Below are 116769 nucleotides of genomic sequence, written 5' to 3'. Positions count from 1 at the left end.
GCGCCATTGCACTCCAGCCTGGGCAACAAGAGCGAAACTCCATCTCAAAAAAAAAAAAAAAGAAAGAAAGAAAGAAAGCAGGCAAACAAACAAAAAAAATCTGCTGTCAGTCCTGGGAATTAAGATTAAGAAGGGGGCCGGGCACAGTGGCTCACGCCTATAAATCCCAGCATTTTGGGAGCTGAGGTGGGTGGATCACAAGGTCAGGAGTTTGAGACCAGCTTGACCAACATGTTGAAACCCCATCTCTACTGAAAACACAAAAATTAGCCGGGCATGGTGGTGTGTGCCTGTAATCCCAGCTACTCATGAGGCTGAGGCAGGAGAATCGCTTGAACCCGGGAGATAGAGGTTACAGTGAGCTGAGATCTTGCCACTGCACTCCAGTCTGGGCGACAGAGTGAGACTCCATCTTAAAAAAAAAAAAAAAAAAAAAGAAGACTGGGCGCAGTGACTCACACCTGTAACCCCAGCAATTTGGGAGGCCGAAGTGGTGGATCACCTGAAGTTGGGAGTTCAAGACCAGCCTGACCAACGTGAAGAAACCCCGTCTCTACTAAAAATACAAAATTGCCGGGAGTGGTGGTGCATGCCTGTAATCCAATCTACTCAGGAGGCTGAGGCAGGAGAATTGCTTGAACCCTGGAGGCAGAGGTTATGGTGAGCCGAGATCGTGCCACTGCACTCCAGCCTGGGCAACAAGAGTCAAACTCTGTCTCAAAAAAAAAAAAGTAAGAAGGGCCACAGCAGTTCTTACTTCAATCTGGCCGTTTGAAGAATATCACACAAAGAAAGAAGCACGCCAGTGAAGACAGTGCGATGCTGTGTGCTGCCGGGAGCACGCCTGGTGTTATGTAAGTCATAGCTTTGGGTTGAACAGTTCTCTGATGTGTGAGCCATCCAGCAGACAATGTAGTGCTACAGCTTAGGCCATGTTTGGGGAGCAGCACAGCAGGCTTATGGATGTAATGTGAGGAAGCAGGAAGGAAGCCTCAGGTAATGGGTTCGCCCTGATTGGACAGCAGTTTGGCCACAAGGTTGGGAGTTTGGTGACATGGTAGAAAGGAGTGCTCCTAGAAAAACAGGCTAAAATGAAGCTTGAGGCAGGACAGCAATGTTATCAAGGGGCCTTGAAAATAAGGCCATACTGGGTACAGTGGCTCACACCTGTAATCCCAGCACTTTGAGAGGCCAAGGTGGCAGATCACTTGAGGTCAGAAGTTTGAGACCAGCCTGGCCAATGTGGCGAAACCCCGTCTCTACTAAAAATACAAAAAATTATCCAGCATGGTGGTGGGTGCCTGTAATTCCAGCTACTCAGAAGCCTGAGGCAGGAGAATCGCTTGAACCCAGGAAGTGGTGGTTGCAGTGAACTGAGATCTTGCCACTGCATTCCAGCCTGGGGACAGAGTGAGACTCCATCTCAATAAAAAGAAAAGAAAAGAAAAGAACAGCCAGACATTTGCATTTGGCAAGATCAACTTGGAAGCTTGAGTGCTTGGAGGTGGGGAGAAGGGGACAAGAATATTTAACTCACCCTGCAGATCTGAGGTAACTGGAAAATAAAATGACTACTGCCTGCTTTTGTGTGCCTGCTTTCTGCCAGGCACCTACCTGGCCACTTTACATACTTTGGCTCATTTCTTTTTCATAACAACTTACAAAAGAGATACTTTATGATTCGCATTTTACAGAAACAGAAACCAGGCTGAGAGAAGTTAGGTAGCTTGCCCAAGCCTCATGGCCGGTGAATGGCAGAATTTGGTAAACACCAGATCTATCTCTAAAGCTTGTGTTCTCTTGCCCCCAACGTTTTATTTCAAAACATTTCAAACCTACAAAGTGTTGAAACATAGTACACCTGTTCATTTACTCTTCATCTGGAGTCTCCTGAGCTTTATTAAAGCCACATCAACTCACCTCCTCTAAGGTACTGGTTGGGGTGTGACTGAAGATGGCACAAAATCTGGGATCTGATAGAAGGAAGACATGGGGCCGCGTGCAGGGGCTCACGCCTGTAATCTCAGCACTTTGGGAGGCAGAGGCGGGAGGATCACCTGAGGTCAGGAGTTCAAGACCAGACTGGCCAAATGGTGAAACCGCATCTCTACCAAAAATACAAAACTTAGCCGGGTGTGCTGGTGCATGCCTCTAAGCCCAGCTACTCGGGAGGCTGAAGCAGGATAATCACTTGAACCCAGGAGGCAGAGGTTACGGTGAGCTGAATTGTGCCAATGCATTCCAGCCTGGGCAACTAGAGCAAAACTCCAGCTCAAAAAAATAAATAATAAATTAAATCCTGATTCTAGTACTTGATATATCTCCTCTGTAAAATGGACATAACCCTAGCAATCTCAAAAGGTTGTAAGAAGTGCGTGGAATCACTTTAAAGCAGTACTGATATAAAGTAGGGAAAGACGAGAAGACAGGAAGAGCATGAAGACCTTGTCTTGTTCTGCTTTTAGCTCCAGAATTTGGCGAGGAGCACAGGACTTTATTGAGCAACTTCTACTGCATTTGGCTCCCCAAAGGATTTAAAACGGTAGCCACGGGAAGAGCAGAGTACTCTCCTTCAGAAACTGGCGAGGAATATCAAATGACGTTAACAGGCCGGTCGCGATGGCTCACGCCTGTAATTCCAGCACTTTGGGAGGCCAAAGCAGGCGGATCACTTGAAGTCAGGAGTTCGAGACCAGCCTAGCCAACATAGTGAAACCCCGTTTCTACTAAAAATACAAAGATTAGGGGGGCGTGGTGGCGGGCACCTGTAATCCCAGCTACTCGGAAGGCTGAGGCTGCAGTGAGCTGAGATCGCGCCACTGCACTCCAGCCTGGGTGACAGGGCGAGACTCCGTCTCAAAACCGCCACCACCAAATGAAGTTAATATTCCACAGCGGTGTGGGCTAGACAGTTAACGCGGAGTTTAAACAGGCGGCCATCAAGCGTCCCGGATTTCAAGACCTCTCGTTTGTCTGTCGCGCCACGCAGCCAACTGGAGTGTCACCGTGGGTTCTATTTACACCGTTATGAAAAAAACCTACGGCCGAGAAAAACTCGGTGTCCGGGATCGCAGACCGCCCACCCACAGCAGCCAGCGTACCCAAACGCCACACGGCGAAGTCCCGCGGCTTTCAGGAAACTCCGGGGAGGAGGGGGCCGGGTGGCGCCTACGGCGCGGGGGACGCTGGGAGTGTTAGTCTTCGCCGGCCTCCGGGGGCGGGGTCCGAGGGCGGGGCTCTCAGGCCGCGAATGTGGGTCGGGCGCCGCGCGCCGGGGCTTGCCCCGGCGTTTCCGGTCGCAGGCGGGCTCTGGAGGAGGCGGGGCGCCGTGGCGGACGCGCGCGAGGCCGTCTGGGAAAAAGGGAGGTGTGAACGGGTGCGCGCGCAGCCAGCGGGCAGTAGCGGCGGAGATGGAGGAAGGAGGTCGGGACAAGGCGCCGGTGCAGCCCCAGCAGTCCCCGGCGGCGGCCCCCGGCGGCGCGGACGAGAAGCCGAGCGGCAAGGAGCGGCGGGATGCCGGGGACAAGGACAAAGAGCAGGAGCTGGTGAGGCGCGGCCCGGAGAGCCGGCGGAGGAGGCCGCGGGGCTGAGTCACGGCGGCTCCGCAGGCCTTGGCCCCGACTCCCAACGGCCCCACCGCGCCAGGGAGAGGGCTGTTGGGGCGACCCCCGGGACTCCCGGCACCCTGCCTCTCTGCTCCTCATTCTCCGTTCCGCGCTGTCACCTCTGCCGTCCCCACCAACCCTCACCACCGCCGCGTGAGGTGGGCTCGGGCGGGTCATTGTCACCTCCGTTTCCTAGAGTGGCATTCAGGTAGAGCCTGGGTCAGAACCCAGGCTGATTTCCCACTACGGCTTCCCATTCCTACTCTGTTTCCTCGTCCACCTGCCCCGGGTAAGTGGGAGGAGGACGTCTTTGGGATTCCTTCTCTTCATGAGCTTGTTTCTCCCAATCCTCCAGTCCGAGGAGGATAAACAGCTTCAAGATGAACTGGAGATGCTCGTGGAACGACTGGGGGTGAGTCACGATGTTAACATGATTCGGTGCACGTTTGGATCTTTCCCACCTGTTTTATTCCGTTTTGAGGCAACTCCTGTGCGCGGTGGGCTGTATTTTAGTGTCAGTGTTAACGATGATGTTGGGAGGCAGGAGAATTACAAAAGGGTATTTGTACAGTTTTGCAGCTTTCTTTGTGGGAGAAGCAGAGTTCCTAGCCCTTAACTTGGGTCATTTGTTTCTGTGCCAGGCAGGGTGAAGGGAGTTAAGGAATCACAGATGAATAAGACACAGCTATTTCCTTGGGGGAGTTGTTAAGTTAAATATCTCCGTATTATGACTTGGAGGGGTGTGACACCTTTTTGTCTGAGCCCTATCATCTTTTGATCAGGAGAAGGACACATCCCTGTATCGACCAGCGCTGGAGGAATTGCGAAGGCAGATTCGTTCTTCTACGACTTCCATGACTTCAGTGCCCAAGCCTCTCAAATTTCTGCGTCCACACTATGGCAAACTAAAGGAAATCTATGAGAACATGGCCCCTGGGGAGAATAAGGTAAAACTGTTTCAAACCTGGCGAGGCCTCGTTTAGGAATTCTTTTTACCCACACCATGGGGCTCATTGTGAGTCACAGGAAGCCTGATAGACCTAAGGCCTGATCTATTTGAGCAGAGTTCATCATAGTCAAAATGTCCACAAAGGAGCTGAGAGGAGGATCATCAACTTCTCAGAAGACACTGTTTCTGTCATTTGTGTTGGACTTTAGGGTTTCATTAGCATGGGTTATTTTTAACTTATGTTTAACCTTGATTTTTCTCTTTCCTTCTCTCCCATGTATATTCTTGTCTAAAATATGCTCCACATTCAGTCACTTCTCTGCCTGCTGGTACAACCCTAATCCTGGAGATGTTCAGTTTCCGCATGGGCTGTTGCAGCGCCTCTTAACTGGCGTTTTTGCCTTTGTCCTTTTCTCCTACACAGTCTGTCTTTCACGTAGCACCTATCCTGATCTTTCTTGGTTGTGGGTCCTTTCTGCTTGAAACCTTTTAATAGTTTATAATTGTAATTAAACTAAAATTAAGAGCCTTCATTTTTCTCCACATTATCCCTTGTCTATCACCCTTCAGCTGTGTTAATTTAAAAGGGAGGTAGTGGCCAGGCACGATGGCTCACACCTGTAACCCCAACACTTTGGGAGGCTGAGGTGGGCGGATCACCTGAGGTCAGGAGTTAAAGACCAGCCTGGCCAACATGGTGAAATCCCATCTCTACTAAAAATACAAAAAAAAAAAACCAGACTTGGTGGCGGGCACCTGTAATCCCAGCTACGCAGGAGGCTGAGGCAGGATAATCACTTGAACTGGCAGGCAGCGGTTCCATTGAGCCAAGAGCATACCATTGCACTCCAGCCTGGGTGACAAGAGCAAAACTCTTGTCTCAAAAAAAAAAAAAATGGAGGGGCCGGGCGCGGTGGCTCAAGCCTGTAATCCCAGCACTTTGGGAGGCCGAGGCGGGTGGATCACGAGGTCAAGAGATCGAGACCATCCTGGTCAACATGGTGAAACCCCGTCTCTACTAAAACTACAAAAAATTAGCTGGGCATGGTGGCACGTGCCTGTAATCCCAGCTACTCAGGAGGCTGAGGCAGGAGAATTGCCTGAACCCAGGAGGCGGAGGTTGCGGTGAGCCGAGATCGCGCCATTGCACTCCAGCCTGGGTAACAAGAGCGAAACTCCACCCCAAAAAAAAAAAAAAAAAAAAAATGGAGATAGCAACACCAACCTTGGTTTTTATGAGGTTTGACTTAGATAACATGTTAAATTTTTAGTACTATATACATAGTTAATTTGGGAGACAATGATCTTGATTCCATAATGCATGCTCCCCTAATGCTGGACTGCTGGGTTTGACTTCAAAGGAATGTTTTCTTTATAGCGTTTTGCTGCTGACATCATCTCTGTTTTGGCCATGACCATGAGTGGGGAACGCGAGTGCCTCAAGTATCGGCTAGTGGGCTCCCAGGAGGAATTGGCATCATGGGGTCATGAGTATGTCAGGTAAGATCTTTTCTTCTTGGGAATCTGAAGGGGGCTCTGAGTCTCTTAAGATAATTTAGAATTCAGATTACTATCTATCTTGGAGTATCTGTATATTGAATTTCCCAGACACTGTATTTTTTGACCCACAGAGAATTGCATCCCCTGAAGCTGTACTTAATGGTCTGGGTGTATCTGTAGGCATCTGGCAGGAGAAGTGGCTAAGGAGTGGCAGGAGCTGGATGACGCGGAGAAGGTACAGCGGGAGCCACTGCTCACTCTGGTGAAGGAAATCGTCCCCTATAACATGGCCCACAATGCAGAGCATGAGGCCTGCGACCTGCTTATGGAAATTGAGCAGGTAGACATGCTGGAGAAGGACATTGATGAGAATGCATATGCAAAGGTCTGCCTTTATCTCACCAGGTGAGTGAACACGGTAGGGATGGGTGGCAGGTGTGCCCTCCTCAGCACCTCTCTCTCAACTCTGCCTCCTCTATTTTGCCAGAGCATTTCCTCAAGCATAGCATCGTGCTGTAGTTAATCTGTTGATGTCTGTGAGTTTCTTGAGGACAGAGACTTTGTGTCTTCTTAGTAGTTCTAACATCTAGCGCAGTGCCTGGTGTATAGTAGGTATTCACTGTTTATTTTGGGTAAGTGAATCCGATGGGGAAAATGAGTGTGTGGGACTTCCTGAATTCTTTATTACTTTTGCTTTTGTAGTTGTGTGAATTACGTGCCTGAGCCTGAGAACTCAGCACTACTGCGTTGTGCCCTGGGTGTGTTCCGAAAGTTTAGCCGCTTCCCTGAAGCTCTGAGATTGGCACTGATGCTCAATGACATGGAGTTGGTAGAAGACATCTTCACCTCCTGCAAGGACGTGTATGTAGGGAAGAAGCTGGCAAAGGAAGAGATAAGCCCACAGTTAGGGAATTTGCATGAAGAGCTGGGAGCTATAGTTTCCGGTGAGGGCTTGAGGGTGTTTTCCTGTGCCCGTAGTGGGCTGTAGTGAGCAGATGTGCGGGCTCTCTCCACAGGGTAGTACAGAAACAGATGGCATTCATGCTAGGCCGGCATGGGGTGTTCCTGGAGCTGAGTGAAGATGTAGAGGAATATGAGGACCTGACAGAGATCATGTCCAATGTACAGCTTAACAGCAACTTCTTGGCCTTAGCTCGGGAGGTGAGACTGCTCATTTTTCATCGAGGCCTTTTGGTTGTAATTCTGCCTTCCATTTTACGTCCCTCTGACAAGACTCTCCTTGATTAGAATTACCATTCAGTGGGATAGCAGAAGGGACAGCTGGGGGAGTTCTAGGGGAGCAGTTGTGACCCTGTGACTTCTCTTCAGCTGGACATCATGGAGCCCAAGGTGCCCGATGACATCTACAAAACTCACCTAGAGAACAGCAGTGAGTAGCGCTCTCTATGTATGAGAATTGGGGGATTGTAGTTGGGCCCCTTGTGTTGGGAGTGATGGCTTGGCCAACATGCTTCTCCTGTTGAGCTCAAAATTCCCATGAACCTTTTTTTGGGTCACTGCTTGGGGATATAGTTACAGGATACTGAGGGACTAGCTCAGAACCAGAGACCAGCTGCCATGCTATGTTTCTTTCTTGTCCTACCTGAAACCTTTCCTTACTTTTCCTTTCTCTCCTTTGCAGGGTTTGGGGGCAGTGGCTCTCAGGTGGACTCTGCCCGCATGAACCTGGCCTCCTCTTTTGTGAATGGCTTTGTGAATGCAGCTTTTGGCCAAGACAAGCTGCTAACAGATGATGGCAACAAATGGCTTTACAAGAACAAGGACCACGGTATAATTCTGTTCCCGTTTTGTCTTTTGTTGTGCTTTGATCACTCCTTTTGTCCTCTTGGAGCCATAATCCGACTAGATCCACCATGCATTTCATGGGAGAGCTCTTACAATAACAGGATCCTCAGGATGGGGCCATTTTCAGACTAATAGATTCTTCCTTGGTATAGGAATGTTGAGTGCAGCTGCATCCCTTGGCATGATTCTGCTGTGGGATGTGGATGGTGGCCTCACCCAGATTGACAAGTACCTGTACTCCTCTGAGGACTATATCAAGGTTGGTCTGGATACAGCCTGCTCATGGGGACTCCCCCTTCTGTATTCTGGTGCCTAGCAGTGCCTCTCTCTCACTGATGAGGTCTGCCCAGTTTTTAATCTCCAGTTAAGGCGGGTGCTGCAGTGAGGCCCATGTTGCATCCTTTGTGGTGAGGAAGGTAGAGTATCTGAGTGAAGAATCTGTTTGCTCTTTGTAGTCAGGAGCTCTTCTTGCCTGTGGCATAGTGAACTCTGGGGTCCGGAATGAGTGTGACCCTGCTCTGGCACTGCTCTCAGACTATGTTCTCCACAACAGCAACACCATGAGACTTGGTTCCATCTTTGGGTAAGGTTCCTCGCTTGTCTTTCTGGTAGTGCTCAGCCTGTGCACTCTGGAGAACAGGAACTGGGCCCTTTTCACGTGTATTGCCAGGGGCTATCACTGTGCGTATTGGGTATTTGGCTCTTGGCGAATGTTTGTTGAGATGGTGAATGAATGACCGGTCCTCTTTTTGTTCTCTTCTTGGTGTATCCTTGGATATCCTTGCTGTATCCATGGGACCGCCTCTCCATGGCTTTTGCAGGCTAGGCTTGGCCTATGCTGGTTCAAATCGTGAAGATGTCCTAACACTGCTGCTGCCTGTGATGGGAGATTCAAAGTCTAGCATGGAGGTGAGTAAAGGTTGCAGAGCATTTGCAGTAAGTAGAGAAGGCGCTTTGAGCCCTCCTCTGTGATAAATAATGACAAAGAAGTATGTGTGCATGTGTGCATACGTGTACATGCCTGTTTGTGTGTGTGTCAGGGGCTGTCACCTCAGTGAAACCCCTTGATCTGAGATTCTAAGCCTCAGGTGGTTTTAAGGCTAAAGAGTTAACATTTTAGGCCAGGTGTGGTGGCTCATGCCTGTAATCCCAGCACTTTGGGAGGCTGAAGCGGGCAGATCACTTGAGCTGAGGAGTTTGAGACGAACCTGGGCAACATAGTGAAACCCCATCTCTACCAAAAAATACAGAAAAAATTAGCCGGGTATGTTGATGCTCGCCTGTAGTCCCAGCTACTAGGGAGGCTGAGGTGGGAGAATTGCTTGAACCTGGAGGTGGAGGTTATGGTGAGCTGAGAACACATCACTGCACTCCAGCCTGGGTGACAGAGTGAGACTCTGTCTTTAAAAAAAAAAAAAAAAAAAGAGTTAACATTTTAGTATTGAGTTCTATCCCTTGGGGTCTCTGAGAGACTACTTGGACTAGAGTGAAGTGTAACTTAATGCAGCCTGGGGTCGATGATTCTCCTCAGTATTTTAGTCATTGTCTAGCCTTAAATATAGTATGGTGGCTAGTGGCATAGGTTTTAGAGTCAGAAAGACTAGGTTCAAATCTTGCCTTCTCTGTTTATAATAGTATGATTGTGAACAAGTAATTCAAACTCTTTAGGCCACATTTTTCTCATTAATTAAAGGGGATAAGGCTGGGTGCAGTGGCTCATGCCTGTAATCCCAGCACTTTGGGAGGCTGAGGTGGGTGGATCACAAGGTCAGGAGTTCCAGACCAGCCTGACCAACATGGTGAAACCCCGTCTCTACTAAAAATACAAAACATTAGCCAGGTGTGGTGGCATGCACCTGTAATACCCTACTGGGGAGGCTGAGGCGTGAGAATCTCTTGAACCCGGAAGGCAGAGGTTGCAGTGAGTTAAGATTGCACCATTGCACTCTAGCCTGGGCGACAGAGGGAGATTCTGTCTCACAATAAATAAATAAATAATAAATAAATAATAAAAGGGGATAACGGCCAGGCGCGCTGGCTCATGCCTGTAATCCCAACACTTTGGGAGGCCGAGGTGGGCAGATCATGAGGTCAAGAGATCAAGACCATCCTGGCCAACATGGTGAAACTCCGTCTCTACTAAAAATACAAAAATTAGCTGTGCATGGTGGTGCTCGCCTGTAGTCCCAGCTATTCTGGAGACTGAGGCAGGAGAATCGCTTGAACCTAGGAGGTGGAAGTTGCAATGAGCCGAGATTGTGCCATTGCACTCCAGCCTGGTGACAGAGCGAGACTGTCTAAAAAAAAAAAAAAAAAAAAAAAACAAAAAAACGGGGGGATAGCCTCAGGACCTGTGACCCTGAGGTGATGGGGATTAAATGTCAATAATAAGTGAAACAGTTGGTGTAGTGGCTGGCATATATTATATACTCAATGAATAGTGGCTACTATCGTTTTTTGATCTGCCATCAGAAAGGGATTGTAACCTAATGTTATTAGGAGAACATCTTGCAGTGGACTGTAGGAATAGGGTATCTTGAATCAAGACATTAAGTGTTTTAATAACTTCCTGTGTGTAATTCGGCTTCCTACCTCTAGGTGGCAGGTGTGACAGCTCTAGCCTGTGGAATGATAGCAGTGGGGTCCTGCAATGGAGATGTAACTTCTACCATCCTTCAGACCATCATGGAGAAGTCAGAGACTGAGCTCAAGGACACTTATGCTCGTTGGCTTCCTCTTGGACTGGGTCTCAACCACCTGGGTGAGGAGATGTTTCACTTTGGGCGAAGGGCTGATGGTAACTGGATACAACAGGGAGGGTTTATGTGTCCGGCTGTGCTGGATGGAGGCAAGTATCCTTTGACCCCTTGAATCTGTCCTGTAGGGAAGGGTGAGGCCATCGAGGCAATCCTAGCTGCACTGGAGGTTGTGTCAGAGCCGTTCCGCAGTTTTGCCAACACACTGGTGGATGTGTGTGCATATGCAGGTCCGTGTCTTTATGAGGCTGTCTTGTGCGCCCCAGTGACTCCTCACTTCTTTCTTGGTCCTTACTTTTAGGTTGTTTCTCCTTTCTCATTCATTCTGATCTGCTGCAGATTCTTTAGTCTTCTACTGTTTTCCAAAGCTTTTCCTTGGTAACTTCTCATTTCTATCCATGCTTCCTCACCACCCTGCCGCAGGCTCTGGGAATGTGCTGAAGGTGCAGCAGCTGCTCCACATTTGTAGCGAACACTTTGACTCCAAAGAGAAGGAGGAGGACAAAGACAAGAAGGAAAAGAAGGACAAGGACAAAAAGGAAGCCCCTGCCGACATGGGAGCACATCAGGTCTTAAGGGCAGCTGGGCATGTTCCCAGTCTGGCTGTGAGGAGAGAGAAGCATGCAGGGGAGCTGGGTTTGGTTTTTGCTCTAGAGCCCCTCTGGGTATCGCTGTGTATTGAAATAGCATTAGACTGTACGTAAGACGTGAGGGTGTTCCCCACAGGGTGGCTTTTTATTTTCAGATGGGACTTGAGTCAAGGTGACTGCTTTTTATTCCCTTGAGCTTAGTGGGTTCTGCTGCCTCTTCAATTGCAGGGAGTGGCTGTTCTGGGGATTGCCCTTATTGCTATGGGGGAGGAGATTGGTGCAGAGATGGCACTACGAACCTTTGGCCATTTGGTGAGTACAGCATGAAGAAAATTGGAATATACTGGGTCTGGTGGCCTGGCGTTCCCCAGCGAAGACTTCTGATGGGTTTTCTTGGTGGAGAGGTGGTCTTTTTGCTGTGTCTTTTTTTTTTTTTTCCTTTCTTTTTGAGACGAGTCTTGCTCTGTTGCCCACACTGGAGTGTAGTGGCATGATCCGGGCTCACCACAACCTCCACCTCCTGAGTTCAAGCAATTCTCTGCCTCAGCCTCCCGAGTAGTTGAGATTACAGGCACCCACCACTATACCCGCTAATTTTTGTATTTTTAGTAGAGACTTGGTTTCACTATCTTGGCCAGGCTGGTCTTGAACTCCTGACCTCGTGATCCACCTGCCTCAGCCTCCCAAAGTGCTAGGATTACAGTGTGAGCCACCGTGCCTGGCAATTTTTGTATTTTTAGTAGAGATAGGGTTTTCACCATGTTGGCCAGGATGATCTCGATCTCTTGACCTCATGATCTGCCCACCTCAGCTTCCCAGAGTGCTGGGATTACAGGTGTGAGCCACTGTGCCTGGCCTGTGGTACCTTTTCTACAGACGCTAAGGCCCCCTTTTACCCACCAGTCCACTCTGTAATGGCACCTGTTTACTGCCATCCCCCTTACTGTTGTCCTTTCTTGGATCATCAGCTGAGATATGGGGAGCCTACACTCCGGAGGGCTGTACCTCTAGCACTGGCCCTCATCTCCGTTTCAAACCCACGACTCAACATCCTGGATACCCTAAGCAAATTCTCTCATGATGCTGATCCAGAAGTTTCTTATAACTCCATTTTTGCCATGGGCATGGTGGGCAGTGGTAAGTATCAGGCAGAAGAAGATCGTAAGCAGTGGGGAAGATTTGAAGCCCCTTTTTTCACTTCTGTAATGCTTAACATTTTCAGGTACCAACAATGCCCGTCTGGCTGCGATGCTGCGCCAGTTAGCTCAATATCATGCCAAGGACCCCAACAACCTCTTCATGGTGCGCTTAGCACAGGTAAAGAGTAGAACTCTTCTCAGAGTGTGCCGGGGAAGCATCCGGTGATGGAAGGAAGGACATGGAATGTTGGCCTAGGAGGAAAAATGTGACCAAGTGCCAGATTTCTGTTTGGCTGGGTTAGGTGATACCTCGTCAGTGATGACTCCTCACCTCTACTTCCCTCTGTTTTTTTCAGGGCCTGACACATTTAGGGAAGGGCACACTTACCCTCTGCCCCTACCACAGTGACCGGCAGCTTATGAGTCAAGTGGCTGTGGCTGGGCTGCTCACTGTGCTCGTCTCTTTCCTGGATGTTCGAAACAGTGAGTTCCTGTCAGAAGTTTTATATCACAGCATGTAGTGCTGACTCCACCCTTTCCAGGCCCACTTTGGCAGTTTAGGTTCAAGACCCAAGTTAGCTCTGTACCACTCCTAGGTTCCTGAGGTTCTTTGGGCTGGTGACATAAGACTTTCATCTCACACACTTTTGATCTGGCCCAAAGAGATTGGAGAATGATGTTGCCCAGCCTCTGCTCCTAAGTAACTGGGGAAACACAATTTTCAAGTCTAGGGGCTGTAAGCAAAGTGAGGTGGGGGCATCTCTGGTTAGTAGGAGGGCACATGATGGGAGGAGTATGGACTCCGTCATATGACCGAGCGGTTAAAGGGCCAAGGCTGGGGTGGGCTCTCAGTGTTCTGGCCGGGCTTGCCATTTCGTCTGTTAACTTTTTGTCCTGTCTGCTTCCCTCAGTTATTCTAGGCAAATCACACTATGTATTGTATGGGCTGGTGGCTGCCATGCAGCCCCGAATGCTGGTTACATTCGATGAGGAGCTGCGGCCATTGCCTGTGTCTGTCCGTGTGGGCCAGGTAAGAGGTTGAGTAGACAGGAGAATGTACATACACTTGCTTTGCTGAAACTGGCGTGGGCAGTGGGCGGTTGCTACTCTTCCATCCTTTTCAATTTTCTCACCCTACAGGCAGTGGATGTGGTGGGGCAGGCTGGGAAGCCCAAGACCATCACAGGGTTCCAGACACATACAACCCCAGTGTTGCTGGCCCACGGGGAACGGGCAGAATTGGCCACCGAGGAGTTTCTTCCTGTTACCCCCATTCTGGAAGGTTTTGTTATCCTTCGGAAGAACCCCAATTATGATCTCTAAGTGACCACCAGGGGCTCTGAACTGCAGCTGATGTATCAGCGGGCCATGCATCGTGTTGTCGAGGGTAGACACAGCTGCAGACTTCTGGGGGAATTGTTGCCTCCTGCTCTTTTGTTACTGAGTGAGATAATGTTGTTCAATAAAGACCTTTATCCCCTAGGTCTCTCCATGTCTGTTTTCTGGGGTGTCATAGCTGGAGTCTAAACTAGAGAGGGCATTGTTTGGAGCAACTCTGAGTCTAGGTTAGCAGGGAGGATGCCCTGGATACAAAGAACTGACCCCTTCCCCTCTCCTGAATGGAAAGAACTGAGCCCCTCCTTTCTAATCATCCTCTGTTTCATTTTCTTAGAACTCTTGAGAAACCTGTAAATGTAATGGATCTTTTTTTCTTTTAAGACAGCGTCTTGCTCTTGTCACCAAGGCTGGAGTGCAGCAGCACAATTTTGGCTTACTGCAACCTTTGCCTCGGGTTCAAGCCATTCTCCCACCTCAGCCTTCCAAGTAGCTGGTATTACAGGTTGTGCCATCACGCCCAGCTAATTTTTGTATTTAGTAGAGGTGGGGTTTCACCATGTTAGCCATGCTGGTCTTGAACTCCTGACCTCAGGTGATCCACCTGCTTCGGCCTCCCAAAGTGCTGGGATTACAGGCGTGAGCCACCACACCCAGCCAATGGATCTTCTTTGTCTTTCTTTTTTTTTTTTTTTTTTTTTTTTTTGAGGTGGAATTTCACTCTTGTTGCCCAGGCTGGAGTGCAATGGCTCAATCTCAGCTAACCGCAACCTCCGCCTCCCAGGTTCAAGCGATTCTCCTGCCTCAGCCTCCCAAGTAGCCAGGATTACAGGTGACTACCACCACGCCCAGCTAATTTTGTATTTTTAGTAGAGATAGGGTTTCCCAGTGTTGGTCAGGCTGGTCTCAAACTCCCAACCTCAGGTGATCCACCTGCCTTGGCCTCCCAAAGTGCTTGGATTACAGGCATGATCCGCTGCACCCGGCCGGATCTTTTTACAAAAACTCTTCCAAACAACTTTTCAGGGGGCTTGTGGATCATGTAAATGACCCCCACCCTTACCCTCCACCACCAATACACCCTCTTTAAGCCTATTATCTCCTGACCTTGGGCTAATTTAGGCCAAGAGTGGGCAGCCTCACACTTTTTTTTTTTTAAAGACGGTTTCGGGCCGGGCGTGGTGGCTCAAGCCTGTAATCCCAGCACTTTGGGAGGCCGAGGCGGGTGGATCACGAGGTCAAGAGATCGAGACCATCCTGGTCAACATGGTGAACCCTGTCTCTACTAAAAATACAAAAAATCAGCTGGGCATGGTGGCACGTGCCTGTAATCCCAGCTACTCGGGAGGCTGAGGCAGGAGAATTGCCTGAACCCAGGAGGCGGAGGTTGCGGTGAGCCGAGATCACGCCATTGCACTCCAGCCTGGGTAACGAGCGAAACTCCGTCTCAAAAAAAAAAAAAAAAAAAAGACGGTTTCACCATGTTGGCCAGGCTGGTCTTGAACTCCTGACCTCAGGTGATCCGCCTGCCTCGGCCTCCCAAATTGCTGAGATTACAGGCGTGAGCCACCACGCCTGGCCAGCCTCACACTTTTGTAATTTGACTTATGTGCTACCGAATGAAGGACAAATTTACCTCCTGCAACCCCTCTCCCTCTTGGGAGGCTGCTATTTGAGGGATTTGATCATCTTAACATCTACTTCTGGGATGTCCTTGTAGAAACTGGATTCAAGAAGGCTTGACCCTCAGGCTCCCGAGTAGGTAGGGCTACAGGCGTGTACCACCACAAATGACTTTTTTTTTTTTTTTTTAATTAGAAATGGTCTTTATCACTCAGTCGGAAGTGCAGTGGCACAGTCATAGCTCACTGAAGCCTCAAACTCCTATACTCAAGTGATCCTCCTGACTCAGCCTCCCAAGTAGTAACTAGGACTATAGGCATGAGCCACCACGCCTGGCCTATTTTTATTTCTGTAGAGGTGGGGGGTCTTGCTGTGTTGCCCAGGCTGGTCTTGATCTGACCTCAAGGAATCCTTCTGCCTGAGCCTCCCAAAATGTTGGGATCACAGGCATGAGCCAGTGTGCCTGGCCAGTGTTTTTCTTTATTTTTTTGAGAGTCTCACTTTGTCACCCAGGCTGGAGTGCAGTGGCATGATCTCGGTTCACTGCAGCTTCTGCCTCCTGGGTTCTAGTAATTCTCCTGCCTCAGTCTCCAGAGTAGCTGGGATTATAGGCGCACACCACCATGCCTTGCTAATTTTTGTATTTTTAGTAGAGACAGGGTTTCACCATGTTGGCCAGGGTGGTCTTGATCTCCTGACCTCATGATCTGCCTGCCTCGGCCTCCTGAAGTGCTGGGATGACAGGCGTGAGCCACCACTCCTGGCCCAGTTGTTTTATTACTAAACTTTTTTTGGAGATAAAGCTTCACTTTGTGGCCCATGCTGGAGTGCAGTGGCATGACCATAGCTCACTGTAGCCTTGAACTTCTATAGGCTGAAGTGATCCTCCCACCTCAGCCTCTCAGGTAGCTGGGATTACAGGCACGAGACATCAGCAATTTTGGATTGAGTCATCTTGGCAGTTTGTATAAGGCTGAAACAGGACTAAGGAGTTGGTGGACCTGTTGAACCCCTTTATTGTGACTGCCATAATCTTCAAGTTAGCATGTGTGATGAGCCTCTGTTATTATATAATATGGATATAGTAGTTGCCTTACCTGATTTCCAGTGGTAGTAATGTTAAATTAAAAAGTGATTTGTACACTAAAAAGGATAATTCTCTCCCAAATTGTGATTTTGGTGATTGTGCTTTAGAATAAGACAGTTTCGGCTGGGCGCGGTGGCTCACGCCTGTAATCCCAGCACTTTGGGAGGCTGAGGTGGGTGGATCACAAGGTCAAGAGATCAAGACCAAGCCGGGCGCGGTGGCTCAAGCCTGTAATCCCAGCACTTTGGGAGGCCGAGGCGGGTGGATCACGAGGTCAAGAGATCGAGACCATCCTGGTCAACGTGGTGAAAACCTGTCTCTACTAAAAATACAAAAAATTAGCTGGGCATGGTGGTGCGTGCCTGTAATCCCAACTACTCAGGAGGCTGAGGCAGGAGAATTGCCTGAACCCAGGAGGCGGAGGTTGCGGTGAGCCGAGATCGCGCCATTGCACTCCAGCCTGGGTAACAAGAGCGAAAACTCCGTCTCAAAAAAAAAAAAAAAAAAAAAAGAGATCAAGACCATCCTGGCCAACATGGTAAAACTCCTTCTCTACTAAAAAATACAAGTTAGCTAGGGGTGGTGGCACATGCCTGTAGTCCCAGCTACTCGGGAGGCTGAGGCAGGAGAATCGCTTGAACCTGGGAGGCGGAGGTTGCAGTGAGCTGGGATCATGCTACTGCACTCCAGTGTGGCAACAGAGCGAGACTGTCTCAAAAAGTTTCATAGTGGCGTTTAACTTTTCACATGTACTTACTTACTTTAGTACTTCATTTAGCAGTGGACAACCGTGGAGCCTTACTCTACATCAGACATTAGTCTAATTTATGGGGATGCAAATACAGAAAAAAAAAATCCTATGGTCAAAAAGTTGAATGCAGTGATGAAAACAATTGTGATCGATACTGTACCAGAGTGTGAACAATGTACCCTGGGATCAGTGAGACAGAGCCTGAGTGCGTGGGACAGTCAGGGGAGACTTCCTTGAGGAAGCTTATACTTAGAGGAAGGTAAGTTTGTACAAAGGAAAAAGAGGGCAGAATATAGCTAAGGGAGTAGCAATGGCAAGGAGGAGGAAAAGCTCTTTTCAGAAACTTAACCAATAATTTGGTTTGGCTAAGTGTATAGGGGCCAGGGAAGTGTGGTAGGAGATACAGCTAGAAATTCAGGCTTAGACCAGGTTTACAAGAGCTTTGTTATACTAAGAATTTGACAGTATCTCTCAATGGGGCCCATTGAGAGCAGAAAAGTGACATGATCAGCTACCTGGGTGAGAAAGCTCACCCCAAAGGACTGACGGGAGAGCAGGCAAGGGAAATGAATGCTTGGACTAGGGCAGTTGAAGTGGGGACATGGGGAAGGGTAGAAGAGTGATTTTTTAAAAGATAATAGGACTTGATTTTGATCCAAATACCAATAGGACCTGGTGTCTTATTAGACATAGTGTGGATGAAGAAGGAATGTAGGATGAATCCTAGATTTTCAGATTGGGCTCTATCCATTATGTAAGCAACAATACGTTTGGGGGACTCCACTGAGTAGGGAAAGATGACAAATTCTGGCCAGGTAATAAGTATCAGAGTTTGGATGAAAACCCAAGCTATCTGACCTGTGAGTTTGGCTCTAGGATGATGGTCCCTCTGGCCTCCAAGATCTTTTGGCTGTCAGTTTTAGGATTACTTCTCTTCTGTCCTTATTCTTCCCATCCTTATGCTTTTGCCCCTCTGTGGAAGTGTCTGATCTTTTTTATTATTTATTTGAAACAGTCTCACTCTGTCACCCAAGTTGGAGTGCAGTCACGATCTCGGCTCACAGCAGCCTCCACACCCCAGGTTCAAGCGATTCTCCTGCCTCAGTCTCTCCACTAACTGAGATTACACGTGCGTGCCACCATACCTGGCTGATTTTTGTATTTATAGTAGAGATGGGGTTTCACTGTGTTGGCCAGGATGGTCTTGAATTCCTGAGCTCAGGTGATCTACCTGCTTCGGCCTCCCAAAGCTGGAATTATAGGTGTGAGTCACCGTGCCTAGCGTTATTTTTTACTTTTATTATTTTTATTATTTTATTTTTTGTTTGAGACAGAGTCTCGCTCTGTCACCAGGCTGGAGTGCAGTGGCGCAATCTCAGCTCACTGCAACCTCCGCCACCCAGGTTCAAGTGACTCTGCCTCAGCCTCCTGAGTAGCTGGGCCACAGACATGAGCCACCATACCTGGCTAATTTTTTGTATATTTAGTAAAGACAGGGTTTCACCCTGTTGGTCAGACTGGTCTCAAACTCCCGACCTCAGGTGATCCGCCTGCCTTGGCCTCCCAAAGCGCTTGGATTACAGGTGTTAGCCACTGCATAAAAATTTTCATATTTTTAGTAGAGATGTGGTTTCACCATCTTGGCCAGGATGGTCTTGAACTCCTGAACTCATGAATCACTGCCTGGGCTGCCCAAAGTGTTAGGATTACAGGCATAAACCACCATACCTGGTCATTTTTTATTTTTATTTATTTATTTATTTATTTATTTTTTTTATTTTATTATTTTTTTTTTTTGAGACGGAGTTTTCGCTCTTGTTACCCAGGCTGGAGTGCAATGGCGCGATCTCAGCTCACCGCAACCTCCGTCTCCTGGGTTCAGGCAATTCTCCTGCCTCAGCCTCCTGGGTAGCTGGGATTACAGGCACGCGCCACCATGCCCAGCCAATTTTTTTTGTATTTTTAGTAGAGACGGGGTTTCACCATATTGACCAGGATGGTCTCGATCTCTTGACCTCGTGATCCACCCGCCTCGGCCTCCCAAAGTGCTGGGATTACAGGCTTGAGCCACCGCGCCCGGCCTATTTATTTATTTTTATTTTAAAGACGGAGTCTCGCTTTGTCACCAGGCTGGAGTGCAGTGGCGCAATCTCAGCTCACTGCAACCTCTGCCTCCCGGATTCAAGCAATTCTCCTGCCTCAGCCCCCACAGTAGCTGGGACTGCAGGGGCCCACCGCCTGGGTAATTTTTGGTATTTTAGTAGAGATGAGGTTTCACCATGGTGCCCAGGCTGGTCTTGAACTTCTGAGCTCTGGCAATCTACCCCCGTCTGCCTCCCAAAGTGTAGGATTGTAGGCACGAGCCACCACGCCTGGCCTTGTTTATGTTTTTCGAGATGGGGTCTTGCTCTGCCTCCCAGGCTGAAGAGCAGTGGCGTCATCGCAGCTCACTGCAACCTCCGCCTCTCAGATTCAAGCGATTCTCTCCTGCTTCAGCTTCCCAAGTAGCTGGGACTGCAGGCTGAGCCACCACACCCAGCTAATTTTTGTGTTTTTAGTAAAAATGGGGTTTCCTTTGCCATGTTGGCCAAGCTAGTCTCAAACACCTGGCCTCAGGTGATCCCCCGGCCTCGTCCTTACAAAGTGTTGGAATTACAGGCGTGAGTCACCGCACCCGGCCATTTTTTATTTTTATTTTTGAGACAGAGTTTCACTCTTGTTGCCCAGGCTGGAGTGCAATGGCACGGTCTTGGCTCCCTGCAACCTCCGCCTCCGGGATTCAACTGATTCTCCTGCCTCGGCCTCCCGAGTAGCTGCGATTACAGGCGCCCACCACCATACCCGGCTAATTTTTGTATTTTCAGTAGAGACGGGGATTCACCATGTTGGCCAGGTTGGTCTTGAACTCCTTACCTCAGGTGATTCGCCGGCTTCGGCCTCCCAAAGTGCTGGGATTACAGGCGTGAGTGCCACGCCCACCTATGATCTTTTTAAACTACAAATCTCATCCTATTTGCCTACTTATAATGTTTCTATCCTTTTAATTTCTTTTGTTATAGGCTTTTCAATGACCTACATTCTTTTCAAAGCCTGCATAATCCGTATTCTATCACCATTTACTTAGCCAGGACCGAGTCTTTAATTTCAGTATTCTCAGACCCCAACCAGCACTTCGCCTCTTACTTAGTATGCACTCAATAAATGATTCCTTAAAGTATGAATGAACTAAAGAACCGCGGAACAGAGGGAGGCGCAGAGGGGAGTCGGTCTGGGAGTTTCAAAGTTCGGGAGGGGACACGGGGGCGGGCAGTGGCTGTCATGTGACGGGGCGGGGCAAATCCCATGTGCTCCGCGGCGCAGGGCGCCGGGCGCGACTCCGCCCTCTGCGCCGGTCACGTGGGGGCGCCGGCTGCGCCTGCGGAGAAGCGGTGGCCGCCGAGCGGGATCTGTGCGGGGAGCCGGAAATGGTTGTGGACTACGTCTGTGCGGCTGCGTGGGGCTCGGCCGCGCGGACTGAAGGAGACTGAAGGTAAAGCCGCCATGTCCGGGCCCGACCCGGCCCCCCCACCCCCTCCCCCCCCGCATCCGCCGCCATCCGGGCCGGGACCGGCCACCGTGCGCCGCCGCCCCGGCGCCCTCGCCCCGCGGCCCGAGCCCGGGCCCCGGCCCGCCAGGGCCCCGATCCCCGGCCCACGTGTGCCTAGCCTGGCCCGGCTTGGCTGCTGGGTGGGGGTGGGGAGCGCAGGGCCCGACTGTGCGGGCCCCGCGGACTGGGAGGGCGCCGGGTTCGTCGCCGCGAAATGCCACCTCGGCCTGACCCGAGGAGGCCCGGCGGCCTACGGGCGCAGGCACCGCGGCTCCCGGCCCGCCGCCCCCTCCCCCCTTCGCGGCCGGGCCGCCGGGAAGTGACACGTTGTTCTTTGGCACTGGCCCGCGCTGCGCAGGGACGGCGCAGGGGAGGGAGGCGGTGGCGGCGGGCAGGGAGGAGCCCCCGGCCCCGCCCGCCCTCCAGGCCGACCCTCACTTGCCTGAAGCCGGCTCCTCCACCGCCGCCGCCCGGCTGGCCTTTTAGGGCCTGACTCCCGCCCTTCCTGGCCTACACTCCTGGGCGGCGGCAGGCCTCGCTTCTGGCCCAGTGCGGGTTACCCGGCCGCAGGCGTACCTTGTGTGCCCCTGGGCCAGGCCTGAACCCGGTGTCCCCGGGTGGGGGGTGGGGACACCACGGCCGAAGCAGCTAGCTCCATTCGTGATCTGGGAGCCTGCTGCCAGCGAGACCTGGAATTTCCGGTCTGGTTGGTCTTGGGCCCCGCGGAGCCAGGTTGATACCCCTCACCTCCCAACCCCAGGCTCTCGGATGCCCAGAACCTGTAGGCCGCACCGTGGACTTATTCTTAACCGAGGGGGTGAGTGAGGGGACTGTTTGTTTCAGTAGGCCAGTGGTGGTCGGAAGTGATGCGGGTGTGACAGCATGTTGGTGGGGACAGGCTATATCCTTTCTGCTTCTTCACCCTCTTGGCATCTCTGGGGCTCCGTATGGGACCCAGCCCTTGCATCAGCCCTTCCACTGCCCCATTTGCCTTAAGCTGGGGTCCCTTCCTCTTCCTGAGCACCACTCTTTCCCAACAGGTGCTGGGGGGACCCTGATGTGGCACCAAATGAAATGAACAAAGCTCCACAGTCCACAGGCCCCCCACCCGCCCCGTCCCCCGGACTCCCACAGGTAATTAGGGAGGCATTAGCAGGGGTGGGGGTGGGGTGGGGAGGCCAGGCAGTCGGGCAGGAACAGGTTCCAGCCTCTGGATTTTCCTACCCCCATCTGTGTCAGGGCAAAGTGCAGCCGCCTGCTGCCAAACTGAGACAGGGCCTCTGGGCTGCCCCCGGGGGCTGTCACGGGGAGGGGGTGTGTGGATTGTTGAGGCTCTAGCCGCAGATCTCCCATTATTTCACCAGCTTGGGTTTCTGCCCCACCTGGGCTGCCCTTCTTGCTGAACTCTGGTCTCCCCCCTTCAGCCAGCGTTTCCCCCGGGGCAGACAGCGCCGGTGGTGTTCAGTACGCCACAAGCGACACAAATGAACACGCCTTCTCAGCCCCGCCAGGTGAGGGGCTGTGGGGAGGGGAGTAGGGGGCCTGGGTGGGAGCACTGGAAGGCTTTGGCCAGTTTAGGCCTAGGATGGACCCTGGAGGCGCGTACCTGGCCCTCGTTCTCTGTGTTCTTTCATGCGGCTCTGTGCCTTGCCCTGTTGATTACTTACGGTGGCTGGCCCCTTGGATAGTATGTGGTCAATGAGGGTGGCATTACTGGGATCCTGGTGCCTCTGAGAATTGGGGGCAGTGCTTTGGGCCCTGCTGCCAGCCCTCGCTCTCCTGTTTTCACCCCTTTTGCGGGAGGTTGCCATTGCTCTATTCCTCTCTCTGCTTTCTCTTTGGACCGTGGTGAGGTAAACACTCCAGCTGGTCCTTGCCTTTCTCTGTTCCCCAACTTCTTCCTTACTAAGTGGGAAGATTCTTGTCCTGTCCCGTTGCCTTTATTCCCTCCCTCACTGCCATCACCTGGGGGATAATTCTCTTCTTTCCTGTCCCCATGTGCTCTCAGGGAGGATTCAGGTCTCTGCAGGTAATACCCCTTGCCTAACCCTGGACCGTCTCCTGGTCTCATCCTTACCCTCCACCCTAGTCAGGGGCTAGACCAGGGAATGGGGGTCTTTCAGGGTGGTGACTTGTTTGGTGTCCAGGTTCTCTCGGTTGGAGGCTGAGTGATGCATGTTAGGGGCTACATCTTGAAGATGGGGAGGCTGTTGCATGTAATGGGTAGCTCCTCGTTGCCTTACGGGGAGCAGTGCATGCTGGGGGTATGTTGCCCGAAACATGCCTTACTCAGGCGTGATGCATCTGGGTGCTAGGAAGCCTCTGCGGAGGGCTAGTTTGGTAGAGGCGACACGAGTACGTGTGGCAGTGAGAGTCAGTCTATGCAGAATGCAAAGTGTACATCTGAATTTGGAGGGCGTGTGTGCGTTCAAGAAGCCGCTTAGCCATTTAGTCAAATGGTCTTGGAAGGATTTGTCTCCACGTTCTGAAGCCCACAGTACTTCTCTCCAGGCCACAGAGACACTGTGGAGTGGCTATTTTCTGTCCGTTTCCTTCTCTTTACAATGCCAACTGCTTTCCTCCCTCCTGACAGCACTTCTACCCTAGCCGGGCCCAGCCCCCGAGCAGTGCAGCCTCCCGAGTGCAGAGTGCAGCCCCTGCCCGCCCTGGCCCAGCTGCCCATGTCTACCCTGCTGGATCCCAAGTAATGATGATCCCTTCCCAGATCTCCTACCCAGCCTCCCAGGGGGCCTACTACATCCCTGGACAGGTGAGGCTGGAGGCTTGGAGGCTGGAAGCCACAGACCCTCACACCCTCACTTCCCTCACCCTGACCGTCCAGTTCCATCCCTTTTCCAGATGTGGGACTTCCTTCTGCCCAAAGTTGTCTTGGCTTGTCTTGACCTGTGTTCTTTTTTGGAGTCTGATGTGGTACTCATAGCTCCCTCCATTCCTTCTCTCCCCTCCCTGACCAGGGGCGTTCCACGTATGTTGTCCCGACACAGCAGTACCCTGTGCAGCCGGGAGCCCCAGGCTTCTATCCAGGTGCAAGCCCGACAGAATTTGGGACCTACGGTAAGCAGGGGAGGGAGTAAGAGGTGAGAACCAGTCCAAGGGAGCATCTAACCTCATCTACTGGGTTCTAAAGCAGAAGCCCTTCCTAGGCTTGGCTTTTGGTCTAAAAATGATAAGGTTAATAGGTGGTAGGGATTGGTGCTTAATATTTAACTGGTGTTGATTGTGGGGAGAAAATTTGATTCTGTTGCCGAGAGAGAGTGTTCCCCACAGGGAATGCAGGACCAGGCGCCAGCCTCTGGGCTGTTAGTGGGCTCTTCCTGTGACACTGCTTCTGTGGGTGACAGCCCATGTAACGCAGATTTGGGGAGTTTTTGTAGCTATCTTGTATTTACATTCTAGGAAAGGATTAGTCTCTTCTTTATGGCAGTGGCTTCCAAGTTTTTTGATCATCTATCAGGAAAAATTTTGAGTGAATCTCTCATAGTTGTATGTTTTTGTTTATATGTATGCAAAATGTAAACAAATAAAGCACTCTGCTGCTTGTCAAAGTGGAACTGAGGGATGAAATTGAAGAATGCAGTCTGGCTGGGCGAGGGGTCTTGTCTGTAATCCTAGCACTTTGGGCGGCCGGAGGGTTGCTTGAGGCCAGGAGTTCGAGATCAGTCTGGGAAACAGTGACACCCTGTCTCTATTTTAAAATTTAAGGCGGGGGCTGGGTGTGGTGGCTCAAGCCTGTAATCCCAGCACTTTGGGAGGCGGGCGGATCATCTGAGGTCAGGAGTTTGAGACCAGCCTGGCCAACATTGTGAAACCCCGTCTCTACTAAATTTTAAGATTTTTTTTTTTTTTTTTTTTTTTTTTTGAGACAGCCTTGCTCTGTCACTCAGGCTGGAGTGTAGTGACACAGGTGTGCACCACCCCACCCAGCTAATTTTTGTTTTTAGTAGAGCTGGGGTTTCACCATGTTGTCCAGGCTGGTCTTGAACTCCTGGCTTCAAGTGATCTGCCTGCCTCAGCCTCCTAAAGTGCTAGGATTACAGGTGTGAGCCACCATGCCCAGCCCCTGTCTCTACTAAATAGAAAAATTAGCTGGGCGTGGTGGTGCACTCCTTTAATCCCAGTTATTCAGGAGGCTGAGACGAGAATCGCTTGAACCCAGGAGGTGGAGGTTGCAGTGAGCCAAGACTGTGCCACTGTATTCCAGCCTTAAAAATTTTTTTGGGCCGGGCGCAGTGGCTCACGCCTATAATCCCAGCACTTTGGGAGGCCAAGGCGGGTGGATCACGAGGTCAAGAGATTGAGACCATCCTGGTCAACATGGTGAAACCCTGTCTCTACTAAAACTATAAAAAATTAGCTGGGTATGGTGGTGCGTGCCTGTAATCCCAGCTACTCAGGAGGCTGAAGCAGGACAATTGCCTGAACCCAGGAGGCAGAGGTTGCGGTGAGCCGAGATCGCGCCATTGCACTCCAGCCTGGGTAACGAGCGAAACTGTCTCAAAAAAAAAAATTTTTTTTTGGCTGGGCGAGGTGGCTCTCGCCTATAATCCCAGCACTTTGGGAGGCCGAGGGGGTGGATTGCCTGAGCTCAGGATTTCGAGGCCAGCTTGGGCAACATGGTGAAACCCCATCGCTACTAAAATGCAAAAAATTAGCCGGATGTGGTGGTGTGCACCTGTAGTCCCTGCTACTCGGGAGGCTGAGGCAGGAGAATTGCAAGAATATGGGAAGTGGAGGTTGCAGTGAGCTGAGATCATGCCTCTGGTCTCCAACCTGGGCGACAGAGTGAGACTCTGTCTCAAAAAAAAAATTTTTTTTAGGGGAAAAAAAGATACACCCCACTTTAGAGATAATTTAAGGAATTAATTTTTCTTCATCCTGACCCTAGTTCATAATGTTACCTTGTTTCTTTGCCCCTTTGTAAAGGGCTGGAGACTGGAACTAGACTGAAGCTGAATGGAACAGGGTTGGCACACCTCTTTGATTCCCAGCCACAGACCTGGCTCTGTTTCAGGTTCAGAGTGTGTGTACAACACACCAGAGTACCTCGTATGGTAGAAGGACAGACATAAATCCTCCTGGTCGCTGGCGTGTGGTGGGAAAGAGTGCCTGCCTGCAAGGGGGGTGTGTGTGTATGTATGTGTGTCAGTGTTAGGAATTCTTGTAAATGCAGCTCAGACTGGTTCCCCAGCTTTGACAGACACCTAATTTCCTGGGGGAGGAGGGCAGGGCAGGGCCAGGGGCCGGCTGTGGGTGATGAGAGGTTCTGGGGTTGGAGGTGTTCAAGCAGGCATTAGTGTATGCTTGGGCCCTGACGCTGCCTCCATTTTTCTCTGTTCCCCCTCCCCCAAGCTGGCGCCTATTATCCAGCCCAAGGGGTGCAGCAGTTTCCCACTGGTGTGGCCCCCGCCCCAGTTTTGATGAACCAGCCACCCCAGATTGCTCCCAAGAGGGAGCGGAAGACGGTGAGTAGCAGCAAGGGGCTCTGGGACATCTGGGAAGGGGAAAATCAAGGTCAGGTGCTACTGGGACATTTGCACAGTGACTTGAGGAGGAAGGACCTGGGAGTGGGCTGAGAATGGGGTCTGGAGTGCTCGGGTTCTTTGTGAGATTCTAAGATTTCACCGTAGAAGCAGGTCATGGGAAAACTGAAGTCGCTAGTGAGGAAGCTCCTGCGAGACCTGGGTGCTGGGGGTTGGAAGAACTATGCTTGGTTTTGGGTTTCTGGTGGCTTGCGTTGGAAATGGTTTGTTTTCTGTGGCCCCAGCCCCCACCCACCCTAGTCATGGAAGCTCTCAAGGCCTCCGCCTCTGCTCAGTCCTCAAGCCCTGGGCGTGGTGCCCAGAATAGGGTGCCAGAGCTGGGGAAGCCGCTGAGTCACCCTGGCTCCACCTACTGGATCTGGGCCCTGCCCCCAGAGATCAGGCACACTAGCCACAAGTGAGCCGATTGGGTGCTAGGTGGGGGTCCTGGGCCCCAGGGCATGCAGCCTCTGACTTGGGGACTGCCAGTGGGGTAGGGATGAGGGAGGGAGGGGCATTGTGATGTACAGGGCTGCTCTGTGAGGTCAAGGGTCTCTGAAGGGTGGGAGCCAGGGCAGGGACTACAAGAGCAGCCAGATGGGCTGAAAGTGGAACTCACGGGCTTTCTGGCACCCACCCACCTGCTTCCCAGTGGGGGGTGGGGAGTTGGCCCAGAGTCTTAAGAGTGGGGCAGGGTGGAGAGGTGGGCTCCTCCTGCTTCCCACTCACACCATAGCTTTCTTTCCCCAGATCCGAATTCGAGATCCAAACCAAGGAGGAAAGGATATCACGGACGAGATCATGTCTGGGGCCCGCACTGCCTCCACACCCACTCCTCCCCAGGTACTGTCTGCTTTCTGAGTGGTACCCTGGCTGGGATGTCTGTTCTGCCCTGGACTCCCAAGTCGCTTGATCTTTTCTTTCAACTAAGGGATTGATTTCCCTGCTTTCCTGGATTTCTAGGCAGAGCTAAAGTAGAAATGGCTCTGGTAAAGAAGGGTTGTGGGACTCTTCAGTGCAAACTTGGTAACCCTTTGTGTCCTGCAGACGGGAGGCGGTCTGGAGCCTCAAGCTAATGGGGAGACGCCCCAGGTTGCTGTCATTGTCCGGCCAGGTAAGTAAGAGGGTGGGACGGAGCTTTTATGGGGAAAAGGAATGTTGACAGTTTAAATGCTGGGGTGGTTGAGTGTCTTGAACTGGGTACCAGAGAAGAATGACTTTGATTTCAGGTCGTGGGATTTTGAGGGTGAATTGGGTTTTGGATGAAAATGGAAGTATAGCTTAGGTGGGAGAAGATGATGAGGGGGTGTTAAGTTGGGAATGCCTTGGCTGGGAGGTTGGGAACAGCCGCAGTGAAGGACTTGCCTGTAGTCACTCATTCTTCTTTCCCGTGGTGCAGATGACCGGTCACAGGGAGCAATCATTGCTGACCGGCCAGGGCTGCCTGGCCCAGAGCACAGCCCTTCAGAATCCCAGCCTTCATCACCTTCTCCGACCCCGTCGCCATCCCCAATCTTGGAACCGGGGTCTGAGCCTAATCTCGCAGTCCTCTCTCTTCCTGGGGACACTGTGACAACGGGGATGATACAAATGTCTGTAGAGGAATCAGCCCCCGTCTCCTGTGAAACTGGGGAGCCATACTGCCTCTCTCCAGAACCCACTCCTCTCGCCGAACCCATACTGGAAGTAGAAGTGACGCTTAGCAAACCGGTTCCAGAATCCGAGTTCTCTTCCAGTCCTCTCCAGGCTCCCAACCCTCTGGCATCTCACACAGTGGAAAGTCATGAGCCTAATGGCATGGTCCCATCTGAAGATCTGGAACCAGAGGTGGAGTCAAGCCCAGAGCTTGCCCCTCCCCCAGCTTGCCCCTCCGAATCCCCTGTGCCCATCGCTCCAACTGCCCAACCTGAGGAGCTGCTCAACGGAGCCCCCTCGCCACCAGCTGTGGACTTAAGCCCAGTCAGTGAGCCAGAGGAGCAGGCCAAGGAAGTCACAGCATCAGTGGCGCCGCCCACCATCCCCTCTGCCACTCCTGCTATGGCTCCTTCAGCTACTTCCCCAGCTCCGGAGGAGGAAATGGAGGAAGAGGAAGAAGAGGAGGAAGAAGGAGAAGCAGGAGAAGCTGAGAGTGAGAAAGGAGGAGAGGAACTGCTCCCCCAAGAGAGTGCCCCTGTCCCAGCCAACTTGTCCCAGAATTTGGAGGCAGCAGCAGCCACCCAAGGTAAGGTGTGGTTGGTCGGGAGAGGTAGGCCGGCTAGGGGACATGGTTCCTTGCCCTCCTTGATGACCTCCCATTTTTGCTGTGCGTTTGGGTTGTAGGAGGCCTGCAGTGGAATCTAAGAATTGGGTTCAGGACCTTCACACCTAAAGAGGGTGATGGAAGGGGGTGTTGTGCTTTGGCTGCTTTTTATTTCCCAGGGATTAAGGATGCTCCTTAAAATCTTGGCACAGACCCGTGCTTTTATTTATTTTTTTAAATTAGTGGCAGTATCTGTGCCAAAGAGGAGACGAAAAATTAAGGAGCTAAATAAGAAGGAGGCTGTGGGAGACCTTCTGGATGCCTTCAAGGAGGTAAGGGAGCAGAAAGCGGGAGGGAAGAGCACTGAGTTGAGGTGTGGAACAGTGGTCATTCCGCAGCCTAAACTGGATGTTCTGCTCTAGGCGAACCCGGCAGTACCAGAGGTGGAAAATCAGCCTCCCGCAGGCAGCAATCCAGGCCCGGAGTCTGAGGGCAGCAGTGTGCCCCCACGTCCCGAGGAAGCAGAAGAGACCTGGGACTCAAAGGAAGACAAAATTCATAATGCTGAGAACATCCAGCCTGGGGAACAGAAGTACGAATATAAATCAGGTATGCTGGAAAGGCTTGAGAATGGTGAGTTTTCTTACTAGGGCCAGAGGCGACAGTATGATGCTTCATTCTGTTTTCTTTGCAGATCAGTGGAAGCCTCTAAACCTGGAGGAGAAAAAACGTTACGACCGTGAGTTCCTGCTTGGTTTTCAGTTCATCTTCGCCAGTATGCAGAAGCCAGAGGGTCTGCCCCATATCAGTGATGTGGTGCTGGACAAGGTTGGTGGCTTGAGTCGGGGAGGGTAAGTTTGCACTGGATGGACTGGGGAGGAGCCTGCTTCTGAGACCTTTTTCTGTCCTCTTGCAGGCCAATAAAACACCACTGCGGCCACTGGATCCTGCTAGACTACAAGGCATAAACTGTGGTCCAGACTTCACTCCATCCTTTGCCAACCTTGGCCGGCCAGCCCTTAGCACCCGTGGGCCCCCAAGGGGTGGGCCAGGTGGGGAGCTGCCCCGAGGGCCGGTGAGTGGGGCTGGGTAAAGGGGCAGGTGGGCAAGGAGTGGGGGTGGATGACTCCCTTGTTGTGTTCAGTGCTGGGGGAGAGGTTGGCCCTGGAGGTGTGTAGTATTGGTGTCACATGTTGCACTGACTAGTTCCATGTCCCTCTTGACTTCATCCCTTGCTTAGCAGGCTGGCCTGGGACCCCGGCGCTCTCAGCAGGGCGCCCGAAAGGAACCTCGCAAGATCATTGCCACGGTGTTAATGACTGAAGATATAAAATTAAACAAAGCAGAGAAAGCCTGGAAACCCAGCAGTAAGCGGACAGCGGCTGATAAGGATCGAGGGGAAGAGGATGCTGATGGCAGCAAAACCCAGGTACCGGCGAGGCCTGCTCTCCGTGTCTCTCTCTTTCTTCTCCAGGTCTGCCATCTGTGTCCTCTTTGCTTCTCTTTATCACCAGCGTCTGTCATGCCTAAGTCCCTGCCACCCTCTGCGGTCCCTCCCAACGGCCTGTGCTGAGGCCCTCACTGGAACTCGTGTCTCTTCTCCCTCCAGGACCTATTCCGCAGGGTGCGCTCCATCCTGAATAAGCTGACACCCCAGATGTTCCAGCAGCTGATGAAGCAAGTGACACAGCTGGCCATCGACACCGAGGAACGCCTCAAAGGGGTCATTGACCTCATTTTTGAGAAGGCCATTTCTGAGCCCAACTTCTCTGTGGCCTATGCCAACATGTGCCGCTGCCTCATGGCGGTTAGTGTCTGCTGGGTTCGAAATCTCATGGTCTAGTTGCTCATTTCTCTTCCCTTGAGTCCAGCTTCTTGGTTCCCTCCAACTTGGGCCTCCTGCAGCTGGAAGGAGGCAGAGCTGGGGCCAGAGACCTTCCAGGGCCAGGTAGTTAAAGACTATTGGAGGGCCTTCCCTGCCCTGGATTCGTCTGAGTGTGACATTTTCTCTCACCTGCAGCTGAAAGTGCCCACTACAGAAAAGCCAACAGTGACTGTGAACTTCCGAAAGCTGTTGTTGAATCGATGTCAGAAGGAGTTTGAGAAAGACAAAGATGATGATGAGGTTTTTGAGAAGAAGCAAAAAGAGATGGATGAAGCCGCTACGGTGAGGAAACCCACACCGGTTCTGCCCACTCACCTTCCCTCACGCAGACGCTGCCCAGCTGCGGAGTTTGGAATGGAGATGGTGGTGTCTTGGGAGTTGCTCTGTCAGGACCTTTTTTTTCTTCGTTTTTGAGACAGAGTCATGCTCTGTCACCCACGCTGGAGTTCAGTGGTGTGATCTTGGCTCACCATAGCGTCCACCTTCCAGGTTCAAGTGATTCTTCTCCCTCAGCCTCCCAAGTAGCTGGGATTACAGGCGCACACCACCACGCCTGGCTAATTTTTTTGATTTTAGCGGAGACGGGGTTTCACCATGTTGGCCAGGCTTGTCTCAAGTGATCCACCTGCCTTGGCCTCCCAAAGTGATGAGATTACAGGCATGAGCCACTATGCCCAGCCAGCTGCCTCAGGGCTGAGTGCTTATTGCTGGGTTTGGATATCCAGATAGTAGAAAAGGGTTTTAGCCCAGTGGCTGGCTCTCTTCTTGACATAATCCCTGTCCCATGAATGGCAGGCAGAGGAACGAGGACGCCTGAAGGAAGAGCTGGAAGAGGCTCGGGACATAGCCCGGCGGCGCTCTTTAGGGAATATCAAGTTTATTGGAGAGTTGTTCAAGCTGAAGATGTTAACAGAGGCCATAATGCATGACTGTGTGGTCAAACTGCTTAAGAACCACGACGAAGAGTCCCTCGAGTGCCTTTGCCGTCTGCTCACCACTATTGGCAAAGACCTGGACTTTGAAAAAGCCAAGGTATGGGTCCTTGCATCTCGTGGGGATGGGCTGAAATGTGTGGGGCTCACGGAGCCGTAGTGATGGGGCTGGGGGCCTGAGAAGGGGCGGGGCCTGCAGTTACAGGTGAGACAAGAAGTTTGTGGCCTGATGCCTTTGCTCCTCCCTAGCCCCGAATGGATCAGTATTTCAACCAGATGGAGAAAATCATTAAAGAAAAGAAGACGTCGTCCCGCATCCGCTTTATGCTGCAGGACGTGCTGGATCTGCGAGGGGTATGTGTCCCCCGCCAGTCTTCCACCTCCGACTTCTGACACTGCCTTGACTGGCCTTCCCCGACATCATCGTGACTGGCTCTCTGTCTCCACAGAGCAATTGGGTGCCGCGCCGAGGGGATCAGGGTCCCAAGACCATTGACCAGATCCACAAGGAGGCTGAGATGGAAGAGCACCGGGAGCACATCAAAGTGCAGCAGCTCATGGCCAAGGGCAGTGACAAGCGTCGGGGTGGCCCCCCAGGCCCGCCCATCAGTGAGTTCCAGGCTGGGATTGGGAAGGGAACAGTGAAGGGACTGGGAGGTTATACTTTCCTCTGATGACTTCCTGTTAGTGCCACGTGTCTGGGCCACTGAGACCCCATGATGGAACTGAGGATCTGAGGAAGGGAGGCTGGGGGTGGCCCCAGGGGAAGGGGCTGCTAGGATTTCCTCGTTATTCCAGTATGCCCCTCTTTATGTGTCAGGCCGTGGACTTCCACTCGTGGATGATGGTGGCTGGAACACAGTTCCCATCAGCAAAGGCAGCCGCCCCATTGACACCTCACGACTCACCAAGATCACCAAGGTACGGTGTGTGTGGGAGGGGGTGATTCAGCTCAGGTTTAGATCTTAGTCCCCTCACTTTTCTAAGGTTGACAAAGTGACAGCTGAATGTTTCCTTTTAGACTAACTGGTTGGATAGCTGGCGACAGGACTGCCAGCTGTAGAGGGAGGGTGGATTTCCCATTAGTCTGGGCCAGTGTTTGGCAAACACACACACACACACACCAGATCCAACCCATTCATATATCCCAGGACCCAGTTGTGGTTTTTATATTTGAAAGTGAAAAATCAAAAAGTGAATGGTAATTTATGTTGTGGAAATTAAGTAAAATTTAAAATGTCCGTGTCCATGAAGTTTTATTGGAATATAGTCACAACTATTTCTTTGTCATCTACTGCTGGTTTCGTGCTACTGTGGCAGAATTGAGTTGTTGCAGTAGAGATTGGCCATTTATCGAAAGAGCTTTTCTGACCCCTGCCCTGGGCCATTCACTCCCTGTTGGGCTGCATATGGTGGTGCTGGCTAAGGGATGCGGCCCGGTTAGACCTCTCTCTCTACTCCCCTTTTCTCCTTCAGCCTGGCTCTATCGATTCTAACAACCAGCTCTTTGCACCTGGAGGGCGACTGAGCTGGGGCAAGGGCAGCAGCGGAGGCTCTGGAGCCAAGCCCTCGGACGCAGGTATGAGGCAGTGTCAGGAGCTGGGTGGTCGTCCGTCAGAGCTCCCTTGAGGACAGAGCCTTTCCTGTAAGGGAGGCCTTCAGTACAAGGTGGTTAGGCAATGCAGGCAATAGAGGAGGCTTGTATTGTTCCAGGGATTGAATTGCTTTACTTTTGGGACTAGGACCAAGTTTCCTAAACTGGTAAATAGTGGATAAAATGCAGGAAGGGAGGAAAAGATTTTAATATGGGTTTTCTGCATCCCCAGCATCAGAGGCTGCTCGCCCAGCTACTAGTACCTTGAATCGCTTCTCAGCCCTTCAACAAGCAGTACCCACAGAAAGCACAGATAATAGGCGTGTCGTGCAGAGGTGAGGTTTCCTCGATGTCTTCGTTTTTCACATTGGGTGTCCCGTCATTAGGTTCTGGTTGTTGCCGTAGGATGGAAATTCTTCATGCCTGTCCTGCTTAGAGCCCTTGGGTTCGATTGGGGCACATTCATTATGCCAAGAAGAAGGCCCAGCAGTTGCTCAGCATGTTGCATAACTATATGAATGCCTGGGCAGTGCAAGGGAGTGAAAATGTGCTTGTCTTCCAGGAGTAGCTTGAGCCGGGAACGAGGCGAGAAAGCTGGGGACCGGGGAGACCGCCTAGATCGGAGTGAACGGGGAGGGGACCGGGGGGACCGGCTTGATCGTGCGCGGACACCTGCTACCAAGCGGAGCTTCAGCAAGGAGGTGGAGGAGCGGAGTAGAGAACGGCCCTCCCAGCCTGAGGGGCTGCGCAAGGCAGCCAGCCTCACAGAGGATCGGGACCGCGGGCGGGATGCCGGTGAGAGTCTGGGAGGGGAATGGAAGGGAAAGGAGGCTGTCTCGGGACCAGCTTTTTGAGAGCTCTGAATCTTGTTTGCTGGGAAGACTGAAAAGTCTCTCTAATCTGTATTCTCCTCCCACAGTGAAGCGAGAAGCTACCCTACCCCCAGTGAACCCCCCGAAGGCAGCACTCTCTGAGGAGGAGTTAGAGAAGAAATCTAAGGCCATCATAGAGGAATACCTCCATCTCAATGACATGAAGGTAGGCAGTGGGAGTGGTCTGATTGAGGAGTGGGCAGGGAGGGATCATGCTGGCAGGCATGGGGTGCAGGGTCTGGGCCAGACAGTGACTGCTCTCTTCCTGCTGTGCCCTGCACCCCCAGGAGGCAGTACAGTGTGTGCAGGAGCTGGCCTCACCCTCGCTGCTCTTCATCTTTGTACGGCATGGTGTTGAGTCTACGCTGGAGCGCAGTGCCATTGCTCGTGAGCATATGGGGCAGCTGCTGCACCAGCTGCTCTGTGCTGGACACCTGTCTACTGCTCAGTACTACCAAGGGTATGATCAACTTCTCCGGGCCTCCCACTTTTATAGACCCACAATTTTCGACCTCCTTTTAGGGACCCTTGAAACCTTGCATAAGGGCATAAGTTCCTTGGCCAGGTGTGGTGGCTTATGCCTGGAATCCCAGCACTTTGGAAGGCCAGGGTGGGTGGATCACTTGAGGTCAGGAGTTTGAGACCAGCCTGGCCAACATGGTGAAATCGCGTCTCTACTAAAAATACCAAAAATTAGTCAGGCGTGGTGGCAAGCGCCTGTAGTCCCAGCTACTTGGGAGGCTGAGGTTGCAGTGAGTGAGATTGTGCCATTGCACCCCAGCCTGGGTGACGAGCAAAACTCTGTCTCCAAAAAAAAAAAAAAAAAGTACAGGTTCCTTGACCATCCTGGTCAACATAACTTTGGGGGGGTTAAGTGGGGCGAAAACCATCTAAGGACACAAAGGTGGCCTTAGCTTGAGATAACTGTCTCCATGTATAGAAAATGTTCCTGGGGTCTCCATAGTTGATCGCTTAGCCATGCCATGTTGCCGCAGAAGGAGAGTGGGGACCTGGCCTAGAATACCCTGACTGAATTCCCTTTGCAGGCTGTATGAAATCCTGGAATTGGCTGAGGACATGGAAATTGACATCCCCCACGTGTGGCTCTACCTAGCGGAACTGGTAACACCCATTCTGCAGGAAGGTGGGGTGCCCATGGGGGAGCTGTTGAGGTAAGCCCCCTGGGTGGAATTCAGGGCAGGTAAAGATCAGAGGAAAGATGGTGGGGAAGTGTGCTGGGTCGGACACCCTGGTCTGGAGGGAGATGAGTAGTGGCGAGAGAACTGTGGAGGCTGTCAACATTGGGCTTTTCTTGTAGGGAGATTACAAAGCCTCTGAGACCGCTGGGCAAAGCTGCTTCCCTGTTGCTGGAGATCCTGGGCCTCCTATGCAAAAGCATGGTGAGTGAGGGCCAGGAGTCCAGAGATGCCTTCTGCGGTGTGGTTTTGGCTGTTTGCTGTGGCCCTGAAGCGTCATGGTCCATTGGTGGAGTGGAGTGATGGTGATGGGGGAGGAAGTACGGAGGTGGGCTGTCTCCGCACACCAGTGCCTGTCGTGAGTTCTGGCCAAGACTGGAGGAGAATGGCTGAGACCCTAGGCCCATGATGGATGCATTCATTTCTTCATTCATTCAACTAGGGTTTCTTTGATCATTTCTCATATACCAAGCACTAGGGATACCACAGCGAATACACCACAAGAAACAAGTTGGTAGAGAAAAAGGAAGAAACGACAGCATGATAAAAACAACAGTGTGAAGCAAAGTGTGAAATGAAATAGCTGAACTAGAGTGGAGTATCTTAAATACCGTGAGGTTGCAAAGGAGTATTTGACAATATTCATGACGGGAGGCTTTCCTCAAAGGGTGTTGAAGCAGCTATGTGAGAGTTAACTGGTAACTAGCGAGTGTAAAGGCAAAACGATGGGGCAAGGCAGGCTGAGGGTAGTACTTGGTGGTGGGAAGTTGTGAGTGCGTGCAGTTTCAAGGGCTCAGCCGTGGGAACCTGGAGTAATCACACTTGAGATTTAAAGGAATCGTTATGTCAACATCACTTAATTCTTTTAGATGTGTACCAGGACAAGTTGTTTTTTTTTTTTTAAACAACAAATAAGCATATTGAACTATTTGTGTATTTCATTGACTCCAATGTGCCGTAGATTATAAGTCATCCTTTATGCACTGTTAAGAAAGAAAAGACTGGGCCAGGTGCCATAATCCCAGCACTTTGGGAGGCCACGGCAGGTGGATCACCTGAGGTCAGGAGTTCAAGACCAGCCTGGGCAACATGGTGAAACCCCGTCTCTACTGAAAATACAAGACTAGCCAGGCATGGCGGTGTGGGCCTGTGATCCCAGCTACTCGGGATTGCGCCATTGCACTCCAGTCTGGGCAACAGAGTGAGCCTCTGTCTCAAAGAAAAGACTTGCAGTCATATTTTTAAAAATGCAGGCCAGCGCAGTGGCTCACACCTGTAATCTCAACACTTTGGGAGGCTGAGGCTGAGGAGGATGGATCACCTGAAGTCAGGAGTTTGAGACCAGCCTGGCCAAGATGGTGAAACCCTGTCTACTAAAAATGCAAAAAAATTAGCTGTGGCATGGTGGTGTGTGCCTGTAGTCCCAGCTACTTGGGAGGCTGAGACAGGAGAATCACTTGAACTCTGTGAGGGGGAGGTTGCAGGACCCAAGATCGGGCCACTGCACTCCATCCTGTGTGACAGAGCAAGACTCCATCTCAAAAAAAAAAAAACAGAAAAGGTATATATTAGCTATAAGACAACTTTTAGTTAAAATGTGAAAAAACTAGCATGTTTAAAATCTGAACTGCAGTGATCTTGGTAAGGGCCAGTGCCATCATTCTATCTGTTATAAAGAAAAGAGTGACGTCTTCATAGTCCCTTGCCCCTTACAGAAGACACGCTCAGACTGCTGGATTTATGAGGGTTTTCTATCATGTTGGGGGTGGGGCGTATTTGTGTCTTAGATTTTCTGGATTTGGGAAACAAGCATACTTGTTAGAAGTTGTCCCTTCCTAGAAGCCCTTAGGTCATTTTTCCTATCCTAGTGTCATCACTGGGGTGGACAAGTTCTCATTTGTTTTATTTATTTATTTTTTTTATTTTTTGAGATAGAGTCTCACTCTGTTGCCCAGGCTGGAGTGCAGTGGCACGATCTCGGCTCACTGCAATCTCTGCCTCTCGGGTTCAAGTGATTATCCTGCCAAAGCCTTCCGAGTAGCTGGGACTACAGGTATCCACCACCACGGCCAGCTAATTTTTGTATTTTTAGTAGAGACAGGGTTTCAACCATGTTGGCCAGGCTGGTCTCCCAACTTCTGACCTCAAGGCGGGTGATCCACCTGCCTTGGCCTCCCAGAATGCTGGGATCACAGGCGTGAGCCACCATGCCCGGCCAACAAGTTCTTATTATTTGGGTGGTTGTGTGACTGATGCCTGCCCTGCACTAGACTGTAGGAATGGAAGGGAACTGCAGGAACGCCTGTTAGTACTTTGATAGTCTCCTTAAGGCTTGGCAGGCACCCAGTAGGCTTTCAGTAAATATTTGTTGGATTAATGTGGTAGGGCTGTTGGCTCCTTGGAGAGAGAGTGCGTTGCTAAGTTGGGTTGGTCTTGTGTTTCCCAGGGTCCTAAAAAGGTGGGGATGCTGTGGCGAGAAGCTGGGCTTAGCTGGAAGGAATTTCTACCTGAAGGCCAGGACATTGGTGCATTCGTCGCTGAACAGGTTTGGGGCTGCCGTTGGGTTAATTCTAGCCTCTGAGGCTGGCCAGGCTTTCTTGTCTGACACTGGCAACCTTAACGTCTTACTTGTGGGTCTTTTCCATCGCAGAAGGTGGAGTATACCCTGGGCGAGGAGTCAGAATCCCCTGGCCAGAGGGCACTCCCCTTTGAGGAGCTGAGCAGACAGCTAGAGAAGCTGCTGAAGGAGGGCAGCAGTAACCAGCGGGTGTTGGACTGGATAGAGGTAGGTTTCTCCTGGATGTCGATAAAGGAGACAAAGTGCTTAGGGCGGGGCAGGGGCAGCAGGGATGAAGACGAAGGGCGCAATTCAGAACTGGGAGTTCATTTGTTTCTCTCATACAGGCCAACCTGAGTGAGCAGCAGATAGCATCCAACACGCTAGTTCGAGCCCTCATGACGGCTGTCTGCTATTCTGCAATTATTTGTAAGAGGAACCAGGGAGATGGGGGGCAAGGGTGGACCTGACAGGTGGAGGGAGGTGGGTGTCAGTCTTGGCCTCCTCTTCCAAACAGGGTAAGGGTACACAACCCCACTCATTCCTGTCTTCTTCCTGTAGTTGAGACTCCCCTCCGAGTGGACGTTGCAGTGCTGAAAGCGCGAGCGAAACTGCTGCAGAAATACCTGTGTGATGAGCAGAAGGAGCTGCAGGCACTCTACGCCCTCCAGGCCCTTGTAGTGACCTTAGAACAGCCTCCCAGTAAGAGCCAGGCCACGGGGATAGGGGTGGGCTAGAGGGACTGTCAGATAGGAGGGCATAATCATGGACCCTTCATGGAAGGGTCTCAACCCAAGAACGGTAGGAGTCATCGCGGAGTAAGGTGCCCTCAGGGTTTCATTCCTCCCGCCTGCGTTTGTGGTGGTGTCTCCAAGGGGAAGGAGTTAGACACAGCCTTGAAGGGTCATTGACTGCCTGTTTTGTGCCTAGCCATGTGTTTGATGCCAGCAGTGGAGAGGTGATAAATGACAGCATCCTCCCGGTACTGTGCCCCTCCTGCCTGGCACAGGGCTGAAGTGCTTTGCTTACCTTGCCTCATGTAGTCCTCACAGATGTTTAGGTGGATTAGTGTTTTCCACACTAGGAGGCCAAGGTCTAGGTGACCGTGACTCAGGCTGTGTGTCCAGCACATAGGTGTGCGTCAGGGTACTGGCATGCTCACAGAGGAAGCCGAGCAGCTTCCTGTGCCGGCATGGAGGTGGCACTGACGTGAGCACTGAGCCTGGAAGACGTGTGCTCTCGGAGGGAGGACACCTGGCCTGAGGGGTCGTGAGTGGGAATTTGCTCCATGACAAATGGGAGGGGAGGGGGAGAACGCCTGAAACGAAGGCACTGTGTGTGTGCTTTCTACCTAAGGTAGGAAGAACTTGACACAGGGGAAAAGAGCTGTTGAAGAGAGGCTAGTGTGGGAGAGCATAGCCGCCAGTCACGAGTGAGGCAAGGTAGGGCTGAAGAGGGATGCGGGCCTGACCGTCCAGGGCTGGCATAAGCCTTGGCCAGAGTTCGGGCTTTAGCCTAAGGGCAAGATTTTCTTTTCTTTTTCTTTCTTTTGTTTTTTTGAGATGGAGTCTTGCTCTGTCACCCAGGCTGTAGTGCAGTGGCGTAATCTTGGCTCACTGTAACCTCCACCTCTCGGGCACAAGCAATTCTCCTGCCTTAGCCTCCCAAACAGCTGGGACTACAGGAGCCTGCTACTATGCCTGGCTAATTTTTACATTTTTAGTAGGGATGGCATTTCACCACATTGGCCAGGCTGATCTCAAACTCCTGACCTCGTGATCCATCCACCTTGGCCTCCCGAAGTGCTGGGACTACAGACATGAGCCTCTGTGCTTGTCTGCCCTTGAGGGATTTTAAGCAAGGCATAAAGGAATTGGACTTTAGTTTTTAGATCATCCTGGCCATAGAGGGAAGATGGTTGGAATGGGGTGGGGAATGTAGCACTGGTCAGCACCAGAGGCTCAGCCTTGCTGGTGACAGTGGAGAAGAGAGGGCAGATAGGAGACACTCAGGAAATGGAGTTGGCAGCTTTTAGTTACACTGGCCTGGGTAGGGGCCATGGGAGGTTAGAAGTCGTGGATGACTCCCAGGATGGTGTTAAGTCAGGGTGGGTTTAAAGAACATAGTGTGGTGTCATTTGCTGGGGTAGGGAACGCTGAATCAAGTTGAGTTGTGGTCCCTGAGTAGGGGAATCGAGATGTCAGCTAGACAGATGGAGCATCTGTCCTTTTGGAAAAGAAGAGGTCAGGGCAGGAGGCAGCTTTGTGAGTTGCCGGCACAGAGGCACAGGGTAACTTGTGGGAGTCAGAGGAGGATGCGGGCTTGCCTGAGGGGGAGGGACAAGGGCCTGAGGTACAGCCCTGAGGAGGTGGAGCGGACACACCGGTAGGGATCAAAGGAGGACAGGCCCCTATGAATCAAGGACAGAAATCCGAGGAGAGGGATGTGGCTGATGATGCTAGATGATGCTGTGAGTGTCGGCAGGAGCAGGCCTGGAAATGAAGGGTTTCCGGAATATCAAATCATAGAGGCCACCCAGGCAAAATCAGTACTTAATGGGGCAGGGGACAGATTCTGGACTGGAAAGGACTGAGACAGGAAGAAGGGAAAACATCAAATGTAGACAAAATCTTCTATTAGCTGTAAGATAATGGTTGAAAACAGGGCTTTTTTTTTTTAGGTGGGAGAAACTTGGGCTTGAAAATACAGGGCAGAGTGCATAATCAATTGGATGGGGTCGCTGGGTGGGTATGCATGGGAGTTGGAGTGTAAGGATGGGGTAAGTGAAGGGTCTGCTCTGCTGTGGCCCATTGCTGTGGGGTGGGGGTAGCGGGCGGCTGTGCCCATAGGCAGAGTTTGTGCCTGAGCCTGGCCATGCCCTGCAGAACATTCTAGCTTGCAGCATCTCAGAGATGGCTTATCCTGGATTTTCACTTCACTTTCTCGGCCTCCCTTTGCTTTTAGAAGTGGAGGGTTTGGTCTGGAAAGACTGACAGTGCCACGTGGGCGCTGGGTAGGTTGTGTTTCAAGGGTTGTAGGACACGTGCTGGGAAGGCCAGCCAGCAGCTAGCGGTTGGGGCGAAGGAGGGTCCGAACAGGTGATGCTTGAGTTGAGTCCTGAAGGAAGGTGACAAGAGGAAGGAAGCTTCTGGCAAAGGATAGCATCCACAAAAGTCTCAAGGCCAGTGAGAGGGTGTGTATGTTCAGGAGATGTGTGGGGAAGGAAGGGAAATTGAGATCAGGAGTTGTCAAGATGTTTGGGGACAGTGAATGATTTTCACGTTACATGTAGGATAATAAAGGAGTTTACATATGATACATACAGGATTTTAGCAGTTTCCTAAATTTAGGAGTACCAATTCTGAGTATAGTTTTCTCCATTAAATACATCATGGGGGCCGGGCGCGGTGGCTCACACCTGTAATCCCAGTACTTTGGGAGGCTGAGGTGGGCGGATCACCTGAGGTCAGGAGTTTGAGACCAGCCTGGCCAACATGGAGAAACCCCCGTCTCTACTGAAAATGCAAAAATAGCCGAGTGTGGTGGTGCATACCTATAATCTCCAGCTGAGGCAGGAGAATCGCTTCAACCCGAAGGAGGAAGGAGGTTGGGGTGATCGTGCCATTGTACTCCAGCCAGAGCAACATGAGTGAAACTCTGTCTCCAAAAAAAAAAAAAAAAAATCACGGGCAGAGAAGTTTCAAGCCGCCAAGGTGAGGCTAAGCTAGCTTGTAAGGTTTTTCCGATGGCCAGGTGACTCACTGCTGTGCAGCAGTCTCAGATTATGAGATTAGCATCCTGTCCAGCTGAGGCCTAGTCACTCTGGAATGGTCAGGCACATGTCAGGATGGTGTGTCAGGGCCTTGTGTGAACGGTGGAGCCTGGGAGGGGTCCCTGGGGGTGGGTTGGGGTGGCAGTGGCCAGTCACTTCTAACTGCTGTCCTGCCTGCCTGCAGACCTGCTGCGGATGTTCTTTGACGCACTGTATGACGAAGACGTGGTGAAGGAGGATGCCTTCTACAGTTGGGAGAGTAGCAAGGACCCCGCTGAGCAGCAGGGCAAGGGTGTGGCCCTGAAATCTGTCACGGCCTTCTTCAAGTGGCTCCGTGAGGCAGAGGAGGAGTCTGACCACAACTGAGGGCTGATGGGGCTGGGGACTTGGAGCCCCACGGACACACAGATGGCCCAGCTAGCCGCCTGGACTGCAGGGGGGCGGCAGCAGCGGCGGTGGCAGTGGTGCCTGTAGTGTGATGTGTCTGAACTAATAAAGTGGCTGAAGAGGCAGGATGGCTTGGGGCTGCCTGGGGCCCCCCTCCAGGATGCTGCCAGGTGTCCCTCTCCTTCCCCTGGGGCACAGAGATATATTATATATAAAGTCTTGAAATTTGGTGTGTCTTGGGGGGGGGGGCACCAACGCCTGCCCCTGGGGTCCTTTTTTTTATTTTCTGAAAATCACTCTCGGGACTGCCGTCCTCGCTGCTGGGGGCATATGCCCCAGCCCCTGCACCACCCCTGCTGCTGCCTGGGCAGGGGGAAGGGGGGGGCACGGTGCCTGTAATTATTAAACATGAATTCAATTAAGCTCACTGCCTCTGCTTTATGGCCTGCTCCCTCTAGAGAAGGTGGGTATAGGTGGGGGGATCCTGCTTCCCAGAGCTGGCACTGGAGCGCTATTCCCTGTAACCTGGCACCCCTCCTGCCTCTTCCCCTGTCCATGATTGCAGGGGTCTGAGATTTCTCAGAAGGCTGGGCCCTCAGGTGGGCTTGATGGGTGCCCTCCAGGTCAGGAGAGAAGAGAGATTGGTGACAGGCATTTTTGCTGGACTCTGCTCTCCCACCAGAATGCTTCAAGCCCCAGTGCGGGGAAGGCTCTTGGGCTTCGGGCTGTTTATAGCTGGAAAATCCCTCTATGGATTCAAGGTGTCGTCTGTAAAATGAAGGGGCTGGGTGCATCGAGGTGGATTTTCTGGCCCCGTGTAGTGTGACAGGGCTGCCTTAGGGAGTGTTCCGCAGCCCCTGCCTTCAGGTGCCGGTCGGGTCCAGGAGGAGAGGACCGGCGTTTTCGAACCCGGCCCAGGCCTCCCCTGCGTGGCCGTGACGTTGCTGCGCCCCGCCCACTCCGGGTGGTGACGCGTGGCCACGCCCCCGCGCTGACGTCACCAGCCCGGTTCCCTCTCCGGGGAGCGGCGGCGGACGCGCGGCTCCCACCCCCTCCCCTCTCACGGGCTCTCCCCTCCCCAGTGGTGGCCGCGACCCGACCCTCTGCAAGGCGATGGCCCGCGCCCCGAGCGCGGGCTAGCGTGCCTGGGTGCCCGGCCATGGGCTGTATCGGCTCTCGGAGCCCGGCGGGTCAGGGTAAGAGGCGGAGGCCGAGCACGGGCTGGGGAGCCGGGCTGCGGCCGCCGGTGCGCGGTGCGCGGGCCGCGGGTGGGTGGGGGCCTTGCGGAGGGGGCCGGTGTCGGGAGAGGGAGGAGCCTGCACGGGGAGGCGGGCCAGGCAACAGGAGGGAGCGGGAATGAGCGGGGAAGGGGCCAGACTGACTCCGGTGCGCTCCCACGGCCTGCCTGCCTCGGGGTTTTGCTCGGCAGACGCGTGGTCTCGCCGCCGGCCGCCGTGTGCCCACTGCTCAGGGTGTCCGGAGACGCACAGCCCGGGGAGGGGCTGGGCCGCCCGATGCCCCCACCACTCCAGCCCGCGGCGACCGGCCTTGAGCGCCCACACACTCACTCCCCTCCGCCTACACCTCTGCCTTCACTGTCCTGGGAGTGGCCCTGTGCTGGGAACCTGCTTCTCCCAGCCGAGTCCCCATCTTCTTAAAGTGGTAGCCTTTCAACCCCGGCCAAGCACCCTCCCACAGAATTTGTGGCGGACATTTACTGACTCCTGTTTCGGAGTCAGTCGGCACAGGGGGACTGAGGCTCCGTTTGGGGCACCTGTGAACACTGAATCACCTCTCACTTATTACAGCTGCTGTAATTTCCTGCCCCCATCAGCAAAAGCAAATCACCCTACTTTGTGGAGGGGAAGAGGAACCCAGAGGCCGGCCATCAGGGCTTCCATCCTGCAGTGCTGACCCCTGCTTGGGCCTGGGTTTCCGTGGGTGGCCGTGAGCCCCGGGCCTGGCCCAAGTCCTGTGCATCTGAGGTTGGCAGGCTTCCTTTACTGTGGTGTCGTGGATTTCTCCAAGCCTCGGGTCAGGCAGGGCTGGGTTTGGGATGGGTCCTGGACCTTCAGGGAAGGTGGTCAGTCACACAGGCCTTGGTGTGGTTGGTACTTGATGTTCTTTGGAGCTAAGAGTGGCTGAGATTTGTACTTCCCTTGAGGAATTCTGGGATTCGTAGTCCTAAGTTAACCTCGTGGCTTTTGAAGCTGAGGAGCAGCTGACTGCTCTGATCCCTCTGGCCCTGCCAAGGCTTGGAGTTCAGGAAGTCATCACCTCCTCTAGTCAGGGGTGAGTTTGGCTGACCTCAGAGCCCTGGTTAGGTACCAGTCGGGGGCCAGGGATGGCCTGTAACCTGTTTTCCTTCTGGTTGGTAGCATTTCTGGGGACCACCAGCTGGCTGAGGCTCAGGGACAGAGACGGCTGCTCCAGCTAAAGGTCAGTTGTGATGTACATTGCCTGTTGGCACTGTCTAGGGGACGGGCCTCAGCTCCCTGAGCCCCAGAGAGCTTGGCTGAGCCCTGGTACTCCCACCTCCTCAGAGCCATGAGGCAGGAATGTTCTCCTTATGTGACTAGGCACAGGTTCCAAATGGGGAGGGGACTGGCTCAGCATCCGGAGCCAAAACAGGAATAGAACTGGGAGCAGAGCCGGGAGCGGTTCTAGGCTTTTGGTTCTCTGCACCAACACAGCCAGCATGCCTATGATTTCTGTGCTGGGCAAAATGTTTCTGTGGCAGCGTGAAGGGCCTGGAGGACGATGGACTTGTCAGACAAGTCGCAGAGGTGAGACCAGGGATCATGGATGTGGTCTGGGAGATGATGGGAAGCTGAGCAGTAGGGGCTTAGGTGGAAAAGGAAAATCACTCTGGCTTAGATATTGAGAGCCAGGTTGAAGGAGCAAGAACCAGGCTGCGGCCAGACAGGGCATCAGGAAACGGCTTCAGGGGACAGGGGTGAAAATCAGAAAAAATATCCTGAGTTTGTCAGAGAATAAGAGTGAAGAGCTGTGGGCCAGCCGAGGCTGGTGAGAGGAAAGAAAGCAGCAGGAGAGAGAGGAAGGCAGCACACCTGCAGAGGGTCCAGGGTGGCGGCGGTGGGGGACAGCGATGGCGGAACTCAGTTGCTTTCCAAGAGAAATGGGTAGGCTGGGAAATGGGGAGAGTCAGAATTTATCATCGTTTGGTTTCACCCCAGGGTTCTGACAACAGCATTTATCTAGAGCAGGAAGGTGGCCCCAGGGGCTGGAGGGCCAGGGATGTGTGGGATAGGGGCTTTTAGAGATGAGGAGAGCACCTGGTGGGCACTGAGCTTCTGGAAAGTGGCGTGGGGAGGGACTGAGAAATGAAATGGCAATACCGGATGAAAATGGGGATCTTGGCAGAAGTAGGGGCACAGCTGAACAGCTTTTCCCCTTCCCCTCAGTGTCCTCGGACCCTGCGTGGGCTGTGGAGTGGATTGAACTTCCTCGGGGTCTCTCTCTATCCTCCTTGGGATCTGCTCGGACCCTCCGAGGCTGGAGCCGGTCCTCCCGCCCTTCCTCGGTGGACAGCCAGGACTTGCCAGAGGTGCTGGGCCCCTGGTGGTGGGGGGAAGGAGGACGGCATCCATATAAAGGGGATCTGCAGCCCCCACCCACGCCTGGCCAGCCTGCTTCTGGCTCCCTTTTCCGGAGAGCGGAGGCGCTATCCGGCGGCGGGCCGGGAGGCCGCCCCCGTGCCGGTCTGCTCCGCTAGGCGCCGTGCCAGCGGGCGGCGAGCTCGCGCCTTCGGCGCTGACGTCAGCGCATCCCGGGCCGAATCCCGGGAGACCCTGTTGCATGGTGATGGGTTGCCAGGGAGACATACACCTTTTCTCTGGGCCTGGGCCGCAGCTGCGCGGAACGCCGGGCACGGATGGCGGCGGCTGTGGGGAGCGAGGCGAGGGAGGGAGAGCCAGCCAGAAACACCCAGCAGGTGCTCCTCCCCCTGGGCCTGGCAGGAGGCTGCCGGCGCCACCCTGGGGCCCTGTCAGCCAGGTACCCAAGGGGAGGGAGCGAGGGTGGGCCTCGGGTCAAGGGGCAGTGTTGGCTGTCCTTGCGAGGGACAGGAACGTGATAGCGGAGAGCCGAGCAATGCCGGGGAGGGGCGTGTGCCTCCCAGTTCCTACAGTGATGGAAACATTTGCTGGGGCTTGTCAGGGAGCGCTGAGCCAGGTGCAGGGTGGAGTTGGGAACTTGGTGCATCCCACTTAGGCCTGGCCATCCCGAGCTCCCTCAGGAGATAGACAAGGGCAATGATGGGGGCGGGGTGGGGCAGAGAAGAGAGAGGCTGTGGGCTGAAAGCATTACTAGGAAGCCACATTTGAGAGAGGCCTTAAGTGATGGCAAGCATTTTTTCAGGTAAGGATGGCATTCTTGGCCCAGAGGAAAGCTGGGTTCCTTTTCCTAGAGGCAGGTGGGCTGCTTGCTGACAGAGACTGGTAGAGAAGGGTTTTGTTTTGTTTTGAGACAAGTTTTGCTCTTGTTGCCCAGGCTGGAGTGCAATGGTGCAATCTCAGCTCACTTTGATCTCCGTCTCCCGGGTTCGAGCAGTTCTCCTGCCTCAGGTTCCTGAGTAGCTGGGATTACAGGCGCCTGCCACCACACCCAGCTAATTTTGCATTTTTGGTAGAGATGGGGTTTCTCCATGTTGGTCAGGCTTGTCTTGAACTCCTGACCTCAGGTGACCCACCTGCCTTGGCTTCCCAAAGTGCTGGGATTACAGGTATGAGCCACCACGCCCGGCCTGAGAAGGGGGTTTGATTGGGCAGAGGAGATCAGCGGTGGATTCCAAGGAGGCTTGGAAGGAGGCAGGGGCATCACAGAGTGAGGTCCTTCAGGGCCTGGGTGTGATGCCTGCACTAGCCTCACTGGACAGTGGGGGGAGCCGAGACAGGATTTTAGAGACAAGTAACCGTCTGCACTCCAGGAAAACTGTTTACATTATATCTTAACTCATTCATCCAGGCTATGCCTTTTAAAGAGATTATTCTGTATTAGGTGGTATGCTAAACACTGGGCACTACAGTGACTAAAACAGACTAAACTCCCCACGAGCCAAAGACCAGTGAGGGAGACCAACAAGAAACAGGAAATGCAAAAGAGACCATTATCACTCACCACGATTAAAGGCCACAAATGGGGGACACTGACAGAGAGTGATCTGTTAGAGACAAAAGAGGGAGGACAGAGCACCCAGAGGGGGGCCAGGAAAGCTACTCTGACAAGGTGGTATTTCAGCCCAAACTGGAAGAATGAGAGCTAGACATCACAACAGTCACCACTCATTACACTTTGGCCTGAGAAGACAGCATGGGAGTGGAGGAGGCTGGGGGACACCATTTCTGCTGACCTGGGCAGGAGGCATTGAGGGCCTGAGACAGGGAAGTGGAGGAGGGGTAGAAAGGATGGGGTAGGGGCTGGGAGTTTGCAGGTGGAATCATTAGGACTTATCAACGGATATGGGCAAACAGAGCCTGGGGAGAGTCTATGGTAATGCTGAGGCTTGGAGCCAGGCTGGATGGGAGAATGGTGGGTGATGCAAAGGAAAGAGCTCAGGAAGCAGGGCCAGACATGCGGAGAAGGTGTTGGTGTTTGATTTCCATCTTACCGAGTTTGCGGGAACAGCTGGAATGTGGGTTGGAAGACCAAGAGGAGCGGGGGGAGGGGGGGAGGGGGGTGGGGGGGCGGGGGAGGGGACTCTTAAAGCCCTGGGTGCCACACTCTTCTCCCCCCTCCTCTTCCCTCTCCCCAGAGGTTCCACTCGTGGTTCTTCATTTCCTGCCCTGCCTCTGTCTCCCCTGGGTGCCGGGAAGGTGGAGGATTAGCTGAAGTTTTGCTTCCTGGGGCCTGTCTGAATCTCCATTGCTTTCTAGGAGGACAAAATTCACCTGTCCTAGCTTCTTCTCATCTTACATTTCCCTGTAGCCACTGGGACATAGGTGCTGTTCCCTCCTCATCCCGTCTCCTCCTCGTGTCTTGGCTGGGTATGGGCATGTTAGAGGGAAGCTCATTGCTGTCAGAAGGGCACTGACCTTCTAATGATGTCACCCAAGGTGAATGTTGGAGACACAGTCGCGATGCTGCCCAAGTCCCGGAGAGCCCTAACTATCCAGGAGATCGCTGCGCTGGCCAGGTCCTCCCTGCATGGTACGCAGCCCCTGCTCCCATGTTTCTGGCTTCTCTGTCCTTTCTCCTCCCTTTCGTACATTCTCTCCAGAACTGTTTCCTGTGAGCACATGCTGGGGTCTCCCCTCTCCTCCCTTGCTCAGATGAATCCCACCCCCTTCCCCCACCTAAAGGTTCACATGCGTCCTAAGTACTGCCACCCTTCCACCCCCCTGCCCAGGTGCGCCCTGGCCTGTTCCCTTACCAGGCTTCTCCACTCTCCCATCTCCAGGTATTTCCCAGGTGGTGAAGGACCACGTGACCAAGCCTACCGCCATGGCCCAGGGCCGAGTGGCTCACCTGATTGAGTGGAAGGGTTGGAGCAAGCCGAGTGACTCGCCTGCTGCCCTGGAGTCAGCCTTTTCCTCCTATTCGGACCTCAGCGAGGGCGAACAAGAGGCTCGCTTTGCAGCAGGTGGATGGCAGAAAGGGGATAAGCTTCACACTGGTCACAAGGCAGCTTGCTTTTGTCTCCTCGGGTCTGACGTGGGGGTCGGAGTCTTTCTGTACCGTTTCTCCTCTCTCCTGTCTCCAAGCCGAGCCCTAGACTCAGCTCACCTTCTCTGCTAATGCGTTCCGTCCCTACGACAGGAGTGGCTGAGCAGTTTGCCATCGCAGAAGCCAAGCTCCGGGCATGGTCTTCGGTGGATGGTGAGGACTCCACTGATGACTCCTATGATGAGGACTTTGCTGGGGGAACTGACTCAGGTGAGGGGCAGCCTGTGCTAGTGCTGTGGACGACCTGCCTGATAGCCCTTGGGGCTCATTCACAGCCATACCCATGTCCTCAGCCTGTGGGAGGGGAAGGGGGAGAGGGGCAGACTCGGTCGGGGGAGGCCTGGACACTCTAGGGACAGGAAGGCTATCCACACTCATGGGTGGGAGATGAGCACGCAGAAATGCGTTAGTTCCTCTCCTCCAGGTGTGGAGGCTTCTCTGCCTGTCTGCATGCTTGTGCCTTGCAGTCCTCAGAAAAAGGGGAAAAAAAAAGGCGAGGTGTGGTAGCTGGCTCACACCTGTAATCCCAGCACTTTGGGAGGCCGAGGCAGGCGGATCACAAGGTCAGGAGTTCAAGACCAGCCTGGCTAAAATGGTGAAACACGTCTCTATTAAAAATACAAAAATTAGCTGGGTGTGGTGGCATAAGCCTGTAGTTCCCAGCTACTTGGGAGGCTAAGGCAGAAGAATCGCTTGAACTCAGGAGGTGGAGGTTGCAGTGAGCTGAGATTGTGCCATTGCACTCCAGCCTGGGCAACAGAGTAAGGCTCAGTCTCAAAAAACAAAAAAACAAAAAACAAAACAAAATAAAGCCCAAAGGCCTCAAGGACACCTTCTGTGCAGTGACGTCTCAGGGAGGCATTGCAGGTCCTTTGCCTCTTCCTCCCCGAGGCAGCCTTCTGGCTGGCTGTGGCAGGGCAGAGGAGCCGCAGCCCCGGGTCAACAGGAAGACATGCTGGGCCTGGAACACCCACGGTGCCGAGCTGGCTCCAACTCAGCATCCTTGCATTCCAGCCTGTGGGCCTTGCTCTGGACCGTGCTTGCAGAGGGGACCCCGCAGGGCTCAGCAGCTGTGTTCGGCCCTCCTTTCATCTTTCACTCCCTAGACCATGTGGCTGACTTTCTCTGTAGCTCCTGGGCTCAAGTCTCACAGGCCACCGTTCCCCACAACCTCTTTGCCTTTGAAGATTACCTCTACCAGCCCCTACCCCTCCAGTGAATTAGCAAGTTCTCCAAGGCAGGCAATACATGAGAGCAGGTTGGAGACTGCAGCTGTGGTCTGGAGGGCTGAGGCGAATGTCTGAAGGCGAGGTGGAACCTTAAACCACAGGCATTTCTGTTTGATTGAGTTCCAGGCCCGCTTTGACCCCTGGGGTAATGATAATAACTAATGTTTATCCAAGGTTGCTACTAGCCCGTGTGGAATCTTTGTGCAAATTAGAAAAAGGTACCCCCTTCTCTGGCAGGCTAGGGCATGCCGCTGGGTGAGCAGAGTAAGGGCTAGATTATGCTGTCTCTCACTGCCTTGGACGGGCCCTGTGGTGCAGTCAGCACCTGTGTGACCATATGCAGCGGCCCCTGCATTTCTTGTTCACTGTGTGCCAGACTCTTGTTCTCATATTGTTGGAATCTCCAACTCACCATTAAGGAAACTGAGGTCTCAGAAAGTTGTGAGTGGTTCAAGGATATCCAGCACCTATCCACCACCCCAGAGCTATGCCAGGGATGGAGCAGGGGGAATGTGGACGATGGAAATGGAGCTAGTAAGGCTGTCTTCTTTTCTGCTCCCCTCACAGACCTCGCTGGGCAGCTGCCCCTGGGGCCGCACCTCCAGGACCTGTTCACCGGCCACCGGTTCTCCCGGCCTGTGCGCCAGGGCTCCGTGGAGCCTGAGAGCGACTGCTCACAGACCGTGTCCCCAGACACCCTGTGCTCTAGCCTGTGCAGCCTGGAGGATGGGCTGTTGGGCTCCCCGGCCCGCCTGGCCTCCCAGCTGCTGGGCGATGAGCTGCTTCTCGCCAAACTGCCCCCCAGCCGGGAAAGTGCCTTCCGCAGCCTGGGCCCCTTGGAGGCCCAGGACTCCCTCTACAACTCACCCCTCACGGAGTCCTGCCTTTCCCCCGCGGAGGAGGAACCAGCCCCCTGCAAGGACTGCCAGCCGCTCTGCCCACCACTAGTAGGCAGTTGGGAGCGGCAGCGGCAAGCCTCTGACGTGGCCTCTTCTGGGGTGGTGTCCTTAGATGAGGACGAGGCAGAGCCGGAGGAACAGTGACCCGCCTCATGCCTGGTGGCATGCATCCCCTGGCTGCTGCTAGGGGCAGAGCCTCTGTGCCCAAGTGTGGGCTCAAGGCTCCCAGCAGAGCTCCGCAGCCTCGAGGGCTCCTGGGAGCGCTCGCTTCTCCGTTGTGTGTTTTGCATGAAAGTGTGTGGAGAGAAAGCAGGGGCTGGGCTGGGCTGGGGGCGCATGTCCTGACCCCACTCCTGGGGCTTGCCGGGGGTGGCCCGGGGCCTCGGGGGCATGGCTACAGCTGTGGCAGGCAGTGATGTTCATGTTCTTAAATCCAAATGCCACACGCACATTTCCTCCTCGGATGATGTGAACCGCTAAGGGGGTGGTTGTGACTGGGCTGTGTGGGGGTGTGGAGGGAGGGGGCCCAGCCACCCCCCACCCTCCCCACACCTCTTTCTTCTCTGCTTTTCTCCTCACCTCCGAGTCCATGTGCAGTGCTTAATAGACTCACCCCCACCTGGGGGGCCGGCTCCTGCCCTGCCAGAGCCTGTGGGTTGAGCCATCCCCCAAGGCCCCCTGCCCAGCTGGGCTCGTGCTGTGCTTCACCTCTCCATCGTCTCTAAATCTTCCTCTTTTTTTCCTAAAGACAGAAGGTTTTTGGTCTGTTCTTTCAGTCGGATCTTCTCTCCTCTGGGAGGCTTTGGAATGATGAAAGCATGTACCCCCCACCCTTTTTCTGGCCCCCTAATGGGGCCTGGGCCCTTTCCCAACCCCTTCTCGGATGTGCGGGCAGTGTTCTGGAGCCTCCCAGCCAGCCGGGCTGCCCATGTTCACGCAGAGGTCTCCGAGCGAGCGGGCAAGAGGTGGAAGAAAGACTGGCTCTGGTTGCCACAGAGCTGGGACTTCCATGTTCTTCTAGAGAGGGCCACAAGAGGGCCACAGGGGTGGCTGGGAGTTGTCAGCTGATGCCTGCTGAGGGGCAGGATTTGTGCCAGTGAGTGACAGCCATGGGGGCGTATTTCTCCTTGGGGAGGGAAGAAGGTAGAGCCTTTCTTGTCTGAATGAAAGGCCAGGGCCCCGCCCCAGCCAGGGTGTTGATGAGCACACGGTGGAGACTCTGGCAGATCCTGCATTCCAAGGTCACTGGACTCCAACTTTTCATGGTTGTGGGGTGGTGCCTTGTAGGCTTTGTCAGGTAAGAGGGCCCAACGTAAGAACAAGAGCCAACGGGCACAAGCATTCTATATATAAGTGGCTCATTAGGTGTTTATTTTGTTCTATTTAATAATTTGTTTTATTAAATTAATATAAAAATCTTTGTAAATCTCTATATACATCTGGTCATTGGAGGTTCCAGTTATAAACCCATCTTGGTTCTACCCCTTTCCCCTCAAAGGGGGAACAGGGGTCAAGTGACCCTAACCCCATCCTGCTAGGGCAGGGCCGATCTTCCTGGCCCTGGAAAACTTGCTGCAGGTGGGCACTGGGTCAGATTCCAGGCAGGATGAGCTCGGAGAAGCTGGCACCCCAGGTCTGGAGGGGGATGGGGTGCAGCCTCCAGCTGTGGCTGCCCCCTGCCTTCCCAAGGCAGAAAGGATGAGAGACGCAGATTCTGGGCTGACGGCCTGGCTAGCACCATCCTAGGCCACCCACGACGGCTTCATTGGCATTTGTCGTCGCTGTCAGAAGGGCTGCCCTCCCGGGGGAGGCCATGACGGGAGTGGGGCCCCCAGAGTGCATGCACCTCAGTGGTCTCCGTGTCACTGCTGCTGGTGGCACTGTCTCGGAAGCTGGCGAGGGGCGGCCGGACCTTCACACCCTGTGCCGTGACGGAGCCCTCGATGGCCTTCCGGAGCTGGAAAGGTGAGAGGGACAGATGTCTGGACCCAGAGCTCCCGGCTCAGACTCCTCCCCGCCTCTCCCCCCAGGTGAGCCGGACCTCAGCTTCCGTAGGCCATCATCATCTCACCTCCTTTAGAGTAACGATTCCAATGAGTCTCCCAATACTGGTGACATAAGCGTGGTCCACTCCCAGCAGCGAGAAGATGGTGTGAGTCTGCAGTGTGGGGAGAAAACAGGTTGGATTTGATGGACAAGGGGCAGCTCTAAATGACAGGCCACAGGGGGCCAGGACAAGGTTGGCATGGAATAGAAGGGGTGTCACAGATCATGAGGGAAAGAGATTGGGCTGCTGGAGGGAAAACAGTAACAACTGTAATAATGAGAATGTTTCTGTGTCCAGGCCTCAGAAGCTTGATACTCCAAATCCTAATGCTGCTCACACGGAGACATAGGATGGGGGAATAATTCTCAGTCCCGTGTTAGAAAGGGGGATGCGGGACAGAACTGCTCACACACGAAGTCCAGTGATGGGCTGGGCTCCAGGCTAGGTCTTACAACATCATTATTTCATTTCAGTGCTCTCCTGAGAACTCAGCATTAGGAGAAGCAGCATGGGGCTCCACAGTGAAGTGACTTGTTCTGGGTGGATCATCAGGAGTGGCTGTGCGGCCCCAGGCACTTGGGATGCACAGCCCCACTCCCGTTTAGTTGCAGATGTACCCAGAAGGGAGAGCCCACGCCCACCTGAAGGGCCCCGGGCCTGAACACTGTGCCTCTCACTCCGCTGCTTCTCAGCTGCCTTCCCAGCTCAGTGGCCAGGTGCGGGGCTCTGGCATCCCGGTCTTGGTCTGACGCATGCTATGCCTCTCACACGGTCTGCCTTTTCCGGGGTCCAAGCAGCGTCCCAAGTTCTGCTGAGATGCAGCTTGCAGTCCAGGAGGACCACAGGCACCCCATCCTCCCATGCTTTGCTTGCTTTGAGCCCTCCCCTAAGCTTTCAGATATAACCACCAAGGCTTCAGAAACTGTCAGCCAGTTCTCCTTGTGCTTTAAGTAGATTTTCTTGGGGCCAGATGTCTTGAAAAACGCTCTCCTGACTCAGCAGTTCCTGGAATTTTTTGCCTATCATTTATCTCACTGTTCTGAGTTTACTTGTAAGCCTCCTGGCTTAATGTTTGGATCAAGATGAGCAGTAATAACAGCTTCTTCTGTATCAATTACTCAGAACTCATTTAAATTGCCTGAGTATTTTTAAATGTTCTTATACATTTGAAATTCTTCAGGGAGGGATTTCCAGAACTTTCCTAAATTTCTCTACCCATGGCATGACAGTACTTAGAGGGGCGAGAAGGTCAATTTTAGAATAAGCTCTTCTGGGCACCGTGGCTCATGCCTGAGGCTGAGGTGGGCAGATCGCTTAAGCCCAGGACTTTGAGACTAGCCTGGGCAATATGTAAAACCCTGTGTCTACAAAAAGCAGATGTGGTGTGTGCCTATAGTCCCAGCTACTTGGGGGTCTGAGTTGGGAAGATCACCTGAGCCCAGAAGGCAGAGGCTACAGTGAGCCATGATCATGCCACTGCACTCCAGCCTGGGTGACAGAGACCCTGTCTCTTAAAAAAAAAAAAAAAAAAAAAAAAAAAAAAAAAAAAAATCTGTGTTCCTGCAATATGGATAACACAGTTGTCACGTGGTTAGCAATTCCTCCTCCTGTCTAACTTGAGTCCTACATGCTACAAGTTAGCTTAATGTCTTTGACTTCAGAGGGAAACATTTTTATTATAAGGTTTCCTGTTTTAATAATCTGTTAGCCTTGTCTCCTGCTGGTCAAATAACCCCTCTCTTCTACTCCCAAGGAGCCTATTAAATAGTTGCCTTGAATTTTCTTTTTCCCCACAGTCCTAATCAGGTGAGCTTCTGGCAGGCAATATGCCTTTCAGGTTTGCTAACCACTTGCCCCTGGTGGTCACCAAGTCTTACCAGTTCACTTGGTGAACAGCCTGGCCACACCTGACTGTAGCCTCACCATCCTCACAAAGACCGGGGCTGCAGCAGCCTCACGGGCTCTCCCCCTCCCTGGCTCCCCTCCCTCCAGTCTGGCCCTTCTTATCCTGTGCACTTTGTCAAACTTCCTACAGGCCAGACTCCCTAGAATGACCCATGAGACCCTTCCCAAGCCAACCCCAGCCCATCTTTATGGCCTCAGATTCCACTGTGCATACCAGCTTCCACCTTCACAATCACTTATCTTTTTCTGAAAACATTAATTTCTTCCACATTTCAGCTCTTCTCTCATTACAGTATTTTTTTTTTTTTTTTGAGACAAAGTTTCACTCTGTCACCCAGGCTGGAGTGCAGTGGCACAATCTTGTCTCACTGCAACCTCTGCCTCTTGGGTTCAAGTGATCCTTCTGCCTCAGCCTCCCAAGTAGCTGGGACGATAAGCATGTGCCATCATGCCCAGCTAATTGTTGTATTTTTAGTGGAGACAGGGTTTCACCATGTTGGGCAGGCTGGTCTTGAACTCTTGATGTCATGCTCTGCTCACCTCAGCCTCCCAAAGTGCTGGTATTACAGGTGTGAGTCACCATGCCTAGCCTCATTACAGTATTTTAATTTTAGTTAAAAATTTTTTTTTTTTGGCCAGGCACAGTGGCTCATGCCTGTAATCCCAGCACTTTGGGAGGCCGAGGCAAGTGAATCACTTGAGATCAGGGGTTCGAGACCAGCCTGGCCAACATAGTAAAACCCTGTCTCTACTAAAAATACAAAAAAATTAGCTGGATGTGGTGGCATGCTCCTGTAATCCCAGCTACTCGGGAGGCTGAGGCAGGAGAGTCACTTGAACCTGGGAGGTGGAGGTCTCAGTGAGCAGAGATCACGCCACTGCACTCTAGCCTGGTGGATACAGCGAGACTCCGTCTCAAAAAAAAAAAAAAAAAAAAAAAAAAAATTTTGTTAGAAGACAGTCTTGCTATGTTGCTCAGGTTGGACTTGAACTCCTGGGCTCAGTCCTCCTACCTCAGCCTCCCAAGTAGCTAGGACTACAGGTGCGCCACCATGCCCAGCACACGTTATCTTTTAAAATTCATCTCAGTGTGAGTAGTAGGAGCAGTGACAGTAATTCCTAATATCCATCAAATATTTCCTGTGTGCCAGGCTCTACTGTAGGAGCTTCACATGTTTCAAGTCCTTTAATTCTTAGAAAACCCAGTGAGGTGTGATCCGCAATTCAGAGTTAGGGAAAGGAAGCACAGAGAGGCTCAGAAACTTAGCAAGGCACACAGCAAGCTAGCATGCGGCAGAGTGGGAGTTTGGATTCAGGCCTGGCCCCCGCTGCGGGCTTTGCCATTGCTTCTCCGAGGGTGGCTCTGAGCGAGTTACTTCCTAGCTGCTGCAGTGATCTCCAGATGCACGATTCCGAAGTAGCCTCCACTGTATTCTCTCCCTTATCTGAATGTTCCCCTCCTGAGCTGAATGGGGTGACTACCTATTGTAAGGACACTCTGAATGCTGACCTTTTGTGTTCTTATCACTTCTAGTTCTTTGTACATTTGTTAGTTGGTTCCTCAAAGGCTTCTTCTCTTCCTCTGATTTTTAAGTTTGTAACAAATATCTACTTTGTTCTTTTTCATTTAATTTAATTAGCTATCAGGGAGCCCATTGGAGGGCCTGTACTTCTTGGGCCTGGGAATAGTGAACTGGCAGGGAGAGGGACAACATGGCCTTCTGGAAGAATCCTGGGAGCAGGGCCAGGAAATCTGGGCTCTGGGCCGGACTCTGCTATGCTGACTTAGGCACAGGACCCCCTCCACCTCACTGCATGCCTCAGTTTCCCTATGTATTAATATGGTTAAGGCCACAGGCTTTTGAGTCAGACCATCTTGGATTCCAGGCTCAGTTCTGCTACTTACTATTAATTTTTTGAGATGGAGTTTTGCTCTTGTCATCCAGGCTGGAAAGCAATGCCATGAACTCCACTCACTGCAACCTCCACCTCCCATGTTCAAGCGATTCTCCTGCCTCAGCCTCCTGAGGAGCTGGGATTACAGGTGGCTGCCACCATGCCTGGCTAATTATTTGTATTTTTAGTAGAGACGGGGTTTTACTATGTTGGCCAGGCTGGTCGCAAACTCCTGACCTCAGGAGATCCACCTGCCTTGGCCTCCCACAGTGCTGGGATTACAGGCGTGTGCCACCACACCCGGCCAGTCTGCTACTTATTAGCTGTGTGTCCTTGTGCGACTTGCTCAACCTCTCTGAATCTCAATTTCCTCATCTATGAAAACTTGCTAATAGTGTGGCTGTGATGATTAAACACTTGAAGAGCTTAGCACGGTGTCTGGCACCATAGCAAGCACTCGAAAAATGGCAGCATGGTCACCATCCTGACGTGAGGAGGAAGGAAGATCGCTGGAAAAGCCTCAGAGGCTTCGGGAGGAAAGGCTGTGAATAGAAGCCCTCTCAGGCTGACTCCCTTTTTTCTTGCGACTGCACTGTAGTCTGCCACTCGTCCGAGGACTTCACATTCCTTTATTACCTTTTGCCTTTTTGTTTCTCTTTTGTCCCCTGTGCTTTCTGCCTCAGTCTCCGCTTGTCCATGCTATCTGGCTCTTAGGCACAGCTTGTGTGTGAGCTAAATGCCCAACATGCAGGTTTTGGGCGCATCTATCTGCTTCCTATCCCCTGCCCCAAGCCGCAGTGCTTCAAGGCTTGTACATTACGCCTGTCAAATATTTAGCTAAAACACCCCTTGGCTTCTGCTGGTCCTAAGAGCCATTTTGCCAGCTTGCTGGGTGGCCTGAAGATGCCCAGCCATGCGGCTGCCCTCCTTGGGAGTTCTGGAAGCAGAGGGCTCCTGGCTGCCCTGGTGTCTGCCTCGCCCACCACCAGCAGCCTACTCAGCTCCTCTGCCCACTTCTGCGGGCCGCTTTGCAGTTCTGCTGAGCCATCTTCCTGCATCCCTACCAGTTTCCCTTTGGCCCGCAGTAAGTCCGACGTTCTGCGGTCTGACATTCCAGGTCCCCCACTGGGTGCTTCTCATCTTTGTTTATCTCTCCTCTGCAGTCTCCCCACCCCTACTTGGATGTTTGTTAGCTTGTATATTGGATTTTCTTATCCTGCCTGTTTCTCACCCATTTTTTCCCACGTGGGTGTATCAACCTTGGGTTCTGGTGGCCTCCTGCCTAGCTCTGGCCCTGGCCTGGCCTTCTGGCTTCCACCCAGCTCAAGCCCTGTCTTTGTTGCTTCTTTGGTCCAGAGTTCCCTCAAGGGCGAGGCTGAGCAGAAGAAAAATGATGCCTGGCTCCACCACAGAGCAGGATTAGGCTGCTCTCAGCCTCCCATCATCCAAGCAATATGTCTAAAAAACATCTCAGCTCTGAGCCAACTCCCTTCTCCTCTCTCCTTCCTCACTGGCCTGAGTCCAAACTTGTAGGAGAACCAAGATCCCCACTGTGTCCTCTTGAGAGCCCAGACCAGCCCTGGGCCAGGCTGCTGGCCCTACCTTGTGCAAAGAGGTCCGCTCCACCAGCTGGAAGGGAGCAGGATCAATTTTGCAGTCACTGAAGTTGACAGGTTCATCTAGTTGCTGCTCCTCCCACTCCAGAATCTGAGGGGAAGAGACTAGGCGGGTTAGGGAGAAGGTGCCTGTAGCTGACCTCCACCTCCCTGCAAGCTGCCTGCCCTTTTTCCAGCGACATGGTGCCTCCCATGGGGACAGCAGCCAAGACAATGACTGAACACACCCAGGAAGAAACAGGGTCCAGAGTCCAGTGGCACCTTACCTCTTCTGGGCTCATCTCGCCTTCCAGGTCCAAGTCACTCTAGGAGAGAGGGAGGGAGGCTGGCAGCTAGGGGCTCTGGAGTTTATCCAGCCAGACCCTGCCTCCCTGCCTGGTGCTCCCAAGCTGCTGGAAGAGCGGGCACACTTACTGCCAGGGAGATTCGGACCCGCTTCGACTTGCGCTTCTCACAGGATTCCAACTTCTCCAATTTTTGTCAGAGCCAAACCAGACAGATAAGGAGTTGGGGTTACAGGGAGAGGGGGATGAGGGGAAGTGGTGAGCCCAGGGGAAGGGCACAGCGCAGGGCCCGAGCTGACAGCAGGGAGGGCTGAAGGGCAGGGAGAATGGAGGCAGGCTCTGCAGGGTGGTCTCTGCATTGGAGAGGGAGCAGGGGAAAAAGCAAGCTGGGAGGAGAGGCCTCAGCCACTCACCTCCGAAGCAGCCTCTGGGGGTGGACTGCCACAGAAGAGGCTCCGGAGGGCGATGCCTCCCGATTCTGTGCTCCCTGTGTTCCCAAACATAAGGTCCCAGGGGGCAATGTCATCTTTTGGGGAGAGGACCAGGAAAGGTAAGGAAGTCGGGGGAGAGGTACCCTAGTTCCAGCCTTGGCCCATGTGGGCAGCCTCCTCCAGCTGGGATGTACCCCAGCAACGGGGCTGGCCAGGGACTCAAATGGATCTCAGCAGCTTGGCTCAGGCTCTGTGGACAGAGGAAAGATGGGCTCACCTGTGGGACTCTCTCCAAGGTTCCGGGTGACACTGGGCCCTCTCTTGAGTGCAGGCTTTAGGGGCTTGTGGGTCTCCCCCAGGACTGCTGGGAAGCCTGAGTCTTCTGTGTTCACCTGCATGGGCAGGAAGGGGCCGGTGGGTCACGGTCCCAGACCACCCTCCCAGTCAGTCCCCACAGTGATATATAGGATGCGTTTGTGGCTTTTCCTCTCACCTGGAAGCAGACAGAAGACTCAGGGCTAGGGGCACCCTCCTGATCAGATGGTGGGGAGGTCTGGGCGGCTCTGCGCTCCCGCATGTACTGCCGCCGGCGGGCTGGGCTCAGCTGGGCCCCCAGCAATGCCACCACCTGTGAGCGCTCGATGGAGCCCAGCAGAATCATGGACTCTGGATGGAACAGGTGGAAGGACTCAGTGAGCGGGAACCCCTCAGCCCCTGCCTTCTCTCTCACACAGAGCGGGGCCCTACATACAGCCCACACCCAGAGGGAAGCCCCCACCTGGCAAGTGCTGGCCTGTTCCCTTTGGAACCAAGGAGACTGCTCCTGAGCTCCCTGCCCCTTCCCAAAGCTTCAACCCTGGGAGATGCCCCTAGCACCTGGGCCCCCTCCTGGCCTCACCAGGGGACTCCACTAGGGCCAGCATTCGGCCCTTGGTCCTGTGCAGTGCCAACCGCAGGTCCCGGAAGCTGCAGCTGAGGGCCACGTGGGGCACATCCCGCACCATGATGTCCTCCACTCGCACCCGGTACTGCCTGGGGGCCGAGAGGGGCGCCTGGTTTACAGTCCACATGGGGAGCATTCCCAGAGCACTACCATCCCAGGGCCACAAGGAAGGCCCCACAGCCCAACCATGGGGACAGGGCTAAGGGCCAAGGGGTGCTCCCACCCTTCTTTCTGAACAGCAGGGGCCAGCTACAGCCTCTTGGGGTGTGGATGAGGGCGGCTCATCTCCCAGCTTCATGGCTCAGGCCCTCGCTGGAGGTGGGTGTAGGGACCTAGGGTGCCCTCTGCCCCTCACCCACGACCCCCTTAGCCCCCGGCCCTCCGTACTGGTGGCGGCCCCAGCCCAGCTCAGGCAGGTAGGGCAGTTTCTTGATTCGGATGATGCTGTCATAGAGGGAGGGCTGTAGACTCTGGGCCACGGCGTTGGCCAGGATGACGGCGATCATGACCGGCAGTATGTGAGCGATCTGGCCTGTGAGCTCGAACACGATCACAGCCGTGGACACGGTGTGCGTCACCGCTCCTGCCAACGCAGCCGCCCCTGTGGACGGTCACACTCAGTCTCCTCAGGGTGCCCAGGCTCCAGAAGACCCTCCGCAACCAGGGCAGGTCCTGAGTGGGTCCCTCAGGGCCACCCAGTACAGTCCTGGGACCAGGCCTGTGTATCTGAGGGAAGCCGGGTTTCTGCCAGCAGGGGGCACCAGAGTCTCATCCTGTGGCCAGGGCGCGGGTAGGGGGTCTTCCAAGGCCGACTGGACCTGAGGCACTCACCGACCACCGCATAGCCCCCAGGCACAATCCGGTAGGTGCTGCTGTCTGTGTGAATTCCATCTGGGAACCAGGCGGCCATACTTTCACCCACCAGACGCCCAAATGCTGCTCCTTCAGGGAGGGGGGTGGGAAGAGAAAGAGGCAGTGGAGGGGGAGGGCGGGGGCACGAGGAAGAGAGAAGGTCAGAGGGTGAGGGGGGGCCGGCGGGTCATTCAGTGCAGGGCACAGTCCTGCAGGGTCGGGGTTCGGGCTAGGGCTGAACCAAAAACCCACTCTTGGGCATGGGGATGGTCGCGGGTGGGGAGGGGCGGAGTGCAGGCCAGGAGAGCAGGCAGCTTAGAACTTACCAATGACAAAGACAGGCATGAAGGCCCCACAGGGGACTGGGATGGTGGTGGCCAGGGCCGACATCCAGAACTGCAGGCAGGGGGTGGGTCAGAGGCGAAGAGGCTCCACCGGGCCCCAGGCAGCCCCCAGCTCCACCCAGGAGAAGGCTGCTTTGCTGTTCAGGTAGGCGTGACCCTCCCAGCTACCCCGGAACCCCCAGGCCTCCTAGGTGAAGGGAAGGGACGGACTCTGGAAGCAGATGACTAGGGTTCAGATCATTGCTCTGCCCTCTAGCTGGGTGACTTTGGGCCACCAACTTCACCCTTGTGCTTTGACTCCCCACCTTTCAAACGGGGATACCAGTGCCTTTACCATGGCACTGTGGAGGGACTTGGAGGAGGGAGCACTGCGCGGCAGGTGCTTAGAAGGGCATGCGATGTAAAGGTTAGCAGCGTACCCAGGAGGTGCCCACCTTCATGAGAATGAAGATGACCAGGGTGAGGAAGACGTTGGCACGTGGTGGGCTCCAGGCCTGTGAGGTGCTGGGTGGTTCTAGCTCCTCCACCAGGCCCTGGCGGACCCATGTCCGATTGTCAAACAGGGTGACCAGCGTCTCTTTCTGTGAGAGCTAGAGTGAACAGGGTGCCTCAGGCCGGGGAACTGGCAGGACGAAGGGAAGAGGTCCATGGGATCCCATAGTCATGCTGGGGCTGCTGGCCTTGGAGGGAATGCCTTCCAAGGGAAAGCATGAGCCCCTGTTCTGTCTTCGGTTACCTGTCCGGCCATGAACTGTCCAAAGCCCGGGGGGAAGGTCAGCGTGGAGATGAGCAGGGTCACCAGAGCCGGGAAGAGTAGGCGTCTAGAATCGTAGGTTTAACAGCATCAGTCGTGGGTGGCCAAGGGCTGGGTGCCCTCGCATATCTCAGGGCTGAGGTCAGAGCACAGCCTTGGCTCTTTCATGAAAGCACTCAGTCCTGAGAGGAGGTCCCTTTGCTGTTTACGGTATGATGACCCGAGGGTGATGGCGGACTGCGGTTATTCTAAGAGCAGGGGTCTGACTCACAGGACTTTCTCTTGACCCCTGACTCTGTAGGTGGGCAGCAGCAGCAGCAGGGCCCCTGAGCCCTCCCGGGGCCCCCTGAGTTGTTATTCCACCCTCCATCCTCAGAAGCCCATCTGAAGGGCGCGTCGTGTGACGGGGTGGGGAAGTTTCTGCCTCTGCCTGTCTCTCTGCGGTGACTTAGGGTGAAGGCCACTGTTAGGGGAACCTGGGGTCACTCGTGAAGTTGACCAGAGGTTGCGGGGAGCAGGTTCAGCTGGTTGCCCTCACTCTGAAGGATGTCATTCCCAAGGGAAGTCATGCTTCAGGCCTCCCCACTCCCAATCCTCAGGGTTACACTGAGAGAGCTGTGTTCTGAAGATAAAAAAATCTCGGCTGGGCACGGTGGCTCACGGCCTGTAATCCTAGCACTTTGGGAGGCCGAGGTGTGTGGATCACCTGAGGCTGGGAGTTCGAGACCAGCCTGACCAACATAGAGAAACCCCGACTCTATGAAAAATACAAAATTGGTCGGGCGCGGTGGCTCAAGCCTGTAATCCCAGCACTTTGGGAGGCCGAGGCGGGTGGATCACGAGGTCAAGAGATCGAGACCATCCTGGTCAACATGGTGAAACCCCGTCTCTACTAAAAATACAAAAAATTAGCTGGGCATGGTGGCACGTGCCTGTAGTCCCAGCTGCTTGGGAGGCTGAGGCAGGAGAATTGCCTGAACCCGGGAGGCGGAGGTTGCGGTGAGCCGAGATCACGCCATTGCACTCCAGCCTGGGTAACAAGAGTGAAACTCTGTCTCAAAAAAAAAAAAAAAAGAAAGAAAAAAAAAAGAAAAATACAAAATTAGCTGAGCATGGTGGTGCATGCCTGTAATCCCACCTACTCAGGAGGCTGAGGCAGAAGAATCGCTTGAACCCAGGAGGTGGAGGTTGCAGTGAGCCGAAATCATGCCGTTGCACTCCAGCCTGGGCAACAGAGTGAGACTCTGTCTCAAAGAAAAAAAAAAAAACAAAAAACCTCATCCATCCCCATGGATCATGGGGGGAAACTGAGGCTCGAACACTCTCCAGAGAGCACTCCTATATAGGCCAGGCCAGAGGACCTGACTATAAACTTAAAAGCGCCAATTTTCAGGCAATTCATGTGAACATAAAAATGTTCAGTCAACACCGCTGGCTGATTTCTCAGTGGAGTGCCTGTTTGACTCGGCCGCTCTCTCGCCATCACTGTCCCCTGACCCCCACGCAGCCCCCATACAACCCAAAGCAACCTGGAGAGGAGCTGAGAGCCACTCACTTCCTCATGAGGAAGCGATTGATGGTTTTCTGCTTCCGCATCACCTGGACAATCTTCCGGTTCAGGTAGACGAAGAGGGCTCCCCCGAAGCCACTAGCAATACTGGAAAGGGAAGAGGCGCCCGAGTGAATGCGCATCCTCTGGAAACCCCCTCCTCTCCGACACCCCCAGCCCCTCAGCTCCTCACCCAATGACAGCAAAGGCCGGCAGCTCCTGCAGGTCAAAGGGGAAGTCGAGCCGGAACCGGGTTTTGAAGAGGGCCGTGATGGTCTCTACAAGGAAGAGGGGCAGAGGGAGGCAGGCCTAGCCTCCTGGGCCCCCAACCTGGTACCATCTCAGGTTGCCCTCAGCCCCCAGGTGCCCCACCTTCATCCCGGTTCCAGACTGCCAAGACCCGGAAGATGAAGGCACTGAAGGTGGCGGCGAAGAAGCCCCGCCAGTAGTTCCGCACCGCGAAGAAGGTGGAGGTGACCTCGATGCTGAAGAGGACGCCTGTGAGGGGGAGGAAGGCCGCCACTTGAGTCCTGGGTCTGGCCTGTGGCCTCAGACCCAGATGAGAGGGGCAGAGGAGGAGAGGCCAAGGGCAGGGTTATGGGGCTGGGCTGACCTGGGACCCCTCCTACCTCCAATCGGAGCCGCAAAGCAGCAGCCCACCCCCACGGCACAGGCGGCAGCCAGCATCTCTGTGTTCCGGGATTCATTCTGGCGAGAGTGGTGGCAAGAGGGGGTCAGCCGTGGGCTCAGCAGCCTCTGCCCTCCACTGTCCCCAGGGTGCCCCTTACCTCATAGATACCCCCAAAGAGGGAGAGGAACTTGCTGAGGAGGGCGGCACACATGCTTGCGATATGCACAAAAGGGCCCTGCAGGGTAGGGCAGGCGGTGAGTCGGGAGGGGCCCGCCCTGACCTTGGCCTGCCTTCTCTTCCGCCAGGAGGAGCTCCTTCATTCCCCAACCTGCACTGACCTCTTTGCCAAGTGGCATCCCGCTGCCCAGGGCGCAGGTCAGCCCGATGACCTTAGCGACAAAGGTCTTGAGCGTGAGGTATTCTTTCAGCACCACTCCTCGAAGGATGGTCTTCATCTCAGGGATGCCAGAGCCTGGGGAGGGAGCGGTCTCAGGAGAGGCATATGATGTGCCCATTTCAGGGGTCCCGCCTCTGCCCTCCCTTCTCTTTGAATGTACCGACAGCCTGAGGGGCCAGGATCTGTGTGAATCCAGCTGAGAAAGTGATGAGGACGACAGGGTAGGTGACCCAGGCCAGGTACTGGAGCAAGATGCTGGCATTCAAGCCCCGGGACATCCACTGCTGAGCTGTGGGAAGAGGACCTGCTGGACCCCCAGGACACCCCCACTGCTGGGCTGTGGGAAGAGGACCTGCTGGACCCCCAGGACACCCCCACTGCTGGGCTGTGGGAAGAGGACCTGCTGGACCCCCAGGACACCCCTACAGCCTGGCCACTGGACCACACTGATATGACAAGCCATCCCATGGAATACCACACAGAGTCTGTGCACAGGGGAAGGAAAGGGTCCCTGAGAGCATTCACTGGGACAAAGCCAAATCTAGGCCAGAGGATCGCTTGGAGTGGGGAGGCAAGAAGCTGCACCCTATGGAAGTGGCCGAGATTATGCCCGAATCTGGGCAGTCAGACTGGCTGGGGAAAGTGGTCAGTAGCCAAGAAGCCAAGATGCCTTCCTCCATGTCTAGACCAGTATGGCATTGAAGCAGGAGGGTTCTTCCCAGTCCTCCCCTGCCAGCTCTTGCCCTCACCTTGTAGACAGGCAGCAATGGCATAGTCCATGGCCCAGCTGACCAGTGCCATGAGGAGCCCCAGCAGGACCAGGAAGATCCAGTCTTCACCAACCCTGGATACTAGGAACTTGTGGCAGCGGACAGAACAGACTGGGCGCAGGGAAGGGAAGAAGCAGGAGGTTGGCACCAGAGTGCTCCTACCCCTTTTACCGCCCCCTCAACTGCCCCGTCCCCCATCAGCAGCTCTAATGGCCTCTGGTCCCCTCAGCACAGCACAGCACAGCCAGGTCCCCTGCCCCAACCCAGTTCTCACTGCGGCATCGGGCGCAACGGCTCCGTCCATATTCCAAAAGCTCTGGGGCAGCCCGAGGGGAAGGGGGACCCTTCCAGGGCTCAGGCCCTCCCAGGCGAATCCGAGCAGCTTCCTCTTTGGCAAAGGCCCCAAGGTCCTGAGTGTACCGGCCATACATCTGGAGCAACAGTGGGGATGGGGGCGCTCGAGGTCATGGGCCGAGTGGGGGTGCAGGGAGGGTTCTTAGAGCCTCCACTCCCCCTCTCCCAGCCCCCACACTGGGTATCCCTCTTGGAGGCACAGCTCAGATTCTGGCCCGAGGTGTGGGAACAATGCACAGTGCAGACTGTGGGGGCTGTCCTGGCCAGAGTGATGGGGACAGCCAAGGTACAGGGACACAGCTCTGGGGGTGGCAGCATAATCGGTCCTCTTCTCACAGGCCTGGGGCGGGGGCATTGAGGAGGAGTGAGAGGGAAGGCCCCAGAGGAGGAAAAGATGGAAAAACCTGTGGCACAGACTAAAAGTGGGAGGCGGGAAGGTCAGGGGGTAAGGGGTGATCAAGGGCACATGGGCAACAATAAGAGCCTCGTGGAGCTCGGGGCAGCTGAGTTGGGCCCAGGAGCAGGCGAGGCCCCAATCCTTATCACGTTCCTCCTGGGCCTCTGGCCTGTGATGAACTCAGCTGCACCCCTCCCAGCCACCCTAATCCCCTTGTCCCCATTCTCAACCGCCACCCCCACCGGCCTGCCAGCCCAGCTAGGAGTGGAAAGCCTCTCGCCCAGGGTGGGTGGAGAAGTCTTGGTGGCCTCAGCCCCACTCTGGAGCTGCACTGAGCCCAGCAGTGGGCTGGGGGACAGTGGAGGCTGCGGATGGCTGGGCTGTGACTGTGGATGCTGGGGTGATGGGACGGGAGAGTCGCCTGAACCAGGGCTAGACCTGCCAAGCTGGGCGTGTGTTGGGGGCGGGGAGGAGTAGATTCCGGCTGCCACCCGCAGAGCTTCGGGACACAAAGGGCTCCTGTTGGGGCTGGGATGGGGGGGAGGGAAGGAAAGATAGAGAGGGTGAGAGATAGAAAGTGAGGAAAGGGAAAGCAAAGAGGAGAGAGGGAACTAGGGAGGAGAAAGGAAAAGAGAAAAGAGGCAAGGAGAAGGGACAGGCATGAGAAAGAAGGGGATGACGGTGGAAGAAGTCAGGAGGAGGAAGCGAAGCACGGAGGGTGTAAAAAGGCAGACACAGTGTAGGAGGAGGGAGGGAAAGACAAGGGACGGGACGGAACGGGGGAGGCTGGAGCACAGAGTGCCCGGGACGGAGCTGGCCCCTGAGAGCTCACTCCAGAGACAGCTGGAAGGGACGGAGATGGAGAGGTGGCCGGTGCAACAGAGGCACCATGTCAGAGGCCAGGTACTTGGCTTCCTTGACCATGCTCCTATCCTGGTCTGGGCAGACTGACAAGTATCTCCTACCCCATCCCAAGGGATGGTTCCTTTACCCTTACCTATTCCCACCTCTCCCTGCCATCCTGATTCATCCAGCTACTCTCTCCTAACTGGGCACCTCCCAGACTCAGTTATAGCCTCTCTTCCTAAGACGTTCCCTCCCTGCCACCTTCCTGGGCAAATTCCAGCCCAAGCTGGTAGGGGCCCTTCCTTTCTCTAGGGTTGGGTCTTCCACCTCAGTGACATTGGGGGGGTCACGTGGCTTCTCAAATACCAAGTAACAATGGGGGCAATGAGTCGGCTCAGAGCCCAGGACCCCTGCTTCTAATGGGGTCAAGTGACACACCCTGGGGTGGGTGGGGGCTGGCTACCCCACGTCAGCATGGACAAAGGTCCCAACTCCCACACCCATTCCTGCTTCACCTACCCTCCCCAAAGCTCCTGTTCCCCAGAGTGGCAAGCCACCTTTTCCAGAGTCAACAGAAGGGCTCCTGCCAACGCTGGGTGTGGAGCCCTCAGAGGTAGGGGCTGGGGCTGCCCCTCTTTCTACACACTGGATTCTATGCTTAGCACGGTGTCAGGCGCAAGCCAGGGACACAAGGAATGTCTTGGGTGGCGGAGACAGTGGCGTGGAGAAAGTTCAATGGTGTGAATGGTGCCGCGGAAGGGGCAGTGGGTGCTGAGACTCGGGCCCAGGTGGTGGGGGAGAAGCAAAGAAAACGTGTGTGTTGGGCGGTGAAGGGGGGGCACCTGGGACAAACACCTGGTGTCCTTCTCCTCTGCAGGCCCTCAGCCTCAGCGAGAAGCCAGCATGCAGCTTTCCATCCCTTCGGCCCCGCAGCCTCGGACTTCCGAGCCTCAGTTTCCCCAGCTCAAAAGGCTGGGACGGGATTCGGGTAGGCCCCTGGTCCTCGCGTTGCCGAGGGTAACCTGGCGCAGCGGTCCCGGAGCGCACTCCTCGGGCTGGGCTCGGCTTCACTCACCAGGGTCTGCTCGTACTGCAGCGCCCGCGGCTCCATCCCCTCCTCCGCTGCCGCGGCCGACGCCATCTCCCTGCACTGCCCTCTCGCCTCCCTCCGCGGCTCCGGCTCTGCCCTCTGCTCGGCTTCCGGCCCGCAGAGTCCGCGCCCGCGGCCGTCCCGTCCCCGCAGCCCGGGAGGCCGAGAGCAGAGTGCGGCGGGCCCCGGGCGGGCGCCGCAGGCGCGGCCTCCGGCTCGTGTCCCCTCCTCGGCGGGCGGGCCGAGGGCGGTGCCCTCTGCGCTGCTCCGCCCGCCCGCCGGCCCATCTGAGGGGCCGGCCCAGCCCGGCCGGGGTCCGCGCGGGGCCTTCCGAGAGGCGGCAGGGGGCGCTGAGCAGACGGGAGCCCGCGCGGGCTCCCCGCGGAGGCCGGGGCAGGAGGGGGGCGCCCGGGGCCGGGCACGGGCGGGTCCGCGGGCACGTGGAGGGGCCGGGCCGGGCTGGCGGTTCCCTGCGTCCGGGCAGGAGGGGCTGCAGATGCCGGAGCTCCGCAGGGCTCGGGGCTGGGGGTGCGGAGCGCTCTACATCGGACGCCTCCGGGTCAGCCGGTTAGGAGCCGCCTCCCCTCACCCGTCCGAGGGGACGAGCGGCCCGGACAGGCCTGTCAGGGCTGAGCAGCAAAGCCGGGAGGATTCGGAGCGGATCGGGGCCGTCTTCCTCACCCCTTCCTTTCCCCGGGCTCCCCCGGGGACGTGCACCTGGAGCAGCCTGGCCTGCGGCGTGTGCGGGGCTGGAGGCTGGGAGGGCCCCGGAAGGGGTAGGCCGGAGGAGGGCAGCTCCAGGGGCCGGGAGTCCACGCCCGGGAGGCGGGCGTGGGGAGCAGAGGTCGCTTCTCCCTGGCTGGGCCCAAGGAGGAACCCGAGTCGCTGCTGCCGTCCCTCCGCTTTCGGGGAACGGTATGCTGGTGCTCGGGGTTCTCTGTCAGGGGCCAGGGAAGGATAGCAAAGAGGGCGGAGCGCGCGCAGGGCGGACGGGCAGCGGAGCGATAGTGCGAGAGGAGCGAGGGCGCCCAGGACGCGGACAGGATGCGGGAGAGCCAGTACCAGGAGGAAGGGCCATTTGGGAGGCAGAGGCGGGGCTCGGGGGGCGGGGGCAGTGCCCGGGGAGGGGGGCCCTGGGAGAGAAGCCACCACCCAGGAGGAAGGGCCAGTGCGAGGGAAGAGCTGGTATCCAAGGAGAGGGCAGTGCCAGGCCGAAGGGGTACGGAGGGGATCCGTGTCCAGTAAAGGGGAACGCGCAGTACCAAGCTGGAGGGGGAGTGCCCAGGGGGCGGGGCCCAGGCTGAAGGGGCGGTGCGCGGGAAGAGCCTGGCCTGGGGGAAGAGGGCAGTGTCGTGGGGTGCAGTACGAGGGGAGGGGACCATGCAGGCTTTCCACTTCTCCATAGCGACGTCATGGCAAATTCCCAAACTGGACGGATCCGGCTCGGGTTACATCCAGAAGGGTCCAGCCGGCCCCGGCGTCCTCGGTGCCTCCTGGAGGGGCTGGGCACCTCTGGGGCGGGGTTCTGCTCCACCTGCCCTCGGAGCGCACTGTGCCCTCGGCGGGCACGAGGACCGGCGGGATCGGGCTAGGGCCTGGCCGCTCTGGGCCAAGGATCAAGGTCCCTGCCTGGGTTAGGCCCCCACGCATTCCAGTCTTCTGGACCCAGACTGAAGAGGGCGCAGTAGAGCCCCAGCGTAGCAGGAGAACCCGCTCTACAGCCGCGGGAGGTCGGACCTATTGTTTCCCCGCCCTGGGCGGAGCCACCTGGCCGTGAGACCCGCCCTCAATGCCGAAGCCTCTCGGAAGCAATCTTTCGGGGAGGAAGTTAAGTAGCCCCGAGAGGGAGGCTGTGGCGGAAGTGGTCGCGTTACCGCTTGTTTGTGCGCATGCGCCGCTCTTGTCTGGCTGCCGCCTGTCTGGAGGTGCTTTTGCTCATCTCCCCTCTTCTCCACGCGAGGGGGTGCGTGTACTCCCAGCTGTGGTCGCGCGTTCACCCCTTCTGCTGCTCTCGCGGCCCACTTGCGATGGCGGGCATCCTGTTTGAGGATATTTTCGATGTGAAGGATATTGACCCAGAGGGCAAGAAATTTGACCGAGGTAAGTAAGGTACCAGGTTTGGAGGAAGAGGCTAACCTCCTCGCGAACATGTCCCTGGGCCCCATGCCCACCCAGCTCTTGTGGCCTGCTCCTACCAGCAGGTCCTGATGTAGGGACCTCCCTCAGGAAACACTTTATGAATGAGAAAACGGAGACTCCGGAGCTCTCTGGCTTCACGCATGCCGTGCCGGGTGTCTGGATGGCCTTTTGTCATAGTGCTGGCAAACTCCTGGGCATCTTTATAATCGCTGCCTACTCTGTGCTAGACACTGTCTTGTGCGGCTCATACACACTTTGCTTTACTTATTCTCAAGAGACCTCTGCCGGGCGCGGTGACTCACGCCTGTAATCCCAGGACTTTGGGAGGCTGAGGTGGGTGGATCACTTGAGGTCAGGAGTTCGAGACCTGCCTGGCCATCATGGTGAAACCCCGTCTCTGCTAAAAAATACAAAAATAAGCCGGGTGTGGTGGTGGCGCGCCTGTAATCCCAGCTACTCCCAGCTACTTGGTAGGCTGAGGCAGGAGAATCGCTTGAACCCGGGAGGCTGAAGCTGTGGTGAGCCAAGATCGGGCCACAACACTCCAGCCTGGGCGGCAGAGCAGCCTGGGCGGCAGAGCTAGACTCCATCTCCAAAAAAAAGTATATACTAAGCAGTTAACTCTAACTCAGAGAAGACTTTGCAAAGCGCTAAAGATTCTGAGAGCGATACAAGAATATAGACTCTGAAGTTAGATTACTTGCTATGCAGCCTTGGGTGAGTTACTCAAACTCTCAGAGGAAAACAGGGAAGGCACCACCCACCTCATGAGGACTCCTTTTTTTTTTTTTTTTTTTTTTTTGAGATGGAGTCTCATTTTGTCACCCACACTGACTGGAGTGCAGTGATGTGATCTCGGCTCACTGCACTCTGCCCTCTGGGTTCAAGCAATTCTCCTGCCTCAGCCTCCCAAGTAGCTGGGATTACAGGTGTCTGCCACCACACCCAGCTAGTTTTTGTGTTTTTGGTAGAGATGGGGTTTCACCATGTTGGCCAGGCTGGTCTCCAACTCCTGACCTCCAGTGATCCACCTGCGTTGACCTCCCAAAGTGCTGGGATGACAGGTGTGAGCCACTGCGCCTGGCCTACATTTCTTTATTTTGTCATTGATCAATAATTTTCTCTTTGGTGTCTCTTTCTTTGCCTGGAGACTCAGATGTTTTTCAAGATGGATGCCCGTTAGTAGACATCTTGATAACCCCTTCAGCACAGTTCCTAGCACAGAAAGAGGAAACCTTTGGATGATTTAATAACTTGCCCAGAGTCAGGTTCTCAGCCATCCAGGCAGGCCTAGAACCTGGGTATTATTTGCTGCTGGAGTATCTTTGGTTGTTTTCTGGGGATTATGTTCACGTGCCACAGTTTTTCTCCTCATTTCCTCCTTGCATATCTGGGTCTGATTGAGCCTGCATTTCTGAGAGCAGATGAGAGACCAGTGGATGTAGGCTGGGTTAGATTGAGTATTCTGTTGCATACAATCCCACACTGTAGGGTCTGCCCTGGGCCTGGCAATGCCTCTGTTACCCTTTTTCTCCTTCTCCCCAGTGTCTCGGCTGCATTGTGAGAGTGAATCTTTCAAGATGGATCTCATCTTAGATGTAAACATTCAAATTTACCCTGTAGACTTGGGTAAGTATTGAACACAGACAATAATGAGGCTTTTTGCTACTTCAGCTATTCTTCACTCTCTGATATTGCTGTTATTTTCAGGTGACAAGTTCCGGTTGGTCATAGCTAGTACCTTGTATGAAGATGGTACCCTGGATGATGGTGAATATAACCCCACTGATGACAGGCCTTCCAGGTGAGGGAGTGAAGAAGGTAATACTTGAAATATGCCCTGAGGACTAAGTAGATAAGTGATAAGAAAGACTCTTCTGGCCGGGCACAGTGGCTCACGCCTGTAATCCCAGCACTTTGGGAGGTGGATCATGAGGTCAGGAGTTCGAGACCAGCCTGGGCAACACGGTGAAACCATGTCTCTACTAAAATACAAAAAATTAACTGGGCATGATGGCGGGCACTGCATAGTCCCAGCTTCTCAGGAAGCTGAGGCAGGAGAATTGCTTGAACCCAGGAAGTGGAGGTTGCAGTGAGCAGAGACTGGACTACTGCGTTCCAGGCTGGGCAACAGAACGAGACTCTGTCTCTAAAAAAAAAAAAAAAAGAAAGACTCTTCTTTAATTCCTGGAATAAATAATGATTAGCAGAATCTGAGTAACCTTAAGGAAATTTCTACACTTAAGAATTCAAACAGACCAGGTACTATGGCTCACACATGTAATTCAAGCACTTTGGGAGGCTGAGGCAGGAGGATTTCTTGAGTCCAGGAGTTCAAGACCAACCTGAGCAACATAGTGAAACCTCACTGCTACAAAAAAAAAAAAAAAAAAAAAAAAAAAACTGACCAGGGTGACACGTGCCTATAGTTCCAGCTACGTGGGAAGCCAAGGCGAGAGGATTACCTGAGCCAGGGAGGTTGAGGCTGCAGTGAGCCATGATCATGCTACTGCACTCCAGCCTGGGCAACAGAGCAAGACCCTGTCTCAAAAAAAAGATAAAGAAAAAATTTCAAACAACCAGGTATTTATAACAGTGATTACATGCTTGTGAGCTGTAGCCTTTTGAAGGCTAAGGAGATGACCGCTCTGTGGGTCTTGTGTCTTGGAAGGGAGCTTGGTATGATGGAAAGGCCTTGGCAGCCCGCTTGAGTTCATTTCTGAGCTCTACCACTTACTTGCTGAGTAACCTTAATCTCCTTCATCCTGTGTCCTCGTCAGTAAGCTGGAGATGGTCGTGCCTAGCTCACGGAGCTGCCGTGAGGACTCAATGGCGTCATGTTTGTAATGTGCCTGTTGTTAAAATGCTGGCATGGAGTTACCAGTTGCCATTTTTAAATGGCATCTTTTATATTGTTAATTACTGTTAAGAATAACTTTGCTACTCTTGCTCCGTAGGGCTGACCAGTTTGAGTACGTAATGTATGGGAAAGTATACAGGATTGAGGGAGACGAGACTTCCACTGAAGCGGCAACACGCCTGTAAGTTACATGACCTTGTGAGGATTGCTTTCCCCTCCCTGTTCTGAGACTTCGAGTTATGCTCCTGCTTCCTCCGTTGGGTCCTTCTCCCCAGGCACCTCAGACATAGGTGGGAACTAGAAAGAAACGGTTCTGGGAACACTTTCCAGTCTGAATTGTAGACTGCCCTTTGTCAGGCCCTCCTGGCCCAGTGGTCCAGAACAGAAACTGGTGATCTCACTGTTAAAGTACAGAGGAGACTTGCTTGCCCGGGAACCAAATGCAGCATTAAGTGATGATACTATTAGGCCGTGTGTGTGTGTGTGTGTGTGTGTGTGTCTTTTCCTTAAAATCTTATTAAAACAATATGTGCTGTTTGTAAGTAATTTGAAATGCGGAAGAGTAACGTGAAGAAGAAAAAAAAAACCCTGTAATTCCATACCCAGAGAGAACCTTTTACATAGACTTTTTTGCATATCCAGTGTTCTTTTTTTCCTTTCATCTTTTTAATTAATTAATTAATTTTTTTTATATCTTAGTGTTCTTAACGTCTATTTTTTTCCTTTGAGACTGTGGTGTTTATTACCTTTTCTTCTGCTCTTTTTGCTTAACATTATGTAAAACATGTTTCGGCCGGGTGCAGTGGCTCACGCCTGTAATCCCAACACTTTGCAAGGCCGAGGTGGGTGGATCACCAGGTCAGGAGTTTGAGACCAGCCTGGCCAACATAGTGAAACCCCGTCTCTACTAAAAAAAATACAGAAAATTAGCCAGGCATAGTGGCAGGCGCCTGTAATCCAGGTACTTGGGAGGCTGAGGCAGGACAGGTGCTTGAACCCAGGAGGCGGAGGTTGTAGTGAGCTGAGATCTTGCGCCATTGCACCCCAGCCCGGGAGACAGTGAGAGACTCCGTCTCAAAAAAAAAAAAAAAAAAGAAAATGTTTCCCCATGTTAGTGTAAAGCTTTCTTAAACATTTTAATAGTTAGATAACATTTCAGTAAGTGGATCCCATTCCCCTGATTTGGGGCATATAGGTGTTTTTCGCCTTTGCTAATATAAAGAACAACGCTGGCTGGGTGCAGTGGCTGACGCCTATAATCCCAGCACTCTGGGAGGCAGAGGCGGGTGGATCACCTGCGGTTGAGTGTTTGAGAGCAGCCTGACCAACCTGGAGAAACCCCGTCTCTACTAAAAATACAAAATTAGCCAGGTGTGGTGGTGTGTGCCTGTAATCCCAGCTACTCAGGAGGCTGAGGCAGGAGAATCGCTTGAAACCGGGAGGCAGAGGTTGCGATGAGCCAAGATCGGGCCATTGCACTCCAGCCTGGTCAACAAGAGAGAAACTCTGTCCCACAGAAAAAAACAACAATGCCTTGAACATATCTGTGCATTCATCTTTGTCAGAATTTTGGTTCCCAGTTACAAAACAGTAGAAAGATGCTCTTCTCTTTGTTAGGCTGACGGAGAGCTGCTGAGTAGTAGCTGTTGCAGACTCATGGCATGGGGCCTTCTGTTTCAGCTCTGCCTACGTGTCCTATGGGGGCCTGCTCATGAGGCTGCAGGGGGATGCCAACAACCTGCATGGATTTGAGGTGGATTCCAGAGTGTATCTGCTGATGAAGAAGCTGGCCTTCTGAACGTCGCCGGAAGCCAGCCCTGCTGCCACGTCACACAGGTCCTGGACATCGTTCCAGCCTGAGTTGCAGCTGCTCCTGTTCACCTGTTGAGGAGAGGCTGGCTCCCTGTCCACTGTGGCTGCATCTTTAACTGGCCTGCATCAGTTAGAAACTCACTCGCCTGTGAAAGACACTGGGAGAGCTTAAAATCAATCGGAAGCTTGGTGTATATGATTTTTAAATCAAACGTTACTTTTTCAGACTGCCCCTCCCCTTTTTGTAAAAAGTTCGTTTACTGTAAAATCATTTTTTCCAATTTATCTGTGGTGCACTGTTTCTGGCCCGCAGCCAGCTGCTCACTTGGCATTGTAGGATCTATTCCAGCCTTTTGGTATCTGGGTTCAGGGTTATCCCAGTCTCCTGGCTGACTGTTCCCAACGTTTATCCTCCAATGTGGTTTTCTGTCTGGGAGAGGGAGTGTTGTGCTTTTGGCTCCTGAGGGCACCCCAGGCTCAGAAGATACCACCCATTTGGCACAGAAGTTTGAATTGGCAAGGAGCCCTGCTCGTGTCCTTCCAACACTTCCAGTCTCTTAGAGAGTCAGTTCACGTTGACTTGAATGAGTCACTTGCATAGTCTAGAAATGTTCATTATTTTTGTGGAAGCTTTGGGTAGAGGCTTTTAGCTACTGGCATGGGGAATGACTCTGAAGAGTCGGAGGAGACGACTTGGTGCTTTTGGAGGCGGGTGGAGGAGCTGGCTCTCTGCTCCACATTCCAGTGGTGACCTGGGAGGGAGGGTAAGTGGAAGTGGACGGGGCAGCAATACCAATGAAGTTGGCAGGCCAGAGGCAGGGCCAGTGCCAGGACAATGTAGCAGCCCGACTACAGTCACCAACTTAGGAGTTGGGGAAGAAAAAGTATTAAGGAAATGGCTATGATGATAAGGACTCCAGCATGTGAGCTGGCTCCTCTGCTTGGCATTACAGGTCTCTAGGAAAGCACGTGGGATTCTGTTTTCCCCTAGGAAGTTTAGGGCTAACAACCTGACAAGGTTCCGTGTGTATTAAACAGCTGTCTGTTTGATCTGGCTTTGCCTGAGAGCTGGTCCCCCTGCTGGGATACCTGGGGTATTTCCTTCCCCATCATTTTCAAGTCTTTACATGAGGTGTTAGAAATAGTATTTAGGGAAATGGGTTGAAAATGAATGGCCTCAGCAGGGAGGAGGAAGAGGTGTTTCTTTTACCTTACTTTGGGTGGAATAGGGGGAGTAGATGTACTGGGGGTTGGGATGAATTTTTATGAAATCCTGGAACCTTTCCATGAGATGGGGTTTTTTTGTGGGTTGGAGAAGGACATATTTAAATTAGAGTGAGAGAAACAGATTACCTATAATAGTGTGTAGGTTATCACAGACTGTCCTGGCGGTCCTGGGGTAGCAGAAGGAAGAGAACTGGTATAACACTGAATGGGGATAGGAGTGTTCTGGTTGTAAGGGTTTTTTGTGTTAGTGGGAAGAAGGGATGGGACCAACCAGACTGATTTGGGAATGGGTTAGATTCGTACGTAACAGGGGCAGGTAAGTTCATACTAGAGAAGCCCACGAGTGATTTGCATTTGCCCACAACTGGAGTGAGTGAAATGCCAATACTAGATGCCTGGAAGTTTCTGGCAACATTTGCAGTTTGCGATTCCTGTCTGTCATTCTTCTGTGCTAAGAACCCATCTTGTCTGGTGCCATGGGTGTATCCTGTCCCAGGTGCTGGCACTTCAGTGTGCTATGAAGTGTTTCATTTGATTGTTACATTTACCCTAGCTCCGTATGTCAGTAAGTTACAGTTTCCGCTTAAGTTCCCGTGACTACATTCTAGAATTTGCAGTGTGGATGAACGAATTCTCTCCCATGTAGAAACGGACACTATTCGAGATTTGGACAACATTTGTGAGCTCTGTGCATTTGTTGATTCCTTCTCTGTGGAAACTGTTCTGTCCTCGAAGGGAGAGTGGGACATGGGAAGATGTCTAAATTGGTCACCTCCACTAAAAACATTGGTTTTCTCCTCAGATGTATCTACTCCCTAAGGACTTGGATGTCTTTCCCAGTAAATAGAATCATTCAATGGGGAGGGTATGGACCCTAGAGTAAGGTCAGACTAGGGTGCCTCTTCTCTTGCCTGCAGGCTGTGGTACCACTGATAACTCACCTGGCTTCTCTGAGCCTCAGTTTCCTCATCTCTAAAATAGAAAAGTTAACACCTGCCTTAGAGTTGTGTAAAAGTTACGAAAGGTAAGGTACACAAGGTTCCTGGCACATTGCCTTTCATTCCACTGCTTTGGAATGCTTTGGTGACCCTGGGGTATTTGTGGCAGTGTTTGGGTTTCTGGGTTCCTGGCTCCTCTACCACTGTGGTAGCCTCTCCTTCCTCTGGGGTGGGGGAGAGGAAGAAGCTTCCGCTAGTTTTCCTGCGGGAACCTCTAGAGGCAGCAGGTTGACTTTTGCATTGGAGTGTGTGTTTTTGTGCAACATAAACCTCCTTTTCCTGAGCACCAAGGCAGCACTTATTTGCGAAGCCCCATAAGCCTGACTCCTTTTGTAGAGAACCCCTGGAGGAGTTCCTGGTGGTCACACAGGGCTGCTTTTTAGGTGCACTTGTGGGAACTGGGAAGTGAGCCTTCCACTTGCACTGCGCTTGGGCTTGTTCTCCTGCTGCGGGAGCTCAAGGAGCCTGACTCGTGCCACTTCCTGCACTTCCCCCTGACCTCCACAGGAGGGAGGCAGGCATCCATGCCTGGCAAAGCCTCCTGCTGAGCTGCCAAAGCTCTGGCTGTTTGCTCAGCTGGCATATCCAGGTCCTGTCTTTACTGAACTGTCTGCACAGCCTTACCTGGGGTGTGAGGCTCTCCAAGGCTTCCTGTTAGCTTTTTTGTTGGGGGCGGGAGGGTGAGGGGGATCTATCGCCACCCTTGAAGAACATCTTTCCCTTGCTTTTTAGGGAGCTTTCGGGTGCTCTCATTTATTCCTTATACAGGCTTACTTTTGTCTATTGTATAGGGACAGGCTTTCTGAGAGACAGCCTATTCATTTCTCCAGAGTCAAGGTCTGTTAAGAATATGGGGTCAGAGTCCCACTGAGAATGATAGTAAAGGGATGGGGGCGTTGGAAGGCCTTAAACTTGAAGCAAAGGAAACTACGCTTTCTCTGTTTTTTGACGCAAGGTTAGTCCCTCCCTCTGTTCAAATGCCAGGCCAGCCCAGGCCTTTGCAGAATTATCATAGAAAAAGAGCATATAGAGAAGCAGTGAGTTGCAAATTTCTGCAGAAAACAGACCAAAGATCTAGCTGCTCTGATGAATATTGTTGATAGCTTTAAAAAATAGCTTCGGAGGCCGGGCGTGGTGGCGCACGCCTGTGATCCCAGCACTTTGGAAGGCGAGGCAGGTGGATCGCCTCAGGTCAGGAGTTTGAGACCAGCCTGGCCAACAGTGAAACCCTGTCTCTACCAAAAATACAAACATTACCCAGGCGTGGTGGCGCATGCCTGTAGTCCCAGCTACTCAGGAGGCTGAGGCAGGAGAGTCGCTTGAACCTCGGAAGTGGAGGTTGCAGTGAGCAGAGACCATGCCATTGCGCTCCAGCCTGAGTGACGGAGTGAGACTCCATCTAAAAAACAAAAAAAAATCTGAAGGTTTCTAATGTACAATGAAAAATGATCCTTTTTCAGTCCTGTGTACCCCCTTTCCCAGGGCTTCAGGCTTCAGGAGAAAGTAGAAAATCTCATTCAGTTGTCCTCCAGGGGCTCCCCTAGGGGAAGGGAGCTGTACATGAGACAATGCTGACATCAGCAGTGCCTGAGAACCTTACCCTTCCTGAGACAGATTCTGGGAGTGGGTGTGGAATGTGTTTAGAACAGGGCTGATAGGGGTGGGCGTAGGAGCAGAAGGGTCAGGAAGGCAGGGGGTGGAGCTGGATGGCAGGGGTGGGCAAGGTGGGTGAAAGAGGGAAGAATGTGTGCTGCCCAGTACAGCGGGATGGGTTGGGGAAGGAGAATATCTAGGCTGGAGGTTGGGTGGCAGGGAGCCTGTGTCTGATGTTCCTGGGGGACAGGTCCAGGGCTCCTAGGGTCCTGCGTGAGGGTCCAGGAAAGAGTCCACGAGTTCCATTCAAGAGCTGGTGTGTCCTGTTCAGGTACCTGGGGTTGTGGTCCAGGGACTGGAGGTTTGGTTCAGGAGACCAGGAATCCTGGCTCTGAATCCCAGCTGCTGCTTCAGGAGCCCAGAGCCAGTAGTTCTGGCCGAGGCAGTGAAGTTTGTCTCCAACAATCCAGAAGTCCTGTGTGGGAGCTCGTTCAGTGTGAGGACTGGAGAGGTTCTGCTTGGGACAGCTGTGGTGGGTGGGGCCCGCCTGCGCAGAGGGTGGGCCGTCCTACAAACAGCAGGAAACGCACCTTTCCTCGGAGTAGGTGTTGGAAGCTCAGGAAGATGTCATTGGGATCCTTGTTAGCTGTGGTCCTTCCCTGTGGAGGAAGCTGAGGGCAGAGAATGGCCCTGAGGCCAGAGACCAGGGCCCGATCTCAGGCCTCCCTTGTCTTCAGTAGGAAAGGCAGGATAGCAGCACCCGGGAGTTGTGGCTGGCAGGGAGCACTCTCAGGAGACCAGCTCCTCTGGCCTTGAGCCCCCTGGAAGACTGCTTCTTCCCCCAGGCCTTCTAGGGGAACTGAGTCAGAAAGGAACATTGACTGGGGACTTACCTGGGTTCCAAGGAGGCCCTGGAGGGCCCCAAGGAGGAGACGGACTTGTCCAGAAAGCTGCCCCAGGAGGGATGAGAGGCAAGTGGGTCCCAGTTGTCTCCGTGCTGCCATCACGCCCTCCAGCAGGAGGGTCACAGCTCCCAGAATGTCCTGTGCCTTGGTCTGCTCCTGAGAAAGAGATGCAAGAGAGAAGTGTACTGCTTCAAAGGGCACATTAACAGCGGGTGGGGGCCTGTAGGAGGAGCCAGCAGAGTGAATCATACGGGCTGAGACCTGGACCGGACCAGGGTCCCACCCAGCGCAGGAATTCCTTCACAGTCTCCCGACAGTTGGTCAGCAGCCTCTGCTTCAAAAACTCCAGTGTCCGCGGATCCAGTGGACTTCATTGAGAAGAGATCCATGTTTTCTTACGTTGCTGAAATCTGCCCTGTTATAGCTTTTACCTCTTGGTTCTAGTGCTGCAAATCTACTTTTTCTGCTGTAAAACCTTAGGACCAAATGCTTTTTAAACTGAATGAAGGCTGGGCATGGTGGTTCACGCCTATAATCCCAGCACTTTGGGAGGCTGAGGTGGGTGGATCACCTGAGGTCAGAAGTTTTAGACCAGCCCAGCCAACATGGTGAAACCCCGTCTCTATTAAAAATACAAACATTAGCTGGGTGTGGTGGCAGGCATCTGTAATCCCAGTTACTCAGGAGGCTGAGGCAGGAAAATCACTTGAACCCAGGAGGCAGAGGTTGCAGTAAACCAAGATTACGCCATTGCACTCCAGCCTGGAGGATACAGTGAGACTCCATCTCAAATAATAATAATAATAATAATAATAATTAATAATAATAAAACAACTCTAAATGTAGATATGAGACGCTATCATAATGATCATAAAGATGAAAAGAAAGGACTGGCCGGGCACGGTGGCTCATGCCTGTAATCCCAGCACTTTGGGAGGCCAAGGTGGGTGAATGACCTGAGGTTGGGAGTTTGAGACCAGCCTGACCAACATGGAGAAACTCTGTCTCTACTAAAAATACAAAATTAGCTGGGCGTGGTGGCGCATGCCTGTAATCCCAGCTACTCGGGAGGCTGAAGCAGGAGAATCGCTTGAACCTGGGAGGTGGAGGTTGCAGTAAGCTGAGATTGCGCCACTGCACTCCAGCCTGGGCGACAGAGCAAGGCTCTGTCTCCCAAAAAAAAAAAAAAAAAAAGAAAAGAAAAACAGAAAAGAAAGGATTACAAGGGACGTGTAGGACCTGCCCTTCTCCCCTGACCCAGTCCTGAGAAGAAAGGATGTAGGGCTCTTGAGGATAGATTTTAGTTTTTTAAACTATTCCTCATAAAACATGTTTCTAGTCTTACTGTTCAGGCTGCTTCTTTCTGGACACATGTTAGTTTAATATGTTTCCTCTTAATAAATTAGCACGTATCTTCAGGGGGATGTCCAGTGTTCAGGCCAGTATATTTAAGTGTAATCCGCTCAGAGTTCTCTAGAAGCATTTCCACAATGGGGATGCTAACCATCGAACAGACAAAAATTAGTAGCTTTAGGAATAGCTGCTTCAGTAATGTTACATGCTAAGTTTGGGGTCAATGCTCCGAGATCCTTTTCACAGGAAGTGCTAGGGCCAGAAGTTTAAACGATGGAAGCAGGGCACTGTGGCCTGAAAGCTGGAATAGGACTTGGCTCATTAATGTACACATGTAGAATTTTACATCTCTGTTACCTCACCTTGTTTTTGACCTAGTCTTTCAGTGGCTGGAACCTTGATTCAGTCTTTCGTTACTGTAGTGGTACTCCCCAGCTTTGTGTCATCTGTGGATGACAGAGGAGTCTTGCTTCTTCATGACAAGTGAAGAAGATTGAACGGGAATAGGTCAAAGTCATGGCCGTGAGAGATTTCTCTCCAGCTTTTCAAGGTGTTCAGCTTTAAATCCATTAACATATTAAACCTGCAGTCCCTCATCTTATCCACAGAATATCATCATAGGTGAGTGTAGATTGGGTTAAGGTGGCCAAGCTGAAGGTGAGCTGTTTTTAAAAAGCTCAAGAGTTTTGGAGAATCCATGGGAAGCAGCAGGAGACTGAAGTCAGGACTCAGGGAAGCCAAGGTTAGGGACGGCTTTCTTACTGTCTGGGTTTTCCACTCTCCCAAGCTAAAGTCCACAGTAGGCAGCAGGACAGGTGTGGGCAAAGGGCTAACGTCTGGGCACTGGCTCTGTTGAAAAAGATGGGCGGGGGAAGAAGGAAGCTGAAATAGAGAGGGATATGGGAGTCTCATGAGCAGGACAGTCCTCCACAACTACTATGTCTAGACAACAGCTTTTAAATGAGGGCTCTGTTGCAAAGTATAATCCTTGTCAGGGAGTGTGATCAGTAGGTGGTGACAATATGGGAAGAACAGTCATTGGGTCAAGGAATTAGGAGGTGATGGTGTCTTCTGGGGAGTGAGGGCGTCTTACCACTTACGTGGATAAAGGGGATTATGTTGGGAGTTCTCACCAGTCTGCTGTGAAGGACATGGGAGTCACGAAGCAGTTTACTGAGGACTCGGGGGTCACAGGCGGGAGGAGCCGGGCTGGACAGAGTTAGCCTTGCAGTTAGGAGAAGCATGGTCACAAGGAGCAGTTCTAGATGAGGAGAGGTGAGGTTGGAAGATAAGGAGGAAATCACTTTCAGCTGGTATTTCAGGAGCTCCCATTCAGCACCCAGACCTGAAATCCAGGGAATCCACTTCTCAGACCCCTTATTTTTGGGAGACTGAGTCCCTCTGCTCCCTGCCCCTGCAGCGTGTCTCCTTTCTCTCTCCCTTCCTCCCATGTTTCCTTTTGGCCCTAGCCCCTCAAGTGTGGTCTTACCAGTCAGCTCCATTCTGGCCAGGGTGTATGGCTGGCATGGCTCCCTGTTTGGGGCCTCTCCCCCAAATCCTTCCTGGGGCCATGGAGGCGGCTTGGACTCTTACACTTCTGGGCAGAGTAGGGTGGGGCAAAGGTGGGCCGAGGAAGAGGACTCTATCCTGCAAGCGGCAAGAAGAGTGACCATTTAACTGAGTTTCAGGAAGAGACTGCCTGCAAGGGGGAACAGAAGCTTGGGAGGCTTGAGATGCTGGCCAGCCTGGAACTGCCGAAACTCTGACTTCTCTCACATTTTCTTGTGATGAAAGCATATGGTGGGCCAGGCGTGGTGGTGCACACCTGTAATCCCAGCACTGTGGGAGGCCGAGGCAGGTAGATCACCTGAGGTCAGGAGTTCCAGACCAGCCTGACTAACATGGTGCAACCCTGTCTCTACTAAATACAAAAAAATTAGCCGGGCGTGGTGGTGCATGCCTGTAATCCGAGCTACTTGGGAGGCTGAGACAGGAGAATTGCTTGTACCTGGGAGGTGGAAGTTGCAGTGAGCCGAGATGGTGCCATTGCACTCCAGCCTGGGCAACAAGAATGAAACTCCGGGCTCCTCAGTGAATCTGACGTGGATTTGGTCCCACCTACCCCTGCTGAGAACAGCAGGACATGGTATGTATACACACATCTTAATTGGCCTTAAATGCTGAGCAACCTTGGTTGTTAGGTCAGAGAAAATCTGGGATGGCGATAGAGAATGAAAGCACTGTGGCTTTAGCAGGGAGAAGGGAGTGAAAAATGGGGCATGGGGCCTGGGCGAGGAGCTGGCAAACACGTACAATGTGTGGACGGGTAACTTCTGCGGTGGGGCACGGGGTTGGGCAGGGAACTGCACAAAGCTGTGAGTGGGACCACTGGAGTCAGGATTAAAAGGTGGTATGGGAGAAATTAACCTCTCCTTTCTTCCCTTTCTACCCCTCCACATAAAAGCCTCTGGAGCTTTTCTAAGTCCTGAAAAACTCCGTTATCTGAGGCCAAGAGATGGGCTAACAACAGTCCTGGGACTTCCTTCCTGAGGCCACCTGCCCAGGAACGGGCACCTGCTGGGTGATCCCACCTTAGGGGCTGACCTTGCCTTAGGTGCCCCCCAACATATCTGTCTCCTAGCTCGCACCCACCTCCCTGCCCCCTCAGCAGACCCCTTCCGGTTCCTTCACAGGACCCCCCACATGGCTTCCTCCTCCTTTCACAAGTTGTGCAAAGAGGCTTGCACCTGATTCAATATTGGGATTTCCTGTAGGTCTGTCAACATGCGTGGGCCCCCCTCCCATTACCCTCTCCTTGCGCCCTGGCTTGCCCGGCCCAGCTTCCCCACCCGGGGATTCAGAACCTTAAGCTAACAAGGAATGACCAGCTGGGAATGGGGACTGGGGCTGTGTCCACCTTAGTGCTGTGTTCGCTAAGCCCTAAGTGTACCTCCCTCTCTTATTTTCTCCCTGGGCTCTTGTCGCCTTTCCTTAGGGCCAGCCAGGGCTGTGCTGTATTCCACCAAGTAAGTGATCAGTCCCTCAGAAACCAGCACCCCACCCCCTACCCCTGCTCTGCCCTGCTCCTCCCATTCTGGGAAGGCTACACTCTTCTTGACAAAGGTCAGTGCCTGTAGGTTCCAGTTTGCCTGCCCCTCCCCCAGCTGGGAGCCCATTTCTCTTTGCTGTCCTCTCTACCGTCACATAACCCCACACGCTGCTTGCCACTCACCAGGTGGAGCGGGGCTCAAGGACCCAGGTGCACAGTAGGCCACACTCTGGGGAGCAGATGGGTAGGAAGATGTGGCGGTGGGGTACAGCCCCTCCAACAGCAGCAGGTCACAGGCCTGCCTGGGCCACCTCTGCCCAATCAGAGGAGGGAGCCACCAGACACTGGCGAAGGACCCCGGAAGTGACGCCTTCTCTTCCCTGGAGCCCCTGCCTGGACCAGGGTCCACTCCTCCACCCACATACACCACAGAGAAGATCTGGATAGGGGGATCCATCTTTTCCTGGAGATGGAGATGGGCAACCTGGGACCTGGAAAGGGACAGGAGCAGAGGTTTTTTTTTTTTTTTTTTTTTTTCCCAGGAGGAATCTGGCAGGACATTTGCATCACTGGGGAAGAGGCACAGAGGTCTTGTTTTAGATTGGGGCACTTTTCAATTCCTGGCTATCCAAATTTCGTTTCCCTGGACATTACACCTGCGGCTGAAATGCAATAAGACACTTGCTTTTCTGCTTTTCTTTCTGTAACCCCCTAGGGAGTCCTGTCTTGTCATTCCCACTTTCCAAGAGGGAATAAGGATATTGCCTATAAGAGAGAAATCTCCTGTTACGGGGTGGTGTTATGGGGAAAGGGTTTGGATGGGTCAGGAGGACTGTCAGATGTGGGGCAAGTGTGCGTGTGCACGCGTGCACTGGTTAAGCCTTGGCTTAGGTGCTGGGGTCCAGTGGCTTGGACGGCTACACACACAGACCGCTGTGCCCAGGCCCTCCTTTGCCTGTTCTGTCTCCCTTCCATCTCCTACCGTTCCACACGTGACAAGAGGAATAACCAGGCCCATGTGGCCCTGTCTTAGGAAAGACAGCTGCTGGACCTCCCCCCAGCAAATACCTCCCTGCTGGCCCCCCTTTTCCTTTGGCCCTAGCTCCAGCTCCTTTGCGCAGTCCTAGTCTCCCCACAGTCTCTGTCCTCAGGGGCTTCCTGGCCTGACCTTGTTCCCATCATCCCCCGCCCCCCAGAACTTCCTCAGGCTCTCTCCCTCGCCAAGGATGGGCATGCCTGCTGAGAAGTGTGGCCTAGATCCTGGAATTTTCCCGCTCAGCCAGACGAGATGTCTCCCAAGATTAGGAAGGAGGGTGCTGGGACGCCTGGGAAGACGGTGGGTGTGTGCGGGCGGGAGGGACAAGGAGGCAGGCGCCACAACGGAACCAAGATAAAGGAGGTTGGGAGTGGGCTGGAGAGGCAGAGGGTCCCTTGGGCGAAGGAAGGGGGTGAGAAAGCAAGAGGGGACATTGGAATGGGTCTGAGGATAGGTTACAATGAGAGGGAGACACCGTCACTCCGCAGAAAGGGGGTAACAGCAGAATGGGGAGCGGCCTCAGAGAGGAGGTAAGGAGGCAGGCTAGGCAGTGAGAGAGGCTGGCGGGGGTCTGAGGGGTGCTGTGGGCCCAGGTAGGGGGGAGATCGGTTGATGGGGCTTTCCTGTACATTGTCATCTGTAAGGACAAGTCTTCATCCTTCGGGCGCGCAGAACGGAACCGGGTCCTCGCTCACTGAGCGGTCCAGGCCTCAGGCCTAGCCTCTGCCCCTCCCTGGCCAGAGTCTCCCGTCCTGGGCTGGCCACCGACCTCCTGGTCCAGCCGCCCTGTGGCCGCCGGCGGGGGGGGACCTCCGGGCCCGCCTCTCCTCCCCCTCTTCGCGCCCCCTGGTCCCTCCCCTCCCCCTCCCCCGCCCCTCCCTCCTCCCATGCCCGGTCCCAGCCCCTCCCTCCCCTCCCCCACCCGCGATCCGGGCCGCCGCCGCTGGGCCGGACCCCCCGGGCTCAGCCCGGCCCCTCGCCGAGCCGCCGCCGCCGCCCCGTTTGCTGAGGAGGAGGCCCCCGGCCGGGGCGTCGGGCGCGAGGCATAAAACCGGCCGGAGCCGGCGCCCGGGGCAGTAGAGCCGCGTACGGCCCGGGTCAGCGCCCGCCCGCCGCCCGCGTCCTCCCGGCCGCTCCTCCCGCCCCGCCCGGCCCGGCGCCGACTCTGCGGCCGCCCGACGAGCCCCTCGCGGCACTGCCCCGGCCCCGGCCCCGGCCCCCTCCCGCCGCACCGCCCCCGGCCCGGCCCTCCGCCCTCCGCCCTCCGCCTCCCTCCCTCCGCCCGCTCGGCGCCCTCCTCCCTCCCGCCTCCCCAGCTGTCCCGTTCGCGTCATGCCGAGCCTCCCGGGCCCGCCGGCCCCGCTGCTGCTCCTCGGGCTGCTGCTGCTGGGCTCCCGGCCCGCCCGCGGCGCCGGCCCCGATCCCCCGGCGCTGCCCATTCGTTCCGAGAAGGAGCCGCTGCCCGTCCGGGGAGCGACAGGTAGGTGGGCGCCCGGGGGAGGCGCGGGCGGGAAGTTGGGCTCCGGGCGCAGGTGGCTCGGCGCGGCGGGCGGCCCGGAGGGTGGGCGGGGGCCGAGGGGCGCGGCGCCCGGGACCCGGGACCCGGGACTCGGGACCCGTGGGCAGCCCCCGGGGCGGCACACGGCGCGAGCCGGGCAGCGGCCGCCAGCCAAGCCCGTCCCCGCAGGCTGCTCCTTCGGCGGGAAGGTCTATGCCTTGGACGAGACGTGGCACCCGGACCTAGGGGAGCCCTTCGGGGTGATGCGCTGCGTGCTGTGCGCCTGCGAGGCGGTGAGTGCACCCCGCAGCCGGCCTGGCCCGGGTGGGCGAGTGGGCAGCCCGGGGGTGCGCGGGCGTGGGAGTGGATTCGGAGCTGCTCAGGAGGAGGCCAGTCCGCAGAGGTTGGAGGGCGGTTTCTGGTGGGGGAACGGGAATCGGCCCCTTCAAGTCTTAGGTGCTGACTGTGACTGATCGTCCACCCTGCGGGAGGCTCTGTGCCAAATTCGTTTCGTTCCCTGCTCGCCTAACTCCGCTGGTACCCTTCCTAGATAGACAGTATTATTATTCCCATTTTCCAGACGGGGACCGTGAGGCCCAGAGAGGTGAAGCAGCTTGTGTAGGGTCACGAAGCTTGCAAGTGGCAGAGCTGGCGGACTCTGCGGGACATCCTTGCCCGGGGGTCTCACCAGCTGGCATCTTGCACTCACTTGGTTTTCCCGCCTTTTCCGGGAGCAGCCTCAGTGGGGTCGCCGTACCAGGGGCCCTGGCAGGGTCAGCTGCAAGAACATCAAACCAGAATGCCCGACCCTGGCCTGTGGGCAGCCGCGCCAGCTGCCGGGACACTGCTGCCAGACCTGCCCCCAGGGTAAAGCTTGCTCCGCCCTGCAGGGAGGGCTGCGGTAGGTCCCGGGCCACTTGGACGGGGCGGCAGACTGGCCCTTACCACGTGCCCGCTGAAGTCCGTGTTTCCCTCCTGCCCCCCCACCCCAAACCCCTCCTCCCACCTCTCTGCAGAGCGCAGTTCGGAGCGGCAGCCCAGCGGCCTGTCCTTCGAGTATCCACGGGACCCGGAGCATCGCAGTTATAGCGACCATGGAGAGCCAGGCACTGAGGAGCGGGCCCGTGGTGACGGCCACACGGGTAGGGGGCTGGCGGACATTGGGCTTGTGGTTGAGGCTGGGCCACCAAAGCAGCGTTTGACAGTGCTCAGGCCATCTTCCTCCCATCCCAGACTTCGTGGCGCTGCTGACAGGGCCAAGGTCGCAGGCGGTAGCACGAGCCCGAATCTCGCTGCTGCGCTCTAGCCTCCGCTTCTCCATCTCCTACAGGCGGTGAGAAAGGGCAAGGAGCAAGGAGGGGTCAGCTGCCGGGCCAGAGGGAAATTGGGAGAGCTGGAAGGAACTGCTTTTGGCTCTGACCGGCCTCACCCGACCTCTCATTCCCAGGCTGGACCGCCCCACCAGGGTCCGCTTCTCAGACTCCAATGGCAGTGTCCTGTTTGAGCACCCTGCAGCCCCCACCCAAGATGGCCTGGTGAGATGATGCCATTTGTGAGCACTGGTCCAGTCTGGGCACTGTGCTAATAGCATGCTCCGCATTGCCTCCTGTGGTCCTCACCACAGCCCCGTGGGAGGAAGGCACTGACGGGATGATGCCCATTTTACAGACGGGGGTACTGAGGCTTAGTAGGAGGGTGGGATTTGTTGAAGTACACAGCTAGTAAGTGGTGCAGCCAGGGCTGAAACCCAAGCATCTGGCTCCAGGGTTCTTTCCTAAGCTTCCTAGGGCACCCTGGAGGCTCCTTCCCATGTTCCTTTTTCACCAGGCCTGGGCCTGCTAACTGGCCTAGCCTGCGCAGTGTCTGAGCGGAGGGCCCTCTTGTCTCTGCTCCAGGTCTGTGGGGTGTGGCGGGCAGTGCCTCGGTTGTCTCTGCGGCTCCTTAGGGCGGAACAGCTGCACGTGGCACTTGTGACACTCACACACCCTTCAGGGGAGGTCTGGGGGCCTCTCCTCCGGCACCGAGCTCTGGCTGCAGGTAGGGAGCACAGAGCCCCGGGTGTGGAGCTGAGTCTTCTGTCCCCAGGAAAGGGGAGGGAGGTTTCTGACAGGCTCTTGTCATCCTCCTTTCCCCAGAGACCTTCAGTGCCATCCTCACTCTAGAAGGCCCCCCACAGCAGGGCGTAGGGGGCATCACTCTGCTCACTCTCAGTGATACAGAGGACTCCTTGCACTTTTTGCTGCTCTTCCGAGGGCTGCTGGAACCCAGAAGTGGGGGTAAGTGGGATGGGGGCAAAACATGTGAGAAGGTTAGGGAGAGCACCTGTCTCAGAAAGGCCCACATGTGCGGCCTTGCAGGACGAACCCAGGTTCCCTTGAGGCTCCAGATTCTACACCAGGGGCAGCTACTGCGAGAGCTTCAGGCCAATGTCTCAGCCCAGGTGAGTGGGGACCTGGCTCTGGCCACCACTTGCTTTGGCCTCTTGCTATTGCTCATCAACTCTGCTCTGTTCCCAGGACCCAGGCTTTGCTGAGGTACTGCCCACCCTGACAGTCCAGGAGATGGACTGGCTGGCGCTGGGGGAGCTGCAGATGGCCCTGGAGAGGGCAGGCAGGCCAGGGCTGCGCATCAGCGGGCACATTGCTGCCAGGAAGAGCTGCGACGGTGAGGCAGGGTGGGGCCTGGTGCCCTGGGCATGTGCAACTGAGAGGCCCAGAAATGTGCCAGAGAGGGGTCAAAGTGGGCATGGGAGTAATCCTGAGGACTGGGGGTGTAAGCAGCCATGGGGTAAGCCTAGCCTCAACTGTCTCTTGCCCCTCCGTAGCCCTGCAAAGTGTCCTTTGTGGGGCTGATGCCCTGATCCCAGTCCAGACGGGTGCTGCCGGCTCAGCCAGCCTCACGCTGCTAGGAAATGGCTCCCTGATCTACCAGGTAAGTGTCAGGGGCTGCAGAAGATGGGGGGAGGGGCAGCAGGACAGGCCCCAGGCCCTTACTACCTCTCCGCTTTGCCCTCCTCCACCTTGCCTATCAGGTACAAGTGGTAGGGACAAGCAGTGAGGTGGTGGCCATCACACTGGAGACCAAGCCTCAGCGGAGGAATCAGCGCACCGTGCTGTGCCACATGGCTGGACTCCAGACAGGAGGACACATGGTGAGGGCTCCAGGCGGAACTGGACCCAGGGCCCAGTGCATGAGCTCTGGGAAGCCAGATGGGGTGAGCGGGGGTGCTCAGTATCATCCACTCATTCATGGTTCTCCCACTCACTCATTTATTCATTTCACATTTTTAGTGAGCCCTAGACTAGGGACTAAAATACAAAGGAAATCAGACATGGCCCCTGTGCTCAGCAAGCTCATGGCCAAGTGGGAGGCGTCAGACCTGGAGAACCGTGCCGTAGACCACGCGGTAGTAAATGCAACAGCAGTGCTTGCTCACAGGGCCTTTCCACGTGCTGGGTGCTGCACTGCCGGCCTTACATATTTTGGCTTTCACAGTACCCGTTTTATAGATGAGGAAGTGACGGCTTGGAGAAGTTAAGTAACTCTCCAAGGTTGTCACATAGCTAGGAAGTGGCAGGGGAAGGCCTTGAAACCGGACCTGCCAGGTGCTTCTCCTGTGTTTCTGGTGTGCGGAAGCATGTATGGGTGGGGCGGGGCACAAAACAGGCCAAGGCCTGAGAACCTTGGGCTCGTGTGAGACTGAGGAGGGCCTGTCCTTCCCTGCCCCCCAGGCCGTGGGTATCTGCCCTGGACTGGGTGCCCGAGGGGCTCATTTGCTGCTGCAGAACGAGCTCTTCCTGAACGTGGGCACCAAGGACTTCCCGGACGGAGAGCTTCGGGGGCACGTGGCTGCCCTGCCCTACAGTGGGCATAGCGCCCGCCAGGATAGTGAGTGCCCTTAGAGGTCTGTCTGCCCTTTGGTTTCCTAGGATATTCGAGGGATGGTGGCCAGAGCCTGGTGTGTCTTTCTTTGTGCCTAAGCCCTGGTTGCCATCTGAAGGTGGGGACGTAGAGGGCGGCACTGCTGGCAGGCTCTTCCTGTTGCCCAGGTGCAAGGGCCTAAAACTTGCTGCAGCCCAGGCTCTGGACCTCTGGACAGTGTCTTCCAGCTCGTGGAATCTGTGCTGGGGAGCTGGGGAATGCTGGGTTTGAGGCCTTGCCCGAGGCCACCTTCTCACCTGTCATCTCTTCTGTCTGGACCCAGTGCTCCCCGTGCCCCTAGCAGGAGCCCTAGTGCTACCCCCTGTGAAGAGCCAGGCAGCAGGGCACGCCTGGCTCTCCCTGGATACCCACTGTCACCTGCACTATGAAGTGCTGCTGGCTGGACTTGGTGGCTCAGAACAAGGCACTGTCACTGCCCACCTCCTTGGGCCTCCTGGAACACCAGGGCCCCGGCGGCTGCTGAAGGGATTCTATGGCCCAGAGGTAAGGATGTGATGGTAGGCAGCAGCTTGGAACATTTCTGCATTTGAGTTTGAAGGGCTCTGTGGGCCTGTGATGGGGGGAAGCACAGAGCAGGCAGCCTGATATAGAAGAGCTGGCATGGGCCGGGCATGGTGGTTCACGGCTGTAATCCCAGCGCTTTGGGAGGCCAAGGCGGGTGGATCACCTGAGGTCGGGAGTTCGAGACCAGCCTGACCAACATGGAGAAACCCCATCTCTACTAAAAATACAAAATGAGCTGGGTGAGGGACATGCGCCTATAATCCCAGCTACTTGGGAGGCTAAGGCAGGGGAATCACTTGAACCTGGGAGGCGGAGGTTGCAGTTAGCTGAGATTGCACCATTGCACTCCAGCCTGGGTGACAAGAGCAAAACTCCATCAAAAAAAAGAGCTGGCATGGGCCTAGGAGTCACATAGACCTGGGCATGACCCTGATTCGGCTTTTCATTATTCATTTTCATTTCTATGTCTCTCTTTGGTGGGATGTCTTGGATAATATGTAATATCCTTGACCTCAGAGGGGCAGGTGGGTTGGACTAAGCCCCTTCAAGTGGGTGAGTTCTCATGGACTTGGAGTCAGAGAGACCTGGCTTCTGACTCCACTCTATTGCCAATGCGCTTTGCTACCCTGCAGACTTTATTTACCCTCCCTGGATCTCAGTTTCTTCATTTGTGAATTGGGGACAGCTCAGCCCTAAAGCGCCCTGTTCCCATCCATTATCCTGTCTGTGTGCAGGCCCAGGGTGTGGTGAAGGACCTGGAGCCGGAGCTGCTGAGGCACCTGGCACAAGGCACAGCCTCCCTGCTGATCACCACCAAAGGCAGCCCCAGAGGGGAGCTCCAAGGGCAGGTAGGTGGGCAGCGGGGGCAGCGGGGAGGGTGCAGAGCTGGGGGGCACTGTGTGCCCTTGCACTAGTCACTTGCTGTCTCTGAGTCCTGGGGGTGGCCGTATCACACCCGCCGGCTGGTGGGGAAGATGAAGACAGACAAGCGACTTGAGGAGGCTGGCAGTCCAGCACCCTATCCCTGGCAGCTGAGATGGCTGTGGAGCCAAGGGCATCCTCCTGGGCCACCGCAGTACTCAGGGGTCAAAGGCGTCTCCTGCTGGCTGGCCGCTGCCGGCACCGGTGAAGACGTGAGGGGGAGCCCCGGCGCTGCCTCAGTTGGCCCCTCCTCCCAGGTGCACATCACCAACCGATGTGAGGTGGGCGGCCTGCGCTTGGAGGCGGCTGTGGAGGCGACCGGGGCCGAGGGGGTGCGGGCACCGGGGGCTCCAGATGCAGCCGCTGCTGCACTGCCCGCAGTGCCTGGCCCCCCAGCCCTAGCGCCTGCCAAACCTGGTGGTCCTGGGCGTCCCCGGGACCCCAACACATGCTTCTTCGAGGGTCAGCAGCGCCCCCACGGGGCTCGCTGGGCACCCAACTATGACCCGCTCTGCTCACTCTGCACCTGCCAGGTAGGAGGTCCCGGAAGGGCACACTGGGTCCTGGGATCTGGGGCAAGGGGCCTGGGCACCCCCATCAATGCCTCTGCTCCTCTCTCCAGAGACGAACGGTGATCTGTGACCCGGTGGTGTGCCCACCGCCCAGCTGCCCGCACCCCGTGCAGGCTCCCGACCGCTGCTGCCCTGTGTGCCCTGGTGAGTTTCCTGCAGGGGAGTGGAGGAAGTAGTCTGCCCAGCGCAGACCAGTCCTCTGGCAGGGAAGGAGGGTGGTCACCACTGCTTTCACCATTTCTTTGGCTCCACAGAGAAACAAGATGTTGGAGACCTGCCAGGGTTGTCGAGGAGCCGGGACCCGGGAGAGGGTGAGCTGGAAGGGTGCGTGCAGGGGTGGGGGCCTCAGAGGAACCATTAGGTTGAACCAGGAGGGGGACAAGAAGGGGAGAGTATGTAGGGGGTGGCCTGAGGGGCACAGGCTCCAAGCGACGCCCAACAGGACTCATTACTGTGACTGGCCCCCAAGTGGGCCCATGGCTTCGGCTCATGTTGGGGTGGCCTGAGGCCCAAGCCTTGGTTGTGGGCCCAGCTGATGAGCTCATACTAACGGCTGCTGGGCCCTGTTCCCCACCAGGCTGCTATTTTGATGGTGACCGGAGCTGGAGGGCAGCGGGTACGCGGTGGCACCCCGTTGTGCCCCCCTTTGGCTTAATTAAGTGTGCTGTCTGCACCTGCAAGGTATGGCCACCCAATCTTCTCTGGTGCCATAACCCAGCGGGGTCTGCAGAGACGGGGAGGGGCTGCCAGGTGAGGAAGGCCCATCCTTGGTGAGGAGGGTTCAAGGATCACAACAGGATGAGAAAAGGCCCTGGCGCTTCGAGAGTTGGCTTCTCGTGGGAAAAGGGATGGGGCTGGCCTAGGTGTGGATTCTGGCTCTGCCAGCTAATTAGCTCCAGTGACCCTAGGCACCCTCTGTCCCTGAGCCTCACTTTCCTCTCCTGTAAGCAGATACGATGGCAGCTACCTTGCAGGGTTCCGATGAGGAGCAGAGTTTAGGCCTATAAAGCAAGCCTGGGCCTCTGAGTAAAAGGCCACAGAAAGACTACATTGAGGTGTGGAACAGGAGAGGGAGCAGGCAGGAGGCTTATGTGCCCCTCTTCCTGACACTCCTTGCTCAATGGATCCCTACAGGGGGGCACTGGAGAGGTGCACTGTGAGAAGGTGCAGTGTCCCCGGCTGGCCTGTGCCCAGCCTGTCCGTGTCAACCCCACCGACTGCTGCAAACAGTGTCCAGGTGAGAGAGGTGACTGGGCACTGAGCCTTACCTTTGGGTTGAGGCAGGCCTTGTTCTGGGTGAGGGGAGGGTGCTCACTAATTGAGCATTTACTAAGCATTGCTCTGTGCCTAGCCTGAAGCCAGCACTCTGAATGCAGTGGAAAGAATGTCATATACTAGTGGGAATGATGGGTTCTGGTTCCTGCTCCATCCATCCATCCATCCATCCATCCATCCATCCATCCACCCACCCACCCATTCACCCAACCACCCACACATTGATGCATCCATCTATCCATTCATTCATCTAGCCATCCACCCATCCATCTATCCACTCATCAGTGCATCCATCCATCCACCCATTGATGCATCCATCCATCCATCCATTGACCCATTGATGCATCCATCCATCCATTCATTCATCTATCCATCTACCCATCAATGCATCCATCCATCCATCCATCCATCTATCCATCTATTCATCTATCTATCCATCCACCCATTGATGCATCTATCCATCCATCCACCCACCCACCCACGGATGCATCCATCTATCCATCACCCATCCATCCATCCTTCCATTCATCCATCCATCCATTGATGCATCCATATATCCATCCATCCATCCAACCATCCATCTATCCACTCATGGATCCATCCATCCATCCATCCATCCATCCATGCTTCCACTCATCCATCCATCCATTGATGCATCCATCTATTCTCCCATCCACCCCTCCATCCATCCACCCATCAATGCACCCACCCATCAATGCATCCATCCATCTGTCCACCCACCCATCCAAATTTATCACCTACTAAGTGCCAGAAACTCCTAGGTGCTGGGGATTCTAAGAGAATACTCATAAAACCTGGTTGGCCTGCCTGGGCTGACCCTTTCTCTTTTCCTCTCAACAGTGGGGTCAGGGGCCCACCTTCAGCTGGGGGACCCCATGCAGGCTGATGGGCCCCGGGGCTGCCGTTTTGCTGGACAGTGGTTCCCAGAGAGCCAGAGCTGGCACCCATCAGTGCCCCCTTTTGGAGAGATGAGCTGTATCACCTGCAGATGTGGGGTAAGTGGGGAGCAGAGGCTTGTGTGAGGTGGGTACTGGAGGCCTAGTCTGGAGTAGGGAGACCTTCCCAGGGAGGTCCCTGAAGAGACTGAAGGCCACTGTGTCCCAGTGCCTCTGGGGGACCCTCAGTGTCTGCTCTGTCCTGTACCAGGCAGGGGTGCCTCACTGTGAGCGGGATGACTGTTCACTGCCAGTGTCCTGCGGCTCGGGGAAGGAGAGTCAATGCTGTTCCCGCTGCATGGCCCTCCGGCGGCGTAAGTGAGGGAGTCCAGGGTCAGCAGCTATGAGCCGAGGGCTGACTGCCCATGGGACTCCTGGTCAGGGAAGGGAGCACTCCCTGTGTGCAGGAACAGTGCAGCCTGCCTCACAAGTGCCATTCCAATCCACCCTCACAGCTACCTGGTGGAATTGTTATTTCTTACCTTTTCTTTACAAATGAGATTTCTGAAGCTCAGAGGAATTAAGCAATGAGATGAAGGTACCCCAGCTGTGTGCACTGCCTTTCTGGGACCAGGACAGGGAGGCTTTGCCCTGCCCTCCATGCCTCTCTGTGCCTTTCTACTCCCTCTCCCCTCCTCCAACGTTCCCTCCCTTCTGTCTCCAGCAGCCCCAGAGACCAGGACTGTTCCAGAGCTGGAGAAAGAAGCTGAAGGCTCTTAGGGAGCAGCTGGAAGGCCACATGACCAAGAGGACGGGGCCTGAGCTGGGGAAGGGGTGGCGTCGAGGACCTTCTTGCATTCTCCCGTGGGAAGCCCAGTGCCTTTGCCTCTCTGTCCTGCCTCTTCTCCTAACCCCACTACCTCTGGGAACCACAGCTCCACAAGCGGGAGAGGCAGCTGGGCCAGATGGAGGCCGCGGCCACTCCAGCTCCTGCCCTGCCTCTGTCCTGGAAGCCCCACCCCTTTCCTTCTGTACATAATGTCACTGGCTTGTTGGGATTTTTAATTTATCCTCACTCAGCACCAAGGGCCCCTGACACTCCACTCCTGCTGCCCCTGAGCTGAGCAGAGTCATTATTGGAGAGTTTTGTATTTATTAAAATGTTTCTTTTTTCAGTCTTTGAGCATGAGGTTGGCTCTTTGAGTCCAGGAACCTGAGTGGGGCCCAGTGGAGAAGGGGCAGAGAGTAGGAGCTGAGAGAGAGGAACCCTGAGCCTTGGCAAGCTGAAAGAGACCTGGAGAGGTGGATGATAGCGCTGCAGTTGGCTGGCATGCCTGGGTTCCCTAGCGGGCTGGGGATGGTCCTGGAGATGGTCTAGAGCCTCAAGAATTTGGGGAAGTAGAAGCGGGATTTTGACTCAAGCTTAGTTTCCCACATGGCTGGCATGTTTGCAGACTTCATGTTTGAAGTTGCTTCAAAGACAGAAGCAAAAGCGTCACCAGCCCCTCCCTCCCTCCCTCCCTCCCTTCCTCCCCTCCCTCATGACCAAGAGGATGGGGCCTGAGCTGGGGAAGGGGTGGCACGGGGGCCTTCTTGCACTCTCCCATGGGAAGCCTAGTGCCTTTGCTCCTCTGTCCTCCCTCCCTCCCTCTCTCCTTCCCTCTTTCCCTCCTTCCCTCCTTCCTTCCTTCCTTCCTTTTCAGCAATGAGCTTTCACTATGTTGCGCAGGCTGGTCTTGAACTCCTGGCCTCAAGTGATCCTCCTGTCTTGACCTCCCAAAATGTTGCGATTATAGGCATAAGCCACTATGCCTAGCCCAGCCTCTATCTTCTTTGTCTAAAATGAGGTAAACACTTTCCTGGAAACACATGTTCTGGACCAGTTCTGGGGCAAACTTGGGTCAGGATAGATCGGCATCAGCTCTGGTCCAGCTGGCTGGGCTTACCTTGAGACCAAATTATGTAGAGAATAAGACAACACCCTCCTGCCCTGTTACCCTCTTCTCTCTCCTCTCCCTCATTCCTACCATCAAGACCCAGGCATTTTAACAAGCTCTAGGAAATGAGGTATCAGAACAGAAATCTAACGAACATATGTAGCTGCAGATCCGTCTTTCATATAAACGATGTGGGGTAAAATGAATCTGGGATGTTATGATCTGGTGGGGCGGGGAAGGGAAATCATAGCTTCCTTACAGAGTGTTAGGCATGCTGTGTGTGGTTACAAAGTTACTGTCTTAGACCACTGAAGCACTGAGTTCCAGTTCTGCTGTTAACTAGCTGGGTTATTTAACTTCCACGAACAGAACACATAATATCCCCCTCACAGGATTCAATCAGAACACGTGCAATGCACGGCTCGTTGCCTGGCACATATTCACGGCAAAAGGCAGTGGGATTTGTGGGGCAGGTTTGGAATGAAGGCAGGAGAACCGCAGGGAGGAGCGTGGCCACGGGCTGCAGTTCTGTTTGGCAATTGATATCCTGCTGAATGCTTAGGGGAGAGGAGGGGCTGGCCTGAGGATGCAGGGATGATAAAGATGGGGATAAAGACTTGGGCCAGAGCCCTGGCTGTTAACAGGAGGATCATGAGGGCCACATAGGGATGACAAAGCGGCAGTATTCAGCATGGGATGAAGTGACGCACGGGGGGCGGGGTGATGGAGGTTTGGCCCAGAAACGTGCGCTGACAGCGTTGTCCTCCTCGGTGAGGGTTTGGTGGGAAGAAGGGTTGGAAAGAGAAATTGTGGTCCTTGGATTTAACCTGAGTTTGTCACTGATGCTCATGAGACCAGGGAAGGATAAAGGCAGGTGAGTCGCTTTAGGATGGCTTGCTGGGCTCCACAGAGGCAGAGCCACAGGCACCAGGAGGGGTTGAGAGCAGGCCTCAGTGCACGTCAGCTGAGTGAGCCAATGTGAAGATGATGGGTCTAGCCAGAGCCCCGTCCTCTTTACACAAAAACCCGTGAAACACCTTTCCCATCCTAGCCTGCGTTCCAACCGAAGCTGGCCAGTCTCCAGGCCCTGCCCGAGCCCCAGGGAAGGGGTACAGTGATCCAGAAGGACAGCGCTGAGCCTTGTGTAAGGGACTGTATTTCAGACTTCTTGGAAGCCTGATGTTCAGAGACCTCAAGGACATCATCATTGTTTCCAGCCATTCAATGCCCCATTCACTGCTCCCATCCATTCAATGGCCCCATTTATTCCCCTTCAGGCAACCGCACAACTGTCAGAGAGCCCTTTCCCTTTCCAAAAAAACCAAACCAAACGCAAACCCCTAAACGACAGCAGCAGAATCCAAGCAGAGGCCCATTTTCCTGTGTGGATTATTTCAGTGTGTCAAAACAATTACCCGTAGTATTCAAAATTTGATCTCTCACCCAGGAGTCAGTCAGGCCTTCTACATTGCAGAGGGTTTGACTCAACCTCCGAGCTTCTCCAGACAGAAGGGAATATGTACCTGCTTGGCTGGATAAATGGGGTCGTCCTGATACACGATTTTTGGAGAAAAACTCCTTCATGTGCAGTGATCCACTTTGCCAAGTTCTCCTTGTGCGACCACCTCTTAGGCAATCCCTAGTGACATTCTTTGCCCACTTGTAGTATACCAAACCCAGATTGTGCTAAGGTAGGCAATAAACGGCGCCCAGTGGGAGCTATGGCATGGTGGTGCTGCCTACAGCCATCAGCTCACGTTGTCCATGTCACCAGAGCAGAGTCTATGCAATGACTTAAGAAGGATAGTTTTTGGGTCGGGTGCTGTGGCTCACACCTATAATCCCAGCACTTTCGAAGACCGAGGTGGGCAGATCACGAGGTCAGGAGTTCGAGACCATCCTGGCCAACATGCTGAAACCCCGTCTCTACTAAAACACAAAAAATTATCCAGGCGTGGTGGTGTGTGCCTGTAGTCCCAGCTACTTGGGAGGCTGCGGCAGTAGAATCGCTTGAGCCCGGGAAGCGGAGGTTGCAGTGAGCTGAGATCGCTCTGCTGTACTCCAGCCTGGTGACAGAGCAAGACTCAAAAACAAAAAAATGCAAAAACAAAAACAAAAACAAAAAAACAAAGAAACCCCAAAACCATAGTTTTCAAATCTCAGCCACGGATGTGTGACGTTGCCACAGGGCAGAGGGACAGATGGGGTTCCAGGGACCTCATGGGAGTGGGGAGAGCTGAGATGGGTGGATCACCTGAGGGCAGGAGTTGAGACCAGCCTGGCCAACATGATGAAATCTCATCTCTACTAAAGATAGAAAAACTTAGCTGAGTGTGGTGGTGTGTGCCTGTAGTCCCAGCTACTCGGGAGGCTGAGGCAGGAGAATCTCTAGAACCTGGGAGGTAGAGGTTGCGGTGAGCCGAGATTGCGCCACTGCACTCCAGCCTGGGCAACAGGAGCAAAACTCCATCTCAGAAAAGAAAAAATACAGAAATCAAAATAAAAAATAAAGTCAACTTCATCTTAAAACTAGCAGGTACATTCCTTGCCAGCCATGACCCATGGTCATAAGATGTTTACAGCTGAGGAAACAGCTTCACAATGTCTGCAAAGAGAAACTCATATAGCAGCAGAATGTCCAGATGTCCCCGTATCACATAACAATATATGTTTTTATGATGTTATAGTCAGGCTTTGATGTACTTATGCACTAAAATGCCAGAGGTAGTTTTCTTTAAATCAGCAACATAATAAATGGCATGCGGTCAGCCCCCCACATGTAGACATAGCTTAGCTTTTACATAGATAAGACCCCTATATAAGAAAACCTTAGGCTGGGCGTGACGGGTCACACCTGGGAGGCCAAGGCAGGTGGATCACTTGAGGTCAGGAGTTTGAGACCAGCCTGGCAAACATGGTGAAACCCCATCTTTACTAAATATACAAAAATTAGCTGGCATGGAAGCACATGCCTGTGATTCCAGCTACTCGGGAAGCTGAGGCAGGAGAATTGCTTGAACCTGGGAAGTTTCAGTGAGCTGAGACCATACCATTGTACTCTAGCCTGGGCAACAAGAGGGAAACTCTGTCTCAAAAAAAAAAAAAAGAAAAAAAACTTTAGAAGAGGCGTTCCTTCTCTTGCTTTCTGAAGATGCTCTGCGCTGAAACTGAGTAGCTTTCAATAAACATCTCTTCTCACTGCACTCTGCGACTTGCCTTGAATTCCTTTGTGTGCAAGATGCAAGAGCTCTCTCTTGTGGTCCGGACGGGGACCCCTTTTTCTGGCAACACTTCTGACACAACAAAAGTGGCAGAAAGGAGAGGTCTCCTCATGTGATAAAAGTGAGGCAAAGAAGAATTTCACTGGGCATGCTGAAAGAGACAGTTTCACTTGTTGAATATCAGGTAGTCAGAGATGACGTGTGAAGGGAGAAGCCCGTGTGTACGGAATGCCTACACAGAGGGTATTATGGAATGCTGGCAAGACGCTGTTAGAATGACGAAAGGGGAGGACTTACTAGAGATCCTGGAACGCTGGTGCTGCTCTTGAGAATGGAGCTTACAACATTGTTTGGCTTTGATGCGTTTTCATGTGCAAAGAGAGCTGCCGGAATTATTTTTGCTCATCATAAAAGTAAATCATTGCTAACAATTGTGGTAATATACAAATGTGTGAGAAGGAAAGAAAAATCCACCTGTTATTCCAACTGCTGGATAGCCAATCACTCTTAATCACTGATGGTCAGGTGTGGTGGCTTACGCCTGTAATCCTTGTACTTTGGGGGCTGAGGCGGGTGGGTCACCTGAGGTCAGGAGTTTGACACCAGCCTGGCCAACATAGTGAAACCCCATCTCTCCTAAAAATACAAAAATTCCCCGGGCTTGGTGGCATGCTCCTGTAATCCCAGCTACTCAGGAGGCTGAGCCAGGAGAATCGTTTGAACCCGGGAGGCAGAGGGTTGCTGTGAGCTGAGATTGTACCATTGTACTCCAGCCTTGGGGACAGAGCAAGACTCCTCAAAAAAAAAAAAAAAAATCACTGAGTATTATTCTAAGTGTTAGTGAAAACTTCATTGCCCCACTTTGGCCCCACTCTACTCCCACACCAGGTTCTGCCCCTACAGTGCCTTCTGCAGCCCCTGCCTCGATCCTCAGCTGCGAGGCGAGGCGGCTGTGGCGTCCCAGCATGGGGTATTTGTACGATAGGTCAGGAGCGGGAGCGCACTTCTTTCTTCACAAACAGGGAAAGCGATGGACTACATTTAAGGGAAATCTGACCTTTTGCACTGAAAATGGACAGGGAGGCACAAAAGTAGAAAGTTTGAAAAAAAATATTTCCTAAGCTTAGAAAATCTGGCAAATTTTCTGGAAATTGGCTGGAGCCCCCAGGGGAGTCCATGCCTCTCAGCTGACGGGTGTTGAGCAGCCCTGGAGGTTGTCCTCGCCTCATTTGAGCAGCAGAGATTGGCCAGGGCCCCAGCCATTCCTCGGGAGGAGTCATTCACAGTTTTTTCTCATCTACCTGCTTTGGCTGGGCTGGCTTATTAGCTGAGCCCCAGCCTCCCTGTGGCTCTTCCTTCCTCTCACAGGGAGGCTGGGGCTCAGCCTCTTTTGGAGTTCGCCAAGCTCCACTGAGGTGCCAGGCCTACTGGACAGAGACTCCTCAACCTCTCCTTTGTGCAATAGGACAAGCAGGGGCACAGATAGAGGCAGCCAATGCCAGTGGAAGGGAGCTGCCTGACAAGCATCGCACTGGGTACTTCTCTATGCGGGGGCAGAAAGGCTGTTGTTGAGGTCCTGGGGAGAAGACAGCTCCGTCTAGAACATGTGCTTCCAGCCCAGCAGCTGGCGGGCCTCATGAGCCTGACTGGCAAAGATGCCCGTGAGACTGGAGCAGGTGGCCATGGCTGTGACCTTCCACACTCCTGGCAAGAACACCTTGGTGATCGCATGCAAGGCTGGCTGATGCTACCTGTCTTCCTGGTGGCCTGGCAGCTTTTAACATGGTGGCCTGGGTCCCTGGCCAGCCCCAACTCTGAGGGAAGGCAGGGAAGAGGGAGGGAAGCCAGGGCCATTCTCCCCAACACTAATATAGAAAAAGGAAATAACTTGTCTTTTAAGAAGAAAACAAAGAAAGGAAAAAAAAAACAACACAAGAATTTGTTCTTTAAAACCCAAACCTTCTGTGGTCTTTTCTGCCTTCTATGCAGGGAGCGATAGAGACGTATTCTTTTTGCTGGTCTGGAGGGGAATTGGGTGGGAGGTAGGAAGCAGCAAGATGAGAGGCTCCCAGAAAAGAGGCCGGGAAGAACTGTCCAGCTGAAAAGTAGTCAGAAGCTTTTTACTATGTATTATTTATCTTATAAGCAGTCAATGTAAACTTCGCTTTTCTTTTTGAGACAAAGTCTCCCTCTGTCGCCCAGGCTGGAGTGCAGCGGTGCAATCTCCACTTACTGCAACCTTTGCCTCCCAGATTCAAGCGATTCTCCTGCCTCACCCTCTTGAGAAGCTTGGATTACAGGCATGCATCACCACGCCCAGCTAATTTTTGTATTTTTAGTAGAAACGAGTTTCCACCTGTCTCGGCCTCCCAAAGTGCTGAGATTACAGGTGTGAGCCAACGCACCAGCCTACAATGTAATCACATTTAAATAGCTAATAATTGCCTGCAAAAGGTACAAAGTGATATCTAGGAAACAGTTTTTTCCTCCCATTGCCATCCCCCAGGCATCCAAATCCACTCCCTGGAGATACTCATTGTTACCAATTTCTTCCACATAAGAAAAAAACCTTTTAAGAACAGGAATGTCTGGCCAGGCGCGGTGGCTCACGCCTGTAATGCCAGCACTTTGGGAAGCTGAGGCAGGCAGATCATCTGAGGTTGGGAGTTAGAGATCAGCCTAACCAACATGGAGAAAACCCGTCTCTACTAAAAATACAAGATTAGCTGGGCGAGGTGGTGCATTCCTGTAATCCCAGCTGCTTGGGAGGTTGAGGCAGGAGAATTGCTTGAACCTGGGAGGCAGAGGTTGTGGTGAGCCGAGATTGCACCATTGCACTCTACCCTGGGCAACAAGAGCGAAACTCCGTCTCAAAAAACTCAAAAAAAACAGGAATATCTAAGATCCAAGTTTAAGTTGTTTGCATTGTTGTCATATAGACCAATGTTCTTCTTTATTTTTTTCTTTGTATTATTTTTATTTTTGAAATAGAGACGGGGAGGTCTCACTGTGTTGCCCAAGCTGGTCTTGAATTCCTCAAGCGATCCTCCCACTTCAGCCTCCCAAAATGCTAAGATTTCAGGTGTGAGCCACTGTGTGCATGGCCTAGACTGGTGCTTTTTATTTTATTTTTATTTATTTATTTTTGAGACGAAGCCTCACACTGTTGCCAGGCTAGAGTGCAGTGGCGCAATCTCAGCTCACTGCAACCTCTGCCTCCCGAGTTCAAGCAATTCTCCTGTTTCAGCTTCCCCAGTAGCTGGGACTATAGATGCATGCGACCATGCCTGGGTAATTTTTGTATTTTCAGTAGTGACAGGGTTTTACCATGTTGGCCAGAATGGTCTTGATCTTTTGACCTCGTGATCTGCCCGCCTCAGCCTCCCAAAGTTCTGGGATTTCAGGTGTGAGCCACTGCACCCAGCTGACCAGTGCTTCTTAAACATGAATGTGCATGTGAATCTCTGTGAGTCTTGTTGAAACGCAGATGCTGATTGGAAGGTCTGGGGCGAGGCCTGGGACCCTGCCTTGCTGACAAGCTGCCAGGTGATGCTGCCAGGTGTTCTGCTGGTGCAGGACATACAAGAGTAAAAAGGATGTGGACGGCCCATCACTGACATGTCTAGCAAAATGTGCCATGCTATAAAGCTCTCTGAAAGTAAGTATATTCACTCAACTCATATTTATTGAGCATCTGCTTCTGTCAGGCACTGTCTTAAGTGCTGGGGATTTGGCAGTGAATTAAGCCAAAAAAAGGCCTGCCCATGTGGAGTTTATAGTCTAGTGGGGGAAGATAGTCAACAAACATAATAAATAAGTTATACATAGTGTGCCGGAAGAAGACAGTGATATGGAAAAAACAGAGTAGGAGGAGAACTGGGAATTCCAGAGGAAGAGGAGCTGGTTGCAATTTTATTTTATTTGTTTTATTTTTTGCTTTATTTTTAAATCTCTTTTCAGCCGGGCGTGGTAGCTTACGCCTGTGATCCCAGCCCTTTGGGAGGCCAAGGTGGGTGGATCACTTGAGGTCAGGAGTTTGAGACCAGCCTGGCCAACATGGTGAAACCCCATCTCTACAAAAACTACAAAAATTAGCCGAGCGTGGTCACACATGCCTGTGATCCCAGCTACTCGGTAGGCTGAGGCAGGAGAATCGCTTAAACCTGGGAGGCAGAGGTTGCAGTGAGCAGAGATCATGCCCCTTTTAAAAGGCATGGTCAGAGAATGCCCCAGTGAGGTGATGTGGGAATAAAGCCATGGGGATATAGAATACTTTTTAAAAATTCATGAACGTGACTAAGTTCCTTGTCAGGAGAAATGAAGGAAAGAGATCTGGCATAATGGTGAGATTCACGTGAAATCAATAGGTCTATAGATATCACAGTAGCAGAGGACTCTGAGAAAATGAGTCCCTGGGGATATTGGGTGAGAACTAGAGCACTGCAAAAATGGAGGACAAGGTCTTGATTCAATTCTATTTAAATCTCAACGGACATGGCGTTTCATCTAATGTTTAAATGATATACTGTGTAAAGATGAAACATGACCAGAGTGAGCGTTAAAGCAATAGCTACTACCTGGTACAATGAGGTCACATCCATTCATGCGTCAGTTAAGCTTCCATGAGTTTGCTTAAGATACAACCCACCCAGGGATTTGCCAGTCTGAAAAGGGGGAAGAAGCGAGGGGGGTCCACTTAGGGCTAGGAAGGGACCCTAGCCTAAAATCTCCATTCAAGAAGAGGTGCAATTTAAGCACGGATTTTGTGATCGGAAATGCGAGGCCAACATGCCACATGAAGCATAAATTGGTTTCCAGGTTGGTAGACAAGGGAGGCTGCAGTGTGAAACTCTCACCGGATGCCAGCTAAAGAAGCACGGGGCCAGAAAACACAGAGAAGCTCCTGGAAGCTCTGAGGCACGGTGCGAGTGTGAAAGAAGGGGAACAAAGGAGAGGTGGTGAGGGGAGATACCCAGTGGACCGCCTCGGAAGGGGGGGCTCTAGATACTGGAGGACAAAAGATGCTTCTTTCTCCCTGAGTAGCTGCAGCTGCTGGAACCAGCCCAGCCCGTTTTCCCTCCCAGAGGAATAGGGGCTCACCTGGGGAGAAGCCCAGCAGCCTTCCTTCTGACACCCCCACCCAGGTCCGAGTATGTCTACACCAGATTTACAATTCTTTCAGGACCCCACCACCCCTCCCTTTGGCAGAAACATTGCCACACCTGCTGGCTGATGCCTGAAATTCCTTCAGCAGAAGTTTCTTTTTTCTGCAACTGGAAGATGAGAGTTTTTAAACGCTAATAACTGGTTAAGATCATCTGTTAAAGTACGGTCTATCAGTCAACAAATGTGAATGATTATTGTCAGAGCCCATTTTTTTTTTTTTTTTTTCTTTTTTATGAGACAAAGACTGGCTCTGTCACCTAGGCTGGAGTGCAGTGGCACAATCTTGGCTCATTGCGAACCCCACCTCCTGGGTTCAAGCAATTTTCCTGCCTCTGCCTCCCGAGTAAGGTGGGATTACAGATATGTGCCACCATCCTGGTTAATTTTTCTATTTTTCAGTAGGGACGGGGTTTCGCCATGTTGGCCAGGCTGGTCTCGATCTCTTGACCTCAAGTTATCTGCCTGTGTTGGACTCCCAAAGTGCTGGGATTACAAGTATAAGCCACCGCGCCTGGCCCCCATTGCCTTTTTTTTTTTGGAGACGAAGTCTCGCTCTGTCACCCAGGCTGGAGTGCAGTGGCGTGATCTTGGTTCACTGCAACCTCTGCCTCTGAGATTCAAGCAATTCTGCCTCAGCCTCCCAAGTAGCTGGAACCACAGATGCCCGCCCCATGCCCGGCTAATTTTTTGTATTTTAGTAGAGACGGAGTTCCACCGTCTTGCCCAGGCTGGTCTCACACTCCTTAGCTTAGGCAATCTGCCCACCTTGGCCTCCCAAAGTGCTAGGATTACAGGCGTGAGCCACTGCACTGCGCCAGGGACCCCCATTGCTTTTTGATCAGACAGAGAGTTAGAAAAAGGACTGGATCGCTGAAGGGTAAGGAGGTGGGGGCATGGGGACCTCACAGCCAGCAGGAACATTGATGGGGCTGGCTGTTTACCTTCAACAGCTCCACAGAGGAATAGTCGCTGTGCGGGGAGGAATTTCTGTCCTGCACATCTGTGTGTTCACACAGCTTAGTGGGAACTCCGCCACTCAGACATATGATTCACATCAACTGTGTTTTTCATGAGTTTTAGAGACTTTTTTTTTTTTTTTTAAAGCAAAGCTGACATCATTATGAAGGAACTTTTTTTTCTCATAGGTTCCAGTCGAGGTACCACTGGAAATGGCATGAGGGAAGACCTTCAAAAGTATGTATTTTTTTGTTTTATTTTGCTTTTTGAGACAGAGCCTCACTTTGTCACTCAGGCTGGAGTGCAGTGGTGTGATCTTGGCTCACTGCAACCTCCGCCTCCCGTGTTCAAGCGATTCTCCTGCCTCAGCCTCCTAAGTAGCTGGGACTACAGGTGCATACCACCATGCCTGGCTACTTTTTGTATTCTTTTAGTAGAGATGGGGTTTCACCATCTTGGCCAGGCTGATCTTGAACTTTGGACCTTGTGATCCAACTGCCTGCGCCTCCCAAAGCACTGTGATTACAGGAGTGAGCCACTAACCCGCCCAAAAGTAGTTGTTTTTTTTCCCTCCCCTCCTCCAAAAACAGGTGAGTGAGGAGATGCCCTGTCAGGACTAAAAGCAAATAATCACACGTAATTTTTGTCTGATTATAGATATAACGATTCTTCACCAGAAAAGTTTCAGAAAATAGAAAAGTATAAACTGAAGAAAATGTAATTACTTAATAAAATTAAAACAGCAATTCAGAATGAGCCTCATTGACCTCTGATTTTTTTTACCCTAGTCTTTTTATTGTGGACATTATTATGCCATGATTTACTTAAAAATTTCAGATGGTATTTTTAGTGAATCATGCTTTTTAATTATAAAAATGTTTCCTTGAAGCAAAAAAATGTGGTTAAAAAAATCAAACAACCAAACAAACTAGGACAGATTCCTTGTGGAGAAGGCAGAGTTTTTTGGAGGTTTTCTTCTTTCTGTGTGTTCTGTTGAGTTTGCCTTGTGTTTGCAGTTTTTTATCTCCTTTCCCTGCCTGGCTCTATTACCGCCCGTGTGAGTTTTGCCATAGATCGTTGGAGTTTTAAGAGAAATGGTGCCAGGCTGGGCGTGGTGGCTGATGCCTGTAATTCCCCACTTTCGGAGGTGGAGGCAGGCAGATCACTTGCGGTCAGGAGTTTGAGACCAGCCTGGCCAACATGGCGAGACCCTGTCTCTACTAAAAATACAAAAATTAACAGGGTGTGATGGCGGGTGCCTGTAATCCCAGCTACTTGGGAGGTTGAGGCAGGAGAATTGATGGAAACCGGGAGGTGGAGGTTGCAGTGAGCTGAGATGGCACCACTGCACTTTGGGTGACAGGACGAGACTCCGTCTCAAAAAAAGAAAAGAAAAGAAAAAAGAGAAACGATGCCAGGTGGCTGCTGTCTTTGCACATCTGGATGAAGACACTGAAACCCCCACAGCCTGAGCCCCATCCAGCTGAGGGCAAAGCAGATACTTCGAGACTGTGCCTTGGTGAAGAAGTGGGTCGGACACCCCAAATGAACCGCAGCAGGGAGCAGCTCCCAGCTTCAGCTCCCTGTTTATTTTCCAAGAGGTGGCAACAGACAGAAGGAGTCTGAGATGCGACTCCCAGGGAGGAGGGGTTGCCCCTGAGATCAGTCCAAAGCTGCTACAAGGCCGGATGCCCTCTCTCCACATAGCTGTGGTTACTTTAATAGTTTGCCATGTGTGTATTCATTTTGGTTGCCAAGAAGGCTCAGCTGAGTAGATGTGGGCTCTGTAGGCTGATGTTCTGCTAGGAGAAGGGAGGCAGGGAAGTGCGCTTTGCTAGTGACTTGGTTACTTGACCACAATCACCTGTTTATTGACTTGTGAAAACTTCCTGGGAACATGACCAGTCTGGAGCTGGCAGCAGTTCAGGAGGGTGGTATGAACTGAGAATGAGACTTGTTAGCTGTGTGACTTTGGCAGATCATTTGCCATACCTGAGCCTCAGGTTCCTGCAACATGGTCTTAATAACGGCTACCTGCATGATTGCCATAAGGACAATAGAAAATGTATGTGCCTGCCTGGCGTGTGGTTGGCACTGAATGCTGTCACTGTAATTGAATCTGACAATGAGTGAGAGAATACTGGGGAGGTGGGAGGTGCTCCCCATGCCTGTGACAGGGTGAGGCCATTCTTGGGTGGAGGGGACTCCGTGCTCCGGCTTCTGTTACATGATGGGCCAAAAATTATTACTGTGGGCATGACCACAACCTTTCTACCTTTCAAAGGGAATCTTCTGGAGTCAGCCTCTTGCCCACCCTTCTTTCCCACCCGAGAGAGGAAACATTCTTGCTAGGAGTGAGGCTGTCTATGTACCTGATCAAGAGTGAGAGAAGAGAGGCGGGGTGCAGGGGTGAGGGCTGGAGGGCTGGAGGGGGTGGGCAGGTGCGGAGGAGAAGCCTGCAGAGGCACGTGTGACTGAGAGGGGAACGGAATGGGAGCAAAGAGATCCTGACACGCTGGGCTGTGTTTATAGGCCTCCCTTAATAGTTTTCTTTTTCTCTCTCTCTCTTTTGAGACAGAGTTTTGCTCTTGTTGCCCAGGCTGGAGAGCAGTGGTGTGATCTCAGCTCACCTCAACCTCCGCCACCTGGGTTCAAAAGGTTCTCCTGCCTCAGCCTCCCGAGTAGTTGAGACTACAGGCATGTGCCACCACACCTGGCTAATTTTGTATTTTTAGTAGAGACGGGGTTTCTCCATGTTGGTCAGGCTGGTCTGGAACTCCTAACCTCAGGTGATCCGCCCACCTCGGCCTCCCAAAGTGCTGGGATTCCAGGCGTGAGCCACCATGTTGGGCCTCCTTTAATATTTCTCAAGAGATGGATTAAGTGAAGTTTCTCTTTTGTGATAAAATATATATAACAGGACATTTACCTTTTAAACCACATTTAGGTAGGTGTATAATTCAGTGGCATTAAGTGCCTTAACAATGCTGTGCGGCCATCACAACTATCCATTTCTAGAATTTTCATCATCCCAAACAGAAAGTCTGTATTCGTTAAACAATGACTTCCCACCCCACGCCCTCCAGCCCCTGGTAACCTGTATAATCTTGATTCTACTTTCTGTCTTTACACATTCGCTTACTCTCTATCCTAGACACCTTATATAAGTAGGATCATACAATATTTGTCATTTGTGTTGAGTTTACTCACGTAGCATAATGTTTTCAAGGTTCATTCACGTAGTAGTAAGCATCGATCTCATTCCTTTGTAAAGCTAAACTATATTCCATTTTCTGTACAATCATTCCTTAGTACCCATGAGGGACTGGTCCCACGATCCCCGTAGATGTCAAAATCCAAGGATGTTCAAGTCTCTGATATAAAATGGCACAATATTTGCATATAACATACACATAATCCTCTATATAACTTTAATTCCTCTATAGATTACTTATAATACCTGATACGCTATAAAACTACGTAAAAAATTATGTTGTATCATTATTTACTGTTATATTGTTACTGTTTAATTTTAGTCTGTAAATATATATTTATATCTATAAATATATTTATATATATATTTTTTTTTTGGAGTCTCACTCTGTTACCCAGGCTGGAGTGCAGTGGTGTAATCTCGGCTCGCTGCCTCCCATGTTCAAATGATTCTCCTGTCTCAGCCTCCTGAGTAGCTAGTACCTGGGATTACAGGCATGTGCCACCATGCCCGGCTAATTTTTGTATTTTTAGTAGAGACGGGATTTCACTATGTTGGCCAGGCTGGTCTTGTACTCCTGACCTCAACTGATCTGCCCGCCTTGGCCTCCCAAAGTGCTGGGATTACGGGCCTGAGCCACCGCACTCAGCTGTCTTCAAATATTTTTGATCTGTGGTTGCTTGAATCCCCGGGTGGGAAATCCGTGGAGACAGAGAGGGCTGACTGTAGCGTGCACATTTTGTTTCTCCATTCACCTGCCGATGAACATTTGGGTTGTTTCTGCCTTTTGGCTCTTGTGTATAAGGCTGCTATGAACATTCGTGTACAAGTATCTATCTGAGTCCCTGCTTTCAATTCTTTGGATAGATGTCAGAAGCGGAATTGCTGGATCATACGGCAATTCTGTGTTTAATTTTAGAATTTTTTTAAGTGCCTTTGGCTGTCAAACTGCATCTTTTGTTCTCATTATCGTTCTCAAATCCTTTCATTCTGATAAGAGTTTCTCCCCCTCTTTGTTTCACACCAGTGATTTGTTGGAGAAGCTGGCTGATTTGTCTCTAGAGAATGATCCATTGCTTAGATATATTTGTTGCCTACTCGCAGTGTCGTTTAATTTGTTCCTTTGTCCCCCACGTTCCCTGTAAACTGAAAGTTAAATGCAGCCTTGATTGGATCCTGGTTCACGTGTGACAGGAACAGTGTACCGAGGTGCTCTGTGTTTTTCTCTGGATCCTATCAGGAGCTACCAAAATGTGCTGCTGCTTTTTCTGGAGACAGGGTCTCACCCTGTCTCCCGTGCTGGACTGCAGAGGCACGACCACAGCTCATTGCAGCCTCGGCCTACTGGGCTCAAGTGCTCCTTCCACCTCAGTCACCCAGGCAGCTCAGTCTACAGGCACATGCCACCAGGCTTGGCTAATTTTTAATTTTTTTGTAAAGATGGGTCTCATTAGGTTGCCCACTCAAGCGATCCTCCTGCCTTGGCCTTCCAAAGTGTTGAGATTACAGGTGTGAGATACTATGACTTACAAAATGTACTTCTTTTTTTTTCATAGAGATGGAGTTTCACCATATTGGCCAGGCTGGTCTTGAACTCCTGACTTCATGATCCACCTGCTTCAGCCTCCCAAAGTGCTGGGATTACAGGTACGAGCCACTGTGCCCAGCCGACAAAATGTACTTTTAACATAAATGTAAATTTACTCTGAGAATGACCCACCTGGGCATGTGGGGTAAAGCCTCTTTATTCTGTGACATGAATTCTTAATTTCTTTATTTTTATATTTGCTTATTTATTTATTTTTAGAGACAGGGTCATGCTTTGTCACCTAGGCTGGAGTGCAGTGGTGTGATCATGACTCACTGCAGGCTTGACCTACTGGGTTCAAGTGATCCTCCTGCCTCAGCCTCCCAAAGTGCTGAGATTACAGGCATGAGCCTGGGCTCTGCCGTGACATGATCTCCGCTCATCACAACCTCTGCCTCCTGGGTTCAAGCGATTCTCCTGCCCCACTTTGCATTCTTAATTTAATTCATAATGCTCTGGGGTAGGTGCTATCACTCCCACTTTATAAAGAGGACGCGGAGGCTTAGAGAGATTAGGTAAGGTATGCAGAGACACACTGTTAGTAAGTGGCTGAGCCGGGATTCAAAGGCAGGAACTTGTGGGACATGGATTTGAGGGGTCATTTCAGCTTTAAGGGAGGGGTCAGCTGTCCCAGGGACCACAGACTCAGTGCCCAGGATCCAGGTCCCTTTGAGGAAGGATTCGTGGGGCCTCGTCTAGTCCACAGTGCTCTCTAGTAAGTTGTAGCTGCTTCGCTGTAGAGTTTTGTGAGCTCTGCAAGGTACAGATGATGTAGAGGAGTGGTTCTGGCCTGGGAGCTTTTACAAGGTCCTGATGCTCTCTTTCTAAACCAGAATCTCTGGGGATGGGGTCCAGGCAGCGACCCGTTTCAAAGGCTCCCCAAAGACTGTGACGCAGGTGAAGGATAGGATCCAGGCAGGGTTAGAGGCTGGGGCAGGGCTGTGACGGGCCCCTCCTCGGTGCAGACCTCTCCCTCAGAGCAACCAGCCAGGGAGGGGGCAGTGACTTTGCTATACCCTGCCTAAAAGCCACGGTCGCTTGTAATCCCAGCGCTTTGGGAGGCCGAGGCGCGTGGATCTCTTGAGGTCAGGAGAGTGGAAATAGTGATGGGGGATTCATTTAAACTAGAACAGGGCCCTGACTAATGGAGGTCCTTCTTCTCAGTTACTGCTTTCACCATCCCTTGCTCCATCGGCCGCTGTCCCCCAACCCCTGCTTGGGCCTCAGTCCCTGCTGTTTGCTGGTGACCTCTGACCACCAGTCTCTGGCCATGTCCTGCACCTCTGACAAGCATTTGTCACCCTGGCCCTCAGTTCCTGCTGCTCATGTGGAGATGACGGCCCGCCCTCATCTCGGTCCTTGGGTTGTGGGGCAGTGCTCACTCTGTCACCACTACCTTGAGATCTTTGTCAACTATCCCCAGACTCCTGGGACCCACAGTCCTCCTGGTTCGGTTCAGCATTTTTTTTGTTTTGTTTTGTTTTTTGAGACAGAATTTCGCTCTTGCTGCCCAGGCTGGAGAGCAATGGTGCAATCTCGTCTCACTGCAACCTCCACCGCCTGAATCCAGGTGATTCTCCTGCCTCAGCCTCCTGAGTAGCTGGGATTACAAGCATGCGCCACCACCCTCGGCTAATTTTTTTTTTTTTTTTAATTTTAGTAGAGATGGGGTTTTGTCATGTCGGTCAGGCTGGTTTTGAACTCTGGACCTCAGGTGATCCATCCGCCTTGGCCTCCCAAAGTGCTAGGATTACAGGTATGAGCCACCATGCCTGGCCCGTTCAGCTTTTTAAAGGGGGAAGTGGATGCATGTGTTTCATAGCAGAATTGCTTGAGCTCCTAATGGTGGTCCTCCCTGCCCCCCCCACCCCGACCCCACAAACCACTGGGTTTTACTCTGTGGCCTTCTGCAGGGAGGCACGCCTCCTTCTCCTCCATCATGAGCATCATGACCATGTACCGAGTCTCCTGAACTGAGAGCACCGTGATGAGAGCGTAACATACATGCGGTCCCCTGTAGGACCAGAGGAGGATTGATGGTAGGAGGTTGTTAGCATTGCCGTCCCATCCCTATTTTGCAGATGAGGAAAACAAGGTACATAGAAGTAAAGTAGTATTCCAAGGGAATGCGGCTGAGTGGATTCCTCATGAGATCATTGCTCCCCCCACCTCATGCCCCATTAACCTCAGATCTTTGCCTTCCAGTGGGGAGGTGAGTTTGTAGCATTCAGGAGCAGCCTCCCAGGGCACCTTGATTTTTCTGCTTTCTCTGTCACTCTGAGGTGTTGAGTCTGGACACTTCCTCATGAGTGGTGATTTCTTTCTTGGGAGGCCGAGGCAGGCAGATCACAAGGTCAGGAGATCTAGACCATCCTGGCCAACATGGTGAAACCCCATCTCTACTAAAATACAAAAAATTAGCCAGGGGTGGTGGCGGGCACTTGTAGTACCAGCTACTTGGGAGGCTGAGGCAGGAGAATCGCTTGAACCTCCTACCATCAATCCTCCTCCAGTCCTGCAGGGGGCCGCATGTATGTTACGCTCTCTTCACAGAGAGACTCATCACACAGAGTTGCAGTGAGCTGAGATCGCATCACTGCACTCCAGCCTGGTGACAGAGTGAGGCTTCATCTCAAAACAAAAACAAAAACAAAAAACAAACAAACAAAAAAAAACAGGTGCAGTGGCTCATGCCTGTAATCCCAACGCTTTGGGAGGCTGAGGCGGGCGGATCGCCTGAGTTTGGGAGTTTGAGGCCAGCCTGACCAATATGGAGAAACCCCGTCTCTATTAAAAATACAAAATTAGCCAGGCGTGGTGGTGCATGCCTGTAATCCCAGCTACTCGGGAGGCTGAGGCAGGAGAATCGCTTGAACCTGGGAAGTTGATGTTGTGGTGAGCCGAGATTGTGCCTCTACACTACAGCCTGGGCAACAAGAGTGAGTGTCCTTCTTAAAAAAAAAAAAAAAAAAAAAAAAAAAATTAGCTGGGTGTGGTGGTGCACGTCTAGAATCCCAGCTGCTTGGGAGGCTGAGGCATGAGCATGGCTTGAACCTGGGAGGCAGAGGCTGCAGGGAGCCAAGATCGCGGCATTGCACTCCAGCCTGGGAAACAGAGCAAGATTCTGTCTCAAAAATACATAAATAAATAAAATAACGAATGTGAAGAGATGGTTCCTGGACCCAACAGGAAAAGAAGAATCTTCATGTTCATTGACTGGGCAATAAACAAACAGAAAAGGACCTCTTTAATCAATCCGTACTGCTCATGTGGACTCATGACTTTGACTTTTTGTAATGTGTTATAAAATGAAATTCTTTACAGGAGTCCACAAAATGTATCTGCCCAGGGCCTGCAAATCCTATGAGTGCTTTTGCCCTGGGAAGTACTTGAGAGAACGTAGACCCCCTACCTGTCACCCCTGTGGGCAGTTCCATCCATCCTGGCCTTGAGGGAATGGTCACTGCCTGCCCTTGGGAATCAAGACTCCACATCCCGTGCCTGCACGCCAGCCTGGCCCCATGCACTAGCAGACATGGGGGACAAGAGGTATGCAGGGCATAAGAGACCTGGCGCTGGGGAGGAAAAGTCCCAAGTCAGGAGGAAGAGACTGCTGGGAAAAGGCACATGGGTCAGGCTCTTAAGACCAGGTGAACAGCCCCAGTTAGGTGTCAGGCTGTAAGCCAGGGTCTTGTCCTTGGCTCCCCCCGTTCCTTATGCCCCAAAGTCATTTAGTCACCATGTTCAGCCAGTTCTGCCTCATCTGGAGCTTGCATTTGCCAGTGTTCTCTGGAGAAATAGGACAAATAGGAGGTACATATGTACATGCTATTAGTATTACTATTATTTTTTGAGAAGGAGTCTCGCTCTGTCACCCAGGCTGGAGTGCAGTGGCGCAATCTCGGTTCCCTGGAACCTCGGCCTCCCAGGTTCAAGTGATTCTCCTGCCTTAGCCTCCCGAGTAGCTGGGACTACAGGCGAACGCCACCATGCCCAGCTAATTTTTGTATTTTTAGTAGAAACAGGGTTTCACCATGTTGGTCAGGCTGGTCTTGAACTCCCGACCTTGCATTGGTAATCATTATCAAGGAATCACCATCACCACCTTTGAGAGAGTCATGGAAGCCAGTCCTCAGGAGCTACACTGCAGGTGATGCAGTGTGGAATCCTGATAGAACCAGCCTTAAATACTTGGTGTCAGGGAATTGCAGAAGCAAAAAGGCCTATATTGTTTCAATATAAACAGGTTTTGCCTCAGCCTCAGCCTCCCAAAGTGCTGGGATTACAGGTGTGAGCCACTGCACCCGGCTGTTTTGTTTTTTGAGACAGGATCTCACTCTGTTGCCCAGACTGGAGTGCAATGATGTCTCAACTCACTGTAACCTCCGTCTCCCGGGTTCAAGTAATTCTCCTGCCTCAGCCTCCCTAGTAGCTGGGACTATAGGCGTCCATCACCGTGCCTGGCTAATTTTTGTATTTTCAGTAGAGATGAACCAGGCTGGTCTCAAACTTCTGACCTCAGGTGACCCCCCACTTTGGTCTCTCAAAGTGCTAGAATTACAGGCATGAGCCACCAAATCTGGCCGCATCTAGTTTAAACAGTCAAGTAACTCAAAATGACATTTTACCAAAAACAGTAGCCTCTTCCCATCCTTCTTCTCCAGCTCCCCCCACTCACTCCAGTTTACTGCCTCCTAGAGGCAACCACTTTCCGGGCACAGAGCTGACTGCTTTCCTGCTTACGTGAGTGTGCATGTGGGGTGAAGGGAGGATGCTTCGTGTCAAGCTTTGCTGCAGGGTGGTCTGGGCCGGGCTGGGCTGGGCTGCTTAATGGGGAGTGTGGATATCAGATTCTTGAGGGCTTTTGTCATGGACTAGTTGGGTTCCTGCAGATGGCTCTTCCGGTTGTGGCAGGGGTTAGGAACCTGGCTGGTGGTATTGGGGAGAAGACACGGAAGAGGCTGGGGATGGGGATAGTCCGGTCTTCCACCTGCAGCTCCTGTTTGATCCCATTTTGGTGTGGTGGCCCTGCCCTCACCCTGCTTGATGTGCTAGTTCAGAGATCCTCGATTTTACATTTTTAGAAGAGAAACACCCAAGCCTGTAGAAGGCGTGGGAGAAGGTGAGGTGCGGGGAGGGGCCAATCCCCAGTCCTCCTGTGGCTGGCTCCATCTTTACCGGCCTCCCCTTCCCAGCTTTTAGAGGACCTGGTGCCACTAACCCCTGAACTATTTGTGGTCCTGGGGTGTAAACAGAATTGGCTCTTTGCTGCCTCCATGGTTCAGGATTGAGTTTTTTTTGCTTCTGCTGTTTTGGTTGTCATTTGTCTAGCTGCTTTCCAGTTTCAAAATGTTGCTATTGGTGCCTCTTCTTTTCTCCTTTTCCTTATGAATTTTCTAATTTTTTTTTTTTCTGAGATGGAGTCTTGCTCTGTTACCCAGGCTGGAGTGCAGTGACGTGATCTTGGCTCACTCCAACCTCTGCCTCCCAGCTTCAAGCAATTCTGTGCCTCAGCCTCCCGAGTAGCTGGGATTAAAGTCACCTGCCACCATGCCCGGCTAATTTTTTTTTTTTTTTGTATTTTTAATAGAGACATGGGGTTTCACCATGCTGGCCAGGCTGGTCTTGAACTCCTGACCTCATGATCCACCTGCCTCAGCTTCCCAAAGTGCTGGGATTACAGGTGTGAGCCACTGTGTCTGGCCATGGATTTTTTTTATCTTAAAAAAAAAAAAAAAAAAAAAAAGAATTCCAGAAAGGAGTACAGGTAAATGTGTGTGCTCAGTTTACCACTGTTAAGCTAAGGGAGAGGTCCTTCTATCCTTCCACCGTTGGAATCTGATGATGTCCTCTTCTTGCTCAAAATACTTCCACGGTGCCCCATTGGCAGTAGGGTAAAATACGGAAACCTTGTGAATGGTGTTTTGAGCTATGGTCCAAATCAGGGCTTACTGCCCTCATGGACTAGACTGTACTTGATTCTATTAGTTTTAACTAAACAGAAATTTCAGGACACCTAGCAACAGACAGATTCAAAAGCTTACTTTGTTTCTCTATTAAGTGGCAATGCTTAAACTATGCTTAGCTATCACCTTGCATGACCTTTAGTTCTTTCTCGCTGGGAAACTATAATTGCTGAGCAGTTAGGAACGCCGAGATGACTGGGTTTGGTTTGGGATTAAAGCTCAACACCAGCCAGGCGCAGTGGCTCACACCTGTAATCACAGCATTTTGGGAGGCTGAGGTGGGTTGATCACAAGGTCAAGATTTCAAGACCAGCCTGACCAACATGGTGAAACCCCCGTCTCTACTAAGAATACAAAAATTAGCTGAGCATGGTGACACACGCCTGTAATCCCGGCCACTTAGGAGGCTGAGGCAGGAGAATCACTTGAAACTGGGAGGCGGGGGTTGTGGCGAGCCAAGATGGAGCCACTGTCCTCCAGCCTGGGCGACAGAGCAAGACTGTCTCAAAAAAAAAAAAAAA

At 53.3% G+C, this 116769-nt stretch overlaps 7 protein-coding genes and 1 non-coding gene across 28 annotated transcripts; 6 read left to right on the top strand and 2 right to left on the bottom strand.

The window, feature by feature from the left end:
- Window positions 1-2875: 2875 nt before the first annotated feature.
- PSMD2 (proteasome 26S subunit, non-ATPase 2) lies at window positions 2876-13829 on the top strand. Its single transcript, XM_032298414.1, has 21 exons — window positions 2876-3545; window positions 3961-4017; window positions 4388-4552; window positions 5933-6054; window positions 6235-6459; window positions 6757-6915; window positions 7071-7215; window positions 7384-7444; window positions 7697-7843; window positions 8013-8119; window positions 8316-8443; window positions 8682-8769; window positions 10459-10621; window positions 10745-10846; window positions 11040-11185; window positions 11435-11518; window positions 12175-12343; window positions 12429-12523; window positions 12702-12828; window positions 13257-13375; window positions 13486-13829. The coding sequence occupies exons 1-21, from the start codon at window positions 3411-3413 to the stop codon at window positions 13666-13668; spliced, it is 2727 nt and encodes a 908-aa protein (XP_032154305.1). The 5' UTR covers window positions 2876-3410; the 3' UTR covers window positions 13669-13829.
- Window positions 13830-20497: 6668 nt separating this feature from the next.
- EIF4G1 (eukaryotic translation initiation factor 4 gamma 1) lies at window positions 20498-42123 on the top strand. 12 transcript variants are annotated; one of them, XM_032298391.1, is made up of 34 exons: window positions 20523-20670; window positions 21488-21544; window positions 21768-21861; window positions 22152-22238; window positions 22736-22756; window positions 23321-23497; window positions 23703-23802; window positions 26098-26210; window positions 27018-27110; window positions 27315-27381; window positions 27667-28488; window positions 28750-28838; window positions 28929-29115; window positions 29201-29334; window positions 29423-29581; window positions 29747-29935; window positions 30116-30313; window positions 30527-30673; window positions 31187-31423; window positions 31573-31677; window positions 31773-31932; window positions 32144-32244; window positions 32800-32902; window positions 33150-33252; window positions 33480-33712; window positions 33837-33955; window positions 34077-34249; window positions 34836-34961; window positions 35108-35189; window positions 37432-37530; window positions 37636-37770; window positions 37890-37971; window positions 38104-38244; window positions 41499-42123. In XM_032298391.1, the coding sequence occupies exons 3-34, from the start codon at window positions 21802-21804 to the stop codon at window positions 41678-41680; spliced, it is 4824 nt and encodes a 1607-aa protein (XP_032154282.1). In that variant the 5' UTR covers window positions 20523-20670; window positions 21488-21544; window positions 21768-21801; the 3' UTR covers window positions 41681-42123. The 12 variants fall into 12 exon arrangements, with proteins under 12 accessions (XP_032154284.1, XP_032154287.1, XP_032154282.1 ...); XM_032298395.1 differs by having other exon boundaries at window positions 22092-22238; window positions 41499-41826; XM_032298392.1 differs by having other exon boundaries at window positions 20602-20670; window positions 29750-29935.
- On the top strand, window positions 31989-32064 carry LOC116565084. The gene has a single exon (XR_004275244.1). It is a non-coding gene; the product is annotated as a small nucleolar RNA SNORD66 (small nucleolar RNA).
- Window positions 42124-42689: 566 nt separating the features above from the next.
- FAM131A (family with sequence similarity 131 member A) lies at window positions 42690-51945 on the top strand. 4 transcript variants are annotated; one of them, XM_032298411.1, is made up of 8 exons: window positions 42690-42897; window positions 43510-43993; window positions 44080-44140; window positions 45127-45269; window positions 47776-47869; window positions 48120-48302; window positions 48479-48595; window positions 50182-51945. In XM_032298411.1, exons 5-8 carry the CDS (start codon window positions 47800-47802, stop codon window positions 50655-50657), a joined length of 846 nt encoding a protein of 281 aa, XP_032154302.1. In that variant the 5' UTR covers window positions 42690-42897; window positions 43510-43993; window positions 44080-44140; window positions 45127-45269; window positions 47776-47799; the 3' UTR covers window positions 50658-51945. The 4 variants fall into 4 exon arrangements, with proteins under 4 accessions (XP_032154302.1, XP_032154301.1, XP_032154300.1 ...); XM_032298410.1 differs by lacking the exon at window positions 43510-43993; XM_032298409.1 differs by lacking the exons at window positions 43510-43993; window positions 44080-44140.
- On the bottom strand, window positions 51858-67972 carry CLCN2 (chloride voltage-gated channel 2). 3 transcript variants are annotated; one of them, XM_032298404.1, is made up of 24 exons: window positions 67605-67972; window positions 65207-65363; window positions 64912-65043; window positions 64323-64451; window positions 64104-64237; window positions 63923-64000; window positions 63764-63842; window positions 63507-63632; window positions 63328-63412; window positions 63141-63242; window positions 61568-61652; window positions 61266-61421; window positions 60814-60883; window positions 60467-60577; window positions 60023-60236; window positions 59591-59724; window positions 59186-59358; window positions 58970-59084; window positions 58675-58748; window positions 58392-58445; window positions 58244-58282; window positions 57964-58068; window positions 52585-52671; window positions 51858-52470 (listed from the first exon to the last, which is right to left on the bottom strand). In XM_032298404.1, the coding sequence occupies exons 1-24, from the start codon at window positions 67668-67670 to the stop codon at window positions 52276-52278; spliced, it is 2700 nt and encodes an 899-aa protein (XP_032154295.1). In that variant the 5' UTR covers window positions 67671-67972; the 3' UTR covers window positions 51858-52275. The 3 variants fall into 3 exon arrangements, with proteins under 3 accessions (XP_032154295.1, XP_032154296.1, XP_032154297.1); XM_032298405.1 differs by having other exon boundaries at window positions 51864-52470; window positions 58392-58442; window positions 67605-67837; XM_032298406.1 differs by lacking the exon at window positions 64323-64451 and having other exon boundaries at window positions 51864-52470; window positions 67605-67826.
- A 1050-nt stretch (window positions 67973-69022) lies between these two features.
- Window positions 69023-74714, top strand: POLR2H (RNA polymerase II subunit H). Of its 2 annotated transcripts, none has more exons than XM_032298412.1 (5): window positions 69023-69719; window positions 71304-71387; window positions 71469-71562; window positions 72716-72799; window positions 74299-74713. In XM_032298412.1, exons 1-5 carry the CDS (start codon window positions 69509-69511, stop codon window positions 74414-74416), a joined length of 591 nt encoding a protein of 196 aa, XP_032154303.1. In that variant the 5' UTR covers window positions 69023-69508; the 3' UTR covers window positions 74417-74713. The 2 variants fall into 2 exon arrangements, with proteins under 2 accessions (XP_032154303.1, XP_032154304.1); XM_032298413.1 differs by having other exon boundaries at window positions 69026-69728; window positions 74299-74714.
- Window positions 74715-78266: 3552 nt separating this feature from the next.
- THPO (thrombopoietin) lies at window positions 78267-84925 on the bottom strand. The gene is given in 12 exon segments (XM_032298390.1): window positions 78267-78415; window positions 78418-78492; window positions 78494-78603; window positions 78606-78723; window positions 78839-78919; window positions 79142-79309; window positions 81269-81355; window positions 81640-81767; window positions 81996-82153; window positions 83739-83807; window positions 83809-83834; window positions 83836-84925. Coding segments are annotated over 12 exon segments (1317 nt in total). The 5' UTR covers window positions 84013-84925; the 3' UTR covers window positions 78267-78295.
- A 763-nt stretch (window positions 84926-85688) lies between these two features.
- Window positions 85689-95377, top strand: CHRD (chordin). 4 transcript variants are annotated; one of them, XM_032298389.1, is made up of 23 exons: window positions 85689-86071; window positions 86279-86382; window positions 86827-86956; window positions 87106-87231; window positions 87323-87422; window positions 87537-87624; window positions 87985-88126; window positions 88225-88365; window positions 88447-88529; window positions 88606-88753; window positions 88914-89020; window positions 89121-89240; window positions 89821-89977; window positions 90294-90514; window positions 91270-91383; window positions 91714-91989; window positions 92079-92172; window positions 92283-92339; window positions 92606-92709; window positions 93163-93265; window positions 94165-94319; window positions 94471-94573; window positions 94927-95377. In XM_032298389.1, exons 1-23 carry the CDS (start codon window positions 85924-85926, stop codon window positions 94977-94979), a joined length of 2874 nt encoding a protein of 957 aa, XP_032154280.1. In that variant the 5' UTR covers window positions 85689-85923; the 3' UTR covers window positions 94980-95377. The 4 variants fall into 4 exon arrangements, 2 of the variants coding, with proteins under 2 accessions (XP_032154280.1, XP_032154279.1); XM_032298388.1 differs by having other exon boundaries at window positions 94924-95377; XR_004275163.1 differs by lacking the exon at window positions 92606-92709 and having other exon boundaries at window positions 85909-86071; window positions 94924-95377.
- The last annotated feature ends 21392 nt before the right edge of the window (window positions 95378-116769 follow it).

Source organism: Sapajus apella, unplaced genomic scaffold (genome assembly GCF_009761245.1).
Source record: "Sapajus apella isolate SASKATOON/1434 unplaced genomic scaffold, GSC_monkey_1.0 scaffold38, whole genome shotgun sequence".
Lineage (NCBI taxonomy): Eukaryota > Metazoa > Chordata > Mammalia > Primates > Cebidae > Sapajus > Sapajus apella.
The sequence above is the reverse complement of the archived record's forward strand: the minus strand, read 5'-3'. Positions and strand labels throughout refer to the sequence as shown.

What these genes read in the sequence shown, in the direction of transcription:
- PSMD2 (XM_032298414.1), top strand. Translation starts at nt 3,411, where the DNA reads ATGGAGGAAGGAGGTCGGGACAAGGCGCCGGTGCAGCCCCAGCAGTCC. An exon ending in TCTTGGCCTTAGCTCGGGAG is followed by an intron (nt 7,216 to 7,383) that starts GTGAGACTGCTC and finishes ACTTCTCTTCAG; the next exon opens with CTGGACATCATGGAGCCCAA. An exon ending in CCGACATGGGAGCACATCAG is followed by an intron (nt 11,186 to 11,434) that starts GTCTTAAGGGCA and finishes CTTCAATTGCAG; the next exon opens with GGAGTGGCTGTTCTGGGGAT.
- EIF4G1 (XM_032298391.1), top strand. Translation starts at nt 21,802, where the DNA reads ATGAACAAAGCTCCACAGTCCACAGGCCCCCCACCCGCCCCGTCCCCC. An exon ending in TGTGCCGCTGCCTCATGGCG is followed by an intron (nt 30,314 to 30,526) that starts GTTAGTGTCTGC and finishes TCTCACCTGCAG; the next exon opens with CTGAAAGTGCCCACTACAGA. An exon ending in GACCTTAGAACAGCCTCCCA is followed by an intron (nt 38,245 to 41,498) that starts GTAAGAGCCAGG and finishes GCCTGCCTGCAG; the next exon opens with ACCTGCTGCGGATGTTCTTT.
- FAM131A (XM_032298407.1), top strand. Translation starts at nt 44,400, where the DNA reads ATGCCTATGATTTCTGTGCTGGGCAAAATGTTTCTGTGGCAGCGTGAA. An exon ending in ACAGCCAGGACTTGCCAGAG is followed by an intron (nt 45,270 to 47,775) that starts GTGCTGGGCCCC and finishes ATGTCACCCAAG; the next exon opens with GTGAATGTTGGAGACACAGT. An exon ending in TGCTGGGGGAACTGACTCAG is followed by an intron (nt 48,596 to 50,181) that starts GTGAGGGGCAGC and finishes CTCCCCTCACAG; the next exon opens with ACCTCGCTGGGCAGCTGCCC.
- CLCN2 (XM_032298404.1), bottom strand. Translation starts at nt 67,670, where the DNA reads ATGGCGTCGGCCGCGGCAGCGGAGGAGGGGATGGAGCCGCGGGCGCTG. An exon ending in CATGCCTGTCTTTGTCATTG is followed by an intron (nt 60,578 to 60,813) that starts GTAAGTTCTAAG and finishes CCCTCCCTGAAG; the next exon opens with GAGCAGCATTTGGGCGTCTG. An exon ending in GGGTCCGAATCTCCCTGGCA is followed by an intron (nt 58,283 to 58,391) that starts GTAAGTGTGCCC and finishes CCTCTCTCCTAG; the next exon opens with AGTGACTTGGACCTGGAAGG.
- POLR2H (XM_032298412.1), top strand. Translation starts at nt 69,509, where the DNA reads ATGCGCCGCTCTTGTCTGGCTGCCGCCTGTCTGGAGGTGCTTTTGCTC. An exon ending in AATTTACCCTGTAGACTTGG is followed by an intron (nt 71,388 to 71,468) that starts GTAAGTATTGAA and finishes TGTTATTTTCAG; the next exon opens with GTGACAAGTTCCGGTTGGTC. An exon ending in ACTGAAGCGGCAACACGCCT is followed by an intron (nt 72,800 to 74,298) that starts GTAAGTTACATG and finishes CTTCTGTTTCAG; the next exon opens with CTCTGCCTACGTGTCCTATG.
- CHRD (XM_032298388.1), top strand. Translation starts at nt 85,924, where the DNA reads ATGCCGAGCCTCCCGGGCCCGCCGGCCCCGCTGCTGCTCCTCGGGCTG. An exon ending in TTCTCCATCTCCTACAGGCG is followed by an intron (nt 87,423 to 87,536) that starts GTGAGAAAGGGC and finishes TCTCATTCCCAG; the next exon opens with GCTGGACCGCCCCACCAGGG. An exon ending in CTGCATGGCCCTCCGGCGGC is followed by an intron (nt 94,574 to 94,923) that starts GTAAGTGAGGGA and finishes TTCTGTCTCCAG; the next exon opens with CAGCCCCAGAGACCAGGACT.